The sequence below is a fragment of the Furipterus horrens genome, unplaced genomic scaffold, assembly GCF_987537825.1.
Source record: "Furipterus horrens unplaced genomic scaffold, mFurHor1.1.pri manual_scaffold_6, whole genome shotgun sequence".
NCBI lineage: Eukaryota > Metazoa > Chordata > Mammalia > Chiroptera > Furipteridae > Furipterus > Furipterus horrens.
In genome coordinates this window covers 5,777,267-5,921,445 of record NW_028327176.1, presented here as the reverse complement: position 1 = coordinate 5,921,445, position 144,179 = coordinate 5,777,267, and the positions used below count along the sequence as shown (strand labels likewise).

The following is a 144,179-nucleotide window of genomic DNA, read 5'->3' as shown; positions in this document are numbered from 1 at the left end:
AAAAGTACACATGGAAGCTGGAGAGAATAACACCATGTGAATTAGCTTGTGGTTTAGAGAGTCAGGAGCTGGCTTATTAAAATAATTAATGATATTTTGACCTGGACTGTATTCGCGTGCTACTTTCTGGCCTTCTTGCTTCATGTTCTAAATTTTTCAGTCGAATATTTTTGAACATACCTACTTGGTCGAGGTTGTAACAGAAACAGTTCTGGGTGGGTTGGCCCTCATGGGGATTGAAGAGCAAAAGTTGGCTTGGACCTTCCTTCACTGAGTCCACAGGGACACTGGCAGCGGTTGTAACTACTAGGAAAGAAGATGACCCATTGTGGAAAAAACAATCACAGAGAGTTCACCGGCACCAGAGGCCTGACGTGGAGGCTTGATGGAGGTGCTGGACTAGTCCATTCTGGGGGGCCTGATTATTCTGAGGGCTGTTCAAACATGTCTGAGGAAAAATATGAGGTGAGTAAGCTTTGGTTGGCCTAGTAAGTAGGATTTATAGCTATGCAAATGCGATTACTTCAGCCTTAGTATGATGAAAATTAGTTCACTTCAATCTAGTATCAGAAAAAATATTTGGAAAATAGTGGGGCAGAGCAGAAACTCAGAAAATAGAAGTAAAGAAATAATAGCAGGAGCAACCAGAGAAAAATGTCACTGAGAGATAATCAGACTAATTTTTAAAAACTGAGAACAGAGAGAATTTTCCATGTAACAAGTTATCACAAAGTTATTGGCATGAAACAAGGTTCATTCATGATCTCACGGCTCCTGTGGGTCAGGAGTCTGGGTGTGGTTCGCCTGGGTCCTCTGCTCGGCTCTCACAAAGCTGGAAACAAAATGCCAGCTGGGCTGTAGTTACGCAGTGCATGGGCTCCCTGTCCAACCTCTCTTGGGTTGTTGGGTGAATTCAACTTTCCTTGTCTTCCTAGATGTTGCAGGTATAAAACTAGCTTTCAGCTCTTAGCAGCCTTATTGTAGTTTGTTTCTTTGGGGGTTTGGGGGGAGAGAGAGAGATTGTTCAACTCACTAATTATATAATTCACTTCCCCTCTACTGGGGATGGAATGATTGTTCAAAATGTTATTCAGCATAAGTCACATGAAATCTTGAAGACTAAAGTAAAATACACTTGCGGTTAAGGGAAGGCAGAAAATGAGTCCTTTGTTATGTAAACATAAGTTTGGAGGTTGGATGGATTACATGTAGAAATAAGAATGTAGATGACAATGTGTAGACATGGCGCTTCGATCATTCAGGGGGAGAGTTTACAAAAGATGAGAATATGCAGACAAAGGCAGAATTCCAGGGCCCTACAACATAGAAGATACGTCTAGATCAGAGTGGGCCAATACGAAGCAGAGGCGGAACTAAAACCGATACATGATGGTGTTATGCAATCAAAGAGATGATGTCATTAAAAGAAAAGTTAGAAATATACAGAATGTTCCCTAGAGTTGACTACTGTATCTTCAACACAGTAATTTCAACAGAGCAACAGAGATGGAAGACATTTGGAGGTGGTTGAAGCTAAAATTAGAGATGAAAATGTGGAAGCACAGTCTATGAGTGTGTGTGTGTGTGTGTGCATGCATGTGTGTGCAGGAGTGTAGGATGATTACATTTTACCTAGAGAGGGATAGGAGTAATAGAGATTCATTTTATTATTCCTTTTTATTTTCTGCACAAGGGTTATTGAATGTAGGGACAATATTCTACTTTATCACTTACTAATTGGGTAAGCATAAGTAATTTTTCTAATACTGTGTGACAAATTTACTCAAATATAAAAAAGAAGTATTAATTACACCCATTTTAGGTTGTGATAAGTAAAAGTATTAATACATACAGAGCCCTTAGAATGGTGTCTAAGATATAGGGGAAGCTCACTTATTGTAAACTACTGTTATTTTTTATTACTATATCACTGTATCCCCATGTTCATCTCTTCATGTGTAAAATATATCCCATATAAATTATTATGAACTTATAAGTATATGAATAATTGAATACTTTTTTTTTTTTGCCTCTGGGTTCAGTTCATAAAAGATCAGAGGAACCAGCCTAATCTGTATTCAAGGCTGTGGTAATCATTTTAGAACTCTAAAAATTTACAAAAATCATTGAGTTTTAGATATAAAATGAGGAAGTTTTATGACATGTAAAATATACCTCAATAAAGCTGCTAAAATAAGCTTAAGTGAACAAGACCAATTTCCCTTGCAGATGTACCCAATGAAGCAGGGGAAGAGATGTTCTCCTGTCCAGATTCCAGGCGAACAATTATAATGGCAGATGAGTAATGCTCTCAATGCTTTTCTTTCTCTTGCCTACAATTTTGTATTTCTTTAAAGTTTCAAGAGGACCTTATACTTTTCAGATTTTTGAGTGAATCTTTCATGTTCAGGGATTCTCACAGATCATTACTTTTGCCTTAATATGTGGGTTCTACAAATTTCTACATCGCAAAATATTGTTTTAAGATACAGCATGGTCATCTTTCCAAGATGAGCTCAGGCATAATTTTAAAATAAACTCCAATGGAAAATATTAAATTACATGTAGAAATTGTAATTGTGGTAATGTGTTTTATAGGCTCCAATGCTCTTAGATTTGGCAAAGTCCTTGGCAATCTCAGGAGCTTGGAGATATTGCAGTTTTCTTTGCACACCAATTTTACTTAGCACTATAGTTGGTGACATTCTCTGGGCTATGTATCAAATGAAGATTTATTCAGAGCTCACTTCATTCCAACAAAGATTTAAAGTGGTTGCACCTAAATTATTGAACCATAAATTCTGTTTTTAAATGTCATGCTATTGAACCATTCTATACCAATGCCATTTTCTGAATGAAATAGAAGACATAGCAAAAGCTTGAAATAATTCCTAAAGCAATGCACTTATTGGATACATTGAAATTTTTGGCTATATATATTTTCATGTGTGTGAAAAAGACAAACCTTAACCACTTATTTCTCAAGCATCACATCATATTTAATATCTTTTCCTGCAAATTAGATGTAGAATAGCAGTGTAAACTACAGTTTAGAAATAAGGTGTGTGCTCACTATTAATTAGCTCTGTGAGGCTAGACAAGTTATTAAACCTTTTGAGTCTCTTTGTCATGTACCGCTTGTAAGGCCTAGAAAACCGAATTCATAGGATTATAATGATAATTAATATAAAATATAAAGCATGGCAGATAGTGTATGGTACAAAAGTAAGTGTTTAAGTAAAATTAACTATGATAATAATGACAAAAATAAAAAATAAGTAAGACATAGTCCTGATTTCTAACCTAGCGTTGTGGCTATGAAAGCTATATTTACATAATTATAGAATTAATTTTTTATTTGTGTTATCAGCTCATCAACAGTTTGTTTGTTTTTTTAATATGAGAATTTGATAACATTCCAAATACTGAAGGTATATGAAAAACCAATCTTAGACTTATTATTCTGGGAATTTTTGCTAGATGCTCTCTTTCAACTTTTCAGTTAAAGCCTTATATGTACAAAGATTTTAAAAGATTAGCATGGTCATAGCAGCAGTCTAGAACATCGTGAGTTCCAGGTAAGTCAAAAAAATTAGAAGACAGAAATCAAAGAGAATGAGAAGACTAAGGTGACACATTGTCTTCATAATCTTCCATCCACCTCCACTCGTTTTTGGGTTTTTACAGAAAGACTTGGCCTTCCCTCAAAGAGAAGGCTGATTTAATTGGTGTTAATGAAACAATTTAAAACGATCAGATTCATTTTTGCTTTGATTGGAAAGTTAATTTGTTTTTAGCATGATTTTTTTATAGCTGTGATAAATAATTCATAAGACAAAGTGAGATTTCCCGCATGATAACCAAAAACGCATATGCACCAGCAGCTACACCTGCGCGATTGTGATGGGGTCGATCCAGCTACGCAGGGAGGCATTTAAAATTTTTGAGTTTAGATGAGAATAATCCATTTTGACTTTTTTAGCTACATATGAGGCAATGAAATAAAAAGTACTGAACTCACGCTCCTTTAAAAAGCGAATTTAGACTTAATTATTTCTTTTTTTTCTTTATTTTGCACTCAGAGGGATAGTCTTGTTTCAAAAACTGAATAACTAAGATCCCTGAAACTCTGAGAAGGTGTGGACTCTGAGGAACAAGTAGAAAGACTCACCACAGATAGAAGAGAAAAGAGAAACACTGTCTCTGCTGAGTGAGGGGGTAACATTTAAGTCAAGGGTAGGCACACCCGTATACTTGGTGTCAGGGTCTTCTCATGTGATGATCTCGCTTCCTCTGAAGCCACATAGCCATACTTCTGAAGAGAACTGATTTATGTTTGTTTCATCTACTTATTCACGTTACAAATAATTATTGCGTGTCTGCTGTGTGTGTCAGGCACCATGCGGGAGACAGGGGAATGCAAAGCAGGAGCTTGGTGTCCAGTAGGAAAGACTAGCGTTAAAGAAATGATTGCTTAAACAAACGTGTGTTTGACTTTTTGTCTATTGAAAATAGGGCGCACGCAAGAATGCTTTGAGTAAATAAAACTTCAGGTGAGGCCTACAAGCTGATAGTCATCGCCAGTCTAAAAGTAGAGAAAAGGGTGCCCTGGCCTGGGGAGTCACATGCAAGGACCGCAAAGTGCAAAACACCCTGAGAAACTCAATGCAGGGAAAGAGGCCGCCGTAAGCGGGCGTGAGTTGGGACAAAGCATAGAAGTGGAGAAAGGCGAGCTCTAGGGCCATGCTCCACTCTGAAAGGGATGCTAACGGGATGCCAAATGCATGAATCTTGTCCCGATGGCAATGGGAACTAACTTTGATTGTCCCATAAGAAGAAGTACAGGATGGGGGCAGCCGCTCAATGCCAGCATTGCAGATCCAGGCTTCTCTGCTTTCCACTCAGCCTCCTCGAGTACGTAGGTTATATCTTCCGATCTCATTCTGAACCTCACACCCGACCTCCTCTGAGTCATCTCTCCAGAAGGATCCCTTGGTTTTCTGAATCCAACAAATGGATCAGGTAGTAGAGGCCCATATAGGTTGAGTTTTCCTCAGGGTGGTCACCTGAGGAGGCTTGGCAGGATATATTTTTACAGGATACTAGTCTCTCTGGACCAATAGTTTACCAGTGCCCACGTGTAACATCGTCTTATCGGTTTGCCTTCTGAAACCAGAAATGATTTTAGAAACACGTTTCCATGCCATTCTTTTAATACGTCCTCCTCCTCCCTATGCAGATAGCTCAAATGACATTCAGTTACTTGCCTTCCATATGGGTATGGTTTAATTATAATTCATACTGTCGGGGAGGATGCTCAATCACAGAGGTCTGGCACAGCATGGGGAGTTTCCGTGTTCATCTTTTCTCTCCCTTCACATTTATACTCATGGCCATCATCCCCAGGAAGCTTCTCTAAGTAGTGCTGGCAACCAAGAATAGACGAAAAATAAACTATGTATGTCTTCAAGCAAGGAATGGAGGCTGTGAAATTGTCTGAATACAAACTTAAGATGCTCCATTCAAGCCTCAGATGGCAATGTCTTTTCTGTTTCATAAACTAACCACGTATGTCTGGCCCAGCATACCCTGTGTGGACCTGAAGGCACTAGCTCTTTGACCACAAAGATAGCAGTTCAGGTACAGAACAACATTGCATGGAAAGAAACAATTAAAAATAGGCTTTTGAAGAGCCAGAGAATGTCTTTGAACTGAACTATAGGCAATAGGACACGAGGAAACACATTTGTTTAGCTAAAATAGAATGGGTACCACTTTTAAACAGGAAAACAACTTATTTTAAGATAGCATGCTCCACCTACCCAATTTTTGACTTCGATGAGGATTTTATGAAGACTAAAGAAAGTTGTTAGGAATAAATGAGTTCACATCATAAAATGGGGCTGATATAGAGATATAGACACGTGTGCATTGAAACACAAAATCTACACAGAGTCCCAAGTCACCTGAAGAGCTGTGAGGATCTTGGGTCAGTGTTTCTGCAAAACAAGTCCTTGACTGATCCCTTTCCCCCATGTCCTACTGACCCAATAGTGTGTCTCCCATAATTTCTGCCCTAGAAAATCAACTCTGATGTTGTTTTTGTGCTGTCTGGGCCTTAAATGTCAGTTTGTCCCTCGAAATTTTCTCAGATGTTCCCTGATGCCACTCTGTTAAGATAGTTTATTTGCCATTTACCATTCACAATGTGGCAGTTGCCACTAAGCAATGCAAGGCTTGGTCCTGTCTGTCTCTCCACTTCTCTCTCTCTGTCTTTCCCTTCTCCTCTCCTGGACATGCTCTCTGTTTTGGTGCACTGAGTTTTCTGCTGTGATGAAGGAAGAGGAATTATAATTCTTTTACTGGGAGGAAACAGTCACTTCTAATTAAGACCAGATTTGACAGGGTTTTTGTCATTAAACAGACATGTGGATGTTATGATTCTTTCTGTGAAAACCCATTATAAATGATGGGTTGCTCATGATTTTAGAACATATTAAAAAGATTTATTTTTATGGTTAATCATCAAATGTTTCATAACAATTTATTCTTATGTATAAAGAGAGATACATTACACATTACTTAGGGACAGACACACTAAAGTATTTATCGTATCCCACTCCTAGTAAAAAATGTAAAGATTAAGAGCCTCATAAAAGTTAAGGTGCTCACTAATGTCCATTAACTTGAATTAAAAAAGATAACAAATTTGATTGAAAAAAATATAAAATTATGAACATTCAATTTGTCTTATCTCTTGAGAGTTGAATTTTGTGAGGAAAAAACAATATTCTAAATAAGGGAAGCATGTATTAAGATAAATGAGGTTTCTTAAATTAAAGACAACTGAATTTTAAAATTTATGTTCATTCTTTTTTGTTTGATTTTAAATTCTTGTGCTTTTTAAAACAACTTTGATATATCTTCAACATATATATATATATATATATTTTACACATTTAAGTTATACAACTTGATGTTTAGATATATGTATACATTGAAAAAATATTACTACCAGCTCAATAACTTAGTCCTTCATCTCTGCAGTTACCACTGGAGTGTGTGTGAATAAAAGATTTAAGATTGATCCCCTGAGCAAATTTCAAGCGTCCCATACAGTATTGTTAACTATGCTGTGCAGAACTCTCCAGAACTCATTCGTCTTGCAGAACTGGGGCTTCGTGTGCTTTGACTAACACCTTCTCATGTCCCTCTTCCCCTGTTCCTGGCAACCACCATTTACGCTCTACTTTTATGAGTTTGGCTACTTTAGATTCTACATAGAAATGAGATCACACAATCTTTGTCTTTTTTTTTTTCTTATTTCTTACCTGAGGACATATTTTTATTGATTCCAAGGAGAGATATAGAGATAGAAATGAGAGAGAAAGAGGGAGGGAGGTAGAGAGAGAGAGAGAGAGAGAGAGAGAGAGAGAGAGAGAGAGAGAGAGAGAGAGAGGCAACATTAATGTGCGAGACAGAAACATCAATTGGTTGCCTCCCACATACACCCCAACCAGGGACTGACCAAACCCACAACCCAGCAACCCAGGCATGTGCCATGACCAGGAATCAAAACTGCGACATTTTGATTTATGGGACCATGTTCCAATCCATGAGCTGCCTGGCCAGGGCATGATGTTTTTCCTTCTGTCTGATTTACTTCATTTAGCATAAAATTTCAACCATGTGCTCTCATAAATCATCATCTTGGTCCCAGCCAATCAGAAGTATCACTTATCTTTTGTATCTGTTTCAGAGATAAAATAATAATTGAAATTATTTAATACCATTAAAATAATAATAACAAAGAAAAGCAAAACTAAATAAATTTCTACCATTCATGTTAATATTTTCTTATATCAAATTTTTATTCCAGAAGACTTTGTGTGTGTGTCCTTGATGTAAGGCATTTGACATGACAAATACACTTCAGTTTCCAAATAGTTTTTCAGATGTAAATCTACATGATCTTGAGCATATCCCTGGATGTGACACTTGGGATTAGAGAGATAAATATTTACTCTGAAGACTTTCCATTTGAAATTTGAATAGAAGTTGATCAGAGAATTCAGTGAGGGAGAAGCATCCTAGTTTGTAAAAATGCTGACTTGTGTGACAACAATGTTTGTGTGAAAGCTTGACTCGAAAAAGACAGGCAGAGCCACTCAGCTAGAAGCCCCATTGGAAAGGGCACCTTGCTAATGTCTTTGAGTTTTATCCTTTCAATGCCTCAAAGCCAATGAGACATTTCATAAAAGGATTTCCGTGATATTATTACACTTTAAAATCATCTTTTTATAGGTGTATCAAAGGTATATTTGAGACAACTGACCATAAGATAGAAATAGTAGGTACAGAAGCTCCTTTGATGTTTAGGACGAGAAGTAATAGCCCAGCGATAGGGCATCGAATTCAAACTTATTTCACATTATGGGCATAAGAGCCATGTAGGTCTTCCCAAGTGGAGGCATGAGGAAGAGAATGGAATCTAGGGGAAAATGTTTCCGGATCGAGGAAGAACACAAAGTCTCCAATGCTCTACATGCCAACTGCTATGGAACCAACTCATCGCTGTAAGTGTATGAAGTTGTGGAAAATTAGTTGACTGTGACTATCCGTTATATAGTCCAAAAGTGCAGTCCACTTTTTATTTCAAGTAAAAAACACAAATCAAATTTTAAAAATTAACTCGACACAAAGTAATATTTTGTATACCCAGAATTGTTTTAGATGGAAAAGAAGACAATAGTGACAAAATACACAGTCTTTACCGATTGGGATGGTATGTGTGAACGGGAATTTGACCAATACCACGTATACGTGTGTATAACTACCGCCTTGTATTTGGAAAAGATTCACTGTGGACTAAGACATTAGAGACATCTTCTTAGCAGGAAAGTCGAGCTGGAATTCGAGAGAGAAAAGTCGTTTAAAGAGATGCGCTCTGTGCTGGAGGAAGAGCACACGCAAACTTCAGATGGCACTGTGTCTGGTGTGTGCAGGAGACATTGAAAGAAGAGTTGAGCTGAGGGAAACCTTTTCTATAAAAGAGCAGTCAGGGGAAAGTCATTTGGTTGTAAATTCTTTTGAAAGGCAGGTTTTCAATTCTAGACTCCAACTTGTTGAAAGCCGTGGAAATAATATTAAGAAAGAATAAGAATTCTAAAAATAGTTTCTGAATAAATTTGAGGGAAAGGTTATTAAATTTGAGCTGAGTGAAGGATTCTTTCAATTGCAAGTGTCAGAAAACCAGGCTCAAACCTCCTTAAAGAGTAAGTGAATTTATTACGTTGCCTCAAATGAAAAATCTAGAGGCAGGGCTGTCTTTAGGCATGGATAATAAAGGAATTAGCTCTAATTTTCTAACCATCTATGTCTTGTTACATTGGCTTGTCTTTTTAATTGTGTGGCTACACTCATGGTTACAATACAGCCACCACCAGTAGCTGGAGCTAAGGGGTTTCTTATTTTTATACAAATATGAAATTTCACACTAATTGGTCTTGCCTGAACCAGAGGCTGAAGACATGAGACTCCCACGTGCAGATTGGCATAGGGCTGGGTTATTATCTATCTCAAAAGACAATGCTTTGGCAGAAGGTTGAGATTTCACTTATTGGCTTCTAAAAGTTACGTGTTTCCAACCCATAAAGCTGTATACTAAAAGTAAACCTGGGCATGACTACAGGTAACCCCAGTATAACACGGTGGTTGGGTTCCTAACAAATGCTATGTTATGCGAATCCATGTTATATGAAACAAAGAACTAGTACAAAAAGTAGGGGGTTAGGCTCCAAAAATTAAAAAAAAGTACTATTATATTTTTATAATTAAGAGAAATATCTTTATTAAAGCAATTTTCATCAAAAATGTTACATATTAATATGAGTTAAGTAATAGTTTCTTCATCATCACTACTAAGCTCCATTAACTGAATCTATTTTCTTTTTGACAAGATATCCTCATCCTCTGACCTTTCTTCAGCATTATCTCGATGTCTATACTCTACTTTTTGCAAAAAATCTGTTATTTTAGGTTACTTGCTTTCAGCTGAGAGATCTTTATAAATCCCTATGTAAGGTGCTGAGCACTTTTGAAGTTCTCTCTTAAACTTTGTGTTCCTTTCAGGGCAAGGATCTTCATTTAAGAAACATGACTCTAACTGTTCCGCTAAGTCTAGGTCTTCCTTTACACTCTTTCAGGTAAACTGATATGATGTATGCGCTCGAATGAAAAATTTTAAATGAGTTATCTTTTGCTCTCAAAAGCTTTCATCATATGCAGTTTTGTATGGAGATTTCCCTAATTTCATGTTATATGGGAGTTTTCCCCAATTCTCTAACCATGTTAGAGCAAAACCATGTTATAGCAGTATGTTATATGAGGGATACCTGTATTAGGAAGTAACTAGATATAGTGAATATCCAACTCTTCCATAAGCAGTGAGAAGCAGGAAAACTTCTTATCTTTTTCTATATGGTTTCATTGTGCTAGTGATTATAGTTTACACTTACATGAGGTTATTAACATTGATAAGAATAGATTACTCATAATTTTTTTCTATTGAAACTGACTTTATGATAAAGATAAGTAAAAATTAACAAAATTAATCTTAATACTTTCTGGGCTTTTCTTCATATGAAAAAATAGCTTGTTTGTGATTCATGACTAATTGTAATTAAATTGCAGTAAAATTAAACAAATGAAACCTTCAGCATATTCACTAAAACACTAGTATACTTTCCCCATACAACAGAGAAAGCACACCAGCAGGGGATTATTTTAGTACCAGAAAGGCAGGTCTTTCCAAATTTCCTTCCTCATCTGTTTCATGTTTTAACATGAGCCCAATTAAACCATAAAATGAGAAGAAAATCTGTGAATAAGTAAACAGTATATAACAGACATGCTAATGTGTGACCTGACCTCACTGAATTCATCCAACACCTTTATGGATTTTGCAGAGGAGCTAACTATTACACAGATAAATCAAATAATTTTCCACAGTTCACATAAATTAGGAAGTGGTAGAACCCAAGTATTTAATCAAACAGGATACCTGAGAAGGCAATACCTACCTTATATTGTTGCTTTAATTTATTAACTTAGAGGACTTTCAACAGATTCATAATCAGTCTGCTTAATTTCCCAAGGAAGGACTTCCTAATAAACTTGCCTTTTGGATCTACTTCTTAGCACATGTCTTTGAAAAAGTAGAGATGACGATTTTTTGCCCATGTTCTCTTCACAGCCGATGACTAAATCTTTGTCATTGGTGAAAACATCAGTTTAGACCTGCTTTCCCTGTGGACAGACCTGACCTCTTGTGCAATTAACAAAACTGTTAGAATTCTTATATCTAGGCATTGATATTTTCTGCATCTTTCCCCACCATTCTTTAATGGATCCCAGAGTTCAACTGACTTCTTTGTTCCACAATTTAAAAGATTAAAATGGCAGCATTTGCTAAGAATAACAAGATCCTGATTGATATTCACAACACGGATTATATCACTGATACATATTTTCTGGAAAGTAGATCAGGGACTGATAGTGAATTGGAAAGAAATAGGCAAAGATGAACTTTGCTTCAGAGGTAGGAAACCTTTAGCTGAGAAAGATCAGAAATAGTAACACTTTCTTCTCCCTCGCTCCCAGTTATGCTGGAAACACAGTGGGGGGGTGGGGGGGCGGGGGGAATGTTGGGTTGTCTGTCCCTTATATTTAACTGTCAGATTTATACTATAGGAATTATTTTCTTAATTTAGGATTCTGTGTTCTTTTTATTGCTAATTTCATCTTTTTTTTTTATATTACCTGTTGCCCATGTCCATGAGAACTTTACCCCTTTTGCTCATTCTTACCACCCCCTCCCCCTCCCCCTAACTAGCTATCATCCTGCTCTTCATCTGTCTGTCCCCATTTTCCTCGTTAGTTTAATTTGTTCATTAGATTCCACATATGAGCGAAATCATATGGTGTTTGTGTTTCTCTGGCTGCCTTATTTCACATAGTGTAATGTTCTCCAGGTCCATTTATACTATCATAAAGTGTAAAATTTTTCTTTTCTTTTCTTTTTTTTTTTATGATGGAGAAGTATTCTATTGTGTAAACATCCCATGGTTGTTTTATCCACTCATCTACTGACGGGCACTTGGGCTGCATCCATATCTTGGCGATTGTAAATAACAACGCAATAAACATAGGGGTGCTTATGTTCTTTTGAATTAGTGTTTTGGGTTCCTTAAGATATATTCCCAGAAGTGGGGTTACTGGGTCAAAATACCGATATATTTTTAAGTTTTTAAGGTATCTCCATATTGTTTTCCATAGTGGCTGCCCCAGTTTGCATTCCCACCAACAGTGCAAAAGATTCCCCTTTCTCCACATCCTCGCCAGCACTTGTTGTTTGTGGATTTGTTGATGATGGCCATTCTGACAGGTGTGAGGTGGTATCTCATTGTGGTTTTAATTTGCATTTCTTTGATGATTCGTGAAGTTGAACATCTTTTCATATGTCTATGGACCCTCTGTATGTCCTCTTTAGAGAAGTTTCTATTCAGGTCCTTTGCCCACTTTTTGATGGGGCTGTTTGTTTTTTGGATATTGAGTTCTGTAAGTAATTTGTAAATTTTGAATATTAACCCCTTATCAGATGTATTGGTGAATATGTCCTCCCATTCTGTCAGTTGTCTTTTTACTTTGTTGGTGATTTCCTTTGCTGTGCAAAAACTTCTTAGTTTGATGTAGTCCCATTTGTTTATCTTTTAATTTTGTTTCCCTTTCCTGGGGAGATATATCTGATAAAAAATTGCCACGAGCAATTTTTTTCTGAGATTTTGCTGCCTGTGTATGCTTCTAGAATGTCTGTGGTTTCAGGTCTCACATTTAAGTCTGATCCATTTTGAATTTATTCTTGTGTGTGGGGTAAGAAGGTGGTCTAGTTTCACAAATCTTTAACCAGATTCATCAAGGAAATAATATAAAAGACCGAAATACATAAAATCAGAAATGAAAGAAGAGAAATGACAACTGACACAAGGAGACAGAAAGGATTATAAGGAAATATGAGCAACCATATGCCAATAAACTGGACAACCTGGGTGAAATTTATAAATTCCTAGAAACATACAATCTCCTAAAACTAAATCAGGAAGGATCAGAGAACCTGAATAAACAGCCTTCACCTAGTAAAACTGAAGCAGTAATCAAAAAACTCCCAACACACAAAAGCTCTGGACCACATGGCTTCACAGGGGAATTTTACCAAACATTCTGAGAAGAACTAACTCCTCTGCTTCTTAAACTATTTCATAAAATTCAAGGCTCCCATACTCATTTTATGAGGGTGGCGTTATTCTAATTCCCAAACCAGACAAAGACACTGCAAATAAAGAGAATTATAGGCCAGTATCTCTGTTGAACATACATGCTAAAATCATCAACAAAATATTAGCAAACCAAATACAGCAATGCATGAAAAAAATCATGCACCATGATCAGGTGGGATTTATTTTGGGAATGCAAGGTTGGTACAGCACTTGCAAATCAATAAATGTGATTCACCACATAAATAAAATGAAAGATAAAAACCACATGATCATATCAATAAATACAGAAGAGGCATTTGATAAAATCTAGCAGCCACTTATGATAAAAGGTCTCAGCAAAGTGGGAATAGAGGGAACATACCTAAATATAATAAAGGCCATATATGACAAACCCACGGCCAGAATCATACACAACAGAAAAAAACTTCAAGCATTCCCCATAAGATTGGGAACAAGACAGGAATGTCTGTTTTTATCTCTCTTATTCAACATAGTATTGGAAGTCCTAGCCACAACAATCAGACAAGAAGAAGAAATAAAAGGCATCCAAATTGAAAAGGAAGTAGTAAAACTATCTTTATTCAAAGATGACATGATTCTGTACATAGAGAACCTCAAAGATTCCACCAAGGAACTACTAGAACCGATAAATAAATTCAGCAAAGGAGCAGAAAACACAATATCCCATGCTCTTTTTTGTTATGCACGCATTGCTTAGATCTCCAAAATAGGTCTTTTATACCTCTTTCAAAACAAACTTTCATATAGTGTTGTTTTATAATAATTTCTTTATTGAAGTTACTGGCCGTGGCATTTTTTTTTAAAAGAAAAACAAGATGAGACATTTAACAAATTAATTCTTCCTCACTTAAATACCTCTTCTGAGGACCGCAGAGCCTCTGATTCACACTGTGTTTCTCTACAGAGTAAACCACGCCTGGGGCTGTCTTGCTTCCAGTTGCTAAGAGGGAACATAAAAAAAGTTCTCTCGCTAACAAGGTCACCTGATCAAGGCTAGCAATCAAAGGATTTGTAAATGTCAGTGTGCTTATTCACATATTTCCAGCTTCTAAGAAAACTACGATGGCTTTGCTTCAGTGTTAAGTTTTTCTTTTCTCTAACCTCTAAACTGTAAGTGTTTGAAGACCGTTGGAGAATTGAAAGCTGGAATTTTCCCCAAGGAAGTTGCTTAATCCAGCCCATTCAGTATGTTTATATCTATGTCAGCTGAACCCCTTGTGTTAGTACCTTTAATGCACACCTTCTCTTAAAGTGCTTTTTTCTCTTTTAAAGTTGGTCGAGTTCTTACAAGCTGAGTAGTAAATTGCAGCCTTTGTTCCCTAATTAAATGACAAACATAGTTCAATTTTCTTCAGCAAATATATATTAAATTTGACACTATGTATCATCTTACAGGTTCTCTCTTCTGCTCTCATCTGCTACTGATAGCCCCCTCTCTATGACGGAATGCCTTCACATTGAGTCTCTCTTATCCTTTTTTGTTTAATGATTGGTTATGTATTTTTTTTACCATGATCAAGGATCATACGTTGCCTCTGTTTTATATTCCCACACAGATGCATCATTATTCTCTTTTAATTATTACCCTTACTTTACATTTCATTAAAGTTATATACCTTAAATCTCATATTAGACTCAGTAAATAGATACTTAAAAAGCTCTTTGATTTTGCATCGTTGAATTCAGAGAGGATGCTTGCATGTTGGTAGCTCAGAAAGTGCCCAGATCCCTACATTGATATTAAAAATGCTCCAATATATTTGTCATCAGATTTTTTTTCAAACAACATTAGTAAAAGCATTTGGAATATATGTATACTAATACAAAGCTACCACTGAGATGATTTTCTCCTTTTACTTTATTTTTTTGCCCAGCAATAGAATATGAATATTTTTCAAAAACATATTTAAAAATTCAAAAACATCCACTTGATAGCTTACAAAACATATTCTGAATTTTTTAATGTATGGATTCTTTTCAGTCAGGCTTCTTATATAAATGGAAGATTTCCATAGATAGCTCCTGTTGCATCCAATGACAGCTATAAAAATTAATCCAAAAATTGCTTCTGTTGGCACATCTATTGCAAGCCTGCATTTTTAATGGTATCTCACCTAAATGGTCCACCTCTAAGTGAAAATGGCTTTGACAATATAACTGAATTTCTCTGTCCGATAGCTTGGCATGGATTTGAGATTATGTGTAGAAGCACAAGTGGAAAAGCGAGGATCCCAATGTTTCAGTGGCTTTTTTGTTTCATAAAAATGAATTTTGTGTGCTACAATGTAAATTAAGATAGCCCAGCTGTGATTTGCATAAATTTCAAAAATGGTGACAGAAAGTGTTTAAAATATGAAATTCCTAAGAGTTAGGCACAATTCCCTGACTCGAGGACAAGGGGTAAAAACATCTAGGCAGAGCAGCTATGGTTTGCAGCCTCCCCTCCAACTGGGTCTGAAATGCAGAACTATTCTGGAAAGAAATACAAGTTGATGAAAGGACTTTCATTTATTTTTTCTTCTTTTTTTTTGCTAATGCACTGAACATTGCTCTTAGGAAGGGGTGATCTAGTTCTTTCTCTGGAAGTAGATGTCCTACAAAAGGAGACGTTGCCCTATTCAAGAAAAATCCCCTTTGATCTGCCTGGCAACAAGAGCTCTTACCCAGCAGGCTATGGGGTGGTTCAGAATTTCTGTCTCAGGGAACACGGTTTGGTGTCTCTCTGTCTGGACAGAGAAGGCACCTTTATACAGACTATGAAAGGTTTATTTAGACATCACAATGAACTCTTCAGTTCACAAACACCAAATTTACTCTTCTGAACCCCTGCTTCTTTGCATCACTGTCTCACCATTCTCAACATGGGCAAGTCAGTCTGAATCAAGAGTCTGGGTCATATGCCTCTTCCCTAGGGAAAGGGAACACCAGAAAAGCAAGAACGAAGTATTCCACTTTCTGTTTGGTAATGAGGATCTATCACCACAAAAGTGCCAAATACAGAGAACTGTACATACATTGGAATGAGTTCAGATACTCCGCAGTTCTCTCCCCAAAATGACAAATGTCAAATAAAGAGGTTAATAAATTAATCAAATTTGGGTTGAAATCCAGGTATGGTGCCACTTAGTGTGTTTTTTGGGGAAAATTATGTGCCTTCTCTAAACATCAGCTTTTCACTTAGGAAAGAGGGGAACACATCTTCCTTAGTTCATTCAATTATTCTTACAAATAAAGTAACATAGCATATACCCACATAATACAGTCATACTTAATAGATATTAGTGATTATTGTTTATAATGATGCATGGGGCTTTTAAGATTTTAAGATTTGAGGCGGAGTCTGGTGGATAGCAATAAATAGTAACAATGTGTAATGGCCAAGGTGCTGAAAGAAGTACTAATGATTTGGGGCTGTTTCTCCTTAAACTACCTCCCTGCCACCAGAATCCTATTCAAATGAAACAAAATGTGTCCTCGGATCAAGGATGATGAAAAAATGCCTTAAAGCTCAGAATAGTTTTATCAGTTGCTCAAAGTATAAGTAGCAGCATTTTTTAACACTTTTTATGTCCACTTATTTTTAAAAATTAATTAATTAATTAATGGGGGGCCCCGGCTCTGTAACAATGCACCCCCCCCCCTCAGACCTAAGACCCTTTATAATCTTATAAAGGACAATGGGTGAAGGTCTCGTGCTCCTCTAGCTGCTTCAGGCTGGACATGGTCATCGTCCTACTTACCCTTGAGTCCAGAAATCCCTAATAAGAGTGGGGGTGTGGAGGGGAGGGTGGCCTTCCCACATGGGGAAGAATCTTGCAGACTCCAGGTCAGTTGGCTGTCCCCAGACAATGGCATGCTTGGTTTAACAGACTGGCATCCTTGTATTCTGGGGACAACAGATTTGGCAACAGGGTTAAAAGGCATTATTAAAACCATAACCACTAGATGACAAAAGGCAGGTATTAATTTTCCAATGTCCCACATTAGGGGAAAAAAAGGGCTTCTTTGGAGGAAGGTGTGGCAGGCATGTCTCACCTGTCCAAAGCCCTTTTGCCCACTATACTTAGTTTGGGCTAAGGGAAATATTTTAGGTTTCTTCCCTCTCAGATGTCTGGGTCCTTCCTGTCCAAGCCATTAGGACAGAAAAAGAGAAGCCAGTTTTAAAGTAAAGCCCACAGACCACCCCATACTTTATCAACCCAGCCACTTAGTTCAGCCAAACCATTGAGTCTTAGGAGGCAGCGAGGCAGACAGGATTAAGTGAGGCCTATATATAGAGACAATCCCTCAGGTAATGTGATCATAGGATTATGCCCTATGAAAACAGAACACACATGTTAATTTATGCAACATAACTCACAAACCACTCTCTAAATCTGTGAGACTGTCTTATTGGGAAGACATCCAGTTGGAAGGCATTTGACATTCTTCTTGCCTGTAAATTAAGCATTTTGATTATCTCACAGATCTACTTTAACTTTCAAGTGAAAACAAATTTTAAATTAAAATAAATTTTAAAGACAGTTAGCTGCACTAGTTGATAGTCTACCACTGAGCATTGTGATTTTCCTTGAGTCATGATTTTTCTCCTTAAGATTACCCTCCTTGTCATTAAAGGGACTGCATTAAGTCCATTTTTAATTTATCCTGTTTGTTTGCATAAACACAACAAGAGCAGCAGATGATCACTTATGATCTTTAGTTCTGCTTTGCTGGAACTTACGCAAGGAACCTTTAGGGTGAATTTCAGTCTGCCCTTCAGGGCACACACCTGAACCACACACCTGCCATTCAGCCTTGCCTATAAACACCCTTCTTTCCCAAGTCCTTCGGGTTTTCTGTTGTGCTGTAAGGTTCCTTCTAGCTATATTTCAGGAAAGCAACCTTTGTTTCTTCCCTGGAAAGATTGCCATGGACTGCGCATCCAACCGAGGTACCAGGCCTTTTATCTCATGGGCTTTTCTTACCTTTGAAAGTCAACCCAAGTTCCTCCGGGTTCTTTGGTAACAACCAGAGCCCAAGAACGTCTCCTTTAGACATGACATTCCAGTCAAAGTCTTGGTCAAAAAAAATCTCTATTAACAACTGGTCTCATTAGTTTTATGCACAGAACCTTATGTCATTACTTACTTCTTCGAATGCCAACTTCTGGAGGGATCGGGTAGGGAGAAAAATATAGGGTGTGAAGGAAAATCCTTTTCCTTATAATATTCACTGAACTTGCATTTTCATTCTTCATATTTTCTTTTGTTCACTTTCCTACATATGAAGTTGCTGTTGCTATTGTTGTTTGGGGGGGGGGCGGTTTGCTGGCTCATTTATTTATTTACTTTGCTTTCTTTTGTTTTTCCACTAAAGTTTTTGCTTGTTTTTCTATTACAGTTGTCCCACTTTTTCCCCCTTTGCTCCCCACCCCCTCTCTCACAGTCAACCCACCCTGTTGTCCATGTCCGTAGGTCATTCATACATGTTCTTTGACTAGACCCTTCCCCTTCTCTTCCACCTCCCTTCCCCCCCTCGTCACTGTCAGTCTGTCCCTTGTTTCCAGGCCTCTGGTTCAACTTTGCTTGTTTGTTTGCATTGTTCATTAGTCTCCTGTAATAGGTGATAGCATAAGGTATTTATCTTTCTTTGCCTGGCTTATTTCCCTAAGCATAATTCTCTCTAGTTCCATCCATGTTGTCGCAAATGGCAAGAGTTCCTTCTTTCTTTCTGCTCCATAGTATTCCATTGTGTAAATGTACCACAGTTTATCGATCCACTCATCTACAGATGGACACTTAGGCTGTTTCCAGCACTTGGCTATTGTAAACAGGGCTGCTATGAACATAGGGGTGCATAGGTTCATTTGTTATTGCCGGTAGGTACTTATTCATTGTCATTTCCCCCCTTTATACTCATGTTCCTCTCTGTCTCTCTCTGTTTCTTCATCTTCTTAAAGCAGACCCTTTAGCATCTCTTGCAATGCTGGTTTGGTGGAGGTGGATTTTTTTAGCCTTCTTTTGTCTGGGAAACTCCTTATTTCACCTTCCATTTTGAATGACAGCCTTGCTGGGTGGAGTTGTCTTGGTTGTAGGCCTTTGTTTTTCATTGCTTGGGATATTTTTTGCCATTCCCTTTTGGCTTGTAGTGTTTCTGCTGAGAAACCTGATGATAGCCTTATTGGAGCTCCCTTGTATGTTACTAGCTGTATGTCTCTTGCTGCTTTTAGGATTCTCTCTTTGTTTTTGAATGTTGCCATTTTAATTATGATGTGTCTTGGAGTGGGCTTGTTTGGGTTCATCTTCATTGGGACCCTCTGTGCCTCCTGGACTTGTGTGACTTTTTCTCTCATCATGTTAGGGAAGTTTTCTGTCATTACTTTTTCAAACAGGTTTTCTATTTCTTGCTCCTCTTCTTCTCCCTCTGGTATTCCTATGATATGGATATTATTACATTTTATGTTGTCCTGCAGCTCTCTTAAAATCTCTTCAGTCTTTTTCAGTCTTTTTTTGTTTTGTTGCACTGTCTGGGAATTTTTTTCTATGTTGTCCTCCAGCTCGCTGATCTGATTTTCTTCTTCTTCTAGCCTGCTTTTAATTCATTCTACTGTGTTCTTCAATTCAGAAATTATATCCCTCATTTCCTCCTGGCTCTTATTGATATTGATAGCTTCTATGTCCTTTCTCATGCTGGTGTAATTCTCAGTAAGTTCCTTGTAGTTTCCCTGGAGTTCTTTGAGCACACTAAGCTCATTGAGCTTCCCTATAATCCATGTTTTAAATTCCATGTCTGATAGTTTGCTTTCCTCTATTTCTCTTATCACTCTTTCTAGGGATTTCTCCTTTCCTTTCAATGAGGGGTTGTTACTCTGTCTCCCCATTTTTGTGACTCTTCTTCTTTGTTGCTGCTTCTTAGATTGATTGCACTTCCTGGATCTGCTCCTGGTGGCGTCAGATCATGTACCAGTCTGGGCCCAGGCAGCCTGTAGGAGACTACCAGAGATCTACTGCTTTTGTCTGTCTCCTTTAGTTGTTAATCTATTCAATCTGTGATTAGCCATCAGGTTTAAACACTGAGGGTGTGGCAGCTTAATTCCTGTAGGTGGGGCTTTTGCTTCCTCTCAGGCTGAAGCTATTTGTAAGAGAATGGTCTGCCTGCAGTGTGGGGATGAGTCAGCACAGGGACCCGGTCGGCTGCTCCTTCAGTTCTCTCCTCAAATCCACCACCCCAAATTCTCCCCAAGCACCTCTAGTCCTATCTGCCGTCCCTCTGCTTGAGCCCAGGGTAAGTGGGTGCCAAAATATTTTCATACATGATCCATTTAAGAGCCTTTTGTCTCCAGCTGTTTCTTTCAGGCCAGCAAAAAACCCTGTGGCTTTTTGCTTTTCACAGCTGGATGCTGTTGTACTTCCTGCTCTGTTGCTGTAGGCTGGGAAGCCCAGCTGGGGGTTTAGACCCTTCCCTGCTCAGGGGAGAACCCCCAGCTGCTGAGCTGTTTCTCAGTCCCTTCAACTGCCATCTGTGGTAACCCAGCTAGCCCTTTCATGTCTCTGCATTTCCTACCAGTCATGTTGTGATGTAGTGACCTTCTTTATCTCTTCGTGGTTCTGAGACTTCTCTCCAGCTAGTGTTCAGTTGGTTATTCCTGATGATGTCTCCACAGTTAAGTGGGAATTCCAGACTGGTCCTGGGAGGAAGTTAGTGTAGCTTCTCCTTACTCCTCTGCCATCTTGGATCTCTCCAAGTAGCAGCGTGTTAACTGAGTGTGAAGCCCTCTCCCATGGCCTTGGAATGGTTTGCGTTGTACTTTAGACAACATATTAAATGGCTTATTTCTAAAGGAATTATATGGTAGAGAAATTATATAAAATGTTTAAAGTTATACCATGTAAATAGAGGCATATTTTCTAAATCCAGAACTGGTTTGATCTTTACTTGATGATTTGTTATTTCTGAATTTCCATACTCATCAGAAAATTACTAGAAATTATTAGAATTTAAGCCATCTACAACTTGATATTTATAAAATGTGTTTTATTATGATATATTTTCTAAAATTGTCAGTATTTTAAAGAACTAAATCTGATATTCACATGAATTAGCTAAACTATAAAATTATGAACCATGACCTTAATAGGAACTGTCTTCTAACTTTAGATGAAAGCCAAGATGTTACTACTTCTCAAATACTTTAGGTATGACTATTTTGGAGGACAAAATGCAGGACCAATTATTTTACTGGCATTATTAGTCTACATGTATCATTGATGTCATTATATCTTCACATATATGTACTCTCCATTGTAAAATATATACTTTATTGATTTAAGTTAACAGTATTTTAATACATAAAAATATTATGCAAAATTTTATTGTATTTGACTCAGAAAAGTTTGTTCTGAACAGGTTAAAGAAAATTTTGCCAATATCTTCAAATGCTTTTAAATTTTGTGATTTCTGAGTAGCTGTTATTCTACTTATTACAGCCAATTTTATTTCAGTAGGGAGTTAATAATATCACTCAAAATATCCAAAATTTTGTTTTGTTTCATTGTTCTCACAGTCTTTATGTAAAATTTTTATGTGTTTACTGTCCCTCCTAACTATCTGGGTACAATATAAGTATATTTGTAACTGTATCTGTGTAGCTATGCCATTCATAGGCATAAACCTAAATGTATACACAAGCAATTACTTAACATATTTTTGTATATAAAATGATACAAACACACAAGGACAGACAACATCATATTCATTATCAGCATCATCAAATTGGGCTTGCAAATTGCCTTATAGTTGGACTTTGTTACCTTAAATGAGACATGGTCTCATGAATATGCACGTATTTGCTAATATTTTTAATCTGCATGACACACAATGCACTTCAGCTTTGTATGAACTCAGACAAGTTTCTTAACCTCTCATAGCTTCAGTTTGATAATCTCACATACCTCATATAGTTTTGAATATTAAGGTAATTATCTTATATAAACTATTTAGTCCCTTGCTATCTCTTTGTTTTACAAACAATATGTGCTCAATAAATGGTATCAGTCAATTCTAATTTTAAATTTTATGAATTCGATAGCAGCTATATGTTTATTCTCTCTCTCACCTTAAATCTTCTTAATTATATTATTCACATGGATTCTGGCCTCATAAGAAGTCTCCTGCCACTGCATCTACTCATATTTTTATGATTATCATATTTTTGAATTTCATGAACAATAAATTAAAATATGAAAACTTTTGTATATTTTTACATACTTATCATTTTTTCAACTAATGTGGGTTTTTTTTTTCCCCACATGCACATTTTCAAACTCTCACCTTCATTTCTATGTACAAAAAGCATCAAGGAATGACTAACATTTCTGTCAATGTGATCAGCATATGCAGAAGGCATGTGTAACAGTTTCATGTGAACAGGTCTCGGGAATAAAACTATCACCTGCATAAAAATAGTGATAGGTTCAGTGCAAAACAAATAATGAGGATTCTGTCATGAACTCCACTGTGTGCAAATTGAATTGGAAAGAATAAAAATTAGTTGCAGGTATTATACTCCTGAAGATGGAGTGCCATAGTTAGTATCAGTCAAATTTCAGCCAGGAAAATGGCATTCTAACCCAGACGGTAGCAGCCCCAGAGGGGTGCACACGTGCACAGAATTTTTGCCTTTTATTGTTTTAAACAGAATTAGAAGTTATGATTAGTAAACTTCGTAAAGGAGAGAGAAAAAATAGCAAACATTCTAGTAAATGAATTAAGTTGCTTTTTAATGTGGATACAGTGGGCATGGGAAAAGAATCTAAAGTTTTCTCAGTGAAATAGCTGAAGATTATCTGAAAACATCCCAACAATCCACTCAGAGCTTTTATTATTATTTTTAAAACAGTCTATTAATGCTGTTAAAACAACACTAACAGCATTTATCGAGGGTTGAGTTCTGGTTTGAGCATGAGGAGCTCTGCACATCTGCTTCCAAGTAAACCGGTGAAATTACATAAAAAAAAAATAATAATAATAATAATAATTCCTCTGAAAATGATCCAAGGTGATACAGCAAAGGAACCAACATATATTCAAAGAAATCTGCGAAAATGCTGGAAGAAAGCAGAACTCAGTACTATTTTGAGCCAAGAAGTATCTTTCCTCCTTCCTCCTCTGTCCTAGCTGATCTGCTTTGTCTTTCTCTTCCCCCCGCCCCCAGACCTTTATACAAATAACAATATACAATATACGCTTTTGTGATGGGCTTATTTAATTCAATATATTAATTCTGAGATATATTCATGGAAATATCATTAGTTATTCCTTTTTATTGTTACCTAGTATTCATTATATAAATGTGCACATTTTGTTTACTTTTTTATGTGCACATTTAGATTTTTTCTAGCTTTGACGACTCTGAATAAAACATATATGCACAAATACATATATGGACATGTTTATTTCATTTTGCTTAGGTAAATTCAGGAGAGTGAAATACCATAAAGGGAGTATAGGTACATACAAGTTCAGTCTTCCACAAAATTTCAAAGTTTTCCAAATACTTTCCTTGCTTTACATTTGCACAGTGAATGTTGAGTATTCTAATTACTTGAGATCCTAACCAACACTTGTGTATTTTTTTCAGTCTTTTAAAAGTTGTAGCCATTCTAGTAGGTGTATACTGGATTATGGTATTAATTGGCCCCTGATGACTAATTATGTTAAGTTTATGTATTTATTGGCCATTTATATTTCTTCTTTATAAAGAGTGTGCTAAAATATCTTATCCATTTTATAAAGTGTATTGTTCACCATCTTACTATTGAGTTGGAAAAGATATTTATTCATGATACAAATGTTGTTAAATATGTGTTGCAAATATTTTCTTCAAATCTCTGGCTTGCTTTTTCATTTGTAATGGTGAATTTCAAAGAAAAAGTCTTTTAACTATTTTTAAAGTTTAATTTTTAAATTTCAATTAATGCATTTATCCCACACATATTATCCAGTGCCGTTGCAGTGCTTTTTACTGCACTGTCTTCTAGAAGACTTACAGCTTTTTTACTCTATATTGTTACATGATCATTGGGCTAGCCACTGAATATAGAACAACAGTAGTTGTTACTGTTTTCTGATTGTGTACTAACTGCCAGAGATTGTGCCAAAGTACATAAAGATGCTGAAGGGATATAAGGAAAGTGAGGGCAGAACATTAAATAATCACATAATCATTCCCCAGGAGGTAATAGCTAAGCTGAGTAATTAAAGAAGAATGAAATTTAAACAAGAAGAATAGGGAAAGATTAAATATCAGGCATCGCGAGCAGCAGATGCAAATGCTAGGAGATGAAGGAGCATAAGTGTTGAGAAACAAATTTTAGCCTTGATTAAATCTCAGAATGCAAGAAAGTGAAGCTGAGAGACAAGAATAAAATGACTGGAAAAGGCTAGATCATAAAACGTTTGATGTCCAGGACTATGGGGTAGAGACTTCCCTGTAATGGCAACGAGAAACCATTGAAATGTTTTAGTAAGGGAAAGGATATAGTACATTTTAATGTGGGGAAAAACACACACAAGCTGCCCCAAATGAATTAGAGACAGAGTAACTGTTAAAGGGTTGGGCTGATAAGAGATGAGAGGCAAGATGGGGGACTCGAAGAATTCAGATTTGGAGAGATAGCAAGAAGAAAAATTGGTCTAGTTTGGCCATTGACTCACTGGATTTATCAGGTATTAGGCAAAGGGAAGAATAAAGTTGGTGTGTACGTATTAAGCCTAAACAAGTGTGTGAATGTTTCTAATGTCCACCAGTCTAGAAAACAGAGAATATAGCATATGTTTGAGAGGAAATCTTTGTTGCTTTACCATGTTTGAGATAGCAATGAAATATCTTAATGGAGATGTTGATTAGATGTTTAATAGCATAGGTCAGGAACACAGGATAATATATATAACTGTCCATTTAGATTTAGAAAGTCTTAATCATATCACCGGTGTTTGACTCAATGAGTGAAAAAGTAATTATATGGGGGAAGACTATTCATATCTTGTTGCTTGAGTACCAGAGCACCCTAAGCTTTTATTACATTGATTTGCTGATAAGTATTTACATGTCTGTTTACACCTGCTTAACTAGACTGTGGCTGAGCTTCTGAACTATGGCTCCTCATCTTTGTAGCCCAAGTCGTAAAACTTAACAGGCATTGGTTCTTGTTTATGGCACAAATGAGCAAATAATAAATTTATGAATGAATGAATGAATTATTGAATGAATGAGTACATGAATACATGAGTACATAAACAAATAAAATGTGAAATTTTCAAAATGCCCTTCTTATGGCCCGACCTGAGAAGTCCCAGAACATCATCTCACCAGTAGACTGTCAGCCACTACTATCACACCTATGTATTGTGAGCCCAATGGTATATAGGCCTTTCATACCCAGAGGAAAAGGCACTCTCTGGGTGACGGGCTATGCAGTGGTTACTAATAAGTGGTTTTCTGGAGTCCTTGGCAGCTGCTTTGGTAAGGAAACTGTGATTGGCCATTTTTCAACAAGGCACACTTTAAGAAGTGATGACTTCAACTAAAGCAAATGCTACAAGTCACCGTTAGACTCCACTGTACCATTTCTCATTGATTTTATGGCTCATGGAAAGTCTACAGTTTGGAGAGAATTGGGTTAATTTTTTTAGAATTAGATTTATATGCCAAAAAAAATAGGTCTGAAAAGAAAAGAAACTTCACTCTCAGTAGCCTAATTGGATGCCCAAGAAAATGACCTAGTGCAGTGTATGTATTGTATGTAGAGGTGAATAAATGCCTACAAAACTGATTAGCAAAAAATAATTGCATGAATGAAGAATTATATATAAGAGCTGGGGCATACCAGACCTGACTGTAGCAACCAAAAAGTCCATACTCTCCTTTCAATATATAAGAAATAAATGTATGCTTGGCTTAAAGAATTTGTGACAACCATCTTGCACATATACCCCACTTTCCCTACTACAAGGATGAAAGGACTTTCAGTAAGTCGTTGGTGGTGATTCTTAATACAGTGCTATTCAAAATAGAGTCCATGGACTGGACTATGCCGGCCCACAGATGTTGGTTTCCAGTCTGTACTGAGGTGAATATACAAATTCAGTGTAAGTTCTAATAAATTTTATAGCAACTTCACTATTGCCTGATAACCAAAGAAGCACTCAGTTCTTTTTTTATTGTAGCTTCCAAAAGGGTTTGTATGCAAAATTTTTGGAATTGCAAATATAATCTTTTTCTACATCATAGATAATTTGAAAAACGGTATTTCTAGTCCACATTTTATACATTAAATACACGCTTGTCTTTTTACATCAGTGAAACTTGTCCTTATGCTTCCAAAACAACTCATACACTTAGCAATTTGCCTCTATAATATTTCTTTTAGTATAATGTAATTTTATTTCCATTTTTATAATTAATGCATATTACTTCACTGTATAAATATGCTATAATATATGTAAAATAATTCCTTTATTAAAAACATGTTATTTCTATTTTTGGAATAATGCATTAAAAATCTTTCCATAGATGTATAGGTATATGTGAGCTTTACTTAGGAACAATTTGTAGGAGTTTAGTTAACAGCCCAATGTATGTACAATGCCCTTCCAAAAATGTTTACTTAAAAGTCTTTCCCCTCAAATTATGGCTGTGACAAACTGGTTTGCAGCAGAGGAAATGTCACACTAGGAAAACTAGAAAACTAGATACAGTTATAAAAATCTGACTGGAAACATTAAAGAAGAATCAAGGCAGCCAGAGAATTCTGGGTCATTTCATTTGTCTGAAAACACCCAGAGGACAGGACGCTGAGGGGCTTTCCCACATTCTACAAATACTCTTCCTCTTGAAACATTATCTGACTCATGAACAGAACAAAGTATAATATGAATTTTATTCTTTCCTCATGATCATGTTGTTGAGTCAGAATAAGGATCTATGTTCCCAAAGTCCATTAGAGAAGAGAATCCGCCCCGAGTCCAAAGCTGGCCACTTATTAGCTCTTGAAGAATTGTCTAATTTCCTTCAATTCTTGCAATCTCATCTTTCTTACCTGAAAAATGTGAAGAGTAATATCTAACTCACAAAATTATTAGAAGAGAATATGAGATATTAAGTTTAAAAAACTTTTAGCCCAAGAAGAGTGCTTAGTTAGACATTAATATATTTCCTTCTCAATTTTTTAATTTCCTTAGACTTTGTTCAAGATGGCTTTAGGTCTTCTCCCTCTCTGCAGAGCAGTGAGCGGGACATCATCGCTTTATTGTTTCAGCTGCTTAGGGAGGCGATAAGTTAAATGCCTGTCAGGCTTAGTTGCTTTCTTTAGAAGAAGTCTGCTTACTTATTCTTCATGGGAAGTCTGTTTCCTGAGTCAATAATGGACTCAGTTCCCACTGGGTTTAGTCAATTGCCTCAGGTCTGAAGCAGTTTGGGCCTTGATGCTTGTAGTTCATTTTAGTGCTTTCAGGCACTGATTCCAGGTGAATAGTTTGCCTATGTTTTCTTTGTAATCTGAGATTGTGGAGTTAGGGAAATATGTACACATCTAGGAGGGTTAAAAAACACATTTATGCTCACCTGTGTGCACTTAGTAACACATGGCAGGCATTTCTCCACCCCCCACAATTGTGAGGACAGTAAGAAGCATTAAAGGCCTTTGCAAACCCTCCTAACCATTCTGCACCCAGAAAAGGGTGTTGCCCATGTGCCCTGCAAGTCTACATCTTCTGCTAAAACCTTTAGGTAGCCAAAGGTTTCCTGGGGTTCTGAGGCATCATGTATCTGTTCCTGAGGAATTTAAGACCCTACTGCCAATACCCCTAGTCTATCCCCAGGCAAGTTACTGCCTTTTGACTTCCTAGTTCCATTTCAGAGCAATATGTGTCATTGTTATGTATGCAGAACCTTACCAAAGGACACTGGGGCCACTCATTTGTGGAACTGGCTCAAGGAATGACATGGTTTGGTTCATTCCTAGCTGCTGCATTTATGAAACCTGTCACTTCCTTTAATATGTCCCTTGTGATATAATTTTCCCACCTTTAATTCTTCTGTTCCTTTGTACACCCAACTCCCATCACCCTTGAGTCTAGGGAATCACAGGGCTTACTATTCTGACCAAAGATGTCCTCGCCAAATGCCCTTGTTCCACTGGCAAATGTGAAATAAAAGTTCTATTTTCATTTGAAAGTATATCCTGCATAGTATGTAAATAACCTTACTTCAGTCATTCTGCTGCGTTAGCTACAGTTTTTGATCTGCTTAAGGGGGAAAATGCTTATCTTTTCTTTTCCACATCTTTGTTTTTTTTTTGTTTTTTGTTTGTTTTTTCCTCTGCAAGAGCTTTACGTTCTCACTTTTCACATTCTCTAGCAAACCTGCACCTGAGTGTTTGTTTGCTTTGTCCAGCAGTGACGCAGGCACTGCAATGACATGGCTTTGTGAGCTCCTATAACAGAGGACGGGATTTAGGCAAAGAAAAACACCACCCCAAATATAGCCTCCTTTGGACTCTGAGAAATACCTCTCCAGATGAACATTGGCATTGCAATACTGAAACCATTTGAAAATATTCTGAATCAAAATAGGAAGGGTAGTATAAGTGTGAATGTTGCTGCGTCTGTTAATTAAGCTTTTATTGTCATTGAGGCCCCATCGGATTAATTTTGAGAAGTAGTATGAACACAGCGTATCAATGGACTTGGAGCAGGCTGCTTCCCTAGAACTTCAGCACTGCCACTTATTAGCTGTTTGACGAATGCTGGGTGTCCCCATGGGTCTATGACTTGATGTTTGGACTTATTTGAGGAGGGCTGCTTAGTTCATGCCTATGAAGTACATAAAGCAACACCTGGCACATAGCGAGGATTCAGTAAGTGTTAGGTATAATTTAGCAAAATCAATGTGATGTTACAGAATTTGTTTACAAGAATGTTGTTTAGTTCATGGATATCAGTCAGTTAAATATGATTCACATGGTAAAATATTTTGATATTTGTTTTCAGATTGTTATATGGGAAATGAAAATAGATATGGAAAAACACAGTAAAGATAATACACTGAGTTATTATTTTGTTTACCTGAATGTCAGAAAATATTACTATTAGTAATAATGTCACTGTGGCTTTTATCTAGTGTATCTCTCTGTCATTTGCCCAATGCAGTCCTTTTCCTTTGAAAATATGCACTATACAGGTATGTATAATTATATGGATGGCATCTAAACAATTTTCATGGTGAAATGGTTTATTTCTGTGATGCTTTTTCCTTCAAAAGTAACTATGGAATTAGACCATGTAGGAAAATGTTCTGCAGGACTTTAAATTTGACAAATATCCTCTTCCAAACTTTTGACAACATCTGTGCATCTATAATTTCTTTCAAGATTTATATTTCAGTTGACAATGCCAAAGAAACTTCACTTTCTCCTGACAGGCTTGTTATTACATATTTTATTTTATAATACTCCTCTGATTTATATTTATTTTTATAAAAGGATGTATCGCTCAGTAACAAATTGTAATATGTGGACTTATTTGTGACTTTGAGCTGTTGATAGCAGGACTATTATTAACATTTATGGAAGTTGTATTAAGCCAAGGTAAGGTATAGGATAGCCTTCCTCCTTATTTAGTAGACTCTAAATGTCTGGACTATTCCGTATGATTTTAACAATTTTAAACAAGAAACATTTTTACCTTCATAAAAGAATAATGGGAGAAATGAATGTTCTGTATATGTATGTGTATATATGTCTATATACTTATGAAAAATACTTCATACATATGAAAGATGCTTCAGAAAGTTGCACAAATAATATGCATGCAGTCTGATGAATTTTCCCAAAGTAAATCTATCTTGTGAAGTCACCCAGATCAACCACCAGAACTTGAGCTGCGATGTGCAAACTCTTGCTTCCATCCAGTCACCTCCAAGGATAAGTGCAATTTTACCTTATAACATCATAGATCACTTAAAAAATTTCCCAGTATGTTTAGTATTTATTCACTCTCTGAAGCTCCAGAATTCGCATATCGCATGTTGGGGCAAGAAAGCTGTGTGCTCAAGACATTCAACTCTCCAGTCCCCAAAGATCACAGTAGCTCTACTAGTTTCTTTTTACATCAAACTTATTAGGGTGACAGTGATTAATAAAATCATATAGGTCTCAGGAGTACAATTCTATAATACACCTGGATATTGGTTGGCATGCTCACCACCCCAAGTCAAGTTTCCTTCCAGCACCACTCATCCCACCTTGAGCAGTACCTCTCTGGTGGGGCAAAGCACACGTGTGCAGTTTCCAGCCATACCCGAGAATCAGCAAATGCCCCCCGAGATGCCGCTCAGAAAGTCGGGAGAATTTGCCACCATTCGCCCATCATATGCATCTTTCCTTGTCTCTACCCACTATTTCTTCAGTAGCTACCTGATATCGTCAACACAAAGAATTGTGTTTTATCCAGCTTTTTATTAGGTGTTCTGGATAGGAGCATTGTTCTTTTAAAAGACATTCTATCTTACTCGGAAACAGAAAGCTAGAATTTAATATATGTAATATAATTTTGAGACCTATATTCTATTTCACAGTATGAACATTTATCCATGGCTGTGGTCAGAACCAGCAATGGTGCCAAAGATAAATCTGATTTAAAGACCAAGAGATGATCTCAGCTTCCTCTGAAATAATTAACTGAAATAGTTAAATAGGCAGAGAAAGGCTTTTGATAAAATATTGATTCTTAAGGAGAGATAAAGTAAATTTCCAATTCTCTTGATTCCGTGGCAAGTGAAATATAAACCTGTCATATTGTGCTAATAAATGTTACTGCTCAGGTGTTTCTCTCTGGAGTTGAGACAGCACTCGCTAGAGAAAAGGTGTGGCTCTCAGGCAAAATCTGAATCTGCACACCTATATCGGAGAGAGGTCTGGAATCCTAGTGCTAGTATCCAAAACTTTAAAAGTGTGATATCACCTCACACCTGTTAAAATTGCTATTATCAAAAAGACAAGAAAGCTGTTGCTGAGGTGTTGGGGACAGACAGGCGTGGGGAGATGTGGGAAGCAGACAGGCTTGGTTTAAGAGGCTCTGACCGCTGTGCGGAGCCGCCCCACGCTGGGCCCTTAGCCGGCAGGTTGTCTCCCAGGCCTGCTCTGAACCCCACCCTCCGGGGGATTTTAAAGATAGAATAGAAATCCAAAGTGGCTTTTAAGTAAAGGGAACCTGCTCTGTTTTTCTCTGTACAGCCTCAAATCCTTGTCAGTAAAATGTGAAGAACAGAACGATTAAGTAAGAGGAAGTGCTTTTGACCTTGTGTAAAATACCTGGATGTTTCAACCGTGTATTGATCTGCATTTCCCTTTCACTCTCTACCATTTGGGGAAGGGCTGCTTATTTTCCTTAAGTACTTCCGCATGTGGAAAGTGGATAAAAACCCTGGCTAATAAAGAAACAGAGGGCGATTTTCCACTAGAGAAAACCCCCTCCCTTCCTTCCTCAGATGGAGAGTGTCTGAGAAGTTTCTTCAGCCACTCCGAGGGACCCAGAGTCTCTCTCAGTGAGGATGTGGAGAAAAGGGGACCATCTTGAGCTGTTGGTGAGAATGCAGATTAGCACAAACACGATAGAACACAGTATTGAGATCCCTCAAAAAATTAAAAATAGAACTACTGTGTAACCCAACAACCTCTCTCCTCAGTATATATCCAAAGAAAACAAAAAACGCTAAAACAAACATGTATATGCACTCTCATGTCCATTGGGGCATTATTTACAATAGTCAAAGTGTGGAAAGAACCAAACTCTCCATCAGTGAAGGAAAGTTTAAAGAAAACGTGGTCTATGTGTAATGGGATATTACGCAGCTCTGAAAAAGAATGAAACATGAGTGGAACTGGAAGACATTATGCTGAGTCAGGCAGAGAAAGGAAAATAACATGTTTTCACTTATATATAAAACCTAAAAACAAAAACCAGTCTCATAGATACAGAGAACAGACTGGTGACTGCCTGAGGGGGGGCAAGGGTGTGGGCAATACGGGATCCAAAGGTTCAGACTTCCAGGTATAAATAAATAAGTTGTGGGGATGTCATTTACAGCACGGTGACTGCAGTTAATAATGCTCTGTTGTCATATTTGAAAGCTGCTAACAGAATAGATCTTCATAAAGTTCTTATCACAAGAAAATAATTCTGTAAGTATACGTGGTGATGGATGTTAACTTATTGTGTTGATCATTTCACAATGTATACAAATACTGAATCACTATGTTGTACATGTGAAACTTATACAATGTGCGTCAGTTAACCTCAATAAAGCTTTAAAAAGACAGAAAAATAAAAAAACCTTAAGTAAATTCACATGCCAAGATGCTATTATCAGAAACTGTTAATTATCAGGGAAAGCCATAAAGACTAGTCCAAATGTTACAGACTAGAAAAGAACAGGCCAGATGGGCCAAATAATTTTCTTAATTTTTTGACCCTATGGCCTTCTTGGAATAAACCACGTTCACAGGGCCTGAAATGAGACTGATATTTTCAAAACGAAAGAGTTCAATTGAGGATTCAGAGCATCATTCAAGTGGGGGCTCATTACATCACAGCATGGGAAACATCACCCTAGCAGGTGAAGTGTCAGGATCAGAATATTCCGACAGAAACAGGCATACCAGTCAAAAGCACCTAATGTCCCCGTTGACTTGTTGGTCACATGGAGGCTACATTAACTCCTTCTGCACTCCCAACTGACCTTGCACTTCTCCCCAAGGAGAACTACATTGATCCACCCCCCGCCCCCCCAGCATCCATGATGGATGGCTTCCTATTGTTTGAGATATTGCAAAGGTCTGCTGTGTATTTTGGGACCCTCTCTTGACTTATCCCCACATTCGTTTTCCCTCTTCTTGTTTCTGAAAGTATGAGTTGGTCCCTCATTTACTTTCCATATCTCAGACGCCCCTGTTCCTTAAAGCGGTTCTTTCGTAACTTTTGTCCAGTTTCTCATTGTATCAGGTGAGGGAATAAATCTGGTTCCTTTTCTTCAATCTTATTTGGAAGTAATTCAAGATTTTTTTTTTCTATTATCATATTTGGGAAGGTTCTTTGTAAATCTCTTTCAATTGATTGAAACCTGCTACTTTTAGATGAAGCCACACTTCCCTGGAAATGGAGAAAGGTAATCTGACTCACATGACTCATGGCTGGGAGTCCACAATAGTTGTGAGGCTTGGTTAGTAAAAGGTTTTTCCAAGCAACTTTTGCAAATAACTACTTGAAGCTGTTGCTGGACATGTGTGTCAGAAAGTCCGCTCTGACGGTTCTCCAGTTACCTCCAGAGGACCCTGTATTGCCCCCCAGGGAATGAAAAGTGGGTCAGGATCCAACCTCAGTGGAGCCTTGCCACTCACCAAGCTCAGCATCGTATATTTTCAGAAGTTCCTTATTTGATGTGATTCTGGCTTTCTTGTCATATCTTACAAATCCAATTGAAAACTGTCTTTCTCTTCTTGGTTAAGATTTGTATGGACAGTGCCATGCTGTTATCAGGAGATGATTGTGGTGACAGACAGTTTTGAGATAAGAACATGAGGCAGAGCACAGCCAGATCCTTAGGGACTTGAAAGCCTTAACAAGAAAGTCACTGGAGTACACAGGAAATAATTATACATTTGATTAGTAGGATATGACAAGGAAGTCAGAATTACATCAAACACAGAGCGCGATACCATCTGGGGAGAGGAGCGAAAGATAAATTTGCCCGCAATCTGTTTAAGTCTATCACTTTTCTGAGACCAAATACGATATCTTAAAGTCACCTTTCTCCTGGGAAATGAATAACTTGTATCGTACATATTAACAAATGAAACCTTGAAAAGAGAGCTACTTGATAAATACTTCTGTTCATCTATTTAACAATCTTTTTTTCCATATTGAAGGTCTGGAGCTTTAGAAAATGCCACAGGTAGTGTAGGCTACATCAGCCAAATGAGTTTTCTCTTTCAGGTGCTGAACTTTCCCCGGGTTCATGACCGTAGCAAGATATTTGAGTTGTGAGACTCTCAAAGGTACTGATATAATTGCGGGAAGTTTCCAGGTAGCAGCAAGTAAAAGAGAAACACAGCCATCAATAACACACTTTTTGAGAATTCAAAGTGTTTTTCTGATTTCACCTTGAAAAACTGAGTGGGTAGAAGATTATTATTTGGAAATGATTATGAACAAATGCATTATGGGGACCTGGGATATAATTCAATTAAAATATAATTATTAAGAGATAAGACATATTTAAGAAACAATTCTTATTTATAAAAATTGTGTGCAAATCACAATCATTTGGCTTTACTTATAATTGTCCGATATATCTATTTTAAAACATTCCAGCAAACTAAAAATAAAGTGAATATGAAAAATGTTAATTTTTCTAATTATTAAATCTAAGTGACAAGCACATAGGTGTTTGTAAAGCTAGTCTATTTTTCCTTTATGTTTAAAATTTTTCACCATATAGGGTAAAAACAAAGATATAATGAGTTGTGTTTTGAAACATACCTACCACAGATATTACAGAGGTTTTTATGCTTTTTCACATTAGTTATAAAAAATTGAAAATAATTCAGGTAACAGGCTCTTCAAGTGATAACAAAAGCCACAATAATCTACGCTGAGATTTTGAAAACAAAGGCAATAGAAAATGAGAACTTTATTGACATGTAAAAAATCCATAGTTTCTCTTTGAGTGTTTCCTTATTTATCTCGTCATTGCAACCATTGCCTTATTACTCAGTTTATCTTATTAGAAATTATAAGGTAATTTATCAAAAGAATATTTAACTCCTTACTTGGGATTACTAGTGCTTATGTGCCGGCTTCTCGTCTTCATTCCGCTCCAGGTACTAAACTGGTTACCGCCTAATTAGAGCTGGGGCTTAAATAAGAATGTTGTGTTCTCCATCTTAGATGACAATCTGAGGATCACTGAGGTTAGGGACTCTCTTGGGCGTCGTGTACACGGCGTAGGTAGAATTCCCCTGTTACCCGGTCAATGGCACTTACTAAAACATTACCCTGATGATAGTCGCATCCTTGCAAAAAACGTGAAAGAAGTGAGAAAAGGCCAATCTCTAAATTAAGTAAAACATCTTGGCCTAATTTTTAATTGCATTTTGGTGTAATCTTTGTATTCACGGACTAAAAGATTCATCAATGACGTATTTAAAAGAACCATATTGACTTTTGCTCCCAAAACTGGCAGTAATACTGTAAATAAAGGGTTTTCCAAATAACAATCTAGATGGAACCCAGTCACCGATGCACCGTTAAATATCAGAGCAGAGAAACAGCACTCACTGTAGCAGAAATATTTTCCTTAACCATATCTGATTGAGAAATTTACAAAGTATTTCATTTTGAAAAATAGATAATTACTTGGAGATGTGATCCTCAAAGAATGTGTTTCAGTTAACCACTTAGTACAAAGTTTAGCTTCAAGGATCTATAATTGGTATTTTATTGCCTTAAAAGTCTTGTTAAAGAAGCTCAAAGATCAGGGATCGCAAATTCCTAGTCTGCAGGCTGAATCTGGCCAGCAAATATGTTTGACCTGTATAGTTTTTAAATTCTTGTTTGTGGTTCATTAATATTTTAAAACAGAAGGATATTACATAAAAAGCCAGATGTCTTTCATCTCAACAGGGAAAAATATATAAATATGTGATAATATTTAAATGGCATTTAATATTTAAATAATGTAAGGCACAAAGGAAGATAGATTGCAGATCCTAATTAAAAAAATTGATATTTTAAATTAAGAATGTTTAAGTTCTTCGAATTGAAATGAAGATTTATAATATTAATTAATTTAGATATCTATTTATATATATTTTTAACTTTAGGTCGTCGTCGTCGGCAGCCGTCCGTCTCGAGAGACGATGGTGTAGCCTCCTAAGAGTCTATCTGCACCGCCGAGAATGGCTGTGCAGTCCGACTCGGGAGTGACACGGTATCTGTCTCCTCCCGTGTTGAAGCTACAGAGCCTGGGCAGGGTGATATGGAGGGTCTGCTGTTGCCCATGCAGCAGACCCCCCCTCTCTTCGCAGCTGAAGGATCCAAGGGAAAGACGGAGTCAATACAGCTTGGCTTCAGGTGCGCCGCAGGAGTTGCCGGTGTTGACTACAACGTCAAACCGCCTTAGGGACTCCGGCTCCGGATTTTCTGTCGGGGTTTACTCCCTTAGCCTTTCCCCTGAAGAGGTATGCCGCAAGGCAGCGGAGGTTTTTTGGAGTCAGAGTTTTCCTTCTCTGATGTGCCCTGACTGGAAGATCGAACCAGCGACACTTAGCTCGCAGGCCGACGCTCAATCCACTGAGCTAAACCAGCCAGGGCCATAACTTTAGGTAATATGTAAATATATACATGTTTTAGAATTCCTGAAGTAACCACTAGGTTTTAGGTATTGATTTATAATTTTCTAAGTAGAAGAGAGGAAAAAAATATATAATAAAACCCTGAAAAGTTGATTCTGAAAGGATATATAGGCATGAACTAAACAAACAAATTGTTCTTGAGTTAATATGCCTATTTTGGGGGGATCATATCCATATTCATGTTATCAAATACATTTGCTGAGTTCATCAAATTTTGGAAATTATTGAAGATAGTCCCAGCAGTGCAAAAAATTATTTGTCTTTGAAATTTCACACTTTAGTTAAAATTGTCTCTTTAGCTTGGCAATTATGCATGCACAAAGTTGTTGCTCCAAGTCTGCTCAGGACAATCTGTCTCTTCTGGTATAATTCTAGGCATTCATTCCATAGCAGAAAATAGATATTATCTCTGATTTCCTTTTCTATAAAGTCTTGACTGAAATATACATGTAGTTCCTAGGGTAATTCAGTTCAGATATTCAGTCCCGTTATCTTTTCTTTTATATCTCTCCTTTCATTTGGAGGGCTAGACGTGTTGATATTGCTTACTTTCAATCTGTATTAACACCAGGTCAAATAAAATGCACAAGACAGTATTTAGAGCCCTGAATCCGTAGTAACAGCTAACAAGAATCTATCACCTAAAGCACACGAGAGTGACAGAATTTATTATCACTCTTTCTCAAACTCCAGGTTTATTTGGTGAGCAATCTAAAGAAATAGCACAGCTAATGGGTGATTCAGTGAAGAGTCACTTCTCAGTTATGGAGGAAACATTTTGTTAGTGTCAGAATGCGGAAGTGGGGGCAGTACAGCCTGTTTTAAATAGTCATTAAAAAAAATCAGATGACAAGAGGAATCATTGTGGATGCTGGTTTAGGAGTTTTAGCTTCCCACATTCACTGGGGGGGGCCGCACTGCTCCAAGGAGCCGGGTCTCTAGACCATGTCCCATCCCGCAGCCATGGGGCACGTGGTGTCCCAGGCATTGTACTCATTCCACACACACAGGTACCAGCCATATCGTCTCGTGTTTAATCTCCTTTTGAAGAGTTGATAGTCACCATTACACCCGTGTTTGTATACTCAAAAACTGGGAATCCAGGTCACCGACTTGCATGGTTTTGACAAACTCAAGTCTGGTGGGGCCACATCTGAGAAACTATTTACCTAACTTTATCCCATATGCTAATGAGAAGAGGACAGTCAGGGTCACTATCTTCAATGGAATTGGAATTGAACTGAGAAAAAAAGATTAAAAAAAAAAAAAAAAGGAAGTTTTACCTGGCAGAGCAAATATAAACAAATACAGAAACAAAACAAAAATGTATCGCAGACTACGTGGTGGTTTAATGCACAGGTGAACCCACATGGATGCGGTGTATTAATTTTCCATTACAAATCGAGTTCTGTCGGCTTAATTTGAATACAGGGCTCATCTGGGCAAAAGCAAAGTGTTGGCAGAGCTGCTTTCTGATTGGAGGCTCTGAGGAATGATCTCCTTCTGCCATCCTTCCTGTTGTTGGCGTTCGTAAGAATGGTCCCACCTGTCTTACTGGGAGTTGCCCGTTTTTTACATCCGTAGAACTGAGATCCCAGTGGTCTCATTGGCATCACCAGGGACCCATCTTTGCTCCTAAAGACTGAGCCTATTCCTGCTCATGTTTTCCACGATCTCCTTGAGGACCCGCCTTCCGGCCCTTGCTCATGGGCCCCTCCACCCCAGGGCCATCGGCCGCACATCCATTTCACCTCACACCTGCATCACCTCCATTCCCTTCCCCGTGGTCTCTCCTGCCTTCCTTGTCCACTGCATCTTTGTCCCCTCAGCCTGAGAAAGTTGAGTGCTTTAAGCACTCGTGGGGTTACACTGGGTGTACCCAGATACTCCAGGATTGTCTTCTTTGAAGATGCACGGTCTTAATGACACCCGCAAAGCCTGTTTTTGCCATGTAGGGAAACACATTCAGCTGTTCCAGGGATTAGGGTGTGGACCTCATCACGGTGGGGATGTGGAGCATTGTTCAATCGCATACGGTCAAGGGAAAAGAAAACGTACTGGATAAAGGAACTGAACACTGAAAGACATAGGTTGATCGAAGACAGCTTGGCTGAAATGACCGTGGAGATGGCTGATGATTATGCAACCCAGTGCAGGAGTCTATCCATAGCCCTCTTTTGCTCACCACCCTCTCTTTGTTCAACAGCTATTTCATGTGATGGTGGGTGAAAAATATCTGGGGATCCATTTGCTTTAATCCCCTTATTTTATTAAAGAGAAAACTTGCATAGAAGAGGAGCAAGTTGACCTCGTTTATACAAACACTAGTTGGCAGAACAACCGCTTAGATAGTTAAGGGGATAAAAATACATGAAAATAAAATGGATACAAATGTACAGGAATCCCTGTTGAGCTTCTCTTTGCAGAGGTGGCACATTCTCCCTCTCCTCCACTGCCCCCCCAATAATAAAGGAACACAAGGTTTACAGGGGGTGGTTACAGCTCCTTACGGTTGGACCTTTTCTTTCTGTCCATTTCTCCAAGATTTAAATTTATGCCTCCGTTCTGGGTTGCCAGCCATTTAATCCAGCACTGCATGACGTTTTACTTGGTCACCTGGTGACCTATTTTTTTCACTGTCCTACTTCTTCCAAAATGTGATGGCAAAGGATTTGATGGTACAGGAAAAGGTCACTCAATATTTTGTCATCTTCTTCCTTTGTAGAAAAATCTCTCCAACCATTACACACTGAGATTATCTAACTTTCTTCAGTGAGATACTTGCCAACCAAATGAGATTTATATTTTGACTACTTCTTCTTTTAACTTTATTTTTTATTGTTGACACTAGTACATATGACCCCACTCCCCTCCTCACTTTGCCCGCCTCCACCCATCCCCTGCCCCCTTCCCTCCGGTTGTTGTCTGTATCTATGAGTTACGCATATATGCTCTTTGGCTAATCCCTTCCCCTTCTTTCATCTCGCCCCCTCCCACCTCTCCCCCGACAGCTGTCAGTCTGCTCCATGAGTCCCTGCCTCTGTTTCCATTTTGTTCATCAGTTGATTTTGCCCATTAGATTCCACATATAAGTGGGATCGTAATTATATTTTCATGCCAAGTAGAAATTTATAGTCTAATATTGAATATAATTTCCAAAAATTACAAAGTCCCCTTTGTACCCACTTTTTAGTAATAATAATAATAATGTAGATGGGAATTATAGACCACAGACTAGGGACAGGGATTTGATTCTTCAGTGTTTACTAGATTATTGTGCTTGGTTGGGTTTTCTAGCAGCACTGAGGCTCATCTTCTCATCTGTAAAATGAGAATAATACACTCAGACCACTGAGTTGCCATATGGATTAAATAAAATTATGTTCTATAAGAGCATCTGGCACAAAGCACTTGCTGGATTCTCTCTACCGACGCTAGCATTTTAATTGGGTAGGAGTTCTTTAGGAAACCGATGGTAAGTTAAAAAGATAAAATGAAGAAGAGACCTAGATCTTAGTTCACAGAGTCTGTGTTAATAATTATTCATTAACAACACTTTGAAGATAATAGTGTAAAGAAAGTATTAGGGTAGATTTCAAAACCTTCCCTCAATTCCCCATGCTGTCTTTATAATTAGATATAGTCTCAGAATGCAGTTATACATTTTGTAAGTGACTTGTGAATGTCAGCTAATCTTGTTTTAATTAAGCAAATAAGACGGATGTGAGGGAAAGTTTCAAACTTTAATGTTGAATTCCTTTCAAGTGTGAACTGCAGTGAAAAAAACTTACTTTTTAAAGTGAGACAGGAGACAATTATAATGAATCACCGATCTCATAGTAGGAGAGGCATTTCTTTTTTGAAGCACAAGGAAATACATATTTTTAAACAGTAAACAACTTCCCTTGGAGGAAGCGTATAAAGCCAAATTCCAAATTTAAAAGCTTTGGGAGCGCATGACAGTCATTATCCTCATCATGGATACGTTTAAAGCTAAAATGTACTGAGGATGTTCTCTGTCCTAGACATTGAATAAGATGACCTTACTGCTTCCCTTAGCTTGAGTGTCCTTTACACAGGATGCTAGGCCCTAACCTCTCTTTCCTTAGAGCATTTCTTTAGAGAAGTTGAAATGGCAAATTCTTTTTCTGCCCCATTGAGATGCAAATCTTTTAAAAAGTCTCTTGCCCGATTTACAACGCCAAGACTGCTTTTCTCCAGAAACTGGGAACTGTCCCTTTGAAATGTCATCATCCAGGTAGATGGCATCCCTGTCTCCCAGTTTCTATGGGAGGTGAGGAGCGAAACTTCAGTGGGCACTTTGCTTCACGTTGTAAAACAAACTCTCGACAGGAAGATATAAGAAACTTCACTTTTCTTTTGAGTAATGCCAATTAGCAGAGACTAATGGCCTATCATTGCCCCACTCCGGCTCTCACACTGCTTCCCCTTTTGTTTCAGCGGGTGTTAGTTCAGGCGTCTCTCCTCCATTGCAGTAACCTTGCATAAAATCTTCCTTACGTGTTGAGCTTTGCCCGATGCGATCTTTGCCTTGAAAAGGCATATCTGTAATTGGTAATTTGCTTATGGCGCATGTAATACCTCTACCCCTCAAAACTTGAATAATAATAATAAAACAGACATGCCTGGTTTAGACAGAACGGAAGCAGTTTGGACACGATCCGCAGCAACCTGACTCATACGGTATGTGGGGCCACGTGCTCCATCGCATCAGCCTTGACCGTCTAGGGGACCCTCATACTTAGCGTTTTCTCATGATGAGACAATATAGCGACCATACAAGAAGAAAATACTTCCCACAGGAATACTTTTCATATCAATTTAAATATGCTGTCTTCCTAAAAAACGTGTTCAGTGAATTTGGGGACGCTGTTTCTCCTCCTTGGTATTCATTCCCTTGTCTGTATTAAAGATTGAACTGCATCCCTGCATAATGAGGCATGTAGTGCTAACCTGGGTTTCTCTGAAACAATCCAGTAGTGAAAAGGTAAATTTTTTTTAAATGCCTCGCATATTAACATTCAGAAGCATTTGTGTGCCTATTGAAATCCAAGTCCTGCGTCGATCACAGCTTTGTGCGCTTGAGCCTCTGGCTGACAATTTCCCAGAGCATCTCTTCCTTCAGAGTCGTCAGCCTGCTGTCTGCCTCTCCCTTGAACTTGGGGGAGTCAGTCCACGTGTTCCCTTCACACACGCTCGCAGGGCAGCAACGATTTGACTATTTTCCCTTCTCTTTGCTTCCAGTCACAGGCATGCTTAATATTCCTGGAAATCAGCAAAGCACTTCACATTCTCAGAGAAAAAGAGCCATTAAAATTCAGCGTGTTATTATCTTTCAAAGTAGAAGAAATCTTATTAAGTGTACACATAGATCACACAAAAATGCTTAACCTTACATATTTTCTATCAATCATTGATAGCAGCACATTGAATAATTTCTTATAAAAATATCAACTCGTATCTCCACCAAGCAAAAATCACTAAATTTCCTTGCATGAACCGTTCAAGTTTTATTTGTTCCATATACACTTTATATCCATGTTGGCACTGATTCATTTGATGGGGATCATAGTCAACATACCTTTGTATATTTTGTTTTTGAAACGTAGTATATTATTTTTACCATAATTTTCTAAAGTATATTTTCTTTATTATGTTGTCACAGTGGTTTCAAAATTTTTTCCCTTTGCTCCCCTCTGCCCAGTACCCCTCTTCCCTCCAGCAATCCCACCCTCCTTGGTTCATGTCCATGGGTCATGCATATACGTTCTTTGGCTTCACCCTTTCCTATATTATTCTTAACTTTTCCCTGTCTATTTTGTACCAACCAATTATGCTTCTTAATCCCTGCACCATATCCCCATTTCTTCCCCTCCTCCCTCCCAGCTAATGACCCTCGAAATGATCCCCATACCTATGATTCTGTTCCTATTCTGGTTTGCTTAGTTGGATTTTGTTCTTATTTTTTAGATTTAGTTGTTGATATTTGTGAGTCTGTTGTCATTTAATGTTCATAATTTTGATCTTCTTCTTAAGTAAGTTATTTTGACATTTCATATAATAATGGCTTGGTGATGCTGAATTCCTTTAGCTTTACCTTGTCTGGGAAGCACTTTATCTGCCCTTCCATTCCAAATGATAGCTTTGTTGGATAGAGTAATCTTGGTTGTAAGTCCCTGCTTTTCATCACCTTGAATACTTACTTCTTGCCAGCCCCTTCTTGCCTGCAAAGTTTCTTTTGAGAAATCAGCTGATAGTCTTATAGGAACCCCTTTGTAGGTAACTCTCTGCTTTTCTCTTGCTGCTTTTAAGATTATCTCTTTATCTTTCACCTTTGGCATTTTAATGATGATGTGTCTTGGTGTGGTCCTTTTGGGGTCTAGCTTGTTTGGGACTCTCTGTGCTTCCTGGGCTTGTATGTCTATTTTCTTTGCCAGATATGGGGAGTTTTCCTTCATTATTTATTCACATAAGTTTTTAATTTCTTACTCTTCTTCTTCTGGTACCCCTATGGTTTGGATGTTGGCATGTTTAAAGTTGTCCCAGAGGTTCCTCAGCCTCTGCTCATTTTTAAAAATTCTTGTTTTCTCATTCTGTACTGGTTGACTGTTTTTTTCTTCCTTATGTTCCAAATCATTGATTTGAACCCCGGTTTCCTTCTCTTCACCATTGGTTTTGTGTGGATTTTCCTTCATTTCACTCAGCATAGCCTTCACTTCTTCCCTTACGCGTTTGCCATATTCAAGCATATCTGTCAAGCCTGTGAGCATCTTTATCACCAGGATTTTGAACTCCTCATCTGTTAGGTTGGCTATCTCCTTGTCACTTAGTTCTCCCACTGGAACCTTATCCGTAACCCCTTTTGGGCCATACTTCTCTGTCTCCTCATTCTGACAGGCTCCTGTGTTTGTTTGCCTCTGTGTCTTAGGTAGAGCTGTCGTTCCTATTATGTTGTAAGGGGTGGAGCCTTAGGTTTCCTCGTCAGCAGAGGGCGACCTGTTTCAACACATCCTGGCGCTGTATGTTGGGGAGGGGTCAGAGAGGGAACAATGCCACTTGCTCAGCACTCGCCCCTTTTCCAGGCACCTCTCCTACTTCCGTATGAGACTGGTGCCTCTCTAGCTTCTGCCCTGGCCATCGTTTCCAGAGTGGGTAGGTCTGCAGACATTCTAGGACTGTGGGGACCTTTAAACAAGCGGACTCTGCTGAGAAACTGGCAGTTTCTGCCTCTGCCCCAACCCCCACTGGTCTGCACAGTCAGAAGCAATGAGGTTTGATTTGCCTCGGCGCTGGGACCGTGAGCTGTATGGTCTGGTCTGGTGCTGGGAACGCTCCCCAGGTGTCCCTCCTGACTTTGTAAAATGTGTGACTGCACTTTCCACAGTCCGCTGCCACCGCCACTGCTGCTGCCACCACTCCATGTCTTCTCTGCCTGGCTCCACCCCTCCTACCTGTCTGGGTAAGTATTTCTTCTTTATATTTTTGTTTGCTGGACTTCCATGCACTTTGATTTTCTGGAACTTCTGGTATTTCTAGTTTTGAGGTAGTTGTATTTCTTCTTAGTTGTGGAGGGAAATGCAGCATGTCCGTCTAGACCTCCAACTTGGCCAGACGTCTCTGTCATAATTTTTTAAACTTCTATTTGAACCTTATTGCATTAACACTATCTGTTTAACACCTTTGTGATTCTATGTACAAAGCAGAATGTTTGAAATCAGATCTGAATAAGAACTTAACGCTGTCACCAGTGTGTTGGGTTTCCTTGGACACATTATTCCCAAGCTCATCCAGGGTTTTCTTAGTTTTAAAAGGAGCAAATAATTCATGAATCATAGGATGTTTATTGTGGAGGAGAGATTATTCCGTGATGTAACTAATGCCAGCCAGACCCTGGTCAGAACAGAGACTGCGTCCCAAAAACTCCCCTCACACACTCCCTGATCTATGCTCCCCCGATGCCTCACTCTGAGCTGGTTTGTGCATGTTCCCAGAACAGGCCGATGCTCTGCCCTGGACAAGCATTGCAGGACCTGTCCCCCTCATCTGGGGCAGGTCATGTCTCAGTACCCCTGCCTGTCCTCCCCTGTTCTATATAATCCCTCAGTGCCCGCCCTGAAGCACGGAGGCTCTCCATGTCACCTCTCTGCCACCGCCTGAGATGCACCTCATGTGTACATGTCTCTTGATAAACTCATAATGTAATGCTGGAGTCATCAGCCCCTTCCTTGCTCTCCCAGCCCCAAGAAGTTTAATGTAACGCTTAGGGAACCTAAATGTGCTAATACATGTGACAAAGTCTAGTGTGTTGTCTAACACATAGTACACACTTGTGATACAAATGGTTTTCTTCCCTTTTCCTAGAAAGTTGTGATTATGTTGTTGTTGTTTTTCCTTGCTAGTCTAGATAATGTTTCGGAACGTTCCCTAAATATAAGGTTACATCCTATTTATTCTCATACAAATATGTGCCTGGAAAATTATGCATGGTTTTTCTAATTACTTTTTTTTCTAGATAAATGGCTACACTATTAAGGGCAAGGATTGCCTTATTAATCACTACATACTTTAATATAAAGTTTCTCTACTGTGGGCAGGTTTTTCGCCCAGAAACAGAGGCAGGAATTTTTGGTTGTCACAGCTCAAGCATCTAGGCGTAGAGACCAGGGATGCTGCTAAATAGCCTGTAATGCACAGAACAGCCCCTTCAACAGAGAATTACCTTGCTCAAAATTTCGATCATGCTTGAAGTTGAGAAATTCTCCCATAAATCTATCACAGGGCCTGGCATATCATATGTGCTTAATCGTCGTCGTCGTCGTCGGCAGCCGTCCGTCTCGAGAGACGATGGTGTAGCTTCTTTTTTTTTTTTTTTTTAAAGTATATTTTATTGATTATGCTGTTACAGTAGTTCCAATTTTTTCCCCTTTACTCCCCTCCACCCAGTATCTCCCTCCCCCAGCATCCCCCCCCAAGTCCATACCCATGGTTCGTAAAAAATAACTATCCCTCCCTCTCAGATATTAAGACCCTTTGTAATCTTGTAAAGGACAATGGGCGAAGGTCTCAAGCTCCTCTAGCTGCTTCAAGCTGGACATGGTTGTCGTCCTACCTACCCTTGGGTCCAGAAATCCCTAATAAGAGTGGGGGTGTGGAGGGGAGGGTGGCCTTCCCACATGGGGAAGGATCATGCAGACTCCAGGTCAGTTGGCTGTCTCCGGACAACGGCGTGCTTGGTTTAGCAGGCTGGCATCCTTGTTGTGTTCTGGGGGCAACAGATTTGGCAAAAAGGGTTAAAAAGCATCATTCAACCCATAACTACTAGGTGGCAAAAGGCAGGGATTAATTTTTCAATGTTCCACATTAGGAGAAAAAAAAAAAAAAAAAGGGCTTCTTTGGAGGAAGGTGTGCTAGGCACATCTCTCCTGTCCAAAACCCTTTTGCCCATTTTATTTAGTTTGGGCTGAGGGAAATAGTTTATGTTTCCCCCCTCTCAGACCTCTGGGCCCTTTCTGTCCAAGCCATTAGGATAGAAAAGAGAATTCAGTTTTAAAGTGAAGCCCACAGACCACCCCATTCTTCACCAACTCAGCCATTTAGTTCAGCCAAACTGTTGAGTCTCCGGAGGCAGCGCTGCAGAGAGGATTAAGTGAGGCTTATGCGTACAGACAATCACTCAGGTAATGCGGTCATAGGCTTATGCCCTTTGAAAACAGAAAACACATGTTAATTTATGTAACATAACCAACAAAAAAGTCTCTAAATCTGTAAGACTGTCTTATTGGGAAGACATACAGTTGCAAGGCACTTGACATTCTACTTGCCTGCAACTTGAATCTCTTTGGTGATATCACAGATATGGTTTAATTTTCAAGTGAAACCATTTTTTAAATGAGAAGAAACTTTTAAGACGGTTAGCTGCCCTACTTTACAGTCTGCCACTGATCATTGTGATTTTCCTTGAATACTGATTTTTCTCCCTAAGATTACTCTCCTTGTCTTTAAAGGGACTACATTAAGTCCATTTTTAATTTATCCTGTTCATTTGCATAAGCATAACAAGAGCAGCAAATGATCACTTATGATCTTTAGTTCTGTTTTGCTGGAACTTACCCAAGGAACATTTAGGGTGGCCCTCAGTCTGCTCTTCAGTGCACAGAAGCTGGGCCACATACCTGGCATTCATCCTTGCCTGTACACACCTGTCCTTTCCAAGTCTTTCTGGTTTTCCATTGTGCCTTAAGGTCCCTTCTAGCCATCTTTCAGGAAAACAACCTTCGTTCCTTCCCTGGAGAGATTGTTGTGGACCGCACAACCAACCATGGCAGCAGTCCTTTTATTTCGCGGGCTTTTATTACCTTTGAAAGTCATTCCCAGTTCCTTAGGGCTTTTTGGTAACAACATGAGCCCAAGCATGTCTCCTTTAGGCTTGACATTCCAGTCAAAGGCTTGTTCAGAAAAAGGAACCTCTATTAACAACTGGTCTTATTAGGTCCATGCAAAGAAACTTAAGTCATTACTTACTTGTTTAGAATGCCAAACTCTGGAGAGATCAAATAGGGAGAAAAATATACAACGTGAAGGAAAATCTTTGTCCTAATATTCACTGAACTGGCATTTCCATTCTTCATATTTTCATTTTCCCCCACTAAAAAAAATTTTTTTGTTTGTTTTTCCATTACAGTTGTCTCACTTTTTTTTTTTTCCCTTCTTGCTTCCCTGTATCCTGCCCCTCCCTTCCCCCACATTCAGTCCCCACTCAGTTGCCCATGTCTGTGGGTCATTTATACATGTTCTTTGATTTTACACTTCCCCTTCTTACCCCCTTTTCTCCCTCCCCCCTCCCCCCTTGTTACTGTTAGTCTACTCCTTGTTTACATACCTCTGGTTCAATTTTGCTCATTTGTTTGTGTTGTTCATTAGTTTCCTGTAATAGGTGACAGCATAACGTATTTTTCTTTCGTTGCCTGGCTTATTTCGCTAAGTATAATTCTCTCTAGTTCCATCCATGTTGTTGCAAATGGTAGAAGTTCCTTCTTTCTTTCTGCTACATAGAACTCCATTGTGTAAATGTACCACAGTTTTTTGATCCACTCATCTACAGATGGGCATTTAGGTTGTTTCCAGCACTTGGCTATTGTAAATAGTGCTGCTATGAACATTGGAGTGCATAGGTTCTTTTGAATTGGTGTTTCAGGATTTTTCGGATATAATCCCAGTAATGGAATTGCTGGTTCAAAAGGCAGTTCCATTTTTAGTTTTTTGAGGAAATTCCAAACTGTTTTCCATAGTGGCTGCACCAGTCTGCATTCCCACCAGCAATGCACCAGGGTTCCCGTTTCTCCGCATCCTCTCCAGCACAAGTTGTTTGTTGATTTGTTGATTATGGCCATTCTGACTGGTGTGAGGTGGTATCTCATTGTGGTTTTTATTTGCATCTCTCTGATGGCTAGTGATGTTGAGCATATTTTCATATGTCTATGGGCCCTCTGTATGTCTTCTTTGGAGAAGTGTTTGTTCAGGTCCTTTGCCCATTTTTTAATTGGGTTGTCTGTCTTCTTGGTGTTGAGTCGTATGAGTTCTTTATATATTTTGGAGATCAATCCCTTGTCTGAGATGTCATTGGCGAATATATTTTCCCATATGGTTGGTTTCCTTTTCATCTTGCTGATGTTTTCTTTAGCTGAGCAGAAACTTTTTAGTTTGATGTAGTCCCATTTGTTTATTCTTTCCTTTATTTCCCTTGCCTTAGGAGATATATCAGTGAAAATGTTGCTACGTGGGATATCTGAAATTTTCCTGCCTATTTTTTCCTCTAGGGCTTTTATGGTATCACGGCTTACATTTAAGTCTTTGATCCATTTTGAGTTTATTCTGGTGTATGGTGTAAGTTGGTGGTCTAGTTTCATTTTTTTGCATGTCCCTGTCCAGTTCTCCCAACACCATTTGTTGAAGAGGCTCTTTTCACTCCATTTGATGTTCTTTCCCCCTTTGTCAAATATTAGTTGACCATATGAAACTGGGTTTATTTCTGGGCTCTCTATTCTGTTCCATTGATCTATATGTCTGTTTTTATGCCAGTACCAGACTGTTTTGATTACCGTGGCCTTGTAGTATAGTTTGATATCAGGTATTGTGATTCCTCCTACTGTGTTCTTCTTCCTCAAAATTGCTGTGGCTATTCGGGCTCTTTTTTGGTTCCATATAAATTTTTGAAGTATTTGTTCTAGGTCTGTGAAATATGTTGCTGGTATTTTAATAGGGATTGCATTGAATCTATAAATTGCTTTGGGTAGTATGGACATTTTAATGATGTTGATTCTTCCCATCCATGAGCATGGTATATGCTTCCATTTATTTGTATCTTCTTTAATTTCTTTCTTCAATGTTATGTAGTTTTCTGAGTACAGGTCTTTTACCTCCTTGGTTAAGTTTATTCCTAGGTATTTTATTTTTCTTGTTGCTATGGTAAATTGAATTTTTCTTTCAGTTTCTATCTCTGAGTTTTTATTGTTGGTGTATAAAAATGCCTTTGATTTCTTAATATTGACTTTGTATCCTGCTATTTTGCTGAATTCACTTATTAGGTCGAGTATTTTTTTGTGGAGTCTATAGGGTTTTCTATGTACACTATCATGTCATCTGCAAATAATGACAGTTTTACTTCCTCTTTTCCAATTTGGATGCCTTTTATTTCTCTTTCTTGTCTGATTGCGGTGGCTAGAACTTCCAAGACTATGTTGAATAGGAGTGGGGAGAGCGGACATCCTTGTCTTGTTCCTGATCTCAGGGGGAATGCTCTCAGTTTTTGCCCATTGAGTATGATGTTGGCTTCAGGTTTCTCATATATGGCCTTTATTATGTTGAGGTATGCTCCCTCTATTCCCATTTTGCTGAGAGTTTTTATCATAAATGGGTGTTGTACTTTATCAAATGCTTTTTCTGCATCTATTGATATTATCATGTGGTTTTTGTCTTTCATTTTGTTTATGTGGTGTATTACGTTTATTGATTTACGAATGTTAAACCATCCTTGCATCCCTGGGATGAATCCTACTTGATCGTGGTGTATGATCTTTCTAATGTGTTGCTGGATCCGGTTTGCCAATATTTTGTTGAGGATTTTAGCATCTATGTTCATCAGCGATATTGGCCTGTAGTTTTCTTTCTTTGTTGTGTCTTGACCTGGTTTTGAAATTAGGGTTATACTGGCTTCATAGAATGAGTTTGGCAGTCTTCCCTCTTCTTGTATCTTTTGGAATAGTCTGAGAAGGATAGGAGTTAGTTCTTTCCTAAATGTTTTGTAGAATTCACTTGTGAAGCCATCCGGTCCAGGGCTTTTGTGTGCTGGGAGTTTTTTGATTACTGCTTCAATTTCACTAGCTGTTATTGGTCTATTCAGACTTTCTGCTTCTTCTTGATTCAGTTTGGGAAGACTATAGGTTTCCAGGAATCTGTCCATTTCCTCTAGGTTGTCAAATTTCTTGCCATACAGTTGTTCATAATAATTTCTTATAATCCTTTGTATTTCTGTGGTATCAGTTGTGATTTCTCCTCTTTCATTTCTGATTTTATTTATTTGGGTCCTCTCTATTTTTTTCTTGATGAGCCTGCTTAAAGGCTTGTCAATTTTGTTTATTTTTTCAAAGAACCAGCTCCTACTTTTGTTGATCTTTTGAATTGTTAGTTTAGACTCTATGTCATTTAATTCTGCTCTGATCTTGATGATTTCCTTCCTTCTACTTGATCTGGGCTTTGCTTGTTGTTCTTCCTCTAGATCTTGTAGCTGTAGGGTTAAATTTTTTATTAGATATTCCTCTAGCTTTTTTAGGTAGGCCTGTATTGCTATGAACTTTCCTCTTAGGACTGCTTTCGCTGTATCCCATAGGTTTTGGGTTGTTGTGTGTTCATTATCATTAGTTTCCAGAAACTTTTTGATTTCTTCCTTGATGTCATTGTTAACCCATTCATTATTTAATAGCATGTTATTCATTCTCCATGAGTTTGAATGTTTTTGAGTTTTTTCCTTGAGGTTGATTTCCAATTTTAAGCCATTGTGATCTGAGAAGATGCTTGATATAATTTCAATTTTCTTGAATTTGTTAAGGCTTGTTTTGTGTCCTACCATGTGGTCTATCTTTGAAAATGTTCCATGTGCACTTGAGAAGTATGTATATTTTGCTTCTTTGGGGTGAAAACTTCTATATATATCGACTAAGTCCATTTGATCTAGAGTGTTGTTCAGTGCCTCCATATCTTTGGTGTTTCTTTGCTTCGAAGATCTGTCCATTGTTGACAGTGGGGTGTTAAAGTCCCCTACTATGAGTGTGTTGTTGTCTATATCTTTCTTGGAGTCTTTCAAAAGTTTCCTTACATATTTGGGTGCTCCTAAGTTTGGTGCATATATATTTATAAGGGTTATATCTTCTTGATGGATTTTTCCCTTAAGTATTATGAAATGCCCTTCTTTGTCTCTTTTTATGGACTTTGCTGTGAAATCTGTTTTGTCTGATATAAGTATTGCTACCCCGGCTTTTTTTTCATGTCCATTTGCTTGGAATACATTTTTCCATCCCTTTACTTTCAGTCTGTGTAGATCTTTTGTTCTAAGGTGGGTCTCTTGTAGACAGCATATATGTGGGTCATTCTTTCTAATCCATTCAGCTACCCTATGTCTTTTAATTGGAGCGTTTAATCCATTTACATTTAAGGTTATTACCGATAAGTACTTATTCATTGTCATTTTTCCCCTTTGTACTCGTGTTCTTCTCTGTCTCTCTCTGTTTCTTTATCTTCTTAGAGCAGACCTTTTAGCATCTCTTGCATTGCTGGTTTGGTGGAGATGTATTCTTTTAGCCTTCTTTTGTCTTGGAAGCTCCTTATTTCACCCTCCATTTTGAATGAGAGCTTTGCTGGGTATAGTATTCTAGGTTGTAGGCCTTTGTTTTTCATTGCTTGGAATACTTTTTGCCATTCCCTTCTGGCTTGTAGTGTTTCTGCTGAGAAATCTGATGATAGCCTTATTGGAGTACCCTTGTATGTTATTAGTTGTTTTTCTCTTGCTGCTTTTAGGATCCTCTCTTTGTCTTTGAATGTTGCCATTTTAATTATGATGTGTCTTGAGGTGGGCCTGTTGGGGTTCATCTTCATTGGGACCCTCTGTGCTTCCTGGACTTGCGTGACTCTTTCTCTCGTCATGTTAGGAAAGTTTTCTGTCATTAGTTTTTCAAAGAGGTTTTCTATCCCTTGCTCTTCTTCTTCTCCTTCTGGAATTCCTATGATACGGATATTATTACGTTTCATGTTGTCCTGCAGCTGTCTTAGAGCCTCTTCAGTCTTGTTCAGTCTTTTTTCATTTTGTTGCATTGTCTGGGAGTTTTTGTGTAGGTTGTCCTCCAGCTCGCTGATCCGATCTTCTGCTTCCTCTAGCCTGCTTTTAATTCCTTCTACTGTGTTCTTCAATTCAGAGATCGTATTTTTCATTTCCTCCTGGCTCTTATTGATAGCTTCTATGTCCTTTTTCATGCTCACGTAATTTTCTGTGAGTTCCTTGTAGTTTTTCTGGAGTTCTTTGAAGTTTCCGCTGAGCTCATTCAGCTTCTCCATAATCCATGTTTTGAATTCCATATCTGATAGTTCGCTCCCCTCTATTTCATTTAGCACTCTTTCTGGGGATTCTACCTTTCCTTTTGATGGGAGGTTGTTTCTCTGTCTTCCCATTTTTTTGACTCCTATTGTTTGTTGGTGCTTCTTGGAATGATCTGCACTTCCTGGATCTGCCTCTGGTGGCGTCAGATCATGTACCAGTCTGGCCCTAGGCAGCCTGTTGGAGACTTCCAGGGATCTACTGTTGTTGTCTGTCTTCTTTGATTGTTAATCTATTCAATCTGTGATTAGCTGTCAGGCTTAAGGACTGTGGGTGTGGCAGCTTAATTCCTGCAGGCAGGGCTTTTGCTTCCCCTCAGGCTGACGCCACTTGGAGGGGAATGGTCTACCCGCAGTACTGGGGATGAGTCAGCACTGGGACCCAGTCAGCTGCTCCTCCAGTTCTCCCCTCAAAGCCACCGTGCCAAATTCTCCCCAAGTGTCTCCAGTCCTCTCTGCCTTCCCTCTGCTTGAGCCCAGGGTAAGTGGTGGCCAAAATATTTTCGTATGTGATCCACTTAAGAGCTCTTTTTCTCCTGCTGTTTCTCTCCGGCTAGCAAGAAAGCCTGTGGCTTTTCGCTTTTCACAGCTGATACTATTTTACTTTCCACTCTGTCGCTGTAGGCTGGGAAGCCCAGCTGGGGGTTTAGACCCTGCCCTTCTCAGGGGGAATCCCCGGCTGCTGAGCTGTTTCTCAGTCCCTTCAGCAGCCACCCGTGTGAGCCCAGCCAGCCCTTCCGCGTCTCCGCACTCCCTACCGGTCACGTTGTGATGTAGCGGCCTTTTCTGTCTCTCCGTGGTTATAAGACTTCTTTCCAGCTAGTGTTCCGTTGGTTATTCCAGATGATTTCTCCAAAATTAAGTTGTAAATCCAGACTGGTCCTGGGAGGAGGTTAGTGTAGCTTCCACTTACTCCTCCGCCATCTTGGATCCGGTGTAGCTTCTTAAGAGTCTATCTGCACCGCCGAGAATGGCTGTGCAGTCCGACTCGGGAGTGACATGGTATCTGTCTCCTCCCGTGTTGAATCGACATCATGCGATGACGCTGAAGCTACAGAGCCTGGGCAGGGTGATATGGAGGGTCTGCTGTTGCCCATGCAGCAGACCCCCCCTCTCTTCGCAGCTGAAGGGTCCAAGGGAAAGACGGAGTCGATACAGCTTGGCTTCAGGTGCGCCGCAGGAGTTGCCGGTGTTGACTACAACGTCAAACCGCCTTAGGGACTCCGGCTCCGGATTTTCTGTCGGGGTTTACTCCCTTAGCCTTTCCCCTGAAGAGGTATGCCGCAAGGCAGCGGAGGTTTTTTGGAGTCAGACTTTTCCTTCTCTGATGTGCCCTGACTGGAAGATCGAACCAGCGACACTTAGCTCGCAGGCCGACGCTCAATCCACTGAGCTAAACCAGCCAGGGCCAATGTGCTTAATACATGTTTGCTAACACTATGTGAGAGTCTCACCTCCCCACTGAGTCTAAAAAGCCAGGGACATGAATTAATGATGCTCATTTTCTCCAGTATACTCATTTTCATATGAGAAGGAAAAAGGAAGGAAGGCCAAAAGTTATTACTATGTCAAGGAGATTTATTCAGGAAATATGTTTATTTAGTTGAAAATAAAGAACAGTTTCTTCAATAGCTCTCTGTTTTTATGAAGGCATTTCTTTAAAGGTACACAACAGATTAGCACCCAAACCTACCCATTTTATCAAAAGCTGGAATGAAGTTAAAAATAATGGAAAAGAATGATTTCCATTATAAATGTTGCCAGTTACCTGTCAGATCAGTGAGTATTTAAATGGCCCGAACAAAAGAACACTCTCAGACCAAAAGCCACTGAAGTACTTCAGATTAAGTTAAATGCAACCCAGAAAACGGTGTTAACCAAAATTGTTCCACAAAATCATTATAATTAAAAAAATCCCAGTAGAACCAAGAGCCTTTAGGGAGCTGTAGCAGGGTTTCCTGACTCATGAGTTCAACATACTTGGTAAAGAAGAATGTGTCTGCAAAAAGCAGTTGTTCTACCCAAAGAACCACGAAGAATAAAAGGAAGGAAGCATATATTTTGTTGGAGAGGAGGAAATTAAGGCCTGATTTTTGAATCCTGGATTTAAAAACCATTTTACCTGAAAGAGATCATCAATTTCTTGATGATCATCAACATCATCATCACGATATTGTTATTTCTTTAAAACTCAAAATGAAGAAATTTTTACCCTTTGTGACAGTAGAAATGGACCTAGAGAATGGTATCCTAAGTGAAATAAGCCGGGCACAGAAAGACGAATATCATATGATTTCACTCATATGTGGAATCTGATGAACACACTGAACTAACAAGCCAAATAGAGACAGACTCAGAGATGGAGAGCAGATGAGGGGTTCAGGGGGTGGAGGGATCGAGGAAAAGGGGCTCCTGAACATGGACAACGGTGTGGTGATTGCAGGAGTGTGGGATAGAAGGGAACCAAATGGTAATGGGAAAAATACACTTAAAAATAATTTAAAAAGTAAAATAAAATAATTGAAGTTAAATGAGATGAATAAAAGAGGAAACAGTTAAATAAAGTCTTATGTCTCATTCTAAGAAAAAAAATGTATGTGTAAAACTTGCTTATACCACATACAAATTATGTTGAAATTCTGTCTGCCTCATCTCATCCAGTTCTCGGAACATAAACTAAGGCACGTATTTTGAGTAGTATTTTAAAGATAAAGGGACTGAGGCACATATAGTTTAAACAAATAAGTCAAGATAAGGGGACTAAATGGTAATGGAAAAAAATATAAGAAAAAGAAAAAGAAAAAGAAAGAAAAGACCTTGCAGGTATTAAGTGACAGAATCAGGATCCAAAGTCTGAACCCTACATTCTACTGACCCTCAAAGCTAGTAAGGAGAGTAACAGGATTTAAGGACAAGTCCCCTGATGCCAAACTCTTTCCTTCATGTCCCTATTAATGGAACACTGATAGCTAAACGATGATATCAATTCAGAAACTGCCTAAAATACCTTAGTGGGTGTCTGGTGCCAGCACCCATGTTTTTAGTGTCATTTCCTCAAAATATGAGACATTTAATAATTTGTACAAGTTCCCATATATGCTCACAAAAGAGGAATAGTTAGACCACTAATGGAAAGTGAGTAAGGAACTATAAAGTATTTAAGGACAGTGTTTTCAGGTACCAGGTTTTGAATTACTGGCTTTGAGAAGCTCTGTGTTCCCTTGACCATTTGAGATCAAATGGCAAAATAAACCTCACTTGATAACATCTTTGCTCTTTTAGCTGAAGTACACATAAAGGAAAAATAATGCATTCTTTTTGTCTGTTCAACAAATATTTATTGGTCTGTTTCAGGGAAGTATATGCTAGCTGGTGGAGATAAAAATTAAATAATTCAAATAAATCCTTGCTTTCATTAAACTTCCATTCTTGGCAGAGAGACACAAACCAAGACTAGCATTCAGTGTCATAACTTATGACGGCAGCAAAAACAACCTGGGGAACAAAACGTGGTAATAAAATAGTGACCCAAACTATAAGAAGCTACTTTCATTAGGGTTGACCAGAAAGTCCTCTCTGTGGACATGAGAATTAAATTAAATTAGGTATATCTTCTGGGATACCTGGCACAGTGTAGGCATTAATACAGTGAATACGTTATTCACATTTGATTTATTATCGTGTCTTTAGGAAGCTTACCTTTGCCATTAAAATATTAGCTTAGCCATCTGAAATCTGAAGACCACAACATTCCGAGGTGGTACAGTGACCTACAGAATCACTCAACTCTTCTCCCTGTTCTGATTAGCTGGGAAGAAGTGTGACGAGTTAAAATCTGAGAGCTGAACACTTCTGAGTTTGAGTTCGGTGGCTTGCTGACCGGCCGTAGGGTTTTGGGTGCCATGCACAAATTGTGAGTTTCTGCTTCCGTCTTATTTCCTTCACCGCCATCATTTCAGGAATCGGTCATGGATGTCAGTCTTCTCATATGAAGGCACTGACTCATGGAGAAAGGGAAGAACTCGGTTCCAGTTCAGATGGCCCTGAACTCGCTTCCTCCCACCCTTAATCTGCAGTGACCTATGAACAATTTCCTTTGAAAAAAAACCCCTACAAACTACCTTTATTATTCCCAAGGGGAATTTAAAGAATAACCAATCAAGAAAAAGAAGGAAAAAACACATTGAAGCTGGTGGAAAAGACTAAGACACAATCTTGACGTAATTTTCACCTCTGATGACTCACCATATGGGGGCGGGGACCCAAAACCCAGACATTCTCCGTGATGATGAAGGGTGCCTAACCCACATTGGACATGCTAACTTCTAAGACCTGCACTTTTGGAAACCAATGGGGCTTGTGTCCCCAAGTGTCACAGTCTGTAAGGAACCAAGAAACTTCTCTTACAGGGCTCCTGCTTGGTCCCCAGCACCCAGCGCAGTGGCAGCCGATGGAGGCCCCCAGATTTTATGTGAGAAAGGCTCACTGGCTAAGCTTAAAACAGCCACCCGAGGGGTGCGGGGTCTTTGGTCACTGCCATGGACAGAGGCCGGCTGGCACAGTTTTTCCGCTCTCTCTGGGCCTGGCTGAGCCTGCAGGAGCCACACCCACCCCAACCCAGCACACGCTCTCGGCTCCTCCCCAACCCCGGGTGTCGCTTTTCTGCTTCCCCAGCCGCGCCACCACGTGCGCCTTGGTTCTGCACTGCAGAGTTGCCTGAAAGCCCCAGAGGCGGCTTCCCACGCTTCCAATGAGGCCGTATCCAGGGAACTGACTGAGCTCCTCCCTCCTGGGGCACCCTGAACTACGGGGAGCTGGTAGAAATAGGACAGGGTGCCGACAATCACAGCCTGTGAGAGGCAACCCCGTGCAAGGGCAGTTTGGAAGGTCAGGGTCATCTAGGCGTGCCTGTCCCTGCATCCAGACCAGGTGGGGAGGACATTCGCTGTTTCATCTGTTGCGTGGAAGGCAACACGGAGAGTCAGACGGAATGAAAGCACAGACAGACTCATGGACACACAGAACGAGCTGGTGGCTGCCAGAGAGGAGGGAGGTTGAGGGACTGGGTGTAAGACGTGAAGGAAGGGTGAGAGGTACAAACTGACAGAAGATTGTCATGAGGTTGTAAAGTACAGCATAAGTAATATAGTCAGTCATGGTGTAATAACTCTGTTATGAGGTCAGGTGGGTACTGGAAATATGGGGGGTCACGCTGTAAAGGACCCGACTGTCTAACTTTACTGTAGGTAGTTAATAGTTGTTAACAAAGGAAAGAGAGCCAAGGGACTTAGACAACGAGCTAAATAAACTGGGGAGCATGAACCTGTGTGCTTCACCAGGAAGCTGCAGGGGATCACAGCATTGTCCACCAAGGGAATTAACACCCCTCTTTCCCTCTCTGGTGCCAGATTGCTAGCGGGCACAGAAGGAGGTGCTTGACCATAGAGGTCTGTCAGCCTCACTAGGGCAGGGACCCATCAAAAAGCTTGTGAAAGCCTGGGAAGCTCATTGGGTGTGTTAAAAAAGCCCCTGGTCCATCCCCAACCCAAGCTGCTATAAGTGCCGGGGAATGAAGGGCCTCCCTCCCTCCCTCCCTTATTCCATGGCACTCCCTCGTCCCATGCCTGCTGCGTTCTCTCTCAAGCATGAGCAAGCCACAGCGTCAGTCTAATGGCCACCAGGGCCCCAGCAGGTGGCACGGGCTCCAAAAAGCCTAAGCTTTAATATGAAGCAGAGATTCTTGACCCTGGCTTTTCTGTTGGCCTCGCTGAAGACATGGTTGGACTGACTTGATGGTGGAACTGAGGCAGATAGGAAACTGGAAACGCAGGGGAAGGTTACTGCTCAAATAAACGCGCCTTGGCACGCCACGGTCTCCCATGTGTCGGTCCTTGGAACGCTTCCCTCCCAATCCCATGGAAGAGCCTGTTTTCCATGGAGAACATAATTATTATGCTGTACACTGAAAACTAATACAAAATAATACTGAATGTAAACTGTAATGGACAATAAAAGAACCAAAGGAATACGTTACAATTTAAAGAACAAGATAAAGCCTCAGGAAACATCTCAATGAGAAAGGAGAGAACCAGTCCCTTCTTTCCCCAGACTAGATCGCCATGGCTCTTTGGTCAAGCTCCACCCCCTATGCCCCCCCGCGCCCCCCCCCCCCCCACCTCCTGCCACCTGGTGCTGGAGGGCAGACAGTGCTTCTGGAGGACTTCCTGTGCTCTTAGGACTAAGTCTCCTCCGCAGTGGCCCCTGGGGTCTGTGAATGTGTCTGTAAATGCTATAGCTCCCCGCCCAGCAAGTGGGCTTATGTTCACCAGTTTATGAAGCTCAATGCTTAATTCCCTGTGCTCCCCTTTGCTATCAATAACTCGTTAGCTACCTGCTGTCACACAAGAACATGGCTACTTCTTGGGTAAGCCCAAACAAATACGTATCCCCTATTTTATACTCTTCCTTATATTCGATTTCACTGCTCTTCTGATGTGATGGTATTATTAATCGGTGATGTGCAAAAGGAATCCGAGGAAGGTTTGAAGAGGGTCAGAGTGATAAGGAGAAAATTGTGGGAACTGTGGGTTTGGGCCTAGGTTTTCGCTGGTTGTTATTTACTATCCTGGACCACAAATTGGATAAGCCATAAGTTGGGTCTGAATTCTGCATTTCCTCCAGGGTCTATCCGTCGCAGAAAACAACACGCATTTGTGTACTGAGTAACTTTCGCTTTTACTGCATTTTAGAATCCATGAAATGCATTGTGTTGTTAAACAGTCACAATCCCTTATGAAAGAGTAGGCTTTTTCCTTATTTCATGAGCAAGTTTAACGTCTGGCAGTGAGAGGTCAAACTGACATGACCGTCCATCCTGGGTCTTACGTCTCAGGGACACTGTTCTTTCCAGCACAGCGGGCTGTCTAATTGACAGAATGAATGGTTTCCGGGGGGCTCTTTAACTTGGATTTATAATCTTTTAACTTACAAGAGCCAAGAAGCTCTTCCCAGTGACATTTAGGATATGAGTACTCCCAGAGATCTGAGGTTTTCTAATGAATTGATCTTCAACTCTTTAAGCTCATCCAGTGCCAAAGTGTTATTTTGATGAATAGTCCCTAAACTTAAAAAAAAAAAATGAAGCTGTGATGGCAGATATCAAATCCTTTAAACAAAGTACAATTCAGGAATTCAATTTAAATCTTGGCAAAATTTCAAGCACATTAAAAGTCATTTAATCAGGTTTAGGATGCAGAAGGTTTGTGTTTTACTGTTATTGTTAGACAGCTCTTAAAACCTCCACCTTTTTGTGCCTTTACCCCAGAGGAAAAAAAGCACCCAGTGGAAGCAACCTTCTGTCTTACTCCAGTATAATTAATTAAAATAAAAAGTACTTTTACCTTAAAAGTTCCTTTAATATTAAAGGAAGTATATTGCCACAAGGAAGCAACTATAATAATTTACAGCTGTATTTAAAAAACAAATGTTTAGAAATAAATAGAATCTTATTCCCAAGAGGAATTAAAGAGTAATAGCATCTACTATTTTTTTACTCTCACTCAAGGGCATGTTTTTCTTTTCAGAGAGAGAGAGAGACAGACAGACAGACGACAGACATTAATATGAAATAAACATTGATTGGTTGCCTTCTCATACACACCCCGGAGACAGGGATTATACCTGCAGCCTGAGCGTCTGCCCTGGCCAGGAATCAAACCTGTGACCTTTTGGTTTACAGGTTGATGCTCCAACCATAAGCCACACCAGCCAGGGAAATTCTACTACTTTAAGTACCTACTATGTGAGGTATATTTCTAGGCTTTTTAAAACAATAAGTCACTACAATCACTTAAGGCAGCTGATAGGATCTTATTATATAGATAGGACCAGAGTTCATTAGATGGTAGGAACTCTTGTCAAAGCTATATGCCTATTGTCTGAAGAATTGAGGTCTTTGACTTTCAGAATCATTGTTCTGTTTACATTCAGCTCTCACTAAAGTCCATAAATCATTATATTAAATTTTAATATTTCTACTATAGTAATGTCAATACATTTTAATACATAATTAATATTTTATATTGTCTACTGTAAAAAAATTGGTACTCTAGAAGGAAATGCCACAGTTTTTCTTGAGCTATCTATATATCTAAAAGCAGTTGTTTATTCCATGGGTGTGTGCTCCCATTTTGTGAAGAATAAACGATCTACCACGTATTAGGTACTTAGTGTGAAGAAGGATGATGCCAAGGACTTTATACACATAATTTTATTTGCTCTACAAAAAAATATGACTGAGACACAACCTTTTGAGATCTATTTATATACAATATCCTTTGGCTTATTACTTAACAGAATCATCAATTTCCTTTAAACTGAGTTGTTTTATAAGTCACACAAAGTTTGAATTGCTAAGGGTTACAGGATCTATGTTACTGATTTTTTTTTCTCCAAAGTATAGAATTAGTGAGGGAGGTGAGTAGTTACAGGCAGTGGGTAGGGTTACTGAACTTTTTGAGAAAGGCTATGTTTATAAGTGAATATGTAAATACTACATGTCTCAGATTATATTACCTTTTATGCAACTTTAAAACTTTCTTTTACATTAAAAATGGTTTCCTTTTGTGAAGTCAGCTATCATTTAATACTTAACTAAAATAACAGGCTGGATTTATATTATATATGTGTGTGGAGAGAGAGAAGCATTTTTGCAGAACAAAAAAATTGTGAGAATACTGTATATCTTACTGGCTATATTCAATTAGACAAAATATTATGTTTTCCTTTTTTAGTCATGTGTCTTTCCTGTTTACCCCTTAAGATTTCTTTGACGCTGATTCTGTCTGATTTGTACATAACTGAAACTTGGAATGAGGCTACCCTTTTAACTACTAGGAGAAAAAGAGTTAACATTTACCCCCCCCCCCCCAAAGTAAAAGAAACAAAAATAAATAAGAAACCCTTCCCTAGTAGCTCAAATTTATATGCTATATCTCTATAAGCTGAAAAGACATTGTCATAACATTAGGAACATAAGGGTCTTAAGAGGGCAAGAAACTTGAATGAGCTTTTGAGCATACCCGCAGTACTAATTCTTTCCAAGCCACTTTATTGGATTTGCCCGATGGTACAATGTTTTTATGTCCTTCCTAATAGTTGTCTACCTGCTGCTAAGAATTGGACAAGATTTACTGATCTGGCTGCCTACTGGTGTGGTGTCTTTAAGTGGTGACTGTAAATCTTTCATCACACTGCTTAGAGTGACTTCACTTCCTCCTCGTATTTCATCCAGGAATAAGAAAAAAAAAAGGCAATTGAGAACGTATTATGGATGCTTGCAATAACATAGTTTTTTCTGTTTAAATTCATTTCCAACATTTTTGGAGGACACATTATTTGTTTTCTCAATTAGACTGTTACCAGAAATTTCTAGAATATCCTCAGAGGAAAGAAAATACCTGCTCTACAAATATAGGCAGACATGTTTGAAAGAGAATGTTAGGACGATACCAGGAGATGAGAACTTTGACATTGCACAAGAATGACAATGTGGTGAAGGCCAGGGCTGGGGGGGCAGGGGCTGAGTAGAGGGGGCAAAGGGTGGGAAAATGAGAGACATCTTTAATAGTGCCAAGAAGAAAAATAATAATTATCTTTAAAATGTGAACATTTATAAGACAATTATCAGTTCTCTTCATCACATATTATTCATATATTGCTTTGTTTCTATTTTAAAATTACAAAATGAATACATGCGTGTTGTAATAAAATCCACAATATAGAACAAAAGATAAAAATGTTGGAAATGGGGCATCTGATCAACCCCCCTTCTCTTTCAGTCTCTAATGAGTGGACATAACTGAAATCAACATTGTTTGTTTGTTTATCAAACTTTCCTGCTCAGGTTCGTTGTTATGAGTCATTAAGGGTTTGCGTTTGCTAAGAATTCTATGTAAGTACAGGACTAAATGGGCACCCTAAACCCTGGCTTTGGGAATACACCTGGGGTTTCTCACTCTGAATATAACTCTGTTCCTTTTGATCTCCTTTGGGTCTCTTCACCCTTTCCTTCCACAACTACATTCAACCTTCTTCTCTGCTATCACCATTTTTCATATGCAGATGATTTATTAAAATAATGTAATTTGTGATTGAACACAGATTACCTTTGCCCTATTGCAAAGTACATATTACTGAGTTTCAGTGTTAAGTTTTTAGACTCCGGTATTTCAAATACACGAAGAAAAAACAAACTACTCATTGATAGCGGAGTGTTGCTGGGATCTAGGAATGTAGCAGAGTTCTGGAAATACTGAAGTTCATAAACTCTTGAGTGAAAGTTTAGAAACCAAATTCTCTTTGTGCCACTTTCCAGCTTTATATTTATTAAGTCAATAATCAATTTTCCCAGAATGTCAGTTTACCTACTTATTAAAAACATATTCTACGAGCTTTAAAAACTCTGCCAAGGGTACGTGTAAGAATTACAAGGAAAAATGAGTGACAGTGCCTAAAATTAGAGGCTAGTTAATGAATGTTCTTCTCCTCCTTTCTAAAAGAAAATCTTTATTAACTATATAAAGAAACTTCTCATGTATTTGAAACTCTTCATATATTTCATGATGGAAAGATGGTCTTTTCAATCGGACATCCATAGACCAAGAAAAGAAAATGATTGTTTGATGTTGAATTGTGTGAGTTCTTTATACATTTTTGGTATTAACCCCTTGTTGGAGCTGTTGTTTTGAAAATGTCATCTCCCATTATGCTGCTTGCCTTTTTATTTTGTTGGTGGTTTTGTTTACTGTTCAGATGCTTTTTAAAAAATTTTATTTTATAAAGAGAGAATCTCTTTTTTAAAAAAATTAATTAATTATTTGTTTGTTTATTTATTTATTTTTAAAGTGTGGGGAAAGGAGAAAGAGAGGGAGAGAAACATCACTGTGTGGTTGCCTCTCACTCGCGCCCCCGACTGGGGACCTGACATGCAACCTAGTCATGTGCCCTGACTGGGAATCGAACCAGCAACACTTGGCTCACAGGCCGACGCTCAATCCACTGAGCCACAGCAGCCAGGGCCAGATGTTTTTCAACTTGATAAGTCCTACTCATTTATCTTTTGCCTTTACTTCCCTTGTCTTTGGTGTCAAATTCATAAAATCTTCTAAGACCAAGGTCCAAAAGTTTAATACCTATGTTTTCTTCTGTGTAACTTATTATTTTAGATCTTATATTTAGCTCTTTGAGCCATTTTCAATTAATTTTTCCACATGGGGAAAAATTGTAGTCTAGTTTTATTCTTTTGCCTGTGGCTTACAAACAGACAATCCAAATAAAAAATGGGCAGAAGACCTGAGTAGACACTTCTCCCAAGAATACATACAAATGGCCAAAAGATATATAAAAAGATCCTCAGCTTCACTTATTATTAGAAAAATGCAAAGGAAAAGTACTATGAGATACCACTTCATACCTGTTAAATGGCTATTATACACAAGAGAAGTAAGAATTAGTTTTGGAGAGGCTGGGGAGGAAAAGGGACTCTCATTCAGTGCTGGTGGCCACAAGAACTGGTATGATCCCTATGAAAAACAGTGTGGTAGTTCCTCCAAAAATAAGAATAGATTTACCATATGACCTGGCAATCCTTCTTCTGGGTATCTAGCCAAAAAGTTTGGAAATGTTTATTTGCAAAGAGATATGCACCCTTATGTTCATTCTGACATTATTTATGGTGGCCAAGACGTGGAAAAAAATCAAGTGTCCTTCGATAGATTACCGGATAAAGAAGGTGTGGTACCTAAACACAGCGGAATACTCCGGGGCCATGAGATAAAATACTGCCATTTGTGACATGGATGAATTGTGAGAATATTATGCTAAACAAAATAAGTCAGTCAAAGAAAGCTAAGAACCGTATGATTTCACTCACGTGTGGAATAGAAAACTGAAACTCATCACACAGACAACAGTGTGGAGGTTACTAGGGGAAGGGGGATAGGAGTGCAGTCAAGTCTGAACACTCAAACTTTATGCAAAATTTCACTCAAAATGGATTGTGAAATTAAATTTAAAACATAAATATAAAATTGGTAGAAAGCAAAAACAAGAGAAAACCTTTGGAACCTAAGACCAGGTGAAGAGTTTTGAACTTGACCCGAAGAGCAGAGTTCATTATAAAGTGGATGGAGAAGAACTAAATGTGTTTGTTCTATGAAAGGCTCTATTAAAAGGATGAAAATGTAAGCTACAGGATGGAAGAAAAATATGAGCAAACCTTGATCTGACTAAGAACTGGCATATAGAACCTATAATGATCTAACAATTACACTCTGGGCATTTATCCCAGATAAATAAAAATATATATTCACACAAAAAACCTACAAGTGACTGTTCATTGTAGCCCTATTAGTAACAGGCAAAAACTGGGAAGAACATTAATATCCTTAGCAGGTAAAAGGCTAAGCAAACTGTAATAAATTACATTATTGAATATGGTTTAACAATAAAAATAATCAAACTATTGGTATACACAAAATATGGTTGGTTATGAAGGGAAGTGTGTCGTCGAAGCTAATCTCAGAAGATTGCATACCATCTGATTCTATTAATACAGCATTCTTGAAATTACCAGATCAGAGAGATCAAGAACACTTCAGTAGTTGCCAGCGGTCAGAATGTGCATAGATGCCTGTGAGTAGGTAGAAACAAATTATGGAGCTATAGAGATAAGTACCTATAGACAGGTGGAAAGGCAGGGTCTTGTGTTGACAGAACAGTTCTGTATTTTAATCACGCTTGTGATGAGATGAAGATATATATATATTGATAGTGAATTGTATAGAATATACTCACATAGATGAATGCTTGTAAAAATGGTGCCATCAGAATTGATTGTGCAGATTATACCCACGCCAATTTCCTGTGCAATAATTTTACGAGATGTTACTATTGGAGGAGGCTAGTTAGAGGGTTGTTCATGGGCTCTCCATGTACATTTTTTCAGCCTCCCAAAAATCTCTTATTATTTAAAAATAGTAAGTTTAAGAATGTAATTAAAGCCATCACATATGTATAGTAACAAATAATCTGATATCACACAAAAATGATTCTTAGCTGTTTTTCTAATCTGTTCCTAATACATTTATGCTAATACTAATATATCTCATTTTGTTTTCAAATATTACATAGGATAATAAGACTAGATTTCACCCCACAGGTCTCACAAATACAGTTAAAAGGAGACCCTGGGTAAGATAAAAGAGGATGTATTTATTAAAGTTTGAATTGTTCTGGCAAACCTTAAAATAGTATTAAAAGACTAAGATGTTATTTAATCTAGGTTTTCTGATTTCTGTTCTGAGGCCCTATTCTGTCTTGATGGTGGCCTTGACCTTAAGTCTCAGACAAAGGTTATGCTCTTGCTTACAATTTAAACTACACGTTTAGTCTTGAGAAACATTGACCGAAGGAATTCCTTTTTGTCTAATTGAAGGCTTTTCTATTGCTTAGATATCTTTAGTGAATGATCATTTCCCCTGCCCCATTTGCTTTTAAATGTTTTCAAACTTTCATTTAGAGTCAACTCACATTATTTTCTCCAAGTTTTGAATAAATTTATCTTCATTTGATCACAGAAAAAAAATGTGGCTTCAACCTTATTTTTAAGTAAACTTTCATCTCTCTACTGAAATGACTCTAATATACGTTAAAACTTTTCTTCCTTACAAGAATAGTGTAGTTGCTGATAGTCATCATGTCGCACTATAATGCATTCACTCTGCTTTACTGAACTTGAAAATACTGCATTGTTAAATGACAAAAATGATAAGGGAACATGGAGAGAGAGTCCATGCAGAAAATCATCTTTCCTGATCAAATAAACATGAAACAAATCTAGCATTCTTGGTAAGTACCTCCCCATGGCTGAGTAAGCCTGGCGCTGGCTCCGGAAGTGGGCATGCTGCCGCAGGTTAATTTCAGGGAGGAGGCGGGCAAAGGTGCGCATGGGCCGCATGAGGGGCTTGGCCCTGTGGCTGTTTCCCAGGCAGAACCCACGGTGGGTTTTTAGTTTTCTCCTTCTACTCACTCCAGGAGCAAGCTTTTCAAGGTCAAGTCCCATAAAGCATCTGAGAGACAAAAATGAGTTTAACATAAGAAATAAATGAGAAGAAGTTAGGTCAAAGACTTTATAAATGAAGATATAGAAGTCCAATATTCAGAGTAATAAAGAGAACTTGAAATTCTGTGTCTTAAAAATATTTAAAGGGAATTATAGCAGCATGGGTAATGGGAAAAATGTAGGTCTTTATTATAACAATGATTCTTGCCTTGGTTTATGTAGAGATATATATTTTAAAATCTCTCCTTTTTCTCCTGTGTAGTATTATTTCTCAGGGTTGTGGCTTTTTAAAAAATTGGGTGGTACCTAAGTAAATAATTTTTCTGTGTTTTCCAATGTACACAATGCATGTACCATCTTTTTTGTCCTACTTTGAAGTAGGTGATACATGAGCTCATTAAGCTCATCATATTTTATACGTGGTAAAATTAAGACCCAGCAAAAGAGATGTGTCCTCCTGAGCTAATACAGAGCAGGGTTGAAATTCCAATTGCTGTCTGTCCGAAACCGGAGACTGTGCTGTTTGTCTTATACTCCAGCCTATCAATGAACGTGGGGCTCCCTGCAACTGAAATATCTCTGCGCTCCTAGGAGAATGTCTTCTCCATCTGGAATCCTGAAAAGCCATTGCATGGCAACTTCTCCATTTCTAGTTAATCTAAGTGGTCTAGAAAGAAAGTCAAGCATGAAAAGAATTGGAATTTAAATCTTTCAAAATCTAGACATAGAGTTTGCTGTTCTCCTCTGCCATCATTACTTATTAGTGTTGTTATGCCATTCTAAAAAAGAGAAAAAAAATAAAGCTTATTAAAAATTAGTCTAGAAAGTTCTGTCACAGATTTGACATAACATATGGTAACATAGTATTTGTGAGAGAAAGGAAGCCTAAGAGTCATCTGGTTTAACTTCTTATAAAAAATAATTCACATTAGTTATAAACCTCCTATGAAGTTCATGATATAGAATATTTTTAAACTTTATTTCTATTGTTGACATTATTATAGATGTCCCCATCCCCCCAGTATCTTGAAAATAATTTTAATGAAGATGTTCATAAACATAATTACTTATAAAAGCTTTCATACCTCAAAGGCAAAAATCTAAAAGATACACATGAAGACTATTGAGATGGTGTTGGTTTTAATGGGAAGATAACATTATGCCTAGAGTCTTGCTTCCCTGGTTTGTTTTCCAGACTGTTCTTGGTATTTAGAGCCTAGAGTGTGTGAACACATTTATATGTGTAGTAAAAAGCCTCCATGAATGTGCTTCTACTGGTTGAGATCAGGGACTTTAGTTTCTTAGCTGTGCAACTTAGAATTCCAAGATTCACCATGAGGGCCAGCGAAAGCCAGTATACTCACGATTGAAATCTCTTTCCTTCACTCTGCCAGAGCAATTATGTCCCTACCTAATTTACCTTAGACTTTTAATGCGTTCTTTCTATGGGAAGAGAGACCTGAACTCCTCACCATTTCCTGCCCTACCATTGTAACAGGACGTATTTTGATCATCCTATATTGTAGCAAGAATCTGAGCATAAGAATCACTTATTGAAAGAAAGCACAAAGAATATCAACAAATCAGGAATGACAGTAATCAATTGATTAAGAATTTACTATGTGCATTTACTAGGTTAACGTACTTTCCAATTCAATGCATTGTGCAATTTATGCGTAAAATAAGAAAGAGAGCCACAGCATTGGAAGAGTGCATTCATTCAATAAACTAAAATGATTGGAGGTGGAGCTAAAATTACTTAGGGAACTCTCACTGGCAAAATATCAGTAATAGTAATCACTGTTCAAAGGAGCATGGTTTATCATAGGTCCACTTGGACAAGATTAAAAAATTAAGAGTTGCCTGCAGCATTTTATTCATGGACTTCCCTAGAGAGATAAGTGCCTCTCCCCCACCCCCCATTTGCCAGCTCAGATTGGCCGCCTGAGAAATGTTTTTTCAGTAGAAGGTTTAGAACCAGGTTTAAATGCTGAATTAAAATAGCCCAGGGAATGAAAATTGATGGTGCAGCCAATCATAAAGATAAATTTTCTTATTTTATGCTGCCCAATGTACATGGGCATGCATTCTTTTAATATCTGAATGGTTTATAACATGACATTATGCATTTATAAATGCTGTTACACTATAATGACACATTTTATTCTGAATTATAACCAACTTATGAATCTAAAATGGATGAAGCTCAGTTTAAAAAGAAATAATCTTTTGAGTGTTATAGAGTATATAATAGCTTTTCCAAAAAATATATATATATTTATACATATACATATATGTATGTGTGTGTGTGTTGTGTGTGTGTAACAAAGCAGGCACATTCACTACAGAAAAGTAAATTAAGACCTTACATGACATCCAGCATAAACATTCTATGGTTATGGATAACTTGAAGGCCTGGAATGGAACCTTTTACATCATAACATGAATTAACCAACTTGTTTTCCGGAAAAAAATTCACTGGCTGTAATCTTCATGTTCAACATTGACTGGTGTTTGTCTGTTTGTTTGTTTCCCTCAGGAAAGATAGCCCTCAGGCCACCAGATGGTATTTAATTAAAATAAATTATTTCTTAGCATTAATTTGAATTAATGTCAGTAAATATCCTTGAACACATTTCTGAATGTTCACTAAGCTCAGAAGATTCAAAGACAAATCGGAATGGACATTTCCCCTAGTGATGCACAGGTCTAATGGAGGAGAACAAGACGTATTGAGAAATTTCAATACAACGTGCCAAGTGTAGTGATAAATACATGCACAAGGAGTAAACTACAAAGAGGCGTTAGTTGCTTCACCAAATTGGATACATTAGGGAGGAACTCCCAAGGAATATATTTTGTTAAATCTGGAAAGATGACTAGCCTCTCTCCAGGAAGAGACTGGGAAAGTAGAGTATTTCAGACAAAGGGAACGGACTGAAGGAAGCATAAACTCCCACCGTGTCCAGAAGAGCTGCAAAAATGTTTTGATTTGCTGGAGTTTAAACTTTAAGATGCAGAATATTAAGAATGGAATGAGATACAAAGGAAGAAGCCAGGACATGTGGACCTCGTATCTTCTGTTAAAGGTTAGGCTATATCTCAAGGGCAGTGGGAGACCACGAAAGAAGTCAAAGCCAGGGTAATTAGAAAGATCACCCTCACCAAATAAATCTGGGAGGAAGATGTGGTTCAGGCACAGATTAACAGTCAAATGAGACTTTGTCAGGCACTTTGGTTATAAAAATATATTAGTTCTATAAATCTACCTCTGCCAAAATTTAAAATTCTTAAAAGCAAGTGAAGTGGCCATGTGGTCTCCTTTGATTTGTTATTTAATAATAAATTTCTCTCCTATGGCTCCCTTCATAGAAAATGGCATTTTGATTCTAAGGAGCCCACTTGTTCATCAGTAACAGCCCGGGCTTAGCATGGATATACCCTCCATGAAGAGGTCTGTCATTATAATTTACGTACTTCGCAGGTCAGAGTGAGAAGAGGCCTTTATGGTAAGATTTATCACGGCCAGCTCGTATATTTTAAAGAGTTAGTGGGTCTAGCCCACCCTCATGACATTTGGGCTATGTCTGAGCATCACGGATCCTGGGCAGCAATGCGGTTTCCTGAAAAGTTTGAGTCATTCCTGGGCTGGCTCTCTCCTCTGGCACGGGGAGGTGCCATCAGGAATGTTTCCCTAAATGGCAGAGTGCCACAGTTCCGTCAGTGTGCTTTAGTTCTTATTGAAATCTAGAGGCTTAACCTGATAGTATTGGGTCATTATTTCCTTCATTCAATTACTCATTCATTAATCTAGTTTATTCATATGGCAAACAAATTTAGAAATTCCTCTGAATTAGATACTTTTGGAAGCACCTACAATTTAGAGTGGAAAACTATAAGATGCCTCCCTTTTTTCCCTTTACTGACTATTTACCAACATCCCTAGCTCTGCACAAACGAGTCATGGTCCTCGTGCCCAGGGTTTAGCTACGGGCTAGTTTAAAACACGCATTCCAGTGTAATGGGATCTCACTTTTGATTCACGTGGTTGATATAAAGAGATTAAAAAATGCCCCTCGAGCAGAAGATAGAAAAATACCTGCTGTATGCTCAGGATAAATTATTTTCACTGCCATATCACACCTCCAGTTCACAGCAATCTTCTGAATTATAGATCATCATCCAGTCTGATAGATGAAGAAATGAGAATTGTTTTAAGATTTGTCGAAGACCACGCATATTGTAAATGTCGGTGCTGCGAGTTAAATATGGGTCCTGGTGTGCAGAGAGTTGGCTTCTGCTCTCACTGACCCCCGTTGCTCGGCCAAGTGCGTTCTCCTTTCTGACTTGGCCTGAGGCACAAGTTCCCGAATCCTGCCTCGTCGTTCAGTGGCTATGAACCCCACAGGTACCGATAATGGCTGCTGATCTGACGTTTCTCAAAATCTGCTCAGCAGTTGCCGGCCGCCACACAAGCATAAACGATGTGGGCCTGACAGAACCTCTTGTGCACACAGCTCCATTACAGTCGGCAACCAGAATGTGACAGGCAGCAAGGGGCCGACTTCAAATGCAGACTCACTCTTTCATTAAACACGCATATGTAAAAGATTTCTGGGCAACAGAAACTCCGTCGGCAGCCGTCCATCTCGAGAGACGATGGCGTAGCTTCTTAAGAGTCTATCTGCACCGCCGAGAATGGCTGTGCAGTCCAACTCGGGAGTGACACGGTATCTGTCTCCTCCCGTGTTGAATCAACACCTTACGATGACGCTGAAGTGTCCTCTCCAGTGAAGCTGAAGCTACAGAGCCTGGGCAGGGTGATATGGAGGGTCTGCTGTTGCCCATGCAGCAGACCCCCCCTCTCTTCGCAGCTGAAGGGTCCAAGGGAAAGACGGAGTCGATACAGCTTGGGTTCAGGTGCGCCGCAGGAGTTGCCGGTGTTGACTACAACGTCAAACCGCCTTAGGGACTCCGGCTCCGGATTTTCTGTCGGGGTTTACTCCCTTAGCCTTTCCCCTGAAGAGGTATGCCGCAAGGCAGCGGAGGTTTTTTGGAGTCAGAGTTTTCCTTCTCTGATGTACCCTGACTGGAAGATCGAACCAGCGACACTTAGCTCGCAGGCCGACGCTCAATCCACTGAGCCAAACCAGCCAGGGGAGGCAACAGAAACTATACCTTTAGAAATACAAACACAATTTGCTTTCTGCGGAAGGTGTCAGCCAAGTATATAAATGATTACATGTTTAATGTGGTATCATTTAATGCATGCTCTTTCCGGGATGTCACTGGACTGTATATATAACTGTCCACTTTTTATATATGTGGACACTAAGAGGAGAAGGAATCTTTTCTATGTCACAAAAACATGTAACTAAAGGAAACCCGGTGGCTTTGATATAGGACTATGACTATACACATTCCAGGAAAATACTTAAAAAAATAAAGCTTTGATATGGACTAGAGCAGGGGATCACTATTAAAAATGGATCTGATGTGAGAAAGACACATAAACAGTGCATATGAATATTGTATTGAAATTAGGCTGAAGAACAGAAAGTTATAGTGATACATTAGTCAATTTAAATATGGCACATTGGCCTGGACTTGAGTTAACCTTTTTCTCTAACATCAGGTTTTTGAATGAGAATAAATTCTGAAATGCAACCTAAAATCTGGTTTACCGATGCCCCTTTTCCCTTTATTTTTATAGTTTGTCCATTTTCAGATAATGGTATATTCAAATGCAGTATCAAGAAATAATACAAAATGATCCCTTTTACTCTTTACCCAATTTTCCCGAAGGCAACAGCTTGCAAAACTAGAGTACAATAATACAGCTAGAATACTGACATCGTTACAGTTAATGCACCTAATATTTGCATAGGCAACAGGATGCCCAGTCCTACCCTTTTATATCCAGACCCATTGATCTTCTGCCCTCAATTCCCCCTTTAGTGCTGGCAACCACGATTCTCTGTAGCATTTCTATAATTTTGTCATTTCAAGGATTTTATGTAAATGAAATTACATGGTATGTAACCTGTAACTGATTTTTTTTTCACACACGTGGTAATTGCCTAGAGATTGATGCAGGCTGTTGTGTGTATCAATAGTTCTTTCCTTTCATTTAGACTGGGATTCCATGGTGTGGGTTTTGTTTAACCATTCAGTTGTTGGTGAATATCTCAATTGTTTACAATTTGGGGCCTTTATGAATAAAGCTGGTATAAACACTTGCGTATAGAATTTTGTGTGAAAGTGAGTTTTTATTTTTCTGGGTTAAATATATGCTTAAGAGTTTAATCGCTGTGTCAAATTGCAATTGCATATTTAGTTATTTATGAAACTCTCAAAATGTTTTCCTGAAAGGCTATACAATTCTACATTCCCAACAGCAATGTACAAATGACCATTTCTCTGCCTCCTTGCCAGGATTTGGGGGTGTTCTCTCTTTTTTTTTTTTTTTAGCCATCCTTATTTGTGGGTATGTGGTGGTATCTCATTGTGGTACTTGCATTTCCTTTGTGGCTGATAAAATTGAACATAGTTTCATGTGTTTGTCATCTGTGTGTCCTCTTATAAATGTCTCTGCATATACTTTATTCCCAGTAGACTTTTCACTTGCTCTTTGTTGGCTTGGCCCTGCTTTTCTAATGTGTAAACTTAGATCATTGGCTGGAGAACTTTTCTATGTTTTTAATGTGTGGATTAATCCTATCTAGAACTTTCTGAACACTGCTTTATCTCTCTTCCAAAAATTTTGATAGATTGCATTTTCATTGGTCTCAATGCAGCTTTTATTTCCCTTGAGTACTTCCTTTTTTATTAAAATTGCTTTTCTGTTATGGTTGTCCCATCACCGCCCCCCATTTGCTCTCCCCTCCCCCACCCGCCTCCCCCTCCCCCACAGTCATTCCCCGCCCTGTTGTCCAAGGCCATGGGTCGTTTATACTATTCCTTAAACAGACCGTTCCCCTTCTTTCCCCCTTCTCCTCCCCCCTCCCCTCTGGTCACTGTCGGTCTGTCCCTTGTTTCCATGCCTCTGGTTCTGTTTTGCTTGTTTGTTTGTTTTGTTCATTAGTTTCCTGTATTAGGTGAGATCATATGGTATTTGTCTTTCACCACCTGGCTTATTTCACTGAGCATCATATTCTTATGTTCCATTCATGCTGTCACAAAAGGTACTAGTTTCTTCTTTCTTCTGCTACATAGTATTCCATTGTGTAAATGTACCACAGTTTTTTGATCCACTCATCTACAGATGGGCACTGAGGCTGTTTCTAGCACTTGGCTGTTGTAAATAGCGCTGCTATGAACATAGGGGTGCACAGGTTCTTTTGAATTGGGGTTTCAGGATTCTTCAGGTATAATAGCAGCAGTGGAATCACTGGGTCCCAAGGAAGTTCCATTTTTAGTTTTTTGAGAAACTTCCATACCATTTTCCATCGTGGCTGCACCAGTCTGCATTCCCACCAACAGTGCACTAGGGTTCCCGTTTCTCCACATCCTCGCCAGCACTTGTTGTTTGTGGATTTGTTGATGATGACCATTCTGACTGGTGTGAGGTGGTATCTCATTGTGGGTTTTATTTCCATTTCTCTGATGGCTAGTGATGTTGAGCATCCTTTCATATGCCTATGGACCCTCTGTGTGTCCTCCTTGGATAAGTGTCTGTTCAGGTCCCTTGCCCATTTTTTAATTGGATTGTCTGTCTTCTTGGTGTTGAGTCATATAAGTTCTTTATGTATTTTGGAGATCAATCCCTTGTTTGAGGTATCATTGCCAAATATGTTTTCCTGTACAGTTGGTTCCCTTTTCATTTTGCTGATATTTTCTTTTGCCAAGCAGAAACTCTTTAGTTTGATGTAGTTCCATTTGTTTATTCTTTCCTTCACTTCTCTTGCCCTAGGAGGTATATTGGTGAAAATATTGCTACGTCGGATATCTGAAATTTTCCTGCCTATGTTTCTCCCCACGTGAGGACTTCTCACTGATCCATCTATTAATTATAAGCATGTTGTTTACTTTCCAAATAATTGGGGATTTATTGGTTACATTTCTACTATTGATTATTAGTTTGACTCCATTTTGTTCAGGGGATACACTCTGTATGAGTTCAATTATTTTCATTGGTTGAGGTTTTATTTAGTTTAGTTTATATATTTTCTTTTCATTATGTTTCAGCATATGATCTGTCTTGGAACGTGGTCTGAGGGCACTTGAAATCACTTCGGCTGTAATTGGGTATAGTGTGCTACAAATATTGGTTGCTGGTGTTGAATTCTTCTGTATCTGTGCTGATTTTCATTCCAGTTGCTCTATCAATTGTGTGTAGACTTGTTTATTTCTTTTTCAGTTCTGTCAGTTTCTGCTTTAAATATTTTACAGCTATGCTGTGTTATACACACACATTTAGAATTGTTATGCCTTCTAGCTGCATTGGCCAATGACAGTTACATAATGTCCCTCTCTGTCTTGGCGTGACAAAGGTGGATTCCTCTTACTGCTGCAAGGAAATCCAGATTTCCCTGTTGGCCCCATTGACACCAATGTTGGTGGGGGCTCCTTGTATCCTCTGTATCTGGAAGATAAAAGGATAAAGATTTAGAAATAAAAAGATACATTCTCATTCTCATGGAAGAGCAGACATTGATTATTACAATGTATTCAATGATATCGGGTTAATCACAGGTATTCTTAGGGAGTATAGGATCTGCACCTAACCAAATGCAGACGTGGCAGTCATTGAAGAAGAGGAGGGACTTCTGTTTTCAAACAAGACATCTCAGCTTAATTTGAAATGACCTAAGGACTACTTTGAGGGAGGAGACCACAGCAACAAAAAGTAGTATGAACATATATACGTAACATTAATTAATCTAGAAATTGATGTTGTGCAGCAGCAATGAAATTCAGGCTGAAAGTGGTAAATAAATCCTATCGTGTATAATGTTGAAAATTTCAAATCTATAACTGAAAGCAATGTGTAAACTTTTAAGTGTATTTTGATAACGTAGTTGTTAATACCTCTACCCATCTTTCGCCAAATGTTTTACACTGAAGCTCACAATCACCAAATTAATGTAATGGGTTAAGGAAAGAGAATATTTTAGGGAGGAGGAATTGCATGGGCCATCTCTCCCAGTGACATTGCCCTCATAGAAGGTCAGTGGAGGCCTTTCTAAAACAACAACAAGAACAAAAAGCATAACAAACAAAAAAGCCAAAGAATCATAAAGACCTTTTCTGAACGTTTTGAAGATTTTATGTGTTTATTCCTTTAGTAAAAATGGTCTCATATGCCCAGGGGAAAGGCAGACATAGTTGGAATGGAATTTCAGAGTACAAACTGATAGAGATACAGGTTTGCTGCAATTTCAAAGGAAACACGATTTTGAAGGCCCTGTTCAAAACTTCCCAGCTTCATCTAGAGAGTAGCCTCCCATATACCAGGCACAAAATTGAAGCTGCTTTTCTTCTCTGCTGTATAAAGTTTTTGAAAAGAAATGGTCTACAGAAGTTCCCACTTTATTTACTGATGGTACTTACTTTGAGCCTGAGGAAAATTGTGAGTTTTTCCATTTCTTTAGCTTTCTCACTTTTCAAAAGTATTAATATTAATTAAAGAGATAAAATTTTAATAAAAATAATACATAAACAGATCTTTAAGTTTATCTTTATATGTAAAGATAATATATATAAGATTTTATATATGTGTGTGTATGTATATATATACATACATATATATACATACACACACATATGTGTGTGTGTGTGTGTGTGTGTGTGTGTGTGTGTGTGTATGGCCTGTCTAGAAAGTATCCATCCATGTACTATGAAAAATAGAGACATTTATTGAAGAAGACACAAGATACTACTAGATACAAGAAACATTGTACACAGGACAATGATGTCTCAGTCCCCTTCAAAGTAGCCACTCCAGGAACTCACACAATCCTCCCAATTGCCATCAGCTGCCCTGATTTGATATCTTGGCCATAAAACTGCACGAGACATGATGCATGAGCAGAAACGTTGTGGAGATGAAGCTGCCAGTCATCAGCTGCCCATAGCTGTGGCCTTCTGAGTCATCTGAATAGTTTCTGTGGAGGAATGTTCAAGCTTAAGACAAAATTTGATGCAGATTCATTGTTCTGCTCACTTGGTTATTTTGAATGCGACAGCCACACAGTACCCATGATCGCTCAACAACATCTACTGCCCCAACTATTACAGTTAAATCATCATTGTTCACACACGCACATTCCAGTCCACTCTCCTTGGCTTGGCTGCCAGGTTACATTGATGTCACACAAACCATTTTCATTATATTAACAATGGCTGGACTTTTTCCAGATAGCCTTACACACACGCACAGACACACACACACACACACACCCCTTAGACTCGAAGAAGAAGGTGTAGGCAAAGAGGTGACAGAGTTTTATTAAATAAACTCTTGATTGAAAAATAAAACATTACCCCTGTCCCATGTTTTCAGAGTGATTGTACTGAAACTAGGATGTAAAAATTCCCACTCGTTGGGGTGGGACTAATTAGGCTGGAAGCCTGATGCTTTGTCCTGGCACCTTGGCCTTTCCGCACCCTGAAAGATAAACTTCAGGCAACCCACAACCCGACTCCAGTTTTCTGAGAGCCGCAGGTAATAAGATGGTCTATTACAGATCCTGAGCGAGTTCAAAGTTTGCGAAGGGAACTTAATAGGTGTTATAACAGTACACCATGGTGTTTGAAATGCAAAGATGTATCAAATAATTGGGCAGTGATGAAATGACAAGACAGAGTCCACATGCTTGAGTCTAGAGTGATTAATTAAAAAAAAATCACTAGAGGCCAGTCAGTGACAGCAATGTCATTTGTCTGGGCAGGAAATTCTGGAAAATTGAGGTACAGTGAGAAGATTATAAGACAATGAATACTTTTAGTTAAGGAATATACCAGCGTATAAACACAAAGCATTATAGAGGAGAGGTCCAAAATGAGAGTCATTCATTGTAAGATTCAAAAGAGCCACAGGGAAATGTGACAAGAGGGTGTTAAATAATTTCGCAATGGATTGACTAGCTGACTGAGAAAGAGAATCCAAGTTTCCTTACTCTCTGCCACCTGCGGTCTCCTTCCTTCTACACTGTCTTCTCCTTTGAATTCTGATCTCTGGATGCTTGGGGACCATAAGTCTGGCAGTTCTAGAACAATATCAAGTTTATCTTACCTGTGAACCATCCTCCCAGGGCCCTGACCAATGGTGCTCTTCTTTTAACTTAAAGAGGCGACTTAATCTTGACATTTATTCCTTCAGCCAATAATCTATTTCCAAAGTATGTACTAATTACCTTCTGTATGCAAGATCTACTTAAATAATAGAACACATGAAGAGATTAAACAGATGTGAATTCTTGTTTTAATGACGTAGTATATGTAAGCAAGTGTCTGCAATCCAAAATAAAAGCAATAAATGAACTAAGCATGGTATAAAAATATTATAATAAGGATGTGGAAAGATTTTTCATAAAATAACATATTGAAATTGGTTCCAGTTACATAATTTAAAATTATGTAACTTTAATATATAGAGATGTAAGAGGTTTTTCAAACTGTTGAAAAATGTGAGCAAAGACAGAATATTAAGAAAGTACGGGTGTTTGGAGAAATTAAGAGTTATTTGCATAGGAGAAATGCAACATATTGGATATTTTTACGCAAAAATATGCTTTTTGGGGGCAAAAATTTGGTTCTAAAAACACTAGGCATTAGAATGTGGAACAAGAATGTCTTAGATTGGAAAGTGGATGAAATAATTTAGTGATCTAATAAAAATTTGGGAAGGAGTATGGTAATTCAATTTTTCAACGATCCCTGTTTTTTTAAAGTTAAGTTATTAATAATATATAATGAAATTCAGCCATTTTATGTGTGTAATTCAGTAAGTTTAGTAACTGTATGCAATCCTTTAGAAATTATAGCAATGCCCAGTGCTCCCTCAGGTGGTCTGTAATAATATTCATGCCTCTTCACATGTTCAAGGAAACTTAAAAGAACCACCTTAATATCTAGCCCTTTCTTACTATTGGCACTAAGAACTTAAGCCACACAGTTTAGCCAGACTGTAAATCAAGCTTGCCTGTAAAAGAACAAAAGAAAAAGAAAATGACTTTATAAGCAACCATTTGCAGAAATATGACTTCACTATTTTAGGAAATTCTCTCTCAGGAAAACAAGATTAGAAGTAACTTTATTGGTTGTTTCAAGGATTACCTTCTCAGAACAATAGATTGCTCATCTGGGTTTATCAAGTGACTATTTCACAATATTTATTTTCAAAAAAATGCTTCATATGCACAAATGCTAAACTATCATATCACAAACATGGCCCAGTCCCAATCAGGCCCTGATGTTGAAAGTCCTGCCTTAAACTAGACCCTGAATACTTTGTAATATTTCTTCTTCAACCTGCCCCTTAGAAGACAGTACTTTGGCTGCTATCAGGGTAGTTGTGTCTGTCACTATGGCCAGCAGGAAACCGGGTTTGCTTGATCAGCAGGGGATTTCAGTTTCCTTTCATTGGCTGTGGCTGTCAGCATCTCATTGGGGCCCTAACTGCTGTCTTGGGAGGAAGATGAGACAGGCGTATCTTATAGGATGAGGAAACTATAATCAGTAAGCAGACGTGACCTGTGGCCTTTTGATTTTAATCCAGGGAAGTCCCTACTATGGGAATTTGCTTCCTAAACAACAACATTTCATGTTAATTATGAAGAATTCTAGTCACTGGAAGATCTAAAATTAACTACTACGCATCTTAATGCTCCCAATTCCTGCTTTACAAATCCATCTTCTTTAACCTTTTGTAATCTTTCTCAAATTACTTGCCTGATGTGATGTTACCTTTGTGCTCAAGCCTTTATGGTCTTAAATTCCCGACAGAGTAAATTGCAATTCTTCCCTTGACATTAAATCTCTTACTAATCTGACCCCACGCTGCCCTTCTTTTCTCTCCTATTTCTCTCTCCTATGAACTTTTCTTAATCTCAACAATGTTTACTCATTCCCACCCCAGGGTGCCAGGTCATTTTTGCTTTCTATGCTTTCATTCTTGTGCATTAAACAAGACTATGAAGGTCATTTTTGCTTATGTCTTTTTGGCATTTTTATTTCACTTCTGTAGAATTGAAACAATCTGGTAATCCATAATTGTTTAATTCATGAATTATCAACTGTGTGTAGTTTCAGACAAAAAGCGGCCCACTCAGATCCCAGCTGAAGAGGGTCAGAGGGTGAGGGGAGGAGTGAAGTTTTATCTATTTGATTTCATGTTATTTCCAGGGGTATCACAAACATGAATTCCTCATGTATTTCTCATGCCAAACACTGGTCAAGGAAGGCTTCTAGATCGATGCAGCAGTGGTAAACTGTGAGAAAGTGAATCATTTGGGGGGGAAATTTAAACAATGGTGTTTAGAAGACCAAACAGTTTGTGTAGAAGAGAAACCAACTCTACAATTGCTTTAATAATTCACCCTATTAACAGTGACAGTGTGGCTTTAAAATCTCATCAATACTCACCGTGATTAAGTGGTTCAGCAAACAACCCAACATTAGAGTCCCATTCAGGAAAGGCATCCTGGGAGTGATGGCGGGCATGTTGTATACGTATCGACAAACCATTTTAAACAGAATAATGGCTCTCGCGTCCCCTTCCAGGACGGATCACCTGTCCTGTTTCACGTGGAATGTTTGCAAATGTGCTGTACTAACTTAGCGCTTTCTGCTTTGAAATTCTGTAGACATCGGCTTTGCCAGCTGAGAAGCTAAGAGTGAAAGGAAGTTCAGCATTGTTTGTGCATGACTGTTGAGGGTTCTACAAATTATATGCAGTGGAACTGCAAGCAGAGCTTCGACTTGTCTGCTGGGCTAGATGATCCCCAATGGTACCACGGTTTTCACATTTATCGGTGCTTCCACAGTTGCCTCAAAATTTCCACGTAAGAACCTCAGGAACTTTTATGTCTGATGTCTGTTCACAGCCCCAGTTTTTCTTAGTTTTTGGACGGTTTAGAGTTTAGCTTCCCACTGACACAGAATAGTATTTAAACTCCTTATAATGACTTTATTGCCACTGAGATTTCAACTCGAATGTCAGCTTCCCAGACAAGCCTGTTCTAATACCTCAGACATGTATAACTACTGCTTCCTTACGACATGGCTGTGTTTTAATTCTTCACATAGTAGTTATTAGAATTGGGGGCCTTTCGGCCCTGGCTGCTGTGGCTCAGTGGATTGAGCGTCGGCCTGCGAGCCAAGCGTCGCTGGTTCGATTCCCAGTCAGGGCACATGACTAGGTTGCACGTCAGGTCCCCAGTTGGGGGCGCGAGTCAGAGGCAACCACACAGTGATGTTTCTCTCCCTCTCTTTCTCCTTTTCCCTCTAAAAATAAATAATAAATAAATAAATAAATAAGTTTATTTTTTTTAATTGGGGGGCTTTCTATTGTACTTGTTCAGTTATTTACTGTTTTGTCTCCATTGAATATAACCTCCCTGAAAACAAGTGTCTTTTTTTCTATTCTCTATTGAATTTTCATGAATAAAAACAGAAAGCATTTACGAAGCTATGAAGCCCTGGATATTTTTCAGTCACTGTTTTAAATTATATATATGTATATATACACACATTTATATGTACTATATATGTATATACATTTATATATATATTATATTTGCATAGAAATAACACCTTATATATATTTGAATGAATCAATACATATATGAACATATATGTATTTGAAGGACATTATTTATATATAAATGCTTATATATTTTGACTAATTTAACTCTCCTGACAACAATATAAGTACATAATATGATTGTCATTGTCACTGTTTTATGGTTTAGAGATTAAGTAAAACCCTTAGAGTCACAAAGGCCGGTAAGTTGATGAGGAAAACGATTCAAACCCAGTCAATCTGGCATCAGGGTCTTCACTCTTAATATTAAAGTGAATGTCTAGAATGGTGTGTAGACAGAGTAGGTTTATAATTAGTATCTGCCGACTCAGCGGAAGTGTCAACTCGGCTCCCCAAAAGTGGTCAGTATGTTTTGATTAAGGATATCATAGAGTTTGCTATTCTAGACTAAATATTTTATATCTAGAAATAATTTTATTTGAGCACTATTTTGCAGGCAATAATCTACAAATTATGACTTTATTATTTACTAATGGATGCTAATAGACTTGTTTAAATTGCTCTTGAAAATTTATGAAATTTTCCTGAGCATATGGAAAAAGTCACTAATTAGCGCATAAATTAACTGTTACATCAGTGAGATTTTAATAAAGCATATCAGTACTCATTTTTTAAAAAAGATCATAGAACCCCAATATATCTTAGAATTGTCTGCTTGCATATAATTTGCCAACATATACCAAATATTAGCATAAAGTAGCTAAAAAATGTCCACAACTTTAGCATTTAGCACATTTTCTTAATTATTGTTTATCAAGTTTAATGTTGTGCCCAGCTCTAAAGGAAATCCGAAGATCTGGCACAGAGGTTTATTAATTTTGTCCAGATCACATAGTGAGTGGGTGGAGATCCAGGATATCAACTCGTGACTGTCCTGGCTATTAAACACTTCGGTGACCTCTCTCCTGAATCTGCAAAGGAGGAAGGAGGTCATCATATTTTGATCTTTTCTTTCTTCACAAAATCAGAAGCAAGCTATGTGGTGTGTAGCATACTAACTCACAGGATGCGTATAGAGATCATGAACATGGATTGACCAAGAAGGCCTTTCCCAGGCACCCATTTCATTAGGATATTTACTTTAGAAAATGTACAACTGCAATTTTTATCTGCTCCTTTATTGTGCAAATTCTGTTAAAGAACTTTGCGCCAGTTTTATTACTCAGGACTTCCTTTCAAAAAGATCTGAGGGCCATCTCTTCGAATGGTAACCAAGAAAGATGACGCTCTATCTCCCAGTTTCTATGGGAGGCCAGAGGCGGATTAAAGTTGGTTGAGGCCCTGGGCACAGAAGAAAATAATTGGGCCCCTTAAAAAAAAGAGAGACAGGGAAAATAAAAATACATGGTTTTGTGGGTCCCTTCAGAAGCCAGGGCCCGGGGCGCATGCCCTGTGTACCCACCATTAAATCCACATCTGTGGAAGGGTAGGAATCCAAATTTCCTGGACACCTGGCTCAGAGGTGTCAGAAGATGGTAATCTATGACCAGGACGTGGGCTCTCCCAAAACATACATCTGCCAGCACCTTGACCTTGGACTTCCCAGACTCCAGAGCTAGGAGAGATAAGTGTTTGTTTGTTTGTTTGTTTTTTAGATTTTATTTATTTATTTTCAGAGAGAGGAAGAGGGAACAAAAGAAGGTGAGAAACATCAGTGTGTGGTTGCCTCTCACAAGCCTCCAACTGGGGGTCTGGCCTGCAACCCAGACATGTGCCCTGACTGGGAATCAAACCAGTGACCCTCTGGTTCACAGGTCGGCACTCAATCCACTGAGACACACTAGAGTGTTTGTTCTATAAGACACCAGCCTATGGTATTTTTGTTATAGCAGCCTGAACAGACTCAGATTGGTACTGAACAATCTGGTGGGAATGCAGATTAGTGCAGTCACTGTGGAAAACAGTATAAAGATACCTCAGAAAATTAACAATGAAACCGCCTTTTGATGCAGCGATCCCACCTCTGGGAATATATCCCAAGGGACCCAAAACACAAAATCAAAAGAACATTAACGTCCCTATGTCCATTGCAGCATCATTTACAATCACCAAGATATGGAAGCTGCCCAAGTGTCCATCAGCAGATGAGTGGGTAAAACAACTATGGGACATTTACACAGTGAAATACTGTTCAGCTGTAAAAAATCTTACCTTTTGAAACAGAATGGATGGACCTGGAGAACATTACGCTAAGTGAAATAAGCCAGCCAGAGACAGACAAGTACCCTATGATTTCACTCCTATGTGGAATCTAATGAACAAACTGAACTAACAAGGAAAATAGAGACAGACTCATAGATGGAGAGCAGGGTGACAGCTCTGGGAATAGTGGGGGGTTAGGGGGTGGAGGGATCTAGCAAAAGGGAAAAAATACTCGTGCACGTGGACAACAGTGTGGTGATTGTAGGGGGAGGGGTTAAATAATAATGGAAAAAATACAATAAAAATGCTGCACATTAAAGTTTGCTGATAACAATCTTGAAATGATTCAATTGCATAGTAAACATGAGAGATACCTTGCCGCTTCAACCAAAGCGGTATAGGAAAAAACTGTTTTCTCAGTTTCAAAGCCAACTTACAAAAGTAAAGCCTATTATTTAAGCAGTTTCTGACGATATCGAAATGTTCGTTTACAGATCAAACGCTATGGAGGTTTCAAAAACACTATTTTTTCCTCTGCCCTCTGCCCCTCTTGTCCTTCCAGTTGCAGAACCAAGACCACAAACCAGCCTGAGCCCTGAAATGTGTTCATGTTGGTTTCTCCGAACAGATTCAGGGGGTGGCATTTACAAGCAGAAAGAGCAGCCTTGCCTAAAAGAAGCAGACATTATTCTTTAACAAATTAAGCTAAACAGCCTACTTTAAACTATATTCTAAGCCATAAACCTGTCAAAAGAACTTTTAAACTGCATGACAGAATGAGAGTAATAGAGACCCCCTTCTATTTAAGGTCCCCGCGCTAGATAGAGTGAAATGTTCACTCAGCTCCAAAGCATTCTCTCCAATGCCATTTCTGTTCCATGAGAAAACGCAAACAAACTTTGAACTGCATTATAATTTTATGTCCGACTGCTTTAAAGGGTAGCAAAGCTTTTTCTCTCTTTCTCTTCATCCTAATGATAAACCACACACATGGAACAGTAGAGAGCTGCCTGCAGGGCTCTAAAACCCAGTTTCCTCAAAGTAAACAGAAGGAAATTCTACACATCTGAGACCTATAAGTGTTATTTTATGATGTTGTCAACACAGTGACAGCTATTGTGAAGGGCTGTAAAAAGCACTAGGCTCAACTCTCAGAGCTGAAAAAATGTACTGGAAAGTTCAGAGAGGTATGCCGATTTGTGAATGGGTATAGTCTGGAGGGCGGGGTGGGCGGGGCCCTGTCTGTTCATCTAAATGTCCACTATTATCTCTGAATTCCACAGTTTTACTAGCTGCTATTGTGGGAACCAATTTTCAAAATTATCTTCATTTCAGAAAGACCTTTTAGTGGATTAACCTTATCACTGAGGCACCATTTAAAATGTAGGAGCCGGAGAACTCTTAGCAGGTAACTTCCTTCCGTGGACACTCTCTCTTTCGCCTCCCACTCCACGCAGTCTCACACGCAGACACACAGGCACGAGAATTTCTTAATCGTGTGTGGATACAGATCAATGTTCTTTCAGGTTGAATCACAAGCCCAGTCTTCAGACTCAGGGTTTACCTGATTAGTATTCCCTCCCACTGTTGCCATTGTCATGTACATGTCTTACTTGCCTTAACTTATTTATTAATACTTGTACCATGAGATATTAAAAATACTGTGAGTAGAGGAAATAGAGGTGATATATATTTTGGTGTATTTGTTTTCACACATAACCTTCACAAGTATTTCCAGTCAGAAAGATCATATGTTTAAAGTGTCTCATATTGTGGATTAAACTGTCTTTCTAAAATACATATGCTGAAGCTTTAATTCCCATTGTGACTGTATTGGGTGATAGGGCCTTGAGGGAGCTAACTGAGGTTAAGTGAGATCACAGAATGGCGCCCCTAATTCAGTATGACTGGTGTTCTTATAAGAAGAGAGGGAGATGACAGGAATGCACATGCCCAGAAAAGGTCATGTGAGCACACGGGGAGGTAGTGGCCATCTGCTAGCCAAGGGGAGTGGCCGCAGAAGCAACCAAACCCTACTGATACCTTGGTCTTGGACTTTCAGCCTCCAGAACTATGAGAAAAGACATTTCTGTTGTTTAAGCTACCAGTATTTAGTTTCTTTATATATATATGTATATATATATATATATATATACATATATATATACATATATATATGTATGATATACTTATCGATATACTTATCAACCATAGCAACTTAGTACACCTGTTAAAGGTTATCTAACTTTTATAATGGATCAGAAAGCAAATAATTGGAGTTACCATTTAGAAAGTTTTCTGTAACATTGTAGTTTTAAATTGAATTTTAAATAAGGATTCCTTCAATCACGCACTTGTATTGAACTCTCTTGTTGAACTATGGTACTCTCAATGTTCTAGTAAAATCTAATCTAGATCTCTATTTAAATATGATTATGTATACACAGTTCTTGTCTTGCTTCATCTCTGGTTCATGATCAGTGTGCAAGTTTGAGAATATTCTGAAGGTTGGACTGATTGCTTCAAATTTATCATAATCTATCCAAATGTATTAACACTTAACCTACCTAGATTGGTAAAAGCCACTTGCTTCCCAAAGAAGTTAAGTGAAGCATTGTCCTTAGCTTCTGGAATGGTCACTAAATGTGATATTCTGATTAAATCACATATATCTCTTTGGGATTTTGAATAATTTCTAGTAAGTCATTTGTTTACTGTTCTTAATTGGACCACCCATTGAGATCATGTCTGGAATCATACATAGCTTCAAAGGCGTATCTGCTGTTTGTATAAATGTGTACTCTTCTAACTTTTTTCGGGTTGAAATCCTAGGTGCTCAGTTTAGCTGTCTGAATAAATTAAGCATTGGGAAACAAACTTCTTCAGTGAATGCAAGTTCATTGGTTACAGCATAATTTAAGCCCAATTCTTAAGATAAGAGTTATATAAAACAATTCAAGTTTGAACAAGAGAAGCCTGTCAGAGCGGACATGAGTATACTTAGTTTCTGAATAATGGCCAATCATGAGTTCCCCTCATCTAGAAGGAGTAAAATTGCAGGAGTAAGATTTGAATGAAGTGTCATTCACATATGAAGTAGATAATGAAAGGTTTTCATACGCTTTCACATGGAAGATTAAGACTTAACCAGAGAGCCAGAGGTCTTGGCAAGTAGAACCCTAAAAATTGTTGGGAGAACAAGCAACATCTTAACAAACGGTTGCTGCTTCATATAAGCAGAAAGCATATGTCTTAGCTCCATGTCTAAAATATTTATATACTTCATACCTACGAGTCTTCAAGTAAGGATAATAGTGGGCATATTTTTCAAGAAAATACTCTAAGTCTGATAGACTATTAGGGAAAATTTTTAAAAAACTAGTAAAATATTGGCTATTCTTACTACAATGATTACTTAACTGGCATGTCTTCTGAAATATTGACTTATATAAGTAGAATTATTTTATTTTTGTAAGAAAAACTCAACTAAGGCATTAGACTTCAGTGTTATTTATAGTCTCTGTGTCTACAGAAGTATTTTGAGCCTACTCTCCTCTACCACAAACAACTCATGAATTGATTTACCACATGCATGTCAGAATAAATGGCCGATTGCTCTCAGAAAATGGGGTCATTCCCATCCCAAACACTATTCCAAACTTTTTTATCTTTATGGACAATTTAGTGAATGTGACTTAGGAATTAGATATTTTCTCTTCTGACAGTCTGTGCCCAATTACTTCAGTATCTAAGTGGTATCTATTGATCTCCATTGAATTTCCTTTGTCCTCACAAATCTTTGAGGGATTTTTTAAAACTACACAAGTATTTCTTTTTGAAAAGTAAAAAATTGAAACCCTAGGGAGCTTAGGTGTACAAGAACCATTCTGACATGCGCCATCCATTTGCACCTATAAAATCCTATTAAATGATTTATTTCATGTTCACAATTTTATATCTCTTATAAGCCTCTCAGTGAAGTTGATTTTAGTTATGGCTCAGGCAGATGCATAAAATGACTTAAATTATACACACCAGAAAGAAAAAGCTGTCAAAAAAAGTTAAAATAAAAATCTCTCTTGACCTTCCTCAGATATTACAGATAGATTAAAAATAGTTTTATACCTGACTCAGAGTACAATTAAGATTCTTTAAAGGTTAGTGAGTAATGGTGAAAATAACAAGAGAATATAAAGAAGGAAATGTCGATTTTTAAAAATCAGAAGAAGTACTTTTACAAGTAACAAATTTTGTAAACCGCTAGACTTCTTAGCTTCAAAATGATGTAGAAACAAATCCTAAATTTTTGAGAGTTCGTTAAATTTCTTAGGAAAAAAGAGATGACTTCTAACTAGCAACATTATTTTAACAGGTTCAGTTTACATGAGACAATATTCTTTCTATCCTTTGGTAAGGTTGTTAGTTTAGTCAAGCATGGCTGGAAGACACAGGGTTACAAGTACCTCATGTGAAGAAGACTTCCAATTGTGGGTTACTCAGTATCATGAATTTCTGTGATGTATCTATCAACAAAGATCGAAGTTTATCCTAAGTTCACTGTAAGAAATACGTTGTCTGGTACAAGAGCAATACTATTCTGCTCTTTCCAGAACTGGAAAAACACAACTGTAGACTTGTATTTTCTTTTGAATTTCACATGTTACAAATAGAATCAAAAGAATGGAAACTTTTATGAGTGGAGTGACCAAGGTGGCAAGAGGAACTGAAATTATATCAATAGAAAAGGGACAGTGTCAAGGACTTTGTAGCTTTCACATAATGCCCAAGACATTCCTTTGGATGAGGGTTGGTTGCACTTCAGATTAACTTTTAAAAGGACAGCGTTAAGTTTATATTTAATACTTGTTTATTTATTTTTCACATAAATACATGAATTTTCCCCAAACGATTTGAATGTCCAATCTGTCTCCACATATTCTCTTTTCCTTTTTATTGAATTTATTGGGGTGACATTGGTTTCAGGGGTACAATGATATAATGTATCATCTTCACATTGTACAGTAAATTCATGTATTTACATGCATTTTAGTTTTAAATATTTATATATTCAGGCATCAGTTCTAATACTCATAGTCTATTGAGTTTAGTTATTTGTCCATTTCTAAAATATTTCATGAAACTTTTATTTATTGATATAAAATGATGTGGTTATCCTCAATAATCTTCTTTCAAACAAACAAAGAAACAAACAGAAAACCCACCTTACTATTAACACCTGTCAAACATGATCAATTTCCCTCACTTCTGCAGAAATCACAGTAGATCTGGTAGAGAATGATTAATTGAAGCATGGCCTTAGTAGGATCAAATTCTGTAAGTGTCCTCTTTGATTTCTAATCAAATGATTTAAGAACATTTCAAATTCTCTAAGAATTTTAGCTAGAGGACACATTTAAAATAATTGGGTCACATGGTTTTGGGGATAGAGGAGTCCGAAGTTTACATGTGAGGCAGGAAGGCCAGAATGTCAGGGAAGAGTTCATGTTGTAGTGTGAGTTCAAAGGCAGTCTGGAGACAGAAATTCCTCTTCCTCAGGGCCCTCCAGTCTTTTTCTCTATGGCCTTCACATAATGGAGGGTAGCCCGCTTTACTCAAAGTTTACAGATTTAAATGCTAGGCTCATCCAAAAACAAAAAACAAAAAGCAAACAAACAAAGTCTTTACAGCCACGTGCAAACGGCTATTTGACCAAATATTTGGTACCATGACCTAGCCAAGTTGACATACAAAGCTAATCACACAATCCCCCATGGTCTACTTTGTCTTTGCATACATCTTAAACTGCGCTTAATCTTCAAAGAAAGAAACTAACCAGGTCAGACTTCTGCCTATTTTGATGCTACAGTCCTGCCCACAGCTGAAAACACACAACCCCCAAAGAAAATGCCAAGGGCGTGGGTGATGGTCACTCCTCTCCTTGATACCCTATAACTTAAATACTATAATAGACAGTTAATAATACTGAAGAGGCCTTGGCACCAGTCAGTGAGGCCTGCTGCTTCATTCAAAATGGTGGATAACATGGCGAAATCAGTGAAGTCCATGATCATAGGCCCATATGAATGAATGAGTCTAATCAAGGTTTATGCTTGTTTCGTCATTATTCCACATCTCTGATATTTATTAATTCTCACAAATATTCCCCGGGTGTCTCCTGTATAGAGTGTCATTCTTTTGGAGTATAGCATACAATCTGCACCTCATTTTTCATGGCCTTCTGAGATGTCAGTCTATTTATAGATCTAAAAGCAAAAAGAAGCAAAGAAAAGTTGGTGATGTGGCTCAAATTGAAAGGCAGTCTAGAGACAGAATTCCTTCTTTCTGGGGGGGACTTCAGTCTTTTTTTTTTTCTTAAAGCCTTCAGCTGATCGGATGAGGACCACTAGCATTATAGAGAGTAAACGACTTCACTCAAAGTCTGCTTTATTTACATGTTAATCTCATTTAAAAAACACCTTGACAGCAATAGCTAGACTGGTGCAGTATTTGCCCACATATCTGGGTACCATGGGCTAGCCAAGTTGACACATAAAATTTACCATCACAATGATCATCATTCCTCAAATTCTGCTCCTTTTCTTTCCCCAAATAAGAAGTCAATAGTGATACACAGAAGGCACCTCCCCCCACTTAGCCTTCTTTCATGTTGTCTGCAAGGGCACAATATTTGAAACACATCATATCCATGCTCCAGCAGCAGTTTACAAATCTGCTTGCTTTTTGACTCTACTGAATAATTGGGTTGCCTTTGCATTCAGCACTGAGAGCCTTCATAATGGTAACTCAGAGTATCCAGCGTCACCCACAGTCACCAATGAAAATGACTTCTTTCACCTCTTGGGATACCTTGGTTTGACTTGCTTGTGGTTCACAGGATTCATGGGAATTCCTGTCTTTTTCTGAATCCCATATTCTCTCTTCACCTGCATCTAGTCTGAGATGTTGAAATTTTCTATTTGAATTGTTATATTCTCATTTCTTAGGGTTCTGTTAGAAGTAACTTGGTATGTGTCTTATTAAAATATATCTTTGCTTTATTTCTTAAAGCCTATTAAAATAAGTGAAATTGTTTTTATTAACTGTCATTTGTTGATTTTGAGAATTATTCTTGCATTATCTTTTGTACTTATTAAGGGTAATCATATTTTATGTATTTTCTCTTTACATGTGAAATGCTATATTTTGGTTGATATATAGAAATTACTTAGATTATTTGACTTCAGATGAAAATTATTTGTGAGAAAAAAATTATCTTTGCTTCTACCAGGTTCCTGCAATAACAATAGATTCATGAGTGAGAATTTAAACTAAATTTGCAGTTGCAGCTCTTTGGGTTACACAAGCAGTTTGTATCAGAGCTATAAACCTGCCTCAGGGCTGGAACATGGTTACAAAATTCTCAGAAAATAAATTAATTTTGCTGATCCTCTCTGCTCGGGGCTAACATTTTAGGAAAGATGTTCTCTCATCAAGGCATGAAATAGCTATTGCTAGTTTTCTATCTAGAGTAATTCTTTCTTTCTCACTGTGTCGTGCATGAATTAAGAAGTGTTTATTTGCTGGCTTTCTGTGAGCATTTCTGCTTATTGTTGGTAGACATGTCAGTGTGGTCAACGGAGCATGTTAAGATATATAAGTTCTCTCCTTGAGTAAAAAGTTTAATTTGTCATGTTTTTCCTTATTTTCTAAAGCACAACTCTATTAGACATGTCCTGTTTTTATTCAAGTGTTACTACCTCATAGATTCTCTTGTTTTGAATTCATATTGCCAGAAGATTTTCTGTTTGACTACACATTTCACAAAACACATTTTTGGAGGATTTGGGTTATGTATCTATGCAGTGTGGGGCAAAAGTAAGTTTACAGTATTTGTATGGGAAATAATACGATAATGGATAACTGTTACAAGAATAAACTGTTTAACATAGTCACAACTAAAGATTTATTTCCCCCACCATGTATTTGTCATTCTGTTGTTACTGTGAACATCTATTCCAATCAATGCATAGAAAAGCGTTTAGTTCTGACTATCCATGCAATTCAGATGACATATGAGGAGCTAGAAAAATAAACAGATGTTGATCACCTGAAAGTCCTCCTAGAATAAATAGACTAGCGGTTGGAATTTGAATAGTTCTAGGGAACTTTAGAAGCTGCAGTCAAGGTGAGGCTGTAAGGAGTTCATCTATGGTGTCCACTTTAATTCTTACAAATGTGTGTGTTCAAGTCATGATTATTTTCATTTTACAGAGAGGACTAGTGAGGTTCAGGATGATTAACCAGTTCCATTGTTTTATAACTTGTGAATCATAGATAGCCTGATCCAAGACTGCTTGCTTTGGTTTGTTTCTGCTGGTTTAACTTCAATATCTTACTTCTTAGTTTTCTACTCCATGTGCTCCTCTTGAGGTAAAGAAGATGAAATACACGGGAAAAGGGACAGGGTGAGCCTATCATGCCAGGCCACTTCCCTGACAAGAGGAGCAGGAAGTGCTGAGTCAGAGTGGGAGAGCAGCCTTAAGTACCAACGGTACAGAGACAGCTGTAGCTAAAAAGGTTTAAGACGATTCACAGGACGGGTGAAACTTAGGGCCATTGAAAGATGTTTTATAAATGTTTATATATCTCTAAATTTGGTAAATTTAACTATAAAAAGGTATTGAAAAGTTTATAGCAAAAGTCTATTTTAAAAAATAGATAGCTATAGATTTTACTTGGATTTAGATTTAGGTGTAGATATGTAAATATAAATTAGCCCTCTCCTGCCCTAAATTAAACACTCAACATTATTTTACCGTATTTTATATTAGTCAAGATTCTATAGTAACTTAGTATCTTCCATTCTGAATACATGTTGGCATTACTACTAAGCTGTAATGTGAATTAGTCTAGATAGTTTCTAAACTCTCAATAATAAAAAAAGAATCAATGAACTATCCTAAAGATGGCATACAAAATCAACAACATATGAAAATATTGCTACCAAGATTTTTAGGAAAAAATATTGTAGCGTATGCACCTACCAAAATAGCTTCAAATGATGTGAGGTAAAAACTAAGAGAGCTGCAAAGAGATACAGATGAATCCACAATCATAGTTGGAAACTTCAAGAGCCCCCTTTCAGACATGGACAGATCCAGGAGGCATGAAATCAGTAAAAACATAGTCGAACCCAACAATGCTGCCAATGAACTGAATATAATGTAAATCTATAAACTATCCACCCAACACCAGCAGAATGTACACTCTTTTCAAGCTCACATGGAGCATTTACCAAGACAGACCACATGTTGGGCCACAAAACACAACACTGCACTTGAAAGAATAGCAACCATACAACGTCTGCTGTCAGACCACAAAACGTCAATAACATAGACCAGCCTCTAGCCAGGCTAACTAAGAAGAACAAAAGAAAGAAGACACACATTACTAATATCACAAATGAAAGGGAATCATGACATCCTACAGACGTGAAAAGAATAACAAATGAATACTAAGAACAACTCTATGCCTACCAATTTTACAGCCTAGGGGAAATTGACAAATTCCTTAACAGCCCAGATCCAGCCGTCAACACCGTCTTTCTGGCCAGTTACAATCATGTGCATTGTGTCTTCCCACCATATTTCTTATTTTCTCCCATTCTGTTTCCGTCCACTCTGTAAAATTATTTCTGCACCTGTAATTTTCATGCTCAAATATTTTAAAGACTTTATGCCTACATAAACAAACATCTAATAGTTCTACAATGTCACTCTATAGCTCTAACAATGTAGCCTCACTTGTATATCTTCCCCATACATTTTTCCTCTCTCTCGTTCCCTTTCCATTGCCACTGTCTCTCCAACTCTTTCCTGTTCCCTTTCTCCAACAATTCTGCTACCTCTACTCAGTTAATACAGCTAATGTCTCACTGTTTCCAAGTAATACACCTCTGCTCTTTCCCAAATTATATTTACCATACTTGAAACAACTATTACATTTTTCCAACCAGTAAAGAGCTGATTATCATCTAACATTTAGCTCAATATCACGTCCTCTCTTGTTTTTCCTCTGAAAGCAATATCTTCTATCCCTAACACAATTGAAAGAAAAAATTGTCTTCTTATCTGTCCTTAAAACTTTCCCACATAGCTATCGCTTATCACATTGTTATACTTACTGTGTCTCTTTCCTCTGCTTGAATGTGGTGCCTTTCATGTAGAATTAATGCACCAAAATCAGAAGCATAGAACTGAATTTGAAATGGGCTATCCATAAATAGATATTTGATTTAACTGAATTAATATAGGCTTCATACATACACATATACATGTACATATACATATACATATTTTTGTTTTATTATCTGTAGCACAAGTTTCTTTTCAAGACTAACCTAAGTCATTCTGGCTAACACTCTGACTTATCCCCTCGGTTAACAGAAAAAGCCATACTGCTCATTGTTCTGTAAGCAATATTTCTTGAAGTTTAGTGCCCACCTTCTCCCTTTTGAGCTGTAGCAAACCTTATTCTTCCACAGGAACAATACCCGATTTTTCAGCACTGGGCTTATTCCAGATCAGACCCCCATAACCACTTTATTGTCAGGGTTCCTGCCTATCCAGAACTTACTCATGGTCTGTTCTATCCTTTGTATTTCTTTGTGGCAAATACATAGCAATCAACTCTGCAAGAATCTATTCCTGGGCAGGTTTCTACAGAGAAACAAAAGGGCTACACTCTCTTACGAAATGAATATTATAGGTTTTATATATTTTATGTAATCTACCGCATGCCTGTAGGGAAGCCCTTAGGTAAACAGTGTAAGACATAAATTAAGCCCCTAACCCTATGAAAACATAGTGGCTTCCAGGGACAGTTCTTTGCTGCTTCCTAAAACTCTAGACTCTCTCTAAATATTTTATTTTATTTTTTTTTAGAAAAATACCAAGGTGTTCTTAAACATAACTCAATTATTTTCAAAGTTTAGACTCTTCGCTTGTCAGCAGAACAGATAGATACAGTTCCAGTGGACCCTGCATGCAAAACCACTAGCAGAATAATCCTACAGGATGTCAGCTTGTACACCTCAGTGACAAAGCCCTTCAATAATAGTTTTCTACAGAGATATATTTTACAACCCAATGAGCTCACAAATTCTAACCCACCGAGCTTAAAACAAGATGAAATAAAATGAAACACAAAATGTTCTTGTTCTGCAGAGCTGGGCACGGCAATTCCTTCTGGCTTTTATTTTTGAAAAAATATTGAATTTCAAATGACTCTTCTCTTGTGGTTGGGTAAAAATAATTGATAAAAAATATTCATTAATATCTCTGTGTTCCTGAAAGGCAGTGAAGATTTCATTTAAAGCCTTAGGCAGGATAAATTAATGTTCTGTTCATCCCTTCTGCTGTCTTCATTTGTTTATTAATTAGCATAATTTTCTAACATTCAGCAAGGTGAAGCCTGCTGAACACTGGGGAAATACATTTAGAAAAGAAATATAAAAACCGGTAAGAATTCTCCCTCATAACCTGCTTTCTCTCTTTGTTTTAATCAAGGGAAGTTTGACTGTAAACACATCATCACTTTATTTTTATACATAATGCTTCCATGAGCAACAAGGGAGACTGAGGAAATGGGTGACTCATCTGTCTAAGGGCTGATGTCCTGGAGTAGAAAGTGAGATCGTTTCAGGTGTTTCAGGTCAAATTATTTAACACTTGGCTTATTATGGCCAGGAGAACAGATTATGTGACGTAACATAGGCTGTCCACCATATCTCCGAGGTCATCCTATACCTGTTTCATGGGTACATACATCAGGTTACATTATATGCCAAGCACTGGGCATAAAACTGATACTGACTTCGACATCCGGAAGTATTGTCTAGTAGGGGCAATGGTAATTAAACCAACATGCAATAAATATGTAATTAGTACCTGGGAGAATTATTAATACAGTAAAAGTAAGAGCAAAAGCAAATTGGGAAGGTTTCCCCAAGATAACGCTTACGGTGATGTAGTGAAGACAAAAAAGAGAAGATATTTGGTTTTATTTGTCTGTTAGTTTACTTGTTGGTTTATTATTTGATGGTTACTTGTTCAAGTTGTTTTAAGCATGTTCTATATTAGAAAAATAAATTGTTTTTAATCTTTTTATTGTAAAACATTTGTTATAAAATATAACTACTATTGATAATTGTTTCTGAGAATTACATAAGGTTAACGGCAAAGTAATTTTTTGATGATGTGGATATGTAGGTTTCAAATTCTTTCTATGGCATTATGAAAGTTTGTAATAAGAATGCAACTCCACATATAAAAATGCACAACTGCCATATATCAATAGGAAAATTTCTCTTTCAATGTACATACATTGGTAAACAAAGAGAGAAAGAGGCCCTCATGGTACCCCAAAGGGCTAGCCATGAATAATGTCAATGAACGGTCTTTGACGCGTGCTTAATCCCGACAGGAATCCCCAGTTTGGGGCCTGGTAAAGCAGGGAAATTTTTTCAGTGCAAACCGCTCGGTTGTGATACAGCCTCGCCACGGAACAGCACAGGTGCCGAACCGCGTGGGAGGCCCCTCTCTTGCTAAACAACGTTGATCTTCTCAGCTCTGATCTGGTCTTGGCCCTGCTCGTCTCCGTTCTGCCCGCTCCGCTCTGCTCTGCTCTGCTCTGGACAAGAGAGACGGCTTCTGTGTCTAAGCTCCAACCAGGACGTGTAGCCTTCAGACCCGGGTGGAAATGGAAAGAAGTGCATTTTCTGAGCCAGAGAGAAAAGTCCCAGCTCCTGTCTAATTAGTCTGTTCTCATGCAAATGAGGATCCCAAATCCTAGCCGTTTGATTGGTCCAAAAGGATTGTCCTGATTGACCGGAATAGGGCTGCTCTGTTTGGTCGGTGAAGATGCTGATTGATGTGCATAGAACTGCATGGCCCCACCCAGTGGGGAATGTCTCCACTTTCATGGGCAGCCGTCCGTCTCGAGAGACGATGGTGTAGCTTCTTAAGAGTCTATCTGCACCGCCGAGAATGGTTGTGCAGTCCGACTCGGGAGTGACACGGTATCTGTCTCCTCCCGTGTTGAATCGACATCTTGCGATGACGCTGGAGTGTCCTCTCCAGTGAAGCTGAAGCTACAGAGCCTGGGCAGGGTGATATGGAGGGTCTGCTGTTGCCCATGCAGCAGACCCCCCTCTCTTCGCAGCTGAAGGGTCCAAGGGAAAGACGGAGTCAATACAGCTTGGCTTCAGGTGCGCCGCAGGAGTTGCCGGTGTTGACTACAACGTCAAACCGCCTTAGGGACTCCGGCTCCGGATTTTCTGTCGGGGTTTACTCCCTTAGCCTTTCCCCTGAAGAGGTATGCCGCAAGGCAGCGGAGGTTTTTTGGAGTCAGAGTTTTCCTTCTCTGATGTGCCCTGACTGGAAGATCGAACCAGCGACACTTAGCTCGCAGGCCGACGCTCAATCCACTGAGCCAAATTTATTTCATAGACATTTAACAGCTTGAAATACAATTGCAGGAACTCATTTACAAGGGCAGGCTCAGAGGGCAGGAGCACAGTGCGGGCTGGCAGCCTTGTGGAAGCTTCTCCCTAAAGTGCGTTTGCATGAGAACCTGCCGTGTGGAATTGGGTGCTGGGCTGTTTCTCAATATGAGCCCAGTTAGCCCTAGGAACCTCTTTCTTGGTAGGTGTCTCCTTTCTAGGAGTCAGCAGTATTTGATCAAAAATAGGTTTAGCTTCCACAGCATATCTATCATTTCAATCTGCATCCAGAAGACCCGATGCTGTCATCTTAATGAGAAACATGTAACATTAATTTTTAATCTGTCTTAAAGTATAGATTCAAAGGCCTTCTTAACTGATTAGAAGAGAATATTAGTTCTCAATTTATTTAGTAAGTCTCAGATAAAACGGTCAGCCTACGTTTGTTAATTTTAAAAACAGCTACCCTATTGTGTTCCCAGGGGTCCCTTTGCTCCCGCTGTGCCTCCCCCGCCCCCTCCTCAATTATTTTAATGTGTCCCATTTTGAGTTTTCATCACCCCCTTTCTTTGTTTGATTTCAATTTTGTTCATATCACGATACGCCCTTCATCTTATTGGAAGTGATATAATTTATCCTGTAAAGATAAATCTCTAAAGGAGTTACATAATGATTCCTTGGTGCTTAAGAAAACAAAACAAACAAACAAAAAACTTCTACTTAGATTTTCAAATAAATGTGTAATATGTTCTAGAATTTCATTTATTTCTCTTTACTATTTTATTTTGGCCATCAAATGTATTACTACAGTTCAAAATTTTTATTCCTGTTAAAGCACTAGTTCCAGACATACATTTAATGAAATATAGTTATAAGTCCTCATATAAAATCTTGGCTATTTGCCTGCTCAATTCTTTCAAAATTCAAACAGCTAATAACTTTCGAAAGTGAACATAAAAGTAGAACGTTTGCTAATACAGCTCAGGCAGTAGTAAATCTTCAGCAGCAGCTAACTTTGCTCTGGGGGTTCGAACGTTTAGTGCTAATTTAGTTTCAACCCAAAGCAAAAGAAGAATTTCCCTTTCAACAAAATGATGTTATCAAATAGATCATTCTCAAATGAAAATTAGGTTAATTTATCTAGAGATTCATTACCTAATCTAAAACAATTTTTTAAAAAATCTGTAAGTTACTGGAACATTTTATTCGGTTTGGAACGTCAGAGGGAAGACAAGGAGTGAAGGCGGAGTGTGAAGACGTGAAACAGGTGAAATCAGAGCGATTAGTGTAAGTTATCAGTTGGGTGTCCTGCCTGGTGTGGCTCAGTTGGTTGGGTGTGGTCTCACAAAGGGCAAGGTCAGCAGCGTGGTTTCTGGTCAGGGCACATACCTGAGTGGCAGGTTCGGTCCTAATCCAGGGGCAAGTGTGAGAAGTGACCCATCCATGTTTCTCTCCCTCTCTCCCCCGCTCCTTCCTCTCTCTCTAAAAGGATATAAAATATCTTTAAAGACTAAAGTAGATAAATAAATATAAGTTGGGAAAACATAGATTTAGACTTTATTGGGGTGTGGTAGGGCAGCTGTCTCAAGCCGCTGATCTAGTTTGGCCAGGTCCTTTCCATCACCAGTTGTAACTTCTCTTTCTCTGGGTTGCTGAGCAGAATGTGTTCACATTTTTATTATCGGGGTAAATACAGAGTTCTTGGCAATGGGTCTTCTTCTGATGATGATGATGATGATGATGATGATGATAATGATGATGATTTGATCCTAAGCCTTCTAACATATATGTAGTAATATTTCATTGCTGATTTCACTTGCATTTTGCTAATAACAAACAATATTGCGCATCTTTTCATGTGCTCATTGGTCATGAGCAAAACAGAAAGAGGATTCACAGACCTGGACCACAGTGTGGTGATTGCTGGGGGAGGACATATAAAGGGACTAAGTGGTAATGGATAAAAACACAATAAAGATTAAATCAGAAAATAATAATAAGACTGTCCCTTCTACATCAAATTGCCTTTGTACTTTGGTCAAAGGTCAATTGACTGTATTTGTATGAGTCTGTTCTGTTCCACTGACTCGTGTTTTTATTCTTTCACTAATACCATACTGGCTTGATTATTGTATTTTCAAAATAAGTCTTGAAATTGGATAGTTGTTTTTCTACAACTTTCTTCTTCTTCAGTGTTATGTTGGTTCTTCTAGGTATTTTGTCTTTTCACATGATGTTAAGAATCTATTTGTCAATATCGACAAAGTATCATGGTAGGATCTCTATGGACCTTGAGGTCAAACTAAACATCATTTTGGAAGAATTTACTTCTTTATACTATTAATCTTTTAACCCATGAACATGGAATTATATTTCCATTTCTAATATTTTCTTTGATTAATTTTATCAGTGTTTTTTTGTTGTTGTTTGTTTAATGCAAAAATATTCTGTATTAATTTTTTGCTTGTTTTATATATAACATTTCTTTTTTGGGGGGTGCCGTTCTAAATAATATTTTTTAATTCCAAATTTTAATAGTTTATTGCTGTTATTTAGAAACACAAGTAACTTTTTATGTTAACCTGTATCCTGTGATATTCATATATTTAATTATAGTTCCAGGAATTTTTTGGTTAAATATTGAGAATTTTCAATATGGCCAATTAAGTCATCTATTTAGAAAGGCACTTTTTTCTTCCTTTTTAATATGTATGAATATTTTTTCTTTTACTTATGTTACTGCACTAGTTAGTTCTAGCAGTGTAATGCTGAATAAAAGTGGATGAAAAGTTCTTTTTATTTATAATTTACTGAATATTTTCATTACTAATGAGTATTTGATTCTGTCAGATCCCTTTTCTATATCAATGAATGTGATCATATTATTTTTTATAGCCTGTTATTGTAGGAAATTGTATTGGTTGACTTTTGAATGCTAAAACAATCTTGCATACTTGGAAAATTCCACCCTACCACTTTGCATAATCCATTTTGTACACTGCAGAGCCTGATTTGCTAATATTATGAGGAATTTTTATGTAAGTTCATGGGAGTTGTCTGTAATTTTAATTTCTCTAGTGCTTCTATGTAGTTTTGGCATTAGGGTAATGCTGGCATCATAAAATGAGTTAGGAACTATTTTGTTAGCTTCTATTTTCTGGAAGAGACCTTGAAGAATTGGTATTGTCTTGTCAATGTTTTGATAGAATTCACCAGTGAAACTCTTTGGGCATAATATTCTTTTGGAGTGTTATGAATTATTGATTCAGTTTTAAAAATAGATAAAAAGCTATTAGATTATCTATTTCTTCATATGTTAGTTTTATAGTTTATATCTTTCAAGGAATTCATCTATTTCATCCCACTAAACCAATTTATGATCATGGAATTGTTCATAGTATTCCTTTATTATTCTTTTAAATATCCAGTGGAGAAGTAGAGATATCTGCTTTTCACATCTGACATTGGTAATTTGTGTCTTCTGTCCTAATTTGGGGTTATTTAGTATTTTCTTCTGCTTTCTTTAGCTTTAAGTTTTTCTCCTTTCTCTAATCTACTAGATTAGAAACAGAAGTTATGAATTTTAGATATTTTTCTAATGTATAAATTTAATTCTATAACTATTTTTCTAAGCACTGCCTTTGCTGCATCTCACAGATTTTGATATGTAGGTTTTGTTTAGACAACATATAGTTTTTTCTTTATTTTGTATATTCTGACCATTGCTATCTTTTACGTGGTATATTCAGAACACTCACATGTATAGTGATTATTGATATTTTTAAATTAGTTTCAAGTTAGTAACTTTGGTTAGTTACTTAGTTTCGTTAGCATTTAATATTTATTGAATTCTTAATTGTTTCTTTGTCCCATCTGCTTTTTTTTTTTTTACTTTTCTGTCTTTAGTTAACAATTTTATATGATTCTATTTTATTTCCTTTTATTAGCACATCAATTGTATTAAAAATAGCGCTTGCTCTAAAATTCACAATAGGTATTTTTACCTTATGTAAGTTCACCCTCAGATAATATTACACAAATTCATGTTTGGTTCAGGGACTTATAATAAAGTATTCTCAATTTCTACCGACAGCCCTGTGATATTGCTGTCATTAATTTCACTTATTCATATGCTATAACTGCACAATTTAATTTAATGTAACCATTTAAAATTGTATTTTCCATATTAAAAATTTTAAATTAAACATTTTATTTTACCTTTATTAATTTATTCTTCATCTGATACTCTTCTGTTCTTTCTGCAGGTCTGAGTGCATAACATATATAACTTTCTATCTGCCTGAAGGATGTTTTTCAACATTTCCAGCAGAGTAGAATTAGAAGCAATAAATTCCCACAGTTTTTGTTCAACAGAGGAAATCTTTACATTTTCTTTAGGTTTGGAGGTAATAATTTATTATGGAAAGCATACCTTGTTTTACTGCACTTCGTTTTATTGTATATGACACATTACACCTTTTTCTTTGGTTACAAATTGAAAGCCAGACCTTCCACCAGCGAATGATTAGGGTTTAATTAATTTTGATATTTTATTGCAATGAAATGGAACCACTCTGCACATCTCCGAGCTATGCCAGTCTAGGATTCTAATATATTTTTTAACATTTTAAATATTTAACTTCACTCTCTTATTCTTGCATGGTTTCGAAAAACTCTTTTCTAATTGACTTATTCTTCTATAATTAAGGTGTTCCCCCAAACTGACTTACATGGTTCATTCAAGGCTTTCTCTTTGTCTTTCATATTCTGTAATTTAAATAGGATATGCTTAGGATTTTGATCTTTGTTCATTTTGGTAATTATTCTATCTGGTGTTTTCTGGACATCCAAAACCTGTGGTTGATTGTATACCACGTATTATTTCATCAAATGCTTCTTTTGCTTCATTCTGACTTTTTTTCCTCTGCCATTCTGATCACATCTTTGAAAATTGTGCCACGGTTCTTGGAGGTTTTATTTTTTCATCTTGTTTGTTTCCTTTTGTTCTGCTTTTCAACTTGTTTTCATTTTATTTTGTGAAGTTTAACTTGCCCCATAATCAAGCCCATTGATTCTTTTCTCACCCCAGGGGCTACTGATGAGCCCATCAGAGACCTTACTTATTTCTGTTGTGATGTTTCTGACTTCTAGCATTTCCTTTTGACTCGTAGACTTCTCTCGGCTTACAGTGCCCGCCTGCCTCTCATGTTCTCTCTACTCCATCAGAGCCCTTAACACATTAATTACAGTCATTTTACATTCCCTTTCTGGTAGGACCTACACATGAGCCTGGTTCTGACTATTGCTTTTTTCTCTTCATAATTTATACCTTTTTGCCTTTTGACATGACTTCTAATTTCTATTTTTTTCTCCAAGGGTCAGACATTTTCTATCAAGTAACAAGAACTGAGTTAACTAGGACTTCCGTGTGGAGATTTATGTTAATTTTGCGCTGACTCGGACCCTGCTTGCCATTTGGGGTGGCTGCCGTTTCTGGTAGCTGTTGTTTGTAGGCAGAGGCTTCAAATGCCTCTGTGGTTTTTGTTTTTAACTTCTCTCTTGATTTCTGGATTCAACATATTTGTACGTATTTGAATAAGTAAATAACAGTACAATTTTAAGAGGATAAAATTTAAAAGTCACGAATATCCAGCCGTAAATGTAGACATTTACTTCTACAATAGGCATTCCCATTTTACTTTAATTAGCTAAAAGTTTGCAGTTATGATGATATATCTGATTAATTCTGTTAAAGACATAAAGTGCTTCTTTTAGGTCTCTCTCACAAGGCAGACTTGGAGATGTCAGAGACTGAGTTACAGGAAAAAGAACATTTCACAGCCTAGTGACTCAGGCAGTCCATGCCAAGCAATAAGAAAGGGAGAAAGATAATTGAAGTCAGTGGAAACGACTGTGGGATAAACATTATGTATGAAGGCACACTCCCCAGGTAATGAGGTGATAGATCTAATCTTTTGTACAATGTAATATATGAACAGCCCTGTTTTCTAAAAACAGACAGTATTTGCAGCTGTAAAAGAACAAGTAATCAAGTATTTATTATTCTCTAGCTCAAGCAATAAGCATAAAATTATAAGAGTGAAAGAAACTCTTTCAGATTAAAGAAATTGCTCTGTATAAGCTTTGTCTAAATTCAAGTCAGATCTGAATTACACACACTGATGGAAGAGGAGGCATGATGCAGACTATTTGAAAGGGCGAGTATAAAATAGTACATAGAATGTAGTAATGGACAATGCATTTTATGAAGTGGGTTCCCAAAATAATAAAAAAGCACATTTACTGATAATTTTGTTAAGGGGAGACACAAAATGGGTGTCCTGTGTACTGAGAGTAGAAGAAAATCTTTTGGGAGGTGCGCTATATTTGTACAGGATTTGGAATTATGAGACAAGGTAAGGAACTCTTTTTTTTTTTTTCTTTTTTTTTCTTTTATTATTTGGTTTTTCAATTACAGTTGTCCCATTCTCCCCCATTGCTCCCCCCACCCAGCCCACCCCTTCTCCCACAATCATATCCCTCCCCGTCGTCCATGTCCATGAGTCATTTATACACGTTCCTTGACCTGACCCTTCCCTTACTTATCCCCCTTTTAGTATCATAGATTATTAGTGTCCCCATCTGGGAAATTTTCTTGGTATTTGCAATGCATGCATTACATGGTCATTATCAGGATTAATAAAACAGGGTCTGTGTAAACATTTGGGACCTATTTAAATTACAGTTATTAACATTATATCATGAGGATGGGGAATTTGTTTTTCTACCATTTTGTCTTCAGTGGGTGGCCCAGTTTAATGGCAGTCTGCACTTAATCAGTATGTCTTCAACAGGTGAATGAATGAATGAATGAATGAATTTTCATTAATATCATTAGAAAGTATAGGATAAGCAGGTTTCTGATGACTCCTTAAATAAGGGTGTTTTTTTTTTTTTTTTTTTTTTTTTTTTTTTTTTTTTTTTTTTTTACTGTAATAAGCACAGAGGTAATAATTTCTAGGAACCCCGGAGAAACATAATTGGCAAAACCTATAGCTATTAGCCATTCCCTACCTGCCGGTGGTCTTTCTGTTTAGGCAACATGTCCTAACATTAAGCACTGAATCAGGTGCTGAGACTGTTTCTATATCAGTGGAGGACTTTTTTAAAGTCCCTAATTAATAAAACCTACTATAATTTGAATATTTAATATTCGTATCAAGTCATGTTTTTCATTTCAAGCTCAAACAAATCTGGTTTTGTATTTATAGTACTGTATTAACGTGCTCAATAAACAGATAAACTAACACCAACAAAATTTTAAAACTTGCTCAAGTATACCACGAACGAGGAACCCAGCTGAAATGGACACTTTGCTCTGTATGACTTCATGTCTTGCCTTTTTTCTTGAGAGCGCATAGTCCTTATGTAGTTTGAACACATGGTTTTTGAATTTAGCCTAGAACAACATATAAACTATAACATTTGTGTATTATGTAAACTTTCTCAACTAGACCTTCCGTCTTGTTAGGCAGAAGTCTATTCTGTGGCATGCCTTTTCTCTGTCCATCTTTTATAAATCACAAAGGAGTTTACCTTTCTATAAATTTCATTAGGTTTTTTTTTTTTTTTTTTTTTTTTAATGAATTAAAGTCCTAAAATTTAGGACTAGCGATAAACAACATTTAAAGTCACTACAACCTTGATAGTCCCTGTTCCTATGAGTTTTAGTATTCTTCCTTGTGAACTAATATTCAAAATATATTTATGCATTAATTTTAAGCCAGTTAGAAAGGAAAGAGAATTTTCAGGCTTTAAAATTTATAGCTGATCCTAAGCAATGTGGGCCATAAAATGGGAGCCATAGGAGTAGAGTCAACCCAGGCGTTACCTGTGCATCAGAAAAATAAAGGTTAGTAAGAATACCTTATTAGTGATAATATAAACACCTTAAGCCCATTAGAGAAGAAATGCAGAATATTCAAGTGTTATGGCCCAAGAACAATGTAAAGTGCTTTGCACAAATTATTTCATTTAATCATAGCAATAGGCAGAATCAGCATTACCCTTGCTAAAGTTATATTTTCATGGTCCCCAGAGATGTTCTTGCAGTATTTCTTTAAGGCCTAGGAGTTCATGGAAGGGCATGATTACCCTACAGCCTTCTCAGGAAAATGAAAGTGGAAGATTTTCTCTTTCAAGATAATATTCACCTGTTGTTTCATATCACTGTTATACCGTCAATGATAATTCCTCGTTATTGTGAAGAGGTTAGGCCGAAGTGGGCCAAGTGCAGAGTAAGGAGATTAACCTGCCAGGGTCACCTCTGAGATGCCCACAAATAAATCAGGGTGCAAGACTATTTTCTTGGGTATCTGTCTAAAAGTGGGATACATTTACGACTATTTCTCTGAATAATCATTAAAAATATTTATCAAAAAGCTAACTCTAACATAGACGTTCCATTTAAAATATGACTCCCTTTCCTTAAAATTATTTCCTTAATGGTTAGCTGACAGATTTATTTTTTCAGATGCATACAATGGTCCTTTAGTGTTTTAGAGCCTCAGTAGCATGTGGTTTTCAGAAAGCATTTATGGGTTCTGCCATTCCCACTGCTTAGTGGAAGTTGTGAGCTTTGAACACTCACGATAACCCACAGAAATTCCTGACTGCCAAGTGGAAAATGAGGGAGTCCAGGCAAACTCCTTTGCAAAGATTACAGGTAAAGTCCACCTATTTCTCCATAAGTTGTAAAATGCAAAAGTGAATGCACATTGGTGCAAGCAATTTGCAATTTTGGGGGGTAGGGGGGCACATGCACAACACCTCAGGAGTAAGGCCCAGGAATGTCAATTAAATAACCAGACCAATGAGATAAGAGGCTTTAGCCAATGCTGTTACTCTCTGGGGATGGGAGCTGGAAGCTAACTAAAACTCATTGGAATAGCTGAACCAGCTAAATGTAAATGTTCTCTAAATCTGCTTAGTACATGAATTTTGGGAGCAGGGAGCCAGAAAGTGGTCATCCAAGGTTGGCCAGTGCTGAGTTCAAGAGTGATGCCATGATCAAGAATATGTTGTCAGTGTTGGGTCCTATTATGGTGGGACCTGGGCAGGTGTTCTGTGTACGTCGCATGCGTGTAAGAACCAAGAAATCAAGTGCTGGCCAAAATCCCCAAATGTCAAAGTTATGGATGAGGATAGGTTGAAAATCAGGTAGAGGTCGGATTGGGAGAGCATGGTTAGCACGAAGAACTGTTTTTGTGTGCTTCCCATGAGCCTCCAGGAAGAATGTCAGTTCTTTACATACGACTGGGCATATGATTCCTCAGTGGGTTGAGCTAGATTCCTCAGTGGGTTGAGCTAGGATACCAAGCCAGATGTAGAAGGCCACACTCCCTGGTTCAAGCGGTGTTTAGTTCTCAAAAAGTATAATAATTTAGGAAAATGCAGAATTAGGTAAATCATTTCTATGTGGGTGTTTATAGTTTGAGCATGTAAAATATTTCCTCAACATTTGCCCTTCGTGCACTAAAGCGTGTGACGCCTAGCTCCTATGAACGTCACAGAGTATTAAACAGTCGACACGTATTGTCGTGTATTCACAATTCTCACATGCAGGTTGTTACACATCATGACAATATTAGGTTCATTTTTGTAAATAACCGAGTAAAATGCATTCCAACTATGGTGGTTTTCTGCTCTTTGAAGATTTCAAGCCATGCACATCATTGGGCTTTGATGATAACAGATATTGGTTCATATTTTTTTATTTCTCTTTTGTAAGTTCTGTAACTTTTGGCAGCTTAATTAGAGGCTTTGAACCTGATTTTCCTGTTTAGAATGGAAATGGCAATAATTACTTTATAGAGATGATTTGGGAAAGAATGAGAAAATGCATGCAGAAGTTATGGCACCTGGCCTGATACTTAGCAGGTGCTTCTATGATGTTAGCAATTTTCTTTTCCCTTCTTGTTCAAGAGCTGGAACAGATGGGTTATTATAGTATGTGAATAGATATATGAATTATTGTCAACATAAAACTTCTTAGATGACATCACATAAAATTGTATGTTTTGTAATAATGGTGAAGACTAAAAGCTACAAACCGAAACAGGAGAATTTTAAATGAAAGCAATCATTTGCTGTGACTACTAAACCCGTGAATGTAGAGACACGATACCAGGCCCAGGAAAATTGAGTGCTGTTCTGATAACTGCTTTAGAAGAAGAATATTAATGAGTGGATTTAAACTGAAAAGATATACATTCTGTTTTTTAAAAATAGATGACCGCACTCTTGCAAATACAAATATTTCCTTTGCTATGTTATAATCTCTAAAGTTATTTGTTTACTTAGACATGTATTTATTTAGCCTCCTTGCCCTGCCCAGCCCTCGAGTACAAAGCTCATTAGAAACAGTGAGGATAGATGTCATTTCCTGGGTCCCAATCTCAGACAGAAGCTTTCTTTCTCTTTTTTTTTCTTTCTTTCATTCTTCTTGAAATTTCTCAACTATTACATTTTGAAATATTTCTTCTGGCCTGTCTCTTTTCCCTTTCTGGGACTTCAATTATGAAAGGAGGCCAAGATGGTTGATATTGACCTATAACTCCTGGATTCTTTGTTCTGATTTTTTTATTTCCTTGTGTTCCATTTTTGACAATTTCTATTGAACTCTCTTCACATTATGTGATTCTTTCTTCAGGTCTATATTTTGCTGAAATCCCAGGCTATCGTATTTTTCTTTCGAGCAGTCTCCAGTGACTTTTTAAAATAATTTTTATGTCTCTGCTGGAATTCCCCACTCCTTGTCCTATTCATACAAGTTATCCATCATTTGCACTGTATTTTAGTTCCCCAAGGCTGCTGTAATAAATCACCACCACCCGGATTTTTAAAACAATAGCAATGTGTTCTCTGATAGTTCTGGAGACTGGAAGCATGAGATCGAGGCTTCTGCAAGGCCAGGCTCCTTCCTGAGTCTCTAGGGAAGAATCCCGTCCTGCCTCTTCTAGCTTCCGCGAGTGGCTGGCAGTTCTTGGTGTGACTTGGATCATGCCAATCTCTCTGCCTCTGTCTTCACATGGCGTTTCCCTTGGTGTTTTCTCCCAGCTCTCCTTCCCCTCCCCTTTCCTCCTCCTCCTCCTCTTCCTCTTCTTTCTCCTTCTCCTCATCTGTGTCTTCTTTTCTTTTTAGGATACCAGCCATATTGGATTTAAAGCCCACCCTAATCCACTATGACCTCACTTTACCTTAACTAATTGTATCTGTGATAACCGTATCTCTCAATAAAGACACATTTATGGGCACCTGGAGTCAAGATGGCGACATATTTTGGAGGCCATATTTCAACGTACAATGCACTAAAACCTTTAACCTGTTAATCATAGATATTTTGAAAACCTTATAGAGAAAACCCTGGCTCTTACTTGGTTCTCTTGAAGGGGTGTGGGTTAGAGGGTAGGTTCTGCCCTCAGAAAGGCAGAGGCTTTGGCATTTACTTCTCCACCAGCGTCTTGGAGTGCCCGAGGTTTGGAAGGCTTGCTCTAGTAGCTCAAAGCCCTTCATTAATACTTACTAATAATATTAATGCTCGAGAGAAGGGTTCTGGGAAGTGTGTGCCTACCCCGTCACTTCCCAGAGGCCTGTGCCACAAGGCTCCGTCAGACCCTCTCGCCCCTGATGCTCAGGAGAGACACACAGAAGGGAGCATCCGTGTCAGTGTGGACTCTCCTACATCCAAATCTCTTTTCATTTGGAATGCTAGGCCATGCCTGGCCTTTAGAAATTGGTTAAAATTGCAGCTGATTTATTCTTAACCATGGCTATAGGGGCAGCTCCTTCATCCCACGCTTGTCAAAGGTGCACCAGTTCATCTGCTTCTCCCCTCAGCAGAGGCATCTGTTCCTCTTTGGACTCCAGTCCCCTTTGTGGCCTTGTGGCCTCCGCTCTTGGACGGGGTCCAGAGGAGCTACTGGGTTGGTCGTCTGGTTTTTCTCGCTCTGAGGATGGTAGCAACGTTCTCCTGTGTCCCAAGCAGATCCGCAGTCCCTTTTAGGTCTCTGTTGCAGTTCTGGGCAAACCAAGGATCATGGCGCTCAAAGGGTTCATTCACATTTTCATCTTGCTCCTTGTCTGGTTCTCCTCGGTGGACTGAAAATGCCTCAATGCTGGGGCTTTGCGTCAGGTTTTTGTTTCTGCTATTGTACTAAGAACACTTAGAAAAGAGTCTCTCACAAAGATGCTTTCCAATAAATGTTATTCAATGAACATTTAATAACACGGAGTTGAATGAGGCATGGTTGTATTTTCACATTCTCCCTCGACAAACATTTAACATAAGAATTATTGTCCCTATACCTTAGAGCAATAAAATGACTTTTAAAGATATTAAATAAATATACCTGCATAATATATTTTTACTTGGAAAGGAGAAATGGAAGAAGTGTCATGGGATAGGCAAGAGTATTTTTGTTGGGTGTGCCTGGGTCTGAATGCTGACTTCTCTACTCTATTAGATGGTGTGAGCACATCATTTAACTTTTCTGGTTTCTAGTATTCTCTTCTTTAAAGTGAGGCTACTCCTTCTTCCTTTAAAATGTTATATTGAAGAACTAATAATGGAATCATTATTTAAAGCAACTGTCACACAGTAAGAATTCAATAGTTATTACTATGCTCCAATTACTCCTAGTATTAGTACTATTCTTATATTACCCTTCTTTTCATCTGGAGCTTGATGCCAGCTTCTCTGATGTTAAATCCTGAGCAGAGTTACATTCATCCTGTCACTGTTGAAACCTGGAGTATTTCAGATAAAGAAGAATCTGTGGAGTGGGAGGCCTGCTAGAGTATGCAGAGCCAGAATTTGGACAGATTTTATAATGCACTTAGAGAATTGTTATCTGTTTTCCAGAGGAGACAGTCCTTTCTTCTCACAGAAAGCAGGACTGACTCTCCCTTGTGCTAAATTGAAATTGTAAATATAAGTAACTTATGTAAAACACATTCAGTAGCAATGGAAGTAGTGAAACTTAAAGCACCCAGTAAATAATTTTGAGAAAAAAATAATGTGTTTTTCTAAAAGAAAGTTATTTCCCCCCCTAAATGGAGCTGATACACATAAAGAGCATTGAAGGGAGTGCCAGGTATGGCACTGATGAGTAAACAAATGTAATATCAGGAAGTACTTTCTAGGTTGTACTACTTTGGGTTCTATTGTCAAGGTCATGGAACTATGGAAAAGCTTAAAAGAGAATAATAGATTTACATATTTTAGATTTATCTCTCTGAGCAGAATAGAGAGCTATTAAGCATGGAGTCATAAAACCTTCATTCAAGCTCAAATGTTTTATTGTTTTATGTTGCTTGAGACATGAAACTTCCTATGTCTAGGGAGTGATGTGCTAGATAACAGACAGTGGGAACAAAGAGAAACATCATGAAAACTGTAATATAAATTGAGTCACTGAGGCAATATGATCACACTGAATGGAAAGGAAAATCCACTTTCTGTATATGCACGTACCTTTCCGGGTTGCTAACGTCTGTCTGCTGCCTAACATGCCCTGTTTTACCCATTCTGAAAGAATCATAGAACTTTCTGTGCCATTTTGAAAAAAATTACAAGTTATTTTTCTCAGCATTCAGTTTTTATGGTGATGACAAGGAGTTTTGAAAATATCTTTGTGTTGACAAAATACATTTTTCTTTATGGAAATTGAATTCTGTAGAGTGTCTTTATGGAAAACAGCCTGATGCATTACGTGGCAGCATATTGGTTAACATCGATTGTTGAGAGTCCGTTAGCCAAGAAAACTCAGGGTGAAAACTAGGGTTTTAGCTTTAGTTTTTGAAATATGTTCAGAAATAAGTGAAGTTCTTTTGAAGGCTAGAAACAAGTATTAGCTGCCAGTTATGTCAGATATATATCATCAAGGAAAACTTATTTATTTTAAGTTGAGAAATCTAAAGCCTAATTAGAGAAACAATGTGATTAATGTCACATAATTACTATATTCGTTGGCTAGAAGGTATGGTGTCTTGAATGCCAATTCAATAAGCTTTAAACTGCAGCAAATTGCATTTGAGTGACTCTTTCATGAATTGACGATGTAGAAATACTTTATTTCACTGTATAGTTAAAAATCTAATAAGTTTTTCACATTGTAAGGTATTTTAACAACTTATTTGTTATTTTGCTAATATGGTTTGATTTTTTAAAATATCACTTATAACTTGCCTAATTTACATGAGTCCTATAAAGTAATGGAAATGTATATAAAATAATTTGAATAAAATACATCAATTCGAGAGAAAATAAATACTGTCCAAATACCAATACTCAGGAAAAAAAAGAACAAAATTCACAGTGTGAATTACAATTGTCATTCACTAGGACTCAGAGTTTAGTAAGTGAACCCCTTCATCAAGGCGCTCACCATCCAGTAGTGAGAAAGACACTAAACAAATGATTACAATGTTTCATTATAATGAAATAATGGAATAGCAGAGCAAAAAGGCTTTTTTGGAGCAGCAATTTGATCAAGACCGTGGAGAAACCTGACATGCATGATATGCTTTAGGGGTATAGGGAGCCTGGTTTAGGGGTTCGATAGTGTTGCCAAATAATTTTGTGACTTTTTATTAAAATCTAATAACATGGCAATTAATAGAGGAGGTCTACTCCCCGCTTAGATGCAAATTAGAAAATAACTTCTGGGTCAAAGGGTAAAATACAAGCTTTGCTAGGAATGATAACATAGATGAAAAAATATTTACTAGCCCTCCAATATAAGGAATACAAAACAAATAACCCTCCAATATCAACACCAAAAAAGAAAAAAGTTGTAGACATTTTACTCAAGAAGGCATATGGCAATTCATCTCATGAGAAGGTGTTCAGTATTACTAGTCATTTGAGAAATGCAAAATAAAACCTCAATGGAATAGTGTTACATACCTATTAGCATGGCTAAAAATACAGTCATTGTTATAAAGCCAAGTGTTGGCACGATTTTGGAGTAACTAAAATTCATATGCATTCCTGGTAGCAATGCAAAACTGTACAGCCACTCTGGAGAACACTTTGGCAGTTGATTATATTACAGTAATTATATTATATTTATAATGACCCCGAACTAGGGACAACTTGAATGTACTTCAATGAGCGCGTGGTTAAACAATCTGTGTACCTTCAGAAAGTGAACTCCCGTTGCTGGGCCATAGAAAGGAACAAACCCTGGACAGACACTTGACAGCATGCATACATTTCAAAGGCATCATGCTGAGTGAAAGAACCCAGTAAGAAATGGTTCCATATCGTACAATATTGCACATATGACCTTCTGGAATAAGCACAGCTAGAAGGATGAAGGACAGATCAGTGGCATTCAAGTGCTAAAAGGTGGCAATGGTTGGACTCCGGAAGGCCAGCCAAGGGAACGTTTTCTAGTGATGGAACTGTTGTGACCCCTGATAGTGATGGTGCTTACAAAATCATATGTAGATGTTAAACTCATAGACTCCTATAACAAAGACTTCTATTTTTATTGTATATAAATTTAATAATAGGAAGAAAAACTATACTGTCATAATCCTGCACACTAATTGAATGACTATATCTAAAACATGTTTATTCTAAATGCTGAAAAGACTATAGAGGAAGTGGATAGAAATAGAAATTTATTCCATTACTTTGGATGACAGTTTTACTTCAATTAAAACTGAATATAAGCCAACTATATAACCCAATATTTTTACTCCTACATATATACCCAACAGAAAGGAGTATGTATGTCAACTAAAACATACAAGAACATTCATAGCAATTTTTCTTATAATAATCAAAGTGTGGAGCAACTTAAGCGAATAAAGAATGTCTAAATGAAGTGAAGCTTTTTTTTTTACATAATGGAGCAAGCACTACACAGAAATCAAGATACACAAGCTCTGATAACGTACAAAAGTGTTGAACCTCTCAAACATGTGAAAGGAAAGAATGCAAAGCCAAATACCACATTTATGTAAGTCACTGCATGTGTATCCCAGACAGGCAAAACTGCTCCCTGATAGTAGACATGAGAACGGCAGTTACCTCAAACGTGTGAATGGGCTGGGCCCTGAGGGGCCATCCCGGAGGGAAAGACATATGTCGTGGTTACATGAATAGAGACATATGTGATACTATAAATTCCCATGAGTTACGCATTTCGGATTCATGTACTTCATTGTATGTACGTTTTACCTCAATTTTATAAAAGAACAATTTTTAAAAGGAAATGAAAGAATATGTAAGGGAAAACAAGAAAGGAAGAAGTAAAAAAAAAGAAAGAAAGAAAGGTATCCCTTTCTATGTGAGTTTCATTAAGTCACGTCTAAGCTGAATGCTGATCCCAGAGTAGATAACATCAGTAAGCCTTCTTCTTTGTAACGTTCTTATCCTGGCTTATCTGGGTGTGCTATTTATTCCACAGATATTTAATTATCCCACACCTCAGTAATTAGTCATTTGTTGGTACATTTACATTAACATATAAACCAACGTGACAGTTAAGTGGCCTGACACGGAACGTCCTCACCAGAGTCCTGGGTACAGCTCCAGTCCCCTCCCACCCTTTGGTCTCCAGCAATCTGGGGAGCAGTGAGGTGTTTGCTGGAGGAGCTCGCGTATTGTGCAACTCAGGGGACAGTTCCCATCGCAGCCTAGGTAACTGCATCCTCGTAATTTGTATGAAAGAGCAGCCCCGGTTATCTGGTCAGGAAAATAGTGATTGAATAATATTTTGCCTCAGTTCAGCTGCTATCACTCCCGCTGCTCCTAGGGTCTCCAGGGCATTGCGGCGGAAAAGCCGAGACAAGACAGGCGACCCCTTTTGGCCCCCGTTCTGAGGCGCAAATGGGAGGTCTGCAGTGCGGCAGAGAAGCAGAGGTTACCATTTTGTTGAGCGATTTATGGGTAAATACACGCTCCGAGGGCTCATCGGGGCACGAGGCAGCTTCTGCTGGTGCGACAGAGAACTCAGGCACTGAATCAATGGCCTTCTTGCTCCCCTGGATTTCAAACGGTTTTGTAAACTTTGAGTTCTCTCAATTACAACCATTCATTCCATGAATACATAAAACAGCTTCTGCTTTTCTAACGAGAGTCTTATTGAAACATTTCCTCACGGCAGACACTAACTGTCCAAAGTTTTGTTGTTTTTGCACAGATTTAGCGTCTCTCTCCTGTAGTCACAAGGTTGAAATTGTCTCTGCGAAATCCAATTCTTTGACATGTTATTCGCAATGGTGTCCCCTTGGTCATGAGCATACCATAGATTATGTTCTAGGGTATGTTGTAAGATATCACAAGGAAGTCACAAATTCTTAAAACATTTGTGTCCAAAAATACATTCAGTACTGTGTTCGTGAAAATTAAGCAATTTTAATTAAAAAGTCAATTATGGGAACCTAAAGTGAAGACCTCACCTAGAGTAAGGGAGGGCTTCCTGGAGGAAGGGACATTTAAGCTGGCAAATGGAACTGATGTTGGTTTAATAAGGTTAGAATTTGAAATATTTCAGGAGTCCTCTGAAAGGCAAAGATATCTTATCTCTTCCCAAACAATACTTATAGACTTATTTAGAAAAACCCTCCCAGATGCAGAAAACTTTAAGTTATAACCGATAAGCCTACATGTTTTTAAAAATAATGCTTTCACACCAAAGAAATATATTTAAGACCAGTGCCCATATTGGATATATTTGCACAATAAGCATGCCACACTGATTATAAATTTAGACATGCTATCTGACAGGCAATCTATATTATGGACTTTCAATGAAATGTATTTCAAAATCTATCTGTCTCAGAAGGTTGTTAAAACATTATTATTCTATTGGTTGAATGTCAACTCCCGCCTGGTGCTATATTTGGCTTTCAGCGTCTATTATCGAATCTGATTTTATCCTCAGAACAGTTCTCTAAGGCAGGAACCTATTTTACAAGGAAATATGAAGCTGAAAGAAACTCTAAAGCCTGCCCGTTGGCACATATCTGGTAGCAGAAAGGGGAATGGACCTATTTCTGCCTACAAGACTGGGGCGATTTCCCTCTGCTGTGGAAGGCTGCCTCCGCCTCTACTGCGTGCTTCTGGATTGCCGGTACCTGATGTGGAGCAGGGAATTTATCTTTTGAATTCCTGTGAGTTCAAGTACATTTCTCATTTCTTTAAGAGGTATACAAGTATATTTATTGAGAGTGTATCAAGTGTTAGCTGTTCTAAGAACACTGTACTATTTTATTCTCAAGCCCTCTGAGTAAATATGTTACCTCTAGATTAGAAACTAAGAGACATAAAACTGCACGGGGTTAGCAAGAGTGGGAATTGGGGTTTGAACGCCCACAAATTAGACTGGCCTCAACTCCTTAGCTTTTTCATCTGTCCAACAGGTATGATCTCAAATAGACAAACCTATGAAAGTGCCAGTATATTTAGTTAAGATACATTCAAATACAAGTAACTTATAAGTAACAAAAGGTTCAGTTATGTGTTAAAGGGATTTATAATTCATACCGATAAACTTCTAAAATAATAACCCCTCAGATGGGCATTGAGACTTCAGTTAGCATACACTGGAAACTGAATATAGGTGTTATAGCTGAGAAAGGAATCTTTATAAACAACCTCAAGTTTGAGGGCTGGACACCCCAAATGTGGCCGCTGCGGCACTTACCAGCTAAAGCCTTTACCATTGATGACAGCAGTGAAGAGGTCATGCTATGTGGTTTATGGGACAACAACACACTTTTGGAATTGCTAAAAAAAGAGAAAAAAAATAAAAAAGAAAAACTTGTTTGTGTCTCCAGCCCTGAAAAGGAGAAGAGGCCACTGTCGGAAGATGAAAACCTCTTTGTTTTCTACATAACAGATGAACGAAAGAAAACAAAGATGAATGTTGTATGTAGACGCCTTTCTAGCCAAATGGTAGCTGCGAAATCGTGACGTTAAACCACCAAGTTAGAAAAATGTGAAAACGGAGACTAAGAGGAGCTTAACGCTGTACCGAAGACCACGAGGCTCGTTAGATGCACTGACGTCGGTCACCCTACCTCGCCCGGCTGTTTCCGTCACCCCTGAGTACGGTGGCATGAGCGTGGGTGGCCCAGTTGCCAAGAAAAGCTTATTGACTCATATACAGAGAAGCTACAGGACCGGAAGCACACTCTCAGCTCACAGAAGACTCTTCTCACCACGTAATAGTTAACATTCTCTTCTTATTAGTGCAGCTTGCGCAACATGCTATCCATGACAGAGACGCGCACAGCCTGACAAGGGGGCACATCGGCGCACTGAGAGCCTCTGCGTTTAGAGAGGAAGTGGTGGATATAAAAAATAGAGTTCTAAGGCCTGGCTGCTGTGGCTCAGTGGATTGAGCATCAGCCTGCGAGCCAAGTGTCGCTGGTTCGATTCCCAGTCAGGGCACATGACTAAGTTGCACGTCAGGTCCCCAGTTGGGGACGCGAGTGAGAGGCAACCACACAGTGATGTTTCTCTCCCTCTCTTTCTCCTGTCCCCTCTCTCTAAAAATAAATAAATAAATAAACAAACAAATAAATTACTTTTTTAAATTAGAGTTCTACTCATTTGTAGCACTGCGTAATTCATGAAAAAGAAGAAACACTTTGCAGAGGTGGTTGTGGAAAATTAGAATACATTCTGGAGATTCAGTCAAAAGCTTTGGGTTCTTAGGCTGTAGTTGAAGTAAGGTAATGAACAAACACCAGAAGACAGTGAACACGAGCATACAAGCAGCAAGTCACATCTTCATCCTGATGCTGGAGACTGAACGGGACAGGAGAGGTCCTCTGGGATTTGGAAGGCAAAGGAACAAGATTCACTTACAAGAAAATATTTCCCACACGAACAATTACAAATTTATTATTGAGGGAGAAAAACAGTGATATCAGATTTCACTTGTCTTTATGTAGGAGCACCAAAAACAACCTGAAGAAAGAACTTGGATGCAGGCGGTTGTCTCTGGAGGTGACCCCAGAAATAATTGATTGGAGTGAGTGAGACAGGAAAGGAGGACAAGCCCATATAAGGCGGACTACAGAGGTTTCAGCCGTACGCAACTGGAGACCTCTGACCATCGTGGGGAATGCTCCTCAGCACGCGTCGCCGGGAAGGACGCAGCTGCAGGGCCGATTAGTTCAAAGTCGTCCTGGGCAGGCTAATGCCCTACGTGTCCAGGTGCCAATCAAAGAACGCAGAACGCTGGGCCGAGCGGACTTGAGGCTAAGCAGTGGCGGAGCCCTCTGAACCTCCTCTATCGATTGTAATACCGCAACTGTCATCCCAACGCTGGTCTCTTTTACACTCACAGTGAACGAAGTCAAGATGTCCATCAAAATGTAGCGCCGTTATCCGACTAAGCGGATCCCAACGATCTCTCACAGTGAGTGAGGTCTGATGGCCAGCGAGCGCGAAGCCAGGCACCCACATCCTCACCTGCCTGATTACTCAGCGCTCTCTGATTGCGTGTGTCTCCCACTTCCCGTTTCCCTCCACCAGACCAGGGCAGCTATCCATTCTGCGGGCTGAGAGCGATGATGGCCTATTCATGCGTCACCCAAGGCTCATGGGCTCGTTCATTTAGATTGTAGTCCTGTGCAAAACAACGGCATTGATCATTTGGGTTAAAACATTAAAAACACTCTAGCATGTTATTAATGAAGTTTCGAATAATGACAGCGAAAGAAAAGATGAAGTTGATGGCAAATAGATGATGAGTTGGTTTTTGAATACGCTGTTTGTTTAGTAGATAGCAGAATATGAAGTATGCAAGAGTAAAAATATTGCCAAAGCTAGAGATCTAGAATTGAGAATTATCGATGCTAATTGAAGAGACAGAAATCATCTATAGATAGAGAGATGGAACTCTTCCATGGGGGTACACACAGGAGAGTTGGAGAAGACAGGAATAAGGGTAAAGAACTAAAAAAGGAAAGATGCATCTATGTTTTAGGAAGTAGAGAAAAGAAAGCTTTCGTTAAAGCACCAAATGCAATAAAAAAAAGTCCTAAAGGACTTCACATTTAGTGATTTCCCTCTTGATTCCCATTAAAAGCACTCCCACCTGAACTGACCACAAGAAAGAAGAGCTGGAAAGGATTACAATCTGAGAATATTTTGAGAAACTTGATATTGAAACCCACAGTTTTCAGAGTATCTCAGATTATCATAGGTTGATTTTTAATTGAGTGACGTTTTCATTTTGCAGGACTTTTAAGGAGCTGAGCATTTTCTAGTTAGAAAGAAAATATGGAGACAGAAATTAAATCTATTAGAGAAAGGTAATTATTGATATAAAAATTGATGGAAGAGTTAATGGTGTACAAGTAGTCATATCACGTTCTCTTTTCCAAAAGGAGTTGGGATAGAAGTGGCGAAAATGCAGAATACTCTAGGTATGAAGAGAAAGAAAATTGCCAAATTGCAGATCGGATGTTCTTAGTCTTCTGAAGTTACGAGACTAACTGGTATTTCGGTACTTGAGGAATTTAAAATCAATTAGCGAACTGTATAAGGGAGAATATATGAGAGATAGCATGTTAGTAGACCAACGGTTTTTGTGAATCATGTCACAGAAGGCCAGGACCTGAGTGTTGACCCTTGAGCAGCTTCTAGAGGTGACTCGGTGTCCTTGGCTCATGGACTCTTTCATTTGTCTGGGAAGTCAGCCATGTCTAGTGAGTCCTTCTCACAGTCCCACCTCACTGGCTCTCCTCTTCTGCCTCCCTGCTTTGCTTTAAGGACTCTCGTGATTGCACGGGGTGTATAGGGGTGGTTTGTATAGTCCACCTATTTTAAAGTCAGCTGATTAGTAATCTTAATTCCATTAGCAACCTCAACTCCCTGGCCATTCAGACTAATATATTCATAAATTTCAGGGATGAGGACATAAACATCTTTGGAGGGAACATTCTTAACACCTTAGTTAAAATTATTTCTCCTAGACTTTTCGTCCCCGAAGTCTCATTTTTGGCTTTCCAAATAGCTCCACACTGCGTATCAGGAAAAATTAACTGTCTAGACTCCATCTGATGTGATATCAATTTCCTCACCACCCACTACATCTTCATAAACAAGTTGATGCATTGTGTATGTGTGTGTGTTTAATTTTAAAATATAGACTTACAGGAAGTTGCAAAGATAACAGTACAGAGAGATTTGGTGTACTCCTTACCCAGTTACATTTTAAGCTGTTATAATACCATATCAGAACCAGGGAACTGACAATGACATTGGATACAGTTCAAGGTTTTATTGCATGTAGGCTCCCGCAGCCAGCACTACAATGACACAGACTAAAGGACTGCCACAAGGATCTCCCTCGTGTGACCCTTTGAGGGTCACGTTGACCTCCACACACTACCGCTGTCCCTTGGTAACCACTAATCTGTGTTCTGTCTTTATAATTTGATCATCTTGAGAATGCAATGGAATCATTATATGAATAAAATGATAAAATATGTGAATTTTTGATATTAGACTTTTTTTTTTACTCAGTTTTTCTTTGACTCATTCTACTCATTAGGTTTATCAATGGTTCCTTAATTTTGTTTTGTTTCTGCGTAATATTTATGGCATGAATCTAGGGCACTCTGTTGATGGGAAATATAATTATTGTCCAGATATTGCAAGTGCAAATAGAGCTGCCATGAACAATCTTGTATGACCTTCCTAAGAATGTAAGTGTTCATTTTCTCTGGGGACATGTCCAGAAGTGTGATTGCAGGATCACATGATAAGTGTACATTGACACTAAAAAAAAAAAAAACCTGCAAAATAATTTTCAGCACGATTGTATCACTTCACATTGCCAGGAGAAATATATGAGTAATCCAGGTTCTCCACATTCTCACCAACATTTGGATCTTGTTAGTTGCTTGTTTGTATCTGTTCATGTTGTGCTTTTGTCTTAGCTGATCGAATGAGTGGGAGTGGTAGCTCTTCACAGTCCATGTTGGCCTAGTGGTGGGCAGATGCTGAACATGTTTTCACACGCTCATTTCTCATATGCATACTCTCTTTAGTGAAATACATACCCGTGTAGGTGACCCATTCTCTAATTGGACAGGTTTTGGCTTTTGATTTCTTTTGTTTGTTTGTTTGTTTGTTTTTGTTTTACTTGTGAGTTTTAAGAGATCATTATGAATTCCAGATATGGGTCCTTTTACAGACATGTGGTTTTTAAATATTTTCTTAAAGTCTGTGGCTTGTCTTTTTATTCTCCTACTATAATTTTTTCACTGAACAAAAATTCTTATTTTAACATAGTACAATTTATTAATGTTAACAATTTTGGTTGCATGGATCATTATTTCGGTGTCAGGTCTGAAGCTGTTCTTTGAGCCCAAGTTCTGCAAAATTTTATCCTATGTTTTTGTCCAGCAGGTTTTAGTTTATATCTTCCATTGACATCTATGACCCATTTTGAAATAATTTTTGCATAACATTCAACGATTAGGTCGATATTTCTTCTTTTTGCCTAGGGGTATCCAGTTATTCAAGGACTATTTGTTGTAAAGGGTATCCCTCTTCCATTGAATTGCTTTTGTGTCTTTGTCAAAAAAGAAAAAAAAAAAAGTTGGTCCAATTTGTACAGGGTTATTTTCAGGTGCTTGTCTGTTCAATGGGTCTGTGGCTATCTCTCTACTGATACTGCACAGTCTTGATTACTGTGCGTACACAGTATGTCCTGAAATCAGATCGAGTGATTCCTTCGTATATTCTCCTTTGTAATGGGTTTTTTTTAATAGGTGGTGGTGTCTATTTTTATCCCCATATTCGTATTAGAAAAGACTTGTTTATATATATTAAAAAACTTACCGAGATTTAGATTATAATTGTATTAGACTTAAAGATCAAGCTGGAGATTTAAACACTTTTTCAGTACATTTTCTTTCTTTTGTTCAGTTGAGTAATTTGTATTGCTCCATCTTCGAGTGCGCTGAGTCTTTCCTCTTCCCCCTCATTTTTTCATTGATCGCTTTATTTTTCATATTGCACTTTTTAGTTCTAAAATTTTCACTTGGTAATTCTTTACATCTTCTGTTTCTTTGCTGAGACTTCCTAGTCCTTGGTGAAGATTTCTACTTTTTGTGATTTTTTTTTCAAGTGTGTTCGTAATTGCTCATGGAAGTGTTTTTATGATGTCTGTTTTAAAACCCATGACTGATATTTGTATTATCTCTGTCATCTTTTATTGTCTTTCTCACTCAAGTTGATATTTTCCTGGTTCTTACCATGACAAGTGATTTCTATGGAAACCTTGGTGTTTTAGAGGTCATGGGCTGAGTCTCCCAATCTTACTTAAGTCCTCTATGTTAACCTACCTTCTCTGATGTAACCCCATCAAGGGAAAATAGGGCATTGCCTCTTTATTGCTGTGTAGAGCAGAAGACCACGTTCCCATTGAGTATCCAGGGGGGGAAGGGGTATTCTTTGTTATGCTCTGTTGGGGTTGGAGTCACAGATGCTTACTGGGTGCATATTGAACCCTTATGGCTGGGAGGGACAGGAGTCCTTTATTACCATTTCACCCATGGCCTCTATTGATACTAAGGGTGGCTGGCCTGGTTCTCTCTGGGTGCAATTGAATATCCTGACTCTCCATTCAGTCTCCTCTTGCACCATTACAGGTAAAAGATGGATGAATGTCTCTTCCAGGTGGAGGCAGGAATTCAGGATCCCATGTGTTCTCCATTGATACAGTGAGGGTGTCACTCTTTGCTGCCCAGCAGGGATAAAAATCTTGACTTCCTCTTTAGCCTTTATGCTTTGCCATAAAGTAAATTTTAATACACTTCAAAATAGTCAAATCTTAAACTTTCTAGACAGCCTTAATTTAATATATGAATTGATCTATCAAAATTCACTTCTTAATGTTGTGGTTTATTTGTGCATCTCAAACTAGAGCTCCTGTCCTTGTTGTTCAGAATTCAGTTAGGAAGCTCTGGTTCTGACCTTTAACGAGCTTCCAGAGATGTATGAAAACATAAAGTCATCAATAAGCTATTAGCTTTGCCTGCCTCCACCAGTGAGAAATGTCAGTTTGTTTCAACATGCCATCCTGTTATCATGCCTTCAATAGTTAATAAGACTGATTGATAGTCCCTTGTGCTTCTAAGTTATTTATCCCACATCTGCTACCTCGGTCTAGCTGCTCATCAGCTCCACTCTGACTCTCTGGTCTCCGGGTTTCTCGCCACAGTCCAGAAGCCCCTAACGATGAATTCCCACTGAACTGTTTTGAGTGGCCCACGGCACCCGGTGTCATCAGCTGTATTTCCTGATGTCCTTTTGCTCAGAAGCTCCCCGGCCTCAAATAATTTCTTTCTTCTGGTGTATTCATTGTTATTCAATACACATGTGGGGCCATTTTTTGAATTTCAGACAGCAGTTATATATGATGTACTGTCCTCTTGCTTGGAAACCACAATCATTCTAAGTAAGCATCTTTCAGCCCTTGATAACTGATCTCAAGGGATTCGGTTTTCTGAGAAATCTTCCATGACACCATCCCACATTCTTCCTAAATTCTCTTAAGATCAGTATTAACTCTGAACACAGCAAATGTTAAACACTTTGCTAATTTTCTTTTTTAAAATGAACTATTTTTAGAATAGCTTTGGATATAAAATATAAAGGTAGTAGAGTCCCCATACATCCACACTCAGTTTTTGGTATTATTAACTTTGTATGATAATATAGGATGATACTTACAATTATTGATATGATTTTATTAACTGCAGTCCATTTATTCAAATATCTTTATTTTTTTGTTCCAGGAATCTATCTAGGATACTGCATTACATTTAACTGTCTTGTCTCTGTAGGCTCCTCTTGGCTGGGACAGTTTCTCAGGTGCTTATTGTGTTCATGATCTTGAGAATTTTGAAGAGTACTGCTCAGGAATTTTATGGAATGCCCCTCCATTTGGATTTATCTCATTTTTCTCTCCTGATTAGAATTACCACATTGTTCTCTAGACTTATTGTAACAAGTTATACCCTTACGGGCCTATATGAGAATTTCTGTCTTTCTACTTCCTACCCAACTGTTGATATTGTCAAACTATAAAAATATAAATATTATGAGTCCTAAAATGTTTCTTATTGTGCTTTTAGTTTCTGTTTACTTGATTACAAGAGAGGTTGTGCCCCTTTCATATTATTTAGTGGCCATTTGGAGTTGTATTTCTCTTAAACCACTGCTCATACAATTTGTCCCTTTATTTTATTGGCAAGACTTTTACATGTAGACCGACATTCAGTGAGGCATCACTATCCCCATTGTGCTCCAGAAAAATCTGATACAAAAGGAAGCAAAGGATTGTGCCATGTTGCCGTCATGCTAGTGATGAAGTTTTGTTTGTTTTTCTGATCCTGGCCTTCTTCCTTTGGACATTGGGATCTGGATGATTTTCTTCTTCAGAGGAGCTAGAAAAGAATCCAACATTACAGCTCGTGGTTGCCTAATGCGCGTCTTAACTGGGTTGAGAAAACAGAGCAGATGCAGCTTGGCTGGGACGGTTGCTGTGGGCCACGGGAGCAGAGTGTGGCTGGGTGCTGCTGAGACGGCCCAGCCTGGGGAAGCGCTCCATCAGGCTGAACCAATCGTTCATGTTCTGCACCAGGCTCAGCAGTCGTGCTTTTCTGTTGTCTGACGTTCCTGAGGATTTGAAGTCACTCTCGAGTGTCCTAATTGTCCCTGTAAGTCTCTCATCCTCTCACCTCCGCCTGGCTGACTACACAAACAAAACCTGGGTTTGTGTCTTATCATAAGCAATAGATTTAGAAAGTACGTTTGATCTAGCTAAAATGTCTCCCTCCCTCTAGAATGGGCTGTGCCCTTTAATTAAGATGTAAATATGTATATACACATATCTATAACGGTTCCTATATGTTACCCTCTGTATCTATACTAAGGTAATATGAGTTCATGTTCAGGTTGAACTCTAATCATTATCACAGGGACCATTCTGTCTCTCCCACTTGTTTAGCTGTTTCTGCTGTTTTTTTCTGTTTCAATAGGGAGAAGCTGTGTCCCTCAATACACTAGTGAATTACAATTGCAATGATTCGGTTCACATAAACGTGCACAGCATTCCCAAAATTACTGACAGATACCCCGGTGGGACCCAGGTTAGCCAAAGTACTGTGTGCTGGCTCCGTGCCTTTGGCTCTTAGTCTGGCACGTGCCTCATTTCCCGAGTTATGTACGCCAGCTCCTTTCATCCCAGCTCCTTCAAAAAGGCTGGTTCCTACGTTTGCAAAAGAGATTCCTTAGTCCCATTCGACATTCCCTCTGGGGTCCACTGATATATAAAATGACTTCCATTTACATTGCATAGATCAAGTCCCCATTTTGAGCTATAACATTCTGTGGGTTTTGACAGATGCTTAGTGTCATGTACGCAAAATCGTTCACCATCCTAAAGAACCTCCTATGTTTCCTGTTTTCAACGATCCCAACAAAAACTCACATCCTAGTCCCCTGGCAACCACTCAATTATTAATTGTCTTATGATTTGGCTTTGCAAGAATATTGTATAGTAGGAATCATAAAGGATGTTATATTTCCATATTGGCTTCTTTTTTTACTTACCGGTATGCACTTAAATTTATTTAAGTCTTCTCATGACTTGATAGCCGTTCCTTTTCATCCTGAATGGTATCCCACTGCACAGATGCACCACAGTTTATCCATTCCCCTAGTGAGGTACATCTCAGTTGATTCCAGTTTGGGACAATTATGAATAAAACTATTACATACTTTTGATGCAGATTTTGTGTATGTGAATATGCTTCTTTAAATTACCATATTTTTTACATTATAAGGCACACCTGACCATAAGACGCATCTAGCTTTAGAGAAGGAAGACAAGAAAAAAAAATATTCTGAACCAAATGGTGTACTAAAATATTTAATAAAATAGAACAGAGTAATATTTCAACCATGTAAAGTGAACAGCAGTCAACAGCAATACGGAGAACCGTCATCATGGTCATTAACAAATGAGGAGAGACTTTAAGGTTCAAGTACTCTTCTAATTTTCTGGGAACCCCAGGTCAGGTAATACACATCATGATCTGTGATGCAATATTTGCTCCATAAGATGCACAGACATTTTCCCCTACATTTTTAGGGGGGAAAAGTGCATTTTATGGAGCGAAAAATATGGTAATTGTTTTAAAACACTCAAGGACGTGATTGCTAAATGATATGGTAAGACTGTGTTTACCTTTATAAGAAACTACTAAATTACATCCCAAAGGGGCTGTACCATTTTTCACTCCCACCATCAGTGAGTAATAGTTATTGTTGTTCTACATCCTGGCCAACGTTCGGTGGTGTAATTTTGGGAGAGTTTAGCCAATTTAATGGATGTATTGTGGTACCCATTTTGTGTGTTTTTTTTAAATATATTTTCTATTGTTAGCTTTTATTATTATTATTTTTTTTTTTTAGATTTTATTTATTTTCAGAGCAAGGGGAAGGGAGGGAGAAAGAGAGGGAAACATCACTGTGTGGCTGCCTCTCATGCACGCCCAACTGGGGACCTGGCCCGCAACCCAGGCATGTGCCCTGACTGGGAATCGAACCAGCAACACTAGGTTCGCAGGCCAACACTCAATCCACTGAGCCACAGCAACCAGGGCTGGTATTTTAATTGACATTTCTTTTAGGACAAATGATGTTGCTCTTTGCTTTCTGTGTGTCTTTGAGGAGGGGTCTGTCAGTTTTTCAACCTTTTCTTGTGCAGTTGTTTGTTTTGATATTGCTGAGTTCTAGGTGTTCTTTGTATATTTGGGCTACAAGTCCTTTATAAAATATGTGTTTGGAAGATATTTTCTCATAGTTCTGGAGCTGTCCTTTCATTCTCTTAACAGTGTCCTCTCTCCGCACTCTCTTCCGTGAACCACAATGGAGACCTTTTAGGATCTTCACTGTGAGACCACGGTAAGGTTCCTGGGGATAAAGCTCATGCGAGTGGGCTCCCCCAAGGCTGAGATGCCACAATATTTTTTTATTGCTGCTACCCAGTTCACCTTCTGCTTCCAGCAACTCATTCCCATTCCCATGTTATGGTTCCTACTCCTTTATAACCGCTCAGCTCTGACTCTCTTGATGAACCTGTTCCTCCAGATTTCCAGGAGACGGTTTGTCCTGTAACCTCTACCCTCCGAGTAGTCTATAAAATCTCTTGATTTGCTGTTTGTTTGGCTTTCTCACGTAAGGATGAACGAAAGTGATAGCTTTCAAAGACTTCACATTATTGGAACTGAAACCAGAAGTTTAATGTATTTTTTTTATAAATAGACTACAGCTTGCGTTGTTGTTTTATTTACTCTATATTTCCATTTATGTTAGTTATTGCCTTTTCTGCATCTTGATTCTTTGTTTGTTTGGTCAAATTATGATTAGTTCACATTTTCCATCACCAGGTTGGAAAATTTAGTGTGCTTCTATATTCCATTAATTGTTAACTTCCGTAACCTAGAATTCATGCATCCATTCGAAGAATTTGTATCGATTTCCTACTATTTATTGTTTCTTATTGGCATTAAATAAAACAACAAACAAAATAGATAAGTCCTTGCAAAATGGGAGTTTATATTCTAGTTACTCCAGTGCATAAAAAAGACAATAAAAATGAAGAAAATAAATACACAATAATGTCAAGTAATAAGTGTTATGAAGAGAAAAATAAATCAAGCATTAGTTGAAAATTGATAAGACTCTCCCATTATGATGTTTAAGAAAATTCTTTCTAAGGAGGATACATATTTCTGATAATAATAAAACACATTTTTTGTTTAATTCAAATACAAAATACTAAATATTTTTTCTATAAATATGCTCTGCTACCATCACTTCCCATCATTCCCACAATGAGACCCTAAAAATAATTTTTTCCTATTTCCCCTTCAGTATCCATGTGTATTTACTTACATAGATTATCTTTTTTATTTAATCTATTAATATTTCCTTACAAAATCTTATCTAGATATTATTCTTTATAGTATATTGACTATGTATTTTATATTTACTTAAATATACACATTTCCTTATATCTTTATCTTCATGTAAATTATGCACTGCTATATAGAGCTTATGCATTTTATTACTCTTAAATTTCTCTTGAACTTACCCCACAAGTTTAGCTTTTGTTGTAGCAGGCAGCTGAACCTCCATTTGCTCCGTTCCAGTTTTGGTGACTTAGATGGGACAGCATGTACTGATGGCAATGTGGTTCAGGTCAGGTGTGCTGAGGTCCTCATTTAATACAACTCTATTATTTTTAAGTTTGAATTAGAGATAAAATAGTGTACATGTAACAAACATTTCTAACGTCATCCGCAATGAGTTAATAATGACTTTGGTTTTTGTTGTTCTCTGCCCAAACTGAGAGAGTCCTTCACCAGGTCAAGTAGTACAATTATGAAGTTTACAGACCCTGGCTTTGGAAGTGATCAGAGTAAATAGCCACTGAGGACCAGAAGTCCCATTGCCACATGCTTTCCTGCTTAGCTCCGGCACTTACAAGGCCTGCCGGTGGGCACACAATCCAGGCTGTGTACCGTGTTAGAGAGTTTCGCAAGCAAGGATACGAGGAGCTCAGCCACCCAGCACTCCCAGGCATGGTGCAGTAGATCAGGAAACTGCATTACCAACATCTGCCTCGTTAGACCCCCTGTGAGGCAGCAGTCCCAGATAACAGCCCCTAGCATTTTCTGTAGCCCTCAACTCAGGTCCTGCCTCCCAGGTGCCCAAGGGATGACTAAGGCGGACTGCAGCCTCCGCTGCACCAAACTGTGCCTACCTGCTGGTAGGGCCATCCCATAAGGAGCAGTAGAGAGCAACCCAGCCTTCTGCCCAAAGACCGGGCTTGTGCGTGGACCTCCGGGTTGACGTGTCAGCTGGTGATAGGTAGGAAACAGCCACACCTTGGGGGGTTTCTGGGCAGGGTGCTAAGAGCCAGGGTCGTTGGAAACATCCCAGTGCTTTTGGTGGCTAGCCTGCCCATTGGCGACTGAGGACTCTCGCCAACTTTGTTTTTAAACTACGCCTGGGAACAGCACCAGATTAAGAACCAGGCCATCCTTTTAAAACAAGTGCTTCGTCCGTGACTGATATTAACAAAGCAAATTTGGTAATTTATTTTGTCAATCAGATGTAGAGCCACCATGCTGAAAAAGGCCCTTACAAAGGTGGCCTAGATTAAGAGAGGGAACAGGATTTGGCCTCCGTGACTCATGGTACGTTTTTTGTTGAATGATAGGAACCAGCCTAGGAATAACACGTATAACAATTAAAATTGTATTATACTGTATTAAAGGAAGCTCCCAGTGTACTCTCCCCAGTTCCTCGGGAGGTACAAATCAGCTCCGACAACTTTAAATGAAATGCATTCTAGGCCCTGTGCGAGGTGTCTTTAATAATGTATGCCATTCCATCCTCGGATCGAGTTGGTGAGGTAAGCATGCTCCATAAAACTGTGGAAACTAAGAATAAGGATTAGCATTTTAAAATTACCTTCTTTTACAGGAGCAGGAAACGATTTTTCTTTTCAAACTACACTATGATGGCTCATTAACTCTCTATAGTTTACAACTTTTTGGGAGTATTTTTGTATTTGCATATGCAGCTAAAAATACTTCAGTTTATATATAATGATTGCTTACTTTGTTTAGGAGTTGAAAAGAGAGACAAAACACATTTTCTGTGTTTTATTTAATAAATTTTCAGAATCTAGAGAAAAGGTAATTAAGTATATATATATATATATATATATATATATATATATATATGAATCAAATCAAGCAAACAAAACATTTATCTAAAACACAGTGTGAGAGACATATATGTATTCACATTGGCACAATAAAGGAGCAGCAGCAAGAATCCTAAATTACACCAGATAAAAATCAACTATTTTTGTATCTGTATTCGGCTTGCATTTTTATAATCAGATTCCTGGGTGTCTATAATAAAAAAAGAAATAAGTTATCTTTGCTTTTAGTAAAATTACTATTAGGCTTTGAAAATGGCTGAGTAAGAGCTATTATTTATATACCTACAATATAATATCTAAGTCAAATTGAAATAAAAAAAAGAAGTCAGCTATTCTTTTCCTCTCACAAAGTGAAAATTATGCTAACAGAAAGCCCTTAGTTAAATGTATAGATAAGAACATTATAACAGTGATATCACAGTATTCGACCAATTTTCTCTTTATGATACTATAATGCATTTTAGAAATTGAACCACAAAAGCTTTTCAGCTTTATTTTGTTGGAATTTTCTGCAAGTGAAAGAACTTTCATATGTTATTATGTATGGATATATCTTAGTTATTTCTTTTTTATGGAACATTTCACAAATGTGCGTGTCATCTTTGCGCAGGGGCTGTCTAACCTCTGTGTACTTGCACTTGTAGCAGATGTGCTGCTGAAGCAAGCAGGGATATATATTCAATCTAACGAAGGAATGGTCTGATGGAGAATAAACCTAAACCTACAGATTCCTTGGCCTTAAAAGGGCTATCAGGAGCGGCCATCAAAACCAGTATATAGTTGCGATCTTATAGTCAACTTTTTCCATGGTATTGAAGAGGTGTTATTGACCTAACTATAACTTTCACAATAGAAATCATTACTCTTTTCAAAAAAGTGTCGGGTGGATAAAAGCAACTCTTTTGCCATTAAAGCAAATTGTCCGTGTTCTTTTAAGTCATTATTTGCGCACAATAAAATGGAACCTTTGAAGTGAAAGACTGAAGACTTCCAGCCATTAAATACAGGAGAGCAAGAACTACACTTAAGATAGACATCATTTCCAACATGTCGGAAAACCCTCTGTACGCTTCTCTCCAGTCAGAGCCCCCAAACAGCTTCGACTGGTTTTTATCTCTGTGGTTTTTCCTTGTTGAAAACATCGTATAAATGAAACCACGTCGTATGGCATCTTTCGGGTCTGCTTCTCATCCTTCACAGATTGGGGATTCTTTCATGTTGTTGCCTAAATCGGTATTTGTGTGTGTGTGTGTGTGTGTGTGTAAAATGGCAGTCCATTAAATGAATGTGCCAAACTTTGACCCTTTACCATTTGAATGGGCATTAGGTTGTTTTTAGTTTGGGGATTAAGATTTAAATAAGAAAAATACCTTTGGATATTTACCTAACAGTCTTTGTGGGAGCCTATGTTTTCATTGCGAGCGAATAGCAGGGGGTGGGCGTGCCAGGCTGTATGGCAAATGTGATTTGGGATTTATGAGAAGTGGCAAACGTTTTCCAAAGTTGCTGTAATATTCTGCGTTCACACCAGCAAAGCACAGAAGTGCAGTCGTTCTCTAGCTCATCAGTACTTGTCACTTTTAGTCTTTGATATTTTGAATGTGCAATTGGTTTGAAGTGGTATTTATTGTGCTTTTCTGATTCCTTAAAAATTAAGGCACTTGAGCATTTTTTAACATTTCGTTGCCATGGATATATCACCTCTGGTGTGGTATTTATTTGAATCATTTCTCTATTGTATCACTTGTCTTATAAACATCTTTTAAAAAGGGTGGGCAAACGTAGGTTTCCAGTTGTGAGTACAGGAAACAGAGAGTTTATTCTTGTATAATTATTTATTAATGATTATATTATTTTCATATGAAAAACTGTAAGCCTACTTTTGCCCCACCTTGTGTTCAGTTTGCTCAAAGTAGTAATAGTAACGATGTATTACTGTAGCATACAGATGAGTGAAATAATGGAAATAATTTAGAGATGGTTAGATGAATTAGGAATACTCTGTATAAAGTTACTTGCATTATGCGTGAGGTAGTGTAGAGTTATATGAAAGCAGAATTATGTGAGTTGTAAATGTATATGGCAAACTCTAGGGCAACTGATAGGTTTTATTAAAACAATTATAATTGATATGATAAGGGTAGAGAAAATGGAATTTTCTATATGGTTTAATAACACATACGTTTACCATTATTACTTTGAACAACCTGTATATATTAAACCAATTAATTAGAAGAAAAATTATTTGACCTGTATTTAATACTCCTGTAAGGATTTTCCTTTGTTCATGTAGATCAGAGTTTGTGACTACATATATTATTTCCTTCTCCTTGGAAAAACTTTTTCTCATATCTTGCAGAGAATATCTGCTCATTGTGAATTTCTTTTTTGGTGGGAGAGGTATCTTTGAAAGTCTTTAATTCTCTTGTATTTTTGAAGGAACATTTTGTTGGATATAAAATTCTAGATTGATTTTTTCTTTCATCGTTTTAAATATTTTACTCCACTTCTTTTTTGCACATTTTCTGACAAGAATTCTGCTGTAGCTTTTATCTTTGTTCCTCTATAGGTAAGATGTTCTTCTATATTTTCTTTCAAGATTTAGTGTTCATTTTGACTTTCTACAGTGTCAATATAATGTGCGAAGTTGTAGTTTTCATTCTCTTGCTTGTTTCCTGTATTTATGCTGCTTTGTGTTTGAGTTTTCTACATCTGCGGTTTTGTGTCTATTATTATTATTATTATTATTTTAGTTCTTTTTCATTATTTCTTTTTAAAATAATTTATTTGTTCGTTTGTTTATTTATTTTTAGAAAGAGGAGAAAGGAGAAAGAGAGGGAGAGAAACATCACTGTGTGGTTGCCTCTTACTTGTGCCCCCAACTGGGGACCTGACATGCAACCTAGTCATGTGCCCTGACTGGGAATCGAACCAGCGACACTTGGCTCGCAAGCCAACGCTCAATCCACTGAGCCACAGAAGCCAGGGCTCATTATTTCTTTAAATATTTCTTTCACTTTCATTCTCTCATTTTTTTTTTTATATTTCAGTTACATACAAACGTGTAACATCTTTGAAATTGTCTCACATTTCTTGAATAATTATTTTTCCTTTTCATTCTTGTTTTTCTTTGTATGTTACTTTTGGAAATGCCCTGGCTGGTTTAGCTCAGTGGATTGAGCGTCGGCCTGCGAGCTAAGTGTCGCTGGTTCGATCTTCCAGTCAGGGTACATCAGAGAAGGAAAACTCTGACTCCAAAAAACCTCCGCTGCCTTGCGGCATACCTCTTCAGGGGAAAGGCTAAGGGAGTAAACCCCGACAGAAAATCCGGAGCCGGAGTCCCTAAGGCGGTTTGACGTTGTAGTCAACACCGGCAACTCCTGCGGCGCACCTGAAGCCAAGCTGTATTGACTCCGTCTTTCCCTTGGACCCTTCAGCTGCGAAGAGAGGGGGGGTCTGCTGCATGGGCAACAGCAGACCCTCCATATCACCCTGCCCAGGCTCTGTAGCTTCAGCTCCACTGGAGAGGACACTCCAGCGTCATCACAAGATGTCGATTCAACACGGGAGGAGACAGATACCGTGTCACTCCCGAGTCGGACTGCACAGCCATTCTCGGCGGTGCAGATAGACTCTTAAGAAGCTACACCATCGTCTCTCGAGACGGACGGCTGCCGACGACGACGACGACGACTTTTGGAAAATTTTGTTGACATATATTTAATTTAACTGATTTTTTCTTAAGCCATGTCCAGTCTGCTAATGGGCTTTGCAAACCCACTCTTTGCTGCTATTATGATGTTTGGGATTTCAATTTTTTCTTATTATTTATCTTTGTTTGCTTACATTACTCATCTGTTCTTGCTTATGGTCTGCTTTCATCATTAGAACACTTAATATAGGGATCATAATTATTTTAATTCATTGCCTAAAAATTCCAAATCTTTACCATACCCTGTTCTGGTGTTTGTATTGTATATTTAGATTGTATTACTTTTTTTACTGCCCCTTAGTCTGTCTTGTAGTTTTCTTTGTAGAAAGCTGAACATTATGTATCAGGCAATAAGATATGATATAAAGAATCCCTAGAGTAAGATTGTATGTTCATCTGGCTCTGAATTTTTTTTTTTTTTTTAGAAATTGAAGTATATTTCATGAAGGATTCAAAGATCCCTATTCATGATGCCAGCTTACACTTACAAAGGAGTTTCTTTTTTCCTTTTTTTACTTCCCCCCTCCCCTGCCCTTTGGCAACTATCAGCTTGTTCTCTAAACCTATGGTTCTGTTTTGTTTCATTTATTAATTTGTTTTGCTTTTTCAGATTCCACATATAAGTGACATTATAAGGTATTTGTTTTTCTGTCTGTCCTATTCCATTTAGCATAGTACCCGCTGGGTGCATTCATGTTGTCACAAATGGCGAAATTCCATTAATCTTGCTGAGTAATATCCCATTGTGTGTGTATCTATACCGCATCTTTATCCGTTCATCTGCTAATGGATGTCTAAGCTGCTTCTATACCTTAGCTATTACTCGTCGTCGTCGGCAGCCGTCCGTCTCCAGAGACGATGGTGTAGCTTCTTAAGAGTCTATCTGCACCGCCGAGAATGGCTGTGCAGTCCGACTCGGGAGTGACATGGTATCTGTCTCCTCCCGTGTTGAATCGACATCTTGCGATGACGCTGAAGCTACAGAGCCTGGGCAGGGTGATATGGAGGGTCTGCTGTTGCCCAAGCAGCAGACCCCCCCTCTCTTCGCAGCTGAAGGGTCCAAGGGAAAGACGGAGTCAATACAGCTTGGCTTCAGGTGCGCCGCAGGAGTTGCCGGTGTTGACTACAACGTCAAACCGCCTTAGGGACTCCGGCTCCGGATTTTCTGTCGGGGTTTACTCCCTTAGCCTTTCCCCTGAAGAGGTATGCCGCAAGGCAGCGGAGGTTTTTTGGAGTCAGAGTTTTCCTTCTCTGATACCTTAGCTATTACTAGCAATGCTGTAATACACATAGGGGTGCATACATCTTGTCAAATAGAGAGCCCCCAAATAAATCTTCACTTATATGGTCACACAACCAAAGAGGCAAGGCTATGCAATATGGTAAAGACAGTTTCTTCAATAAGTGGTATTGGGAAAACTGGACAGATACATACATTAAAAATTGCATTCAACCACTTTCTTATATCATACACAAAAATACGCTCAAAATGGATTAAAGACTTAAATGTAGGACCTAATATCACAAAACTCCTAGAAGAAAACATAGGCTGTTATCAATATCTTTCTGGATCTGTCTCCTTGGGCAAGGAAACAAAAGAAAAAATAAAGAACTACATCACATACTAAAAAAGTTTTTGCACAGCAAAAGATATGATGAGCAAAACGAAAACAAGAGTCTACTGAATTTGGTTATATTTATGCTCGTCTGTTTGTTTTGTAATAGTAGATGTCAGGGGTTTCACATTCCTCTAATGTCTTTGTTTTATTCCGCCCTGTTTTCTTTAGAAATTCCTAAGAATACCTTCTTAAATTGAGTCTTCACCTTGCTGTTCCTTCAGCTATAACTCAGTGGTATATACTGAAGCCTGGTTGATGTCCTCGTAAGAAAGGGACCCATGTTCATAGGTTTTGACTCTCATAGTGTTTCAAAGTATTTTTTCCTCCCTCCCTCTCATTGGGTGACAGGATGGCTACAAAGGGTTAGTTGGGGTAACTCCCCTCGAATCCACGTAAGACAAGGCTCTGGGAAAGCTGTGTTCTCTGGAGAGTAGCTATGTTTTAGGAAAACATACAAGTCATATTTCACATGGATACTTTTGCATGTCCCCTGCCAAAGGCACAGGTGACTTTTGTACCCTTCACTATAAGAACCGGATGGGCTCCTAGGAATAAAACCTGTAGTAGTGCGGAGGCTTTCCTAAGAGGGCATCCCTGCGGGGTTTTCTCACTCTTAAACTAGTCCATCTCATCAAATTACCATTCAAATATTCCTGCCACATTATGCCTCTGCCAGGTTCTCCGCTACTGAATCTGGCGTCTGCTGGGACTTCTGCATTTGATTATTGCTCAAGGTTACAGGGTGCCTCCCAGCTGGCCCTGTAACCTGAATTCTCTAACGGGTCCCAGAAAAGTGGCTGATTTTCAGTTTATTCAGCCCTTTTCTCGTTGTTCAGAAAGATACAATGACCTGCAGCTCTTTATATTTTGGAGCTGCATGGCACAGTGTTTTTACTTGGCGATATTTAAGTCATTCTGCGGTGTTCCATCCATAATGATCATGAGGTGGTAGATAGGTGTTCTATTGTTTAAAATGTATTAATTCTTTAAGACAATTTGGGCTAAGAGCCGGGAGGAATGTCCTGATTGAATGTATGCCACCGGAGATTTAAAACCAAGCTCAATATCATTCCCATTATGTCTGGCTTCAGGAGTTTCAGAAAAACCATTAATTTCAATAAGCACGGAGAGAAACAACATCGGGGAACTAATCAGGTGATACTATGAACATATTATTTAGTCACAGTGAGTTGTATCAGAGCTCTGATGTGTCCGTTCTGGACCGGTTATTTATCCACACATACACACAGTGTCATCCCTGGCGTATAATTGTTCAAATAACGACACTTAAAATCATTCGAGACAGAGGGCTTTGTGACTTCTCTTTTCCATTTCTTATGTCTTGAGTCCATATCTTGTTTAGATGTCTTGCCCATTAAGTAAAGGCTATAAGTCACCTGACACTTAGAAAATATTTAATAGTTGGACAAAAACCAGAGTGTCACCTGCCAGCAACTGAGTGAAAGTGTTCTTATTTTATATATTTTATTTAAATGTTTTATGTGCTTTTTTTATTTTTAAAGACAAGTGTGCATAAATTTGATGCTATAAAATAAGTACTTCTTTGGTGTCTTTGCTAGAATTACTGGTTCACAACCAGGAGTAATTACGCTCACAAAGAGGACCCTGGCAATGTCTGGTGACAATTTTGGTTTTCCTAATTGGGAGGTTACTGGCAATTAGCGAAGGGTAGTTTAAGATGCCACTAAATCTCACACGATGCATAGAACAGTCACACAGAACAAAAAGTTATTCAACCAAATGTGTTAATAGAGCCTTATGTTAGAATCCCCGACTAGGTTTCATATATTTTCTCTGCCAAAAGCCTCCTTCCCATCCCTTTCTTTAGTATCTTTGTTCTCCTAACAGAATAACTTCCCACTGAGCCTCTCAGTACACACATATGTATCCCTCAGCATATACCAGTTTAGCACATACTCCTATCTGAGATTATTTTTATTTCCAAAAACATCTTTGAGGGCGGGAGTCCAAAAGAATAACTCTAATAGTAGAATTCTTATAGTCTGAGTCCTGGCCCCTAATAAAGCGTATCTCCTTTGGGAGGTAATATCTGAGGTGGTTCATAGGGCTTCTCAAATTGCGCTTTGCAGACTTTAAGTTTTACCCAATCGGGATCAATATTGTTCTTCACGTTAGGCTGTATAAATCCTAATAAAAACAATTGGTCATTTATGATCTAGTGAACACTGAAAATTTCACTTTCCTACAAATTTCAATAGTCTAACCAGTTATGAAGGTACACTTATGGAATTGATTAATTTGAATAAAGATAAAAACACGGCTATAATCCTTTCATTTGATTGCATAGCATTTCAGTTGAAGTAATACAAAATCTGTTTCCAAAACAGCTCAGACCTGCATATTGAGATTGATGAGAAATCCAGTATTACTTTTGTGGATTTTTTCCATCTATAAATTGTACAAAATATAGTTTTTTTATATAAATGAAAAGAAAAATAAGACCATATATTTAAGTAAATAGGCTATCATGTATCATTTATTCCCAGAGGCTAACAGAATCGCTTTTACTGGATGATCTATGAATGGTCTAGATTGAATGGATAAGTAAATGTATAAGTGATCCATTAAAAACATAGAAATAGCATAGAAGTAAATATTTTCTTTCCTGCCAAATCTTGATATTTTGCCAGCATTTTCTTGAGAGTATGAATTCTTTTTCCATGGCACATGAGGGCAATTCAAAGGGTGCTTCTGGGTGTTCCTTCCACAAGAAATACGCATGTCCACAAGCAATATGGAAACGTTCAAATGCTTTTGCTCCCACTCTTACGGTGAGATGAGCTTAGGTGAGCTGCACAATCAGAGCTAATATTGAGCCTACAGGAGAGCCGATGTCAGAAGGCAACCAGGTAAACTGAATCCTAGAGTAACAAGCCCCTCAGAGGGACACCTGGATGGATTGCGTCACCTTTGGTAGATCGCAAGAAGCAAAGGTGGCTACAAGAAAGTTAGGGAAGCAGAAAACAATGAAAGTTGTAATGCACCCTTAAAGCCCGGATCCAGGTGGGCTGTGACTCTTGAGACCCGCATGCCCTGGCAACACGTGTTTATTGGGTGCGCTGGGAAAGGCTGGGGAAGGCCATAGCTCTCACAGAGCCCCATGTGGGGACACAGATGAACACGTAGCAGGAAGCTGTCACTAGGAGACTGCCACAAAACCCAGACCTTTGCCTCATATAAAACAAAGCTTTCTACGGCCAAGAAGAGGCTAGAGCGCTCCCCATGACCCCACTGGCCCCGGGGAATGGTTACTCTGTCCTAATAAATAAAGACAGGGGAAAAAAGAAAAAAAATAAAAAGCAGAGAAAAATAGGAAATAAATAACAACATAGTAAGTTAAAAAATAATTGTATTGATAATTATATTAAATGTAAGGATTCAAAATACTTTAGTTAAATGATAGAGATTGTCAGATTGAATAAAAAAGCAAGCTACACCTGGCTGCTGTGGCTCAGTGGATTGAGCAGCAGCCTGCGAACCAAGTGTCGGCGGTTCGATTCCCAGTCAGGGCACATGACTAGGTTGCACGTCAGGTCCCCAGTTGGGGGCACGAGTGAGAGGCAACCACACAGTGATGTTTCTCTCCCTCTCTTTCTCCTTTCCTCTATCTCTAAAAATAAATAAACAAATAAATAAATTTAAAACAAAAGCAAGCTACAAACATGCTATATTTAAAAATCTACTTTAAATATATAAAACAAAGGTATATTAATAGTAAACTTATAAAATTTTAAGTCATATGAACACAAATTGAAGAGCCAGATTGCACAAATTATTATCAGGCAAAGTAGACTTTAAAACAAGGAACAGTACCAGGAATATAGAAAAGTTTTGCCTCATGTTACAAAAATCAATTCACCAAAAAGGTGCAACCGTCCTAAATATATAAGAACTTACCTCCAAAATGCGATTCATAATATAGAGAATAAAACTGATAGAATTGAAGATAAAATTTTTGTAATAGCATTAAAACTTAGAGATAAGTTTCACAAAATATATATAAGGCATATACACTGTAAAGTATTGCAAAGTTTCAGCCAAATGTACATCGACCCATTTTAATAAACTTTTTTTTTTTACAAATCCTCTATCTTTGATTATATATTACTTTTAAGAGCAAACAATAAGCCGATACCTTATCACAGACATGGAAAGCTAGGCAGATGTGGACTCTTGGGTAGAAGATAATGAGGCAAATTGAAAGTCCACTGGTAGAAATATAGAGCAAGGCCATAATCATACCTTTAGAAACTCTAAAGCTCATATTTCTAAAAATGAGATATCAAGGTTAATAAAAATAAGACATGTTGTTGCCCCTGGCTTAAACAGAAAATAATTCATCCAATGCATCATGTTGACAAAGGACATCTAAGTCAAGAATAGTGTGTCTCCTGGAGAGAAATTGAGGGATAAACGTTTTATGCTCCAATGACCTTATTTAATGATGACCTTACCTCATCCTTTGTCACCCCAGAATTAACGATACACTAAATTTGGAATCCTAACATTTCACTTAATCAGCCATTTAAGGAGTTGGTGTGCTAGAGACTCATGTGTCAAATTTTAAAAACGATGTCCTTCAAGTAAAAACAAATGATCTAATATTGTCACTGCCTTTATCTAAAATCACTCACCTCCACCTTCAGGAAAAGTGACATCTTTCAGGGAACTGGCTACTTGGTGTAAATCTATCTCAGACATTTTATGAACCTTGTATCAGAATCTCTCAGAGAGAAAAATATCACTATCATTATAATAAAATAATTATGTCTGAGAGGTATAAAATAATATTTTTCTCTGTTTGCATAGCAAGGGAGACAAAGCCAATTTTCAGATCCGTCGGCAGCCGTCCGTCTCGAGAGACGATGGTGTAGCTTCTTAAGAGTCTATCTGCACCGCCGAGAATGGCTGTGCAGTCCGACTCGGGAGTGACACGGCATCTGTCTCCTCCCGTGTTGAATTGACATCTTGCGATGACGCTGGAGTGTCCTCTCCAGTGGAGCTGAAGCTACAGAGCCTGGGCAGGGTGATATGGAGGGTCTGCTGTTGCCCATGCAGCAGACCCCCCCTCTCTTCGCAGCTGAAGGGTCCAAGGGAAAGACGGAGTCGATACAGCTTGGCTTCAGGTGCGCCGCAGGAGTTGCCGGTGTTGACTACAACGTCAAACCGCCTTAGGGACTCCGGCTCCGGATTTTCTGTCGGGGTTTACTCCCTTAGCCTTTCCCCAGAAGAGGTATGCCGCAAGGCAGCGGAGGTTTTTTGGAGTCAGAGTTTTCCTTCTCTGATGTACCCTGACTGGAAGATCGAACCAGCGACACTTAGCTCGCAGGCCGACGCTCAATCCACTGAGCTAAACCAGCCAGGGCCGTTTTTCAGATCCACATTAATAAAAACTCCATGTCCATTAATTCATACTCTTTGGAATACCTCTGGTCAGAATGAAAAGTGATTTATAATCCCTGAAGGAATTTAAAAACAAAATACTTCAGAGTGAAACTTGTGATTTGTATTGTAATCTGGTCATTATCTGGGATGCAGGGATGACAGGCTCCTACCTAGTTGGAAAGGATTGCAATGACAAATGGGATTTTTGCAACATCTTAAAGGGTACAAATATTTGTGGGGGTTTTTTTCTCCCATGATATACATATTGTGATATCTTGACTGGTTTGATTAATCTGCTATTTCATAGCTGAGGAACCTGAGGTACAGAAGCTGATTGGTTTCTTCAGAAAGAAAGGGTCGTTTTTAAGTTATACTCTGAGTGCACATCTGCCTGACACAGAGGTCCTTGGGTTGTCGGCATGTGTCAGTGCAAATGAGCACTTAATCTGTGTAGGGAGTGGTGTGGGCAGAAGGGATGCAGCAGTTGGGTAAGGACACCTGCCCTCAGAAGGCTTCATTGCTTTGGAGGAAATAAAAAACATGAATAAATTAAGTAGGCAAAAGGCAGGTGACCCGTTCAGTGTTGTGAGCGTAAAGGCAGGAGTGGGGAGGAATTCCGAGCATTGAGAGCTGGAAGGACAGAGAGCCTTGGGCTGGATGCACCCAGTATGTTTGACAAATGCCCAGGAGGCTGGAGCCGTGGAAGTGAATGGTCAGAAAGGAAACGCTGACCCACGCTGTGTGGTCATGCAGCCCACAGCAATGACTCTGTGGTTTACGGCACAATAGGAGGTCGCTGCAATGTCTAACAGGAAGGCAATAGCATCTGACTTAGGCCTTGAAAGAGGCACAGTAGACGTGACGCTGAGGAGTGGCTGAAGTGAGGACAATAAGACCCGTTGACAAGTTATCCAGTACTTCTGTTGATAATGGCTGGGGCCAGCGTGGTGATAGTACGCGACCATCATGGGAATGCGCCTCTCTTAACTTCTGGCCACTGGGAGCCCTCTGAAATCCATCACTGGGTTCTAGAGGAGGTCATGGTTCCCAGGGGTTGCCCAGCCAATACCTGTGCAGAAATTTTAAGGCAAGCGCACTTCTGGGTGATGCAGAAATCCTCTGACAGGTGACTTTGGCTTAGGGACTCTCAATGGCCTTGCCAAACTCTTTTTAGAATTGCTCTGCAAGAGTGCGGTGATTGCTTTGGGGCAGGGCGTACAGGGGACTAAATGCTAAAGAAAGAATGCAATAATAAAAAAAAGAATTGTCCTGCAGTCTGCAGTCAAAACCACTTACACCCAACTTCTGCCTTCTCTTTCTTTTTCATGTGGAGTCTGACCTGCATTTCATTCTGACTGTTCTGTCTCTGTAGGCTCCCATCCTCGTTTGGTCTCATGGGCTTTTACACCAACACATTTGCATGTTTAATACTGTCTTGGCATCTGATCATCAAGGGTACAAAAGAACACATCACAACTATGAGAACTAGTGAAATATTGTATGTATTATGAATATGCTGAGAGTATAAGCAGTGTCAGGACAAGGAGGGCTCAGAGAGATGAATCCTTTCTTTTTTATTTGAATATCTGGAAAGACAGCATTGATATCAACTAAAATGATAAAGGATGAGGAGGAAGTGGATTTGGGAAGGTGTGATTGGAATGAAAAAAAGCATGTGTTAGTGGTTTGAAATGACCACTAAAATATCAAGCAGGGGTGCTAGCAGGAGGTATTGGAGATGAAGTCTATAGTCTGTCTGGAGAACAGGTCCATATAGGAGATATAAATAAATATAGCAATCATCATGTAAAGGTAATATTCAATAATATGATACTGGGTGGGATCACAAAGGATTTCAGTTATTGAGTAGTTTTTGGAGGGAGGGAGGGAGGCAGAAAGAGAGAGAGAGAGAGAGATGGGTTCCCAAAACTAAGCAAAACCCAAGTACTTATTCTGTGTGCCTCCTTGGAGAATATCAGCACTATATTTTCATGGGACATATGACAAGGAGGTGAAAACCAACATGAACTAAACTAACTTGGTTGTGCTCTGTATCCAATTCAATTGAACTGGTTGTCTTTTCACAAACACATACACACGCACAAACATATACATGCAATTGAATATGTAATTTTATAATTGCTATCATTTATTTAGATTACATTCTCTTTCTGCATTCCATTGGATGCTTTAAATGTGTTATTGGTAATCTTCACAAAACCCTCTCTGTGATAAATAATATAATACTTAGTATATAAGGAGAAGCTGCTCATTTGCTGAAGGCCACAGAATAAACAAACAGTTCATACCAAACGGAAACCTCTCTCTAAAGCCCATGTTCCTTTGTCTTTATCACTCTGTCTCTCCAATCATAATTGCAATCGTCTTTCAATGTAAGCATACTTTAATACAAATGTGCCAAAATGCTGAATCGGGTGAATCAAAGAATTAGAGAATATAACTGATGTGATAAAGTGATCCTTTAATTGATTTCACTTCTCTCGGGTCATTCTCAGCAAAACTGAGTTTGCTTCTATTGCGTTGTATGCATTCATAATTTTAGTGATGGGAGGTAAGTTTCTAGATCCATACGACAAGCGTATTTACAGTTCACTTTGCATCATGTGCAACGCTTGTTCAAAGAATGTACGAGACATCATGCCAACGACTTCTTATTGAGAGGTGTCATATATTGTTTCTGGTTAACTACATATCAAGAACTGGAATGACATGACGTGAGTAGCATTGCTATCCTCAGCTTTCATCAAGGAAAATTGTACTCTCGAAAAATAATGTGCTCCCTTTAGGCTGTCAACACAGCTAGAGAGGGACGCTATCGGCTTACTGGGCGTCTACTTCTGTGAGAGGCAGAAGGATGTCCTGAACAAAATCGAACCAGAAGGAAGCATCAGTACATAAAAATTTGGTTTAAAAGCGTATGCGTGCATTAGAAAAAGTTTCTTTTTTTCTTTTTTCTTCTTTTATTTAAATATGCAATTGTTGTCCTATTACAGTTGTCCCAATTTTTCCCCCTTTGCCCCCCACCGCCACACACTCCGTCAGTCCCCACCCAGTGGCCCATGTCCATGGGTCATTCATACCTGTTCTTTGACTAGTCCCTTCTCCTTCTTTTCACCATTATCTCCCTCCCCCCTCCCCTCTGGTCACTGTCATTCTGCTGCTCATTTCCATGCCTCTGGTTCTATCTACTGTGCTCCGTAGTTTGTTTTTGTTCATTAGGTTCCTGTATTAGGTGAGATCATGTGGTATTTGCCTTTCACCAACTTGCATATTTCACTGAGCATAACAGTGTCCAGTTCCATCCATGTTGTCGCAAAAGGCAGAAGTCCCTTCTTTTTCCTGCTGCGTAGTATTCCACTGCGTAAATGTACCACCTCTTTTTGATCCACTCCTTTACTGAAGGGCACATAGAAGAAGTATCTTTTGTCAGTGTCTCCCACATCCCATGAGCGCTTCTCATCACAAGACTGTTGATTAACACAGCGTTAAACACGGCTGTATCTTCACACTATCTGTGTGAGACCGCTGCCCATATCACCCACAAGAATGTGAGCTCTGTGAATCTTCAGCATCCACCGTAAAATAAACACTTACATATTTATTGAGTGTATTTGTAATTTATTTTTTACTCAGATTGTTACCATCCCAAGTTGGGCTCTCTAGACTAAAAGATATGCCCTAAAAAAAAAGATATTGCGATATGATCAATGAATGTGGTGGACTTTTAAATGCTTTTATGATCTATAGAACAGTGAGTGTATAAATCACCAAGAGCTCTAGCTTACAGCAGTGGTGGGGACTCGTTAAGGTTGTGTGTTAGACACTGATGGGATTTCTGATGTTTGCAGCTTCAGAAACGTCACCACAGTCACCGGGATAAGAAGACGAGGAAGACGTACTCTGTAAGTAATGGGTAACGCAATATTTGTTCAAATGTATATGTGTTTTATTCAGTTGTATAAAAATAGGAATAAGGTGTTCCCAAGGAGAGGTGCTAAGAACAAAACAACAGATACTTGAATGTTACAGAGATGTTATTCTTGCTGCCCAGGAGGGGTGCCTCCAGAGCATGCAGGACCTGAGGCTTATACAAAATCAGGTATTGTATTAATTTCTTAGGGCTCCCATTAAAGAGCATCACAAACTGACTGTCTTGAGCAACAGATATTTATCGCCTCAAAGTTTCAGAAGCTGGGGGTTAAAAACCAGAGTGTCAGCCCAGCTGTATTTCCTCTGAAGGCTCTAGGGAAGAGTGTATTGCAGGCTTCTCTCCTCGCATCTGGGGGTAGTTTCTTGGCTTGTGGATGCAGAACTTGAGTTTTCCCATGGTGTTCTCCCACCGTGTGCATTTGTGTTGTCAACCTAAAACACAGAAAACCGGGTCAAGAGGAAAAATGTTTCTTTGAGAGAAAAGAATTGTAATTTGGGAGACAGATTGAGGTAGAAACCCAAATAATGCCCCAGTTGAAAGGATTTCATGAGAAAAGAAGAAGAGAAGAAAAGAAAAGATTAGGTATGTTGTTTACAACAGGAGTTCATTG

The 144,179-nt window shown here is 38.4% G+C and overlaps 1 pseudogene; it reads right to left on the bottom strand.

The window, feature by feature from the left end:
* Positions 1–129,424: 129,424 nt before the first annotated feature.
* Positions 129,425–129,523, bottom strand: LOC150005626 (U6 spliceosomal RNA; annotated as a pseudogene).
* Between the last annotated feature and the right edge of the window lie 14,656 nt (positions 129,524–144,179).